This window comes from Amblyomma maculatum, chromosome 1 (assembly GCF_055883805.1).
Source record: "Amblyomma maculatum isolate TAMU_Amacu chromosome 1, ASM5588380v1, whole genome shotgun sequence".
NCBI classification, from domain to species: Eukaryota; Metazoa; Arthropoda; class Arachnida; order Ixodida; family Ixodidae; genus Amblyomma; species Amblyomma maculatum.
Genome location: NC_139344.1, coordinates 251,398,737 through 251,542,915, shown reverse-complemented (window position 1 = coordinate 251,542,915; position 144,179 = coordinate 251,398,737). Strand labels below are relative to the sequence as shown.

The 144,179-nt window shown below is 46.4% G+C and overlaps 2 protein-coding genes, 3 long non-coding RNA genes and 1 pseudogene across 9 annotated transcripts in view; all 6 read left to right on the top strand.

Annotated features, from left to right (window-relative positions):
* LOC146206224 (aurora kinase-like) overlaps positions 1-29,630 on the top strand; it is an 880,154-nt gene extending 850,524 nt beyond the window's left edge. The window contains exon 3 of the transcript XR_014704401.1: positions 26,177-29,630. The gene's annotated coding sequence lies outside the window, so the exon portion shown is untranslated. The remainder of the gene's footprint in view (positions 1-26,176) is intronic.
* Positions 16,079-21,439, top strand: LOC146206225 (uncharacterized). Its single transcript, XR_014703249.1, has 4 exons — positions 16,079-16,355; positions 17,017-17,101; positions 18,217-18,325; positions 21,119-21,439. It is a non-coding gene; the product is annotated as an uncharacterized LOC146206225 (long non-coding RNA).
* A 6,064-nt stretch (positions 29,631-35,694) lies between the features above and the next one.
* LOC146206220 (uncharacterized) lies at positions 35,695-136,619 on the top strand. Of its 5 annotated transcripts, XR_014704408.1 has the most exons (5): positions 35,695-35,975; positions 40,318-41,069; positions 68,522-68,575; positions 135,853-135,981; positions 136,183-136,619. It is a non-coding gene; the product is annotated as an uncharacterized LOC146206220 (long non-coding RNA). The 5 variants fall into 5 exon arrangements; XR_014704409.1 differs by lacking the exon at positions 68,522-68,575 and having other exon boundaries at positions 135,856-135,981; XR_014704407.1 differs by lacking the exon at positions 68,522-68,575.
* On the top strand, positions 55,882-59,313 carry LOC146206223 (uncharacterized). Its single transcript, XM_084590835.1, has one exon. The coding sequence runs from the start codon at positions 56,863-56,865 to the stop codon at positions 57,406-57,408; it is 546 nt and encodes a 181-aa protein (XP_084446961.1). The 5' UTR covers positions 55,882-56,862; the 3' UTR covers positions 57,409-59,313.
* On the top strand, positions 114,776-115,691 carry LOC146206222 (uncharacterized). Its single transcript, XR_014703248.1, has 2 exons — positions 114,776-115,101; positions 115,549-115,691. It is a non-coding gene; the product is annotated as an uncharacterized LOC146206222 (long non-coding RNA).
* LOC146206221 (uncharacterized) lies at positions 123,175-129,168 on the top strand (annotated as a pseudogene).
* Positions 136,620-144,179: the final 7,560 nt, after the last annotated feature.

The following is a 144,179-nucleotide window of genomic DNA, read 5'->3' as shown; positions in this document are numbered from 1 at the left end:
GGAGCCAGGCTTTCTTAGCACCCCCTGCTGCGTCACAGGTCTGACCGCCGCCGTGGTCAGTTGTTCCGCAGCCGCTGGTGACTGAGGGCCGGGGTTTTGTGGAGCTTATCATGAGAGGTTGCGGCCAATTACTGCACCAGGGTGGCGAACTCCTGTTCTGGTGAGGGAGTGCGTTTTTGGAGGTGTTCACCGGCATCAGGTTGCACCCCAAACCTGTTTATGCAATTCCATCGACACGCGGATTTTTTTTTTTTTTTTTTAATCCGGTGGAGAATTGCGCGGCACCGAAATTTGAACCCCGGTCCTCTTGCATGCGAGGCGGATGTTCTACCGCTACGCCACTGCTGCCACCCATAGTCTCTACATTTGCCGAAATCCGCTGTGATGCTGCGTCCTGTTGAACCAGAACGGAATAGGTTAATTATTGTGACAATATGAAAGTCCCTCCTGCGGTTCTGTGTTAACGGAATTGCTTGGGTGATTTCTTTAGTCCAGGATACCATTGTCTTGGGCTGCCTCCCGGGACCTGGTGAGCTGTTTGCGGTGCTCAGAGAGACCCGCGTGGGCCAGCTCTGCCTCCCACTCCGCTTGGTTGAGTGCTCCAGCTTTATATCTCTCTAATTACTCTTTGCAGTTCCATAGCATGTGCAGGATTCCGAGACTTCACCACATGCACTGCATGCGTTATTTTTGAATTTTTCGGACTAGAATTTGTAGTACTTTGCTAGGTTTGGGAATGTACTAGCCTGTACTGTCTCCTGTCTGCTGAGGTCTTTGTGTGGTTCTGCGTATCGTTTTCTTCCTAATTTGAAGCATTGTATTAGTTCCCCGTATGTGAGAGGGGTTGAATCAAGGCTCTGGGGCTGCCGGCGCAGGTGCCCGTGAAGTATGCCCTCGGGCTGTCATGTCCGCTGACTCGTTGCCGTCGATTCCATCATGTGCCGGTATCCACAGGATTGTGCGCTTCAAATTGCCCGCATTTTTCCTTCTCTATTATTCAGTGTTCCTGTTTGCATACGCGTCCCAGTAGGAAGGCAGTTCAGTTCAGTCGTTCAGTCGTGTCCGACTCTTCGTGACCCTATGGACCATATCACGCCACGCTTTCCGGTCTCTCACTATCTTCCTAACATCACATAACTTCATCTGCAGCGCCTCGAGGATGCCATCTAACCATCGCGTTCGCTGCCTACCCCTTCTCCGGTGACCCTCAGCCTTTCCCAACATCAAATCTTTCTCCAGCGACTCCTCTCTTCTCATCAGATGACCAAAGTAGCTTAGCTTTAACTTTAGAATTTGACCCTCCAATGAGCAGTCAGGGTTTATGGTCGACAATATCGACTGATTTGATCTTCTGGCCGTCCAAGGAACTCTCAAGATTCTCCGCCAGCACCACAATTCAAACGCGTCAGCTCTTCGGCGGTCAGCCTTCTTCACAGTCCAACTCTCGCATCCATACATCACAACTGGAATGGCCATAGCACGAGTTATACGGATCTTGGTTGGCAGACTAATGTCTCTGCTCTTTAATAGGGGGTCAAGGCTAGCCATGGCTCTCTTTCCCGGAAGTAGGCGTCTCCTAATTTCATTGCTGCAGTCTCCTTCCGGGGTAATCTTGGAGCCCGAAAAGAGAAAATCTGTCACAGCTTCCACTTCTTGTCCCTTGATGCTCCAGGACTTGATGGGGCAAGACGCCACGATTTTTGTCTTTTTAATGTTCAGTTTAAGCCCAAACTTCTCACTCTCTTCTTGTACGCGCATCAGAAGTTTCTTGAGTTCCACTTCACTTCCTGCCATTAAAGTGGTATCATCCGCATATCTAAGGTTGTTGATACGTTTCCCAGCAATCTTCACTCCAGCTGAAGACTCGTTCAGACCGGCCTTCCTCATGATGCACTCAGCATATAGATTAAATAGGCAGGGCGACAGTATGCAGCCTTGTCTCACTCCTTTCCCAATCGGAAACCAATCATTAAGACCATGCCCAGTTCTGACTGTGGCCTCTTGCCCTTTATACAGGTTCCTGAGGAGACAGATGAGATGATTTGGGACTCCCATCTCTTGGGGAGCTTGCCACAATCTGCTGTGATCTACGCAGTCAAACGCTTTCGCATAATCAATAAAGCAGAAGTAGATGGGTTTCTGGAACTCTCTTGCTTTTTCCATAATCCAGCGAAAGTTGGCAATCTGGTCTCTAGTTTCTCTGCCCTTGCGAAACCCAGCTTGCACGTACGGAAGCTCTCGATCCACATACTACTGTCGCCTACCATGGAGGATTTTCAACATCACCTTGCTAGCATGCGAAATAAGCGCGATCGTGCGGTAGTTGGAACAATCTTTGGCGCTGCCTTTCTTTGGAATGGGGATGTAAACTGACCTCCTCCAATCCTGTGGCCACTGCAGGGTTGTCCAAATTTGCTGACATAATGTATACAGAACGTTAACAGCGTCGTCATGGTTGAGGTTTTGAAGCAACTCAGCTGGAATGCCATCAATTCCGCTAGCTTTGTTCTTAGCAAGGCTGGCTAAGGCCCATTCAACTTCACTCTTCAGGATGCCCGGCTCGAGATCAGTAATCACAGCCGTCTTATGTTGGGTTTACACATCCGGGTCCTTCTTCTACAGTTCTTCTATGTATTCCTGCCACCTCTTCTTTATCTCTGAGGCTTCCGTGAGGTCCCTGTCTCGTTTGTCCTTTATCACGCCCATCTTAGCACAGAAGCTTCCTTTGATATCTTTGATTATCTTATATACAGAGCTCTTGTGTTCCTCAATTGACTGTTGTCCTCATCTGCTTGGCACTGTGTGTTCAGGAAGGCATTCTTATCTCTTGCTATTTTCTGAAAATCTGCATTGAGAATCTTTCTCTTTCCCCCATAACTTTTGCCATTCTCCTTTTCTCAGCTATTTGCAAAGCCTCTTCAGATATCCAGTTTGCTTTCTTGCATTTCTTTTGCTTTGGAACTACCTTAGTAGCAACTTCTTGTATTATATCACGAACATCAGTCCACATCTCTTCAGGCCATCTGTCTTCTAGATCTAATTCTTGAAATCGATTCCTCACTTCGACAGCATATTCTGATGGAATTTGATCCAGATCATACCTGAAAGGCCTTCTAGTTTTCTGCGTTTTCCTCAATCGAAGCTTAAATTTGGCAACAAGAAGATGATGATCGGTGCCAAAATCCGCCCCAGGCTTTGTTTTTACTGCTCGTATAGCGCTTCTCCATCTCTGCCGTCAAAGAATACAATCAATCTGATTCCTATACAGACCGTCCGGTGAAGTCCATGCTTACAGGCGCCTCTTGTGCTGTTGAAAGTTAGTATTCATTATGGTCAGGTTATTTTCTTGACAAAACTCTACTAGCCTCTGCCCAGATTCATTTGCCTCACCAAGGCCGAACTTGCCTGTAATTCCGGATATTTCTTCACTCCCCACCTTAGCATTCCAGTCTCTAATAAGAAAAGGACGTCTCATGATGGAGTGCGGTGTAAAAGGCATTGCAGGTCAGCATAAAATCTCTCAACGTCAGCTTCTTCAGCAGTAGTGGTAGGGTCCCTAGGGAATATTGCTAGTCTGTCGTCCGCCGGCCGCGGCGGGGGCTGCCGCTGAATGATCGCCGCGGTGGCGCTGCGGTGAACCGGAGTGCGCCACTGCTAACGGAGCAGACGACGCGCGCGCCCGTGCGCTTCGAAATGCATTCGCTGCATGCTCATTGTCAGGTGCCTTGTACATGCGATGCCGCTCTTTAGTCTTTGATTTCAGTTTAGTCGTAATATTGAATTCGCAGCCGAGTTGTTGGCATAACCACGGATGCGACTTTTTTTTTTTTTTTTTCGTGAGCGAAGTTTTGCGCGCATGCCCCTGAGCCGATGTAAAAACGAAGCTGCTTTTTATACCCTATTATCCTGCTGAAGCTACCGCCGTGTCATATTGTAATGAAGACTTCTGAGGATTTTGTGCAAACAAATTGCGCTTGCATGGAGAACTATACCAGACGCACATTCTAGGCTCTAAGGACCATGTGTGCGAGCAACAGAGCGCTGTCGCCGGCGTTTTCATTCACGCTATAGTTTCATATTAACTTCTTCGGACGTTTAGCTAAGTTATAACACGTATGTAGAACTAGAAACTTTCGGATGGATGCACAATTAAAGCACGCAAGATGGGAACCCGAGCCCTTCAACTCGCACCGCGCTTCAGGCAAACTGCTGATAGGCATTCTTTGGTGCTTAGGAAGCCTAGTAGCCACTCATTAATATGCCATCACTTTTGTTGACTTCCGTTTTGCAGCCTCTAAAACATATTTTAACAGCCAGCTGTTAGTTGAGAGGAAGGGCACTAACACTTCTTTCAAACTCTGTCCTTGAAGGTGGTCATTTTCATTTTTCATTTCACCGAGAGTTTTTACCAGCTTTGCCACCTTGTCCTTCGTACGAAAAACTGCTCGAGACATAGAAGTCTGTTTCTTAATATTTTCTTCTTCTTGACAGGGTGTTCTGAGTTAACTTTCGCAAGTATTTGCAGGCTATATGCATGCTGCATCAGAAATAATGGTACAGTTCGTCGCAAATTAAGTAACGCCCATTGTAGGTAGGAAAGGTCTTGGTAATAGGCTTCAATCTGCTGCCAGGACACAAGCTGGGTTTCGCAATGTCCTGAATAAGATTAATTACCTCTTCTGCCGACTTTACAGCTATCTCATTGACTTTGTTTCCTCGAATGCACACAGCAGCATTCATGGCAGCTTCACCACTGCGATGGAACAGAACTCGCCGATGGCAATTGCCTCCGGAGATTCGTCCTCGCTTGAGTGGCACTATGCGAATGTTAATTGCTCAACATCAGAAAGATCGACACTTGTCCCCAGTTGCGGTGGCATGCAGCTTTCTGCATTCCCGGAGCAGGCTCGCGTCACACGATCCACCACCGCTGTATTCTTCAACTGGCTCCACTGATGCTTCAGGATCAGTGCGCTGTTTTTCTTTCTCTGCAGGTCTCCCTGCTGACTGTTTTTGCTCGTACAAGTGATCCTTTCTCTTGAGAGGCAGGGGTTTCAACAAGTATTTTGGAGTGTCAGGAAACAGCATTGAGATGGTATCCTTCGTAAGTTGCGTAACATCCCGGGGAATCTCAATTACCTTTACCTGCCTTAAAACTTCGCTCAATAAAGCAGGGTTTGAGGTGTCGCTCACAAACGTCGACACTATAGCTTGTTCGTGTTACAGTAATGTGAGGGCAACCCCGATCCGGATCCTCCGATACTTATATATACCAATATTTATATCAACGTCCAGGATTTCCTGTCTGCAACTCACAAATAATGAGGAAGATATTCACCCCTTGTGGGTTTCACTGAAGCCGACAGTGAAGATATTCACTGAAGCCGACAATATCGGCAGGGCGTTATCATCGTTCTCTCTTGAACTTTATTAGAACACAGCCAACCTATTTTCTTCCATTTATTACGCCTTTTAATTTTCGTTTTACATATTCCTTTATGCCCTAGCTGAGGCAATAAACAATGTTATTGGCTTTGCCGCCGCGCTTGATGTTGCGCTCCCACTCTTGCCTCTTCCTTGCGTCTTTCGGTGTCCTGAAGAGAGAGCATTTCACCTTGCACGAGCGCTACCCGGTCTTGCACCCGGGCAAGAAACACGTGCTATCACGCTTACGTCCCCGTTTTCTGGACATGACGCGATCACACATCCATAAAAAAGGCACACTTGCACACATGCTAGCTAATTTGCGAGCATTCCGGCTCGCGAGCAAAAGAAGTGCACGTGGTGCACGAGCCTTGTCACGGCACCAACGGATCAGCGCGGCGCAGATTCGCAGTACGGCACAACCGCCACAGCACCACGTACACAACGCGACCACGCCATGCTTGACCACGCTCCGAATGCGTACAGCGCCCCCGGCGCTTTCATCCAGGAAGCGGCCAACCGGTTCCATAGGGAACCCCGCTCGGACGGCAGACTAGGACTCTAGTAGTGGTTGGTGCATAGACTTGGATAACTGTTATATTGAAAGGGTGACCTTGGATCAGAAGTGAAATCATTCGGTCATTTTTGGGGTTGTACCCTAGCACTATTTTGCCCATTCTTCTGTTTACTATGAGAGCGACCCCATTCCTTCTTTTGGATTCGTGCCCACAATAAAAGACATAATGGTCGACGGAATTAAATTCTCCTATTCCGGTCCACTTGAGCTCGCTGATAGCCAAGATATCAATGTTCAATCTGTCCATTTCTCGCTTGACGACATCCAGATTACTTTGCGTCATAGATCTTACATTCCATGTTGCTATGTGATATATCTCCTTGCAACATCAGACTTTCCGGTCGCTTCCAGACACATCCACAACTGAAGAGCACAGATTGTTGGGCGAGTTGGTGCATTGCAGACACGTTTCAGCGCATATGAACAAGGACGAGATAGATGTAGACAACACGAGCGCTAACTTTCAACTGAAGATTTATTGACACAATTGCGCATTAAATACACCCTGCATCGTGACGTCACCCGAGATAAACGCCGACATCAGGTGGCCCCGGACAAAAAAATTAACTCTTTGGCCGTCAAAGAAACAGATGGTGTGCTGACACAGGCACACCATCAAATATGTCAGGGAAGTAATCGAGGCCGATCTGATTAAAAAAGCGGGTGCATCCTGTGTCAGCACACAACTGAGCGTCCTTTTGGCTTTAGCCCAGTCGCGTCATTCGTCCTGGAGCTGCTAGGAACTGCCCTTTGTTCATCCCCAGTAACACGTGGGACGTACGCCTTCCAACCTGGGGGGCTCATCTTCCGGCGCCATATCATTAATGCTATTGTGACTGGTCATAGGGTTTTCTTGGCAGGAAATACTGGAGTGGGTTGCCATTACCTTCTCCAATGAATCACATTTTGTCAGAACTCTCTGCCGTGACCTGTCTATCTTGGGTGGCCCTACACAGCAGAGCTCACTTCATAGAGTTTCGCAAGCCCCTCCGCCACGACAAGGCAGTGATCCATGAAGGGGAGTAGGTACCGTTTCCTAAATAAAACCAGTTGGAAGTTTGCGCTCTGTCTTGTTGTCACGTCTCTTTTTCTCCATCTACTTTTTGCGCAAGTCTTTTACCTTTTGCTAATATGAACCAACTCGCCCAGAAGAAAGAAAGAAAGTACTTATTGAAGTTGAGTAGGAAGGCACGACAGGCCTTTTTGGAATCGCTGATCGAGTATTATAAGTTTTCTGCCTTGGCTGCTGGCGTGTTTAACTGCAAGGGCGATTGCAACTTCCTCTGCATCATCTAGGTAGTTATTGGTGTTGACCGATCAGCTGGTCACCTCTCTTCCGGTGAGGTCAACTGTGGTGGCTATACCGTCGCTTTTCTTCCCAGATATGGGCTGGCGTCTGCATAGAGTAGGTCACTATATTGTTTCTAACGACGTTGTTTTGTATGCGGCGAATTCTCGTGTCTCGTCTTTCGTTGTATTGTATGCAGAGGTGGGCATTTAACCTCAAAAACCTCGACCTCACCTCAAACTCAAAAAATATTTGGCGACCTCACTCAACCACAGCAATTGAGGTTGAGGTCCCCCATGCGACCTCACCTCACTTTTCCGGTGACCAATGGCGACCTCACTCAACCTCACCTCAAACTCGAAACGTGAGGTTGAGGTCGGGCGCTCGAACTAAAAAAAAAGAATGATTAAATAAACCATACTTAAAGCAAATATACATTTCTCGGTAATACTGGGATATATAGGCGAACCAGAGTTTTGTCGTATGAAGGCTGTATTTTACTTTTAATTTTATGCAACAATTAATATCCCGGATAAAAGCAGAAAAACTGCGGAAAGTGGCAATCCTCTCCCCCTCTTCGCATACGTACCCTTTTTTGGTCGGTTGCTGCGCTTGAATAAGATATTTCAAGAGAGACCTGATATTATGTTTTTAAGAATGCCTTACCATCCTCTTTCTTTCTGCATTGCTTGGTTTCCCTCGAATTTGAGAGATGAACAAAGGACCTTAGCGGAGCAAAAAAAAAAAAAAATTTTGGTTATTGGGCTTGACTGCATGCAAGCCCCATATAATTTTTTATCTCTTCCATCTAGATAAATGGTTAACATGGACAGGCTTCTTTCCTGTATACCAGCTGCGTCTTATAAGCTGTACCGTCCGTCTCATCCTGCTGCATGTTTTACCGCTATATTGATTATGTGAGGAACGCTAGTACCTTCATCCCATGCTGCAATGTTTCAGCGTTGCAGTTGTTCGGGGCCACCTGTGAATCTATGAGAAGGAACAAGGAGTACAAGACCAAAGAGAGGTTATTCTGCAGAATATAAGAATATAAATTTACAGGACCGGAATATAGAAGGATAGCATACGATTCGAAAGGGGGGACTTCGATAAAATGCTTAGACGGTCTTGTACCGGTTTGCCTGGTTTGTTCGTGTTTTCTTTTTTTTTTTTTTTTTTTTTTTTTCTATCGGTCAGTATCACGTTCTCAAACAATATTGCTGCACCATTTTCTGTAAAGTTTCCGTGTAATGTAAAAGCGATATCCTTCGTCGAATATAGGACAACAGCCGTGCCGACAGCGCCTAAAAACGGGCATGCAAATGACAAACAGTACTGCTCCGCTCCGTCTGAGCAAAGACAATTTTCTTCGCTTTTTAGTTTGGTTGTTTGTTTGCGGTATCCGACAAAAGCACCATGGGCAACCGTGAGTTATGTGCTTTGCGCGCTCCTGGTTGTTTGAGCCGGCGGCAATCATCGACACAAACAAGTCAGAGGGAGCGGAGGGGGGGGGGGGGGGGGGGGGGGGGGGGGGGGCACTAAGTCGTCCGAACGGGGGCTAACCGAACACGAAGTCTCCGCGGGCACACCGCGGCAGTACGCTCGAACTTCGCGTCAGAAGGGGCGCTCTTCGAAGTAAGCCGCGGCAACAGCAAAAAGCCTGGACCTCACATTATCGACTTCACTCAACCTCAAACTCACGCGTGAGTTTGGAGGTCCAATTTTGTGACCTCACTCAAAACATTTTAAGCTCTCTCCGACCTCACCTCAACCTCCATCTCACTCCGTGAGGTTGAGGTCATTTTGAGGTGGAGGTCGACCTCATGAGGTCAAAACCTCATGAGGTTGCCCACCTCTGATTGTAGGGGGTCGATGTTTTTAGGGATTGGAAAGACCTGGTATTCAGCTCTGCTTTCGGGATTGAGTGTTTCTTATAGGGGGTTAGTTTTTTCGTCGATGGGTCGTCTCATGATGTTCAGCAGGTGTCTGCCAGTTCGACTTTGTTCTAGTCTGCGTTCTTGGCGGACCAGAATTGCTTCTTTGCGTTCTTCGTAGGTCGCCGAGATGTCCATTGCCATAAAAGCCTCATTGGATGCATGACTTGGTATTTCGAGTGCTAGTTTATAAGCTTTCCGAAACTGCGCATCAATTTTCTGTGATTCCGTTCTGCTGACATTGGGGTACGAGGGGCTATAGGTCCATTTTCCGTTGTCAGTGTCACTCTCTTTTCAATGCTGGGTATGGTTATGAATAGGCAGGATGATTGCTTTCACTAGCGGTTTACACAAAAATGTGATTCAAGTTCAATTATGTCACGAATATGATCATGGGAAGCATATTTGGCACAGGTGAGTTGGGCCTAGCAGCTTAGTTATATCTTTGGTCATACTTCCGACATTTATGTGGCAGCACCATGTGTTGGAAATGTATTGCCCAAATTTGTATTTTTTGTTACCCACCTCCATAGAGTCGGGAGTATTCATGAATATCTGCCATAAAATCGTTTGATTCCGGTGTTTTTATTTATTTTCTCTCGCCTGATTTTGATTCTATAGAGGCTTGTTACATTTTATTCCTTCAGTATATCTAGCAATTCTTCCTCAGCCAGGTACTTGGTCGTAACCTAAAATAACCCCGCGAACTTTATTCATTAACTTGCGTGGCCCTATTATAATGGGGATTTCTTCAAGAGTGGCTTTCTGCCAGTTTTTAATTGTTTGGTTTGATGGGGTTTAACGTCCCAAAGCAACTCAGGCTATGAGAGACGCCGTAGCGGAGACTTCGGAAATTTCGACCACTTGGGGTTCTTTAACGTGCACTGACATCGCACAGCACACGGGCGCCTTGCTTTTCGCCTCGAGGGAAAAGCGGCCGCCGAGGCCGGGATTCGATCCCGCGCCCTTAGGAACAGTAGTCGAGCGGCGTAACGACTGTGCTACCCCGGCGGGTGCCAATTTTTAATGCTGATGGTTAATACATACAACACTTCTATAATGTCACCATTTGCAAGTTTTTTTGTTCTTGCAAGCCGGACTTACGGCATCTGCTAGCATCTTCGGACATCAGTACAAGCCGCCGCGCGCGTCGGAACACGACAGCGAGAGTCACTGAGCCACAGTGTGCGCATGCCTGCATCCCAAATCAGCCAGCCACGATTCCTAGTGAACCTAGACAAGCGCTGAACGCTACCAATCGGCAAACATAGCATAGCTCCGAGAGTTTAAGCTTCAACTCTATCATCAACGCTGCTCCAGAATAGCGGAGACTACGTGATTTACAGTCACCGTTAGGCGCATAGATCAGCATTCGTGGCGCGCAACGATGCTCCATTTTTCTGTGTGCGACCTCCGCTGTCTGTCTAATTATCGCTCTGGCAGCCCCTTTTCATTTATTAATGCGAAAGCATTACTTCACTATGTTCACATATTTTTCAGTAGACCGCGTCAGCAAAATCGTGTCCGCAGCCGTTGTATTTGAGAAGAGGCAGAGGTTAATGAGTGGTGACAATCGATAGAAAGGGACGTAATGTGCCCGAAAAATAATTAGGTAAATAATTAGAGGCAAAAATGTAAGAGTAAAGGCGAAACTGGTCTCATTAGCCAATAGGTTGGCGCCACATATGAATGTATAAAATACTGAAATAGTTGAGTAAATCAGTCAATTAAGGTAACGTCAAGAATTTAACGTCATGCAACCGGAAATCGAGCCAAAAAAAAAAGGGCATAATAAGGGACGCGCGCATTTTGAAAGTACCAAAAATAAAGTACTTAATTAAGGCAGTCAATTAGGGTGACGTCAAGGAAGTGACGTAACGCAACTGGAGGTAGAGCCGAAAAAGGGCATAGGAAGGGATGGTTCCGCAGGTTGAAAGTACCAAATACTAAAATGGTTATTTAACAAGAGGTGAATAATGTGACGTAGAGGATGTGACGTCGCGCAACCGGAAGTAGAGCCGAAAAAGGGCATAGGAAAGGATTGGCGAGCAATTTTACCAAGGACTAAAATGGGTAAACAAAAAGTGAATTAAGCAACTAGAAGCAACCAGAAACAACTAACAACAGCATGCGTGCTTTCGCATTACTCCAATGCAGATTCTGCAGTGCTCTGTTTTCCTTCCGCAGTTTATTCGCGAGTTCTTTTTTTTTTTTCGTCAATGCAAAAAATAAAATGATGGGTCCTATCGTCAGCAGGAGTTAACAGAAGTGCGATGGAACAGTTCGTAGAAATAAATGAAACCACGCGTATATCTCACTGCCATGTTCTTGCACATGAAACTGTGCATTCGGCCCCAAATAAAGGTTATGCTGGATCTAGGCCAAGTTCTCCCAAGATTAGTTCCGTTAGTTCTGCTGGTCAATCGATTTGTATTCTCACTCGTGCGTCCAGATTTATTGGCGCAGATCAATCGTTTCTTTAGGGCACACTACGTTCGAGCAAAAATTTAAAAAGAAAATGATGCGAGTTGCAAGGAAGTAAACAATGAGAGGACCGCAGCGCAGTTATGTAGCAGAAAACAATGTCGAGGTTGCTATCCCTGCCACGAAGAAAGCGATACTATAGAATTCTTAACAGTGAGTTTTCTCAAACCTGGCGACATATGCTTCGTCAGTAAACCGTAAATGCGCCCTCCACACGGACGGCAACTTCGTTCCGGTGGTTTATAGAGTCATACAAAGCTTCTAGAAATCCCTCTGTACTTTGCCGATAACACTGCCTACCATATAGCTCGTCTGCGCTGACTGCCCACCATACTCTTGTTGGACAAACTTTGTTTCATGGCGCCCCGCACATTTTCAATGATTTTGAAGTCCGCTACTCGTATCTTCTTGAATTCTTTTTTATTTGCTATTCCACGCGCGGCGACCTAAAAAGGAAATATTATTGATCGGCGGTAATATATGCGCACGCACGATTGAAGGCAAATCTATAAAAATATTCGGTATCGAGAGTCGATAGAAGCGACTAGTAAAACTAACTGACCAATATACAGATAATTGTCAACTTTGGCATATCTATGGCCATCAGAATATCACGTTAATATGGGACCGAGCGCACGGATTGTGGTGCGCAAGAATTTGACGGCGAAAAACAGGTTGCATTATTTATTTTTGCATGCGAACTGTTTCAACGCCGCTTCGTTAGTCCCGCTATAGCGGTACACGTCACAATCTGCTGAATGTTTTTGCATTCGCAGGCAAGGAAAAGAAAAACTCAGAGCAACTGAGAAAGAAGTACACGAAAATACGCCGTTAGTGGAGTGAAGGCAGAGATCACAACCCACGCACATTGAAGTGACGCCTGGCTTTTTTTACCAGGCACGGCTCCAGAGAACGGCACTAAATTCGCCGCAAGCCGCACGCGTTAAACGATATGACGTGTCTGACGGCGCAGTGTCGGTTTCACTTGTTCTACAATCCATCACCTGTGTAAAATCAAGTTTCTAAGCGGAATAATATTATTCACAAAAAAAAAAAAATAACTGGACACGTAAAACGAGGCAGCCGCTAAACTAAACTAACCGGCCCGTGGACGCCGATGTTCCAGCCGTGGTATCCATTGTCGTCGCTGTCAAAACCGAATTTTGACGTTAAAAGACAGCATATTCAAACTCGCTGCTGATCGAAGTGTCGATAAATTAAACTATACTAGGCAAAATAACGAGATTTGCAACGTTTTCGGCCTGGCCATTCTGGTTTTCGACTTAGACTAGACGCTCCAGCGCCTTCGGAACGCGGTAAGAAAAAAAAAAGAAAAAAAAATAAGTGTTTGATATAGAAAAGAAGTTAGGACTGGCTTGGTTGGTTGATGGAACATCCCAAAGCGACTCAGGCTATGCGAGACGCCGTAGTTAAGAGCTCTGGACATATTCCGCACCACCTGAACTACCTAGGGTTCTTTAACGTGCAGAAGTGACGTCGAACGGCACACGGGCGTCTTGTGTTTCGCCTCCATCGAAAAGCGCCCTCTGCATCCGGGATTCGATCGCGATTGCTGTAGGGCTGGGAAAGATACTTCGAAAAAGTATTTCGATACCGCTACTCGATAATCGAGTTTCGATACAGATCAGTTCAGTTCAGGCGTTCAGTCGTGTCCGACTCTTCGTGACCCTATGGACCATGTCACGCCACGCTTTCCGGTCTCTCACTATCTTCTTAACATCACATAGCTTCAAGCTTCATCTGCAATGCCTCGAGAATGCCATCTAACCATCGCGTTCGCTGCCTACCCCTTCTCCGGCGACCCTCAACCTTTCCCAACATCAAATCTTTCTCCAGCGACTCCTCTCTTCTCATCAGATGACCAAAGTAGCTGAGCTGAAATGTGATTCACTGGAGAAGGTAATGGCAACCCACTCCAGTATTTCCTGCCAAGAAAACCCTATGGCCAGTCGATACAGATACTCGGTACTATATGGTCGTTACTTCGATACATCACTGAAATCCTAATATAACAAAGGTGGTAATACGATTAGCGGCATTAGGAAATTTTACCGTGCTTTCTGGAGTCTATAGAGCATTCCTTAACGAATACGCCAATTCGGAGTTACTGTTTGGGCAGCTGTCCTTGTCAGAACTTCATATTGGATGGAAGTCATGGTTACAGTTAAGCTATTGTTTCCGCAATCAGCCTAGCAAAATTTTGCTTTCAACTACTGCTCTGGATGCGAACCGACCTGTGAGCACTTGGCTATACACACAAATACAAAGGTGCAACGTGCGTGCGTTTGAAGAACTGAGCAGTTACATTGCCTTTAGTGCGATAACAAACTTTTGAAGCTGTGTATATTGTTAAAAGCTAGAAGGAGAACAAGAAAAATAAAATGGCTGAACGTTATTTAGTCCGGAAAGAGCGCGATGTGGGCGTGCTAAATGTGACGCAAATGAGAAAAGCCTCTCTACATACGCACACGAGCACACCGCAGTGTTGTATTAGATGAAGATGCCTTTTATCAGCGTGTAAGAGTGAACCATAGCCGCGTTGATTCAAGCATCCTGCAGGTAGTTAGGAAACTTCAGATTCACTAGCGTCGCTGGAGAACTACGGCTGGTTGTAGATAAAAGACAGAAGTATATTTATTTTTGACAGAAAGTGGCTAATATGTTGTCAATCAATTCGCATATTTCAATTTTTTTTTTTTTAAGATAGATATCTTTTCAAGTTTTATTCAAGGTTTGCTCAAATGTATCTCATAAAAAAAGCTGTTCGAAAACGCATAATTTGTTATTCGAACTTTGCTGGAAAATTGCATTCACAGCTTTCCTGTTGTGCATTTCATAAAAGTTGGGACGTAATATTTTTTTCCAGAAAAACGTCTAGTGGAAGCCTGTACCCTGTGCAGTTACAAAGGATGGATTTGATTTCCGTTAAACACCGTAACTACACGAACGTGGTTAGCCCACTGAATTTTGGTGGACTGAGGCCTTAGAAGTTTGAGGTCTTCCCGCCAAGCAGAGCCGGCACGCGGAGCCCAGGGGTTTTGGGTTGTGCACATAAGTTACTGTATCTGACAGCACACTGAGTGCACTGCTTGACGAGAATCAAACACCACAGAGACGGGGAGCGGATGGCAAATGGTGGGAAAAGCGGGTACAGCAGTGTGCGTGATCCCTACTGCCTGTTCGCCTTGCGTTTCCGCATTGTTCATATCTCTCTGTGTGTTTATTAAAGGCTTAGCAGGTTCGTGGTACGCACTCGGTGCTCAAAAGTAAAGCACCCCGTGAGCACCTACTTACCTTTGCCTTCTTCAGTTTTAAAGAAAGGGAATCTGGAAATGTGGTTGACGCTCAGGGGCCAGGGTATCTGTAGGGAACTCAGGCGGTACCACAAGCCGAGCTGTCTCAGGGCGGTCTGTACTATACCGTGTGAGCGAGGGCCGTCTACCCAAGGTGTCACAGCGGTTTCATTATTTGAAGTTTTCCTTAGTACCGAGTATCTTCAAAATACACGATACTTTAAAAATGTATTTTCGATACCGATACTCCAATACTTTCATTTTCAGCCCTTGAAACCTGATACCAATACATAAAATGTACCTAAATATAGTATCGAAGATGCATATATCTTCAATACTGCCCATGACAGGTTGTTGAACGCTCTGACCACAGCGTCATCCCGGCTTTCTTTTTTTTTTATTGCGCACAATATATACAATATTTACACAGGAAGCGTCAGCCGTATTTCAGTAACGTACCACACTCTAAAAAAAAAGAGTGTAAAAGGAGGGTAACTTCGGGATTTATGCTATCTGAAACCGCATGGCTTAAATATACCCTGCGCAATCACCCGCACGGAAGACGTTAGTCTCTCTCGCATGACTTTACACCATTTCGTCCCTGCAGCTCAAGCAAAAAAAAGTTTGCCGCTTGTTTCTTCTTTTTTTTTTTATGATGGTAACCGGTTTCAAGCTGGGTGCGGCTGTGTTCCTACTTCCCGTCCGATGTCCTTTCAAGAGCTACCACAAAAGGACCCCTCGTTTTTCCCCGGAGGAGGTGGGGAATCGTCGAAAGTTGGGAGCATCTTATCTTCTTACAAAAAGCGGTGCCTCCCCCCTTCACCCCCCCCCCCCCCCCCCCCCCGACACCCGTCCCGTCTTTTGACTCCTACGCGAGCTTGACCGTGGAGAGAGCAAGGCCGAACTCAGAACAAGGGCGGACAGACAAGTGTGTACGCTGCAAAACAGGGAGAAAGGGGAGGTGAGGGGGGAGTGGTGGTGAGACGAGAAGCGAAGCAGTTGCTTTTTAGTTTTGTTGCTTTTATTCTCAACGCAGCGTCACGTGTTCGTAGTTGCTTGAGTCTGCCTGCGTTCCCTGCGACTCTGCTAGTCCGAGAAGACGACGACGGCGATTGCCGCACGAGTCAGCGTTCGTGCTCTTTGTCGTTGGTACTCATCTGTGTTTTTAGAAAAGTTCGGTTGCTCTCAGCGATTATTTCATCGAGTGCGCTCATCGATGCCTCACTATGAAACGACTTCGTGAAAGTGTGAACTTCGGAATGAAACGGCGGATGGCTGGTCGTCGCGGTGGTGGCGTTCCAACGGATCCTTGGCGCCAAATTTCAGCCGCGCATGTAAGTGACGTCTTACATTTCGTTTTACGTGTTTTTCTCTGCTATTTAACTTGGCCTGAACATGTTTTGTTATTGCTTACGTCCGCGACGCTGCTTGTTTGTCTGTGAAACGGCCTCTGAGCACGACGTCTTGGATCCCAACCTGAGCATACCACTCCCTCAGTTCAGACTGGAGGAGCGGCGCATCCCAAAATTTTTAGATGGTCACGACCTTTTTGCGGGATGTTAATGGTGCATTTTTAGTCGTCTACGACGCTCACAAGCATATCCCGCGGTCGAAAGTATGCGTCGACGAGCGCTAATGCAGTCCCGGTGATACGCATTGACGTGTTTGCATGCCGCATTATTTTTGCTCGCTGCCTACAATCGATTTCGATCGTCTGTTGTTGCTGCTTTACGGGAACGTTGCCATAAATGCGGGAGAGACTGCAGGGTGATGGGTTAAGTTTACGGTTCTTTTGCCAGCAACTTGTACGTTCGAAGGCAGCGCGCTTGATATCCTAAAGTCACGCTTTCAGAACGCCGATTTAACCCCGCAGTTTTGAACTGATTGCGTCGAGACCAGAGGTGGGACCGAGCCGATTCGTGTACATGTATACTGTCGCAGTGACGCAATGTGCAGGAAAGACCTTTCTCACGCTTTTTTTTTTTTTCGCTGCAGGCTCAAGTCCTTCGTCTCGTCTGCGCAAGAACGTAGACTGTCGTTTCTTCAAAGAATTTGAAACTGGTCTCTGCTATCCGTGCTGGTAAGTCCAAAGCATTGTTTCCGTCCAGAAAGGGGCGTTTAAATTGACACGCGCACTTTTGTGGCACATATTGCTGATCACTGACATCTGCCTCAATGTATACTGCTTGGGATTCTCGTCGGAGAATATTTATGTCGCGTGCCATGTGTGTGTCTCCTTGCGTGTTGCCATTTTCGCTCATGCCGTGCAATATGGTGCACGCCCAGACAGTGACTTATCAATTGAGTTTCATTGTGTTTGAGGGCGTGTGCGAGTAAATGGTGTTATTTAACTTGCTGATCACTTATGTTAAAAACTGATAATAAATATTGGACTCGATCAAATCACTTAACAAGTGAAAAATCTGGGTTAGCTGGTGATCAGATGTCTTCAGCATTGAAGCAAACCATGTGTCACCCCTTCTCTGCTTTAAGACTGACTTTCTTTTTGTAATCGGTACATAAAAAGACCAGCGCAAAAAATAATAATAATTACGGGGACAAAGGAACAAAAAATGACAGGACGGGCACTGAAATACGTTTTGTGTTCCTTTGTACCTGTTTTCTTTTTTTTCGCTGGTCTTTTAGGGTGTAAGTATGAACCAACTGGCCCAAACAGCTATTTTGATTAAATGTGCTAATTTTCGTTAGCGAGCTAAGGAAAATTTTTATATCACTAATATTTTTCATTTGGGGATTTGCTATAGTTTCTACTCAGCTATTTCCATTCTGAACTTTTCAGCCTCCTGACCCATAGAAAGGAGGCTATGCCTGACCAATAACAACACATTCTTTTCCTTCTGTAGTTTCTGTTGTCAGACATTGTGTTATACTCATTACTACAATTCACTGGTACTGAGACATTCCCTCATTGAAGTTAATGCGTATTGTCATTGTGCTAGCAGTTTGTCATAAATCTGCTATTCTAGTTTATTTAAGCAGTTATTTCGACTGTAAAGAGGTGGCAGATATTGTTACAGATATATCTAGGAACAGGAGTTGTAGCTTTTAAGCTCATTGTCAAAATATTTGAGTCATTGTTGTGGCATGTGTGGTGCCATTATTTTTTGTACTATAGTTATGTATGTACTAGTTACAAGTATCATGCTAATGTTATGAATGATACCTTTGCTGCAGCGTACCTGCCAGTAGGAGGAATACGGTGTAGAAGTGCTGTTACTCCTGCTTCTAAAGATCAACCTGCTTTCTTCAGCGCTGGACGACTACTTACGGCAAGATTTGTGTGGTATGTATTTTTCGACATAGCTGTGGCATTGTGGTCTGTTCATTGTTGCTTTATGTCTATCAAAGAGCATATTTTTCGATGCTGAGAAGCAATAGCCCTGGCATTACATTGATTTTGGAACCATTCAGTGCTATTGAGCAAGTTAGCAAGGGAGGAATTTTTTCAGTATGTAATCGATCTGAACATGTTGACTTCTTTTTATTGAGTGAGCTGTTAATGTATGCCTCTTTTCTTTTTTTCTTCAAAACCTAATATTTAAATTGTTTGCACTTGGTTCTCAGCAGTAAGGTTATGTTCTCTGATGGGTGTAATTTTCAACAACTCACATGCTCTTATGTTGCTAGGTATGTCCACAATAGAATGAAACTAAAAATGAAGTACTGCAGGTGATATGTAATGGACGGTATTTTAGCACTTTCAGCTTTATTGTTTCTTTTGTGTTCTTTATATTGTTTTGTGCCATTTGTACTCAGCGTATTTTCCTTGTGTTCCACCACTACCATTTAACAAATATATATATATATATATATATATATATATGCCCCCACCCCTTATGTCATGTCTATGGGCCTATAAAGGGAGAATGAATGAAATGAAATTTGCACTACAATTAGAACTGGATTGTGCAGCACAGTGGACATGTCTGTGGTAGAGGATAATGGTTGAATGGCTAATCAACCAAAATTGACTTAACTTTTGCATTTTAATTTTAGGGGACATTATTATATACCAGAAATGAGGGTCCCCAATATTATAGGTGAGCCCAGTTCTTAAATTTTCTGAAAGAGCAATGTAGTTCAAAATACTGAACAAGGAAAGGCGTATTTGAAAACTATTGTCTTGCTTTCCCACATTGCATGTAAAAAATGTTGCTGCACTTGGTATTGTTGCCAGAATCATGTTAGCTTCTTCTGCATCATCAAAAACACAAAATATGTCTATATTATCTGAATAAGAAATGTCAGCAACACCCTTTTTTAGTTATGTAATGTGGAAAAACCAACTTACAAAGCTTTTAAAGGAATATTTTTGATACTCATTATGTTAGACCACATAGATGATTAGGAGGGTTTTAGGCCTAGGCTCACTCATTAATAGCCTTCAATTTTGCAGTTTTCATATTGCCTCTTATAAACAAAAAGAATAGATAATTAAGTCTAATCCTGAAGCTGTACCAGGTACCCAAAGTCCACATTGCTGCACAACCCACCGGCAGAGACTGCACGGGTGTCTCTTCATAGTTTATGATTTGCAATCTGTAAAGGTAAAGAACATAATCTTCGAGAAATTTGTTGTAAACACTTTTTAATAATCATTCTTGTATAATATTGGTCAGCATTTACAATTTCATTAGTTAGGCATCTAAAGAGATAAGCAGTTGACAGTTCTGGCAAATTGCAGTTTATGAGAAGTTTTATTCCTGCTGCATGTGCTGCGAGCATTACATGAAACAGCAATACATAGAATCTCAAGCTTTGTGGTTTGTTCAAGGAATTATAGGGGTATTGAAGTGTATTGTTTTTTGCCTCCTGAGCAAGATAATGTAGTTTTGAAGTGAAACGGCAGTCTCGAGAAGTTTTTGGCATCGGCATAAGCTGATGTGTGGTGTGAAACTAGCAATGAACTTATGTAAAAGTTGCATTTTATTGTCATGCTTTACATAATTCTGCATCTGTGACATCACTGCAGTAATGCACATGTGCAGAAGGTGCTTTGGATGTGCCTTGCTATCATTGCTCTTTTAGCATGAAATGTTCCATCTTTCAGAAGTGGTATCCCGCATTTTATAAGGCATAGCCTCTGTGGTATATTCATGCCTTTTACCAGGAATGTAAACTGCACTAAAGGCAGAAACAATAGAATGGCCTTAGACATACCCCTGCAGGAGCAAGCTCTGCAGGAACAAGCTTCATTAGTTATATTCATGAGAAATGACAACGAATGCAAGAACAAAAGAACCTCCCCCCATCCCTCCTCCCCTCCCCCCCCCCAAAAAAAAAGAAGAAGAAGAAGAGATTTGCAGTTGTCACTTGTGATGGATGATCAGATGACTAAAGACAGTGTAGTCTCAGGAAAACATTAACACTATAGGCAACATAAGATAATGTCATGAAGGACCAGAGACAGTGTTTTCTAGGAGGGTGAGACCATAGTGACTAGAAACAAGACCACTGGTATGGTCAGGTGTGAAAGCAAACTATAATGTTTGGGTGTTGGAGTGGAAACCAGCAAACAACAAAGGTGAAAGTGAAGGTGATAAAACAAAGTTTAACATAAAAAGCTAATGATAAAAAAAAGGAGAACTGCACATATGAACGAGTAGAGGGAGGGGTTTTTTAAATCGCATCTTTTGCCTTTATTAGGCTAGCTTCTATTTTATCAATATGTTTTCATTCATATTTCTTTAAATAACCCTCTGGGTAGTCCAACATCAGTGATGCCTATGGCTTGACCCTGCTCCTAACAAGAATATGTCTCATTGTATATTGTGTCTTATTGAGCATATTGTCAATTTTTTCTGAGATTGCAATGTGCTAGTTGTCTATGTGTGTGTTAGTGGCACAGGTAAAGCTCAGATTTGGAGAATTTTCATTGATCTATATATTGTGTGATTTCACAATTCTCATTATATAAACACTTGGAAGCCTGTACTGGTGCACTATTTCCATCTGTCTTCCTTTTTACTTGCCCTTTGTGCAGTGTTATTTTTATATGTGAATTAATTACTCCATAAGCATGTTTTGTGAGACTTTCTTCGTGAGTAACTGATTACAAGTTCTCTTTTCTATGCAGGTCAAATACGTGGTACATCCCTGCCCTGACTGTGCGGAGAAGATTATCCAGTCCCTTGCTGCAACTTCGGTGTATAATGAGGTAAAATAAACACCATGGTATGTTATCTTAACCGATTGTTCTGTAAATTCTTTTTGTTCACTCTGCAACATAACTTACGGCTTGAATACAACATGACACAGCCTACCTCACCTGAAACATTGCTCACTGTCACACTCCAGACGACACAAAGATATTGCAATGTTTCAACATAATCTTTCCTTCCAGAAAATCTTGAAATGTATTGGTTAGCTTTATTCCTGCTTCCAGTGACCAAGTTTACGATGCAGATTGGTAATAGTACTCTTGTGTGGATAGCATATATATACCACAAGATGATGCTTAGATACCCTATGTAATATGGCATTACTTTAAACTGCTTGGAGGGCAACGTTATCCTTCTCCTGGTGGTATAAGCTTGCACCATAAAGGTGCAAAACTTTGCGCTCTTTGTCGTAATATAAATTTATACTCTAAAATGGTAACTTTGCACCTGTACGTACAGGATAAGCTTACGTTGTCAAGGTGCGAACTTGCACCTTTGATGCAAGGGTATGCTTATGCCATCGACAGACTAAAACATAGGCCTTTATGAAAGGTGCAACGTTATGCCTAGGTAGAATACAGTTACACTGCTTGTGAAGGTGCAAGTTTATGCTACCAGAAGCGTAATGTTACACTACATGCAATGGTATAAATACCGTAAAAACCCGCGTATAATACGAACCCGAATATAATACGAGGTGAAATTCTGGAGACCCGAAATGGAAAAAAAAAGTTTTTACCGCATATAATACGAGAGAGAAAAAACAAGACATTTATTGAAATCGGACCTCACACTTCAATCACTTTCATCTTCAGCAGCGCTTTCCTCGGAAATTTCTTTGTCGGACAAATCATCCCACAGGTACTCATCTTCTGTGCCATCGAGGGCGTTTGAGATGCCGCACTTCTTAAACGAACGGCGCACAAGCTCCTCTGGGATGCTTGCCCACGCGTCCACAATCCATTTGCGCAGCGTGGCTGGCGATGCTCGCTTCAGCCGCCCGGCCGGCGTCACTGCAGGCTCACCTGACCGCATCCATTCCGCGTAGCATCGCTTGACTGCGTCCTTGAAGGGTTTGTTGACACAAACGTCGAGAGGCTGAAGTTGTGAGGTCATTCCACCCGGAATCACAACAAGTTCTGTGCGGCAGTCGCTTAGCAGCCTCTTCACCGAGTCGGCCAAATGGCAACGAAACGCGTCCAGCACGAGGATGGATGGAAAGGACAACAGTGCACCGGGCCGTTTGCACCACACTGACTCCACCCAGTCGAGGACAAGATCCTCGTTCATCCAACCTTTTTCATGGCATCTCACGATGACATTCTTCGGCAGCTCCTCACCTTTCGGCATTGTCTTGCGCTTGAAGATGACATAGGGCGGGAGCTTGCGGCCGTCTGCCGTGCACGATAGCATGACTGTAACCCGCGTCTTCTCGTTTCCAGTAGACCGGATACAAACTTGTTTAGAGCCCTTCTCATGGACGGTGAGGGGCGATGGCATGTCCAGGTAAACCGGCGTCTGGTCAGCATTGCCTATTTGCCCCAGCTGAAAGTTTTTGGTCTTTCGCAAAGAAATCACGTGGCGCTGAAAAGCCACCAGCAGCTCTTCGAAGGATTCGGGCAGCTTTTGTGAAATCGAGGTTCGCCGGCGTAGCGAGAATCCAGCACGGCACATATAGCGATGTATCCAGTGCTTGCTTGCTTTGAAGGCGGAGCTCGGAATTCCCTTTTCCCTTGCAAGCTCCCTAGCTTTTGCCTGCATAAGCTCTACGCTCACAGCTAGATGCGATGCTCGCTGTTCTCGTACGAACTCCGTCAGAGCGAGTTCAATTTCCGGGAATGCGCCATTCTTTGGCCCGCGAAAGCTTCTTCGCATTCTCTTGCACGCGAAAAGGGCTTCTTTCTGTCGTTGCCATCCGCGAATGCTTCCCTCGGTGACGCCAAACTGCCTCCCGGCCGCACTGTTGCCGATGTTTTCAGCAACTAAAATCACCTTTCTCTTAAAAGCAGCCGAGTACTGTTTCCGAGACCCTGGCATCTTGCTCGTTCACTTAAAGAAAAAAGCGTGCACTTTTTCGCGAACCGTGGTTTGCACGAGAGCACATGCGCTGATGCTGTGCGCACTCGACGACTCAACAACGAAGAGACGACACCTCGACGTCGTGGCCACTGCAGGGTGCGGCCACGTTAGGGCAACGAAGCCAAGCCGTAGCCGCACATCGATAGCAAAGCCAAGCCGTAGCCACGCGGCTACAACAAAACCAAAACTTCTCGCAAAACTTCGACATTTTGGTTGGGATCCGCAAATAATACGAGGCGGAAATTTGGAACGCTGAAAGTTGGAAAAAAAACTCGTATTATACGCGGGTTTTTACGGTACTTAGTCTTCCAAGACACAGCGTAACCTTACCCCAAAAAGGTGTTAGCTCAGCGACAAGCAGTTTACCCCCCAAAAAGACTAAGATCACACCTTTTTTTTTTAGAGTGCAGGGTTACAATTGTTTTAAAGATTTAAAAATTTCAAGGCGCGGGAGCCACCCCGGCGGCGTAGTACAGCATTGTGCTTAAGTGTGCTTAAGAGCGGAAATGGCGAAAGCCACTTTACATGACTGTTTTCACTAACTGTATTGTCGTTGTCATCCCTACTATTATCCTTATCAACTGAATGCACCGTCGTTCATTGTCATCGCGACTATAATCATCATCACCGCGACTGACTGCATAGTCGTTATTATTACCCTTACGCTAGACAAGGAGTATTACGATCGGTTCCACACGGGCATTGACCGTTGTTTTATTCAATGCCGTGATGCTGAGGAAATATTGCAGCGGACGCTAAAAAAGGACATTGAAATCACGTCATATGCTATTCGCTGTTTGCCTGTTGTGACCGTGATGTGCCTTATGAATCATTTATGTTGATGAGTCTATGTAGTGTGTGGAAAAACCGAATGATGAACCGTCATGCTGAATCACCACAATCTTCGAAGTCTTTATTGCGAGAGCAGATCACTTTGGTTCGGTGAGTTATGCGGCCCCGGAAGAGCCGCCTAATTGGCTTCCGCGTCTCGATGCTTGTGTGTTCCCTGAATCTTTACACTTGTTATGGTGGGAATTACTTAATCATAACGGGTTTGCATTCTACAGCCCGGTGATTTTAGGCATCAGCTTCGTTCTTTTTTTTTTTTTACTTTCGTGGGAACATTTCCTGTGAATATTTCCGCAGCCCATGAGCCTAGACGAGCTTTGGCCTTAAAAAGAAAACTGCGTAACTTCATTTGCCTGATTACATTCCAAATGGAGCATTGTGTCCATAAGCAATGCGGAAGGCTCCAAAATCATCGCGCGAAGTTACCGTTAGTGGGCTAACAATGCTCAGTGGACACGGTAGAGAAAGGGTTAAGTAGGAACGAGGCTCCAGCGCGTGCGCAGACCGAGGCCGTATTCTTTCGCTGGCGAGCGGCCGCCTGTTCAGCGCCGCGAATTAATCTTTAAGCAACTGTTTTTCATCCGTTAGGGTCGTGCATCCCAACTCAGTGACAGTACCGAGGGGAGGCGAGGAGTGCCGGTCGCCACCCTAATAGTTTTCTGGTGTACAAAAAACTTCGAACCGGGTGAGGAGAATGGTTGATACGATAGTGCAGCCCTCGTTTTCTAGCGGTGGTTATGCGCAGCTCACAGTGTTGCGTTTTTTTATTTGTGTTTACGAAGAAGCTACAGAGGTGCACTTTAGTCTGTTTGCGTGCATAAATGCAAAAGTATTGCGACTTCCACGCATACTTTCGTTATGAGCTCTGCGTTTGGCCGCTTCGTACCGTAACTTAGTTGCCGTTTCTATTGGTCATATTAGGGCGAAGTCAAATTTTGGGTGTAAAGGCCCGAAATTTTGGGCGTGACCCACCCGAATTTGGACGTCACCATTGAGTTGACTGTGGTTAAATTACATTCCAACTTTGGTCAATTCCGGACGAAGTCGAATTCCGAGGGGCCACTGGGGTCCGAATAAGGGGGCGCACCTAGAACTAGAGTGGCAAAATGTAGCCGATGTTGTGAAATCAAATCTACATTTCCCAGTAAATAAAAAAATAACATGGCCATCATAACTTTGCACCTCCGTTGCACATGTTCGCGGCCTCGAACTGAATGTTAAAAAACTTAGTATGTACTTGCAGTGTGCAAAAGGAAAGAAAAAAAAGAAAAGCCGACGCTCAAGCTTCGCTTCAAGATTATCCGCGATTTTTTTTTTATTCATTTAGAATGGCTTTTAGGGAAAGGAAGGCGCACAGTATCTTTCTGACTTCTTTGGACACCTACACTTAAGATTAACTGCACATATAATTGGATGTACGCATGTCGCCAGTTCGAATCCCTATCGCGAAATAGCCTCCAACTTGTATGGATGCTGTAGGCGATTCCTCTACCCACGAGGGACACTCAGACAGGCCGAGGCTGGACGCGAAAAAAAAAAGGTTTTTTTCCTCACGCATGGCGGCTCTGTGGCTGAGGTCAGGGGATGGCGCGGGCTGCAGTAGGCAGGACAGCCAGGAAGACGAAAGGCGCACGAAGGACCACAGACCTCCCCGCTCGCGCCTCAGAGGAAAGGGGTAAACGGGGGCTGAGATGGGGAGCGCACGATTTCAATACTGCGCGAGCCCCACATCTCCCCCCCTTGGTCCATCCGACCCGGGGTCCGGCAGCACAGCCGGGGAGGCAATGCACGAGGCTTGATCAGCGTCCAATGGTGACTCCTTCTTAGGAGTGCAGGAGAGTAGTGTTTCGGGAGCAGCCACCAGCTCTGCTCAGCAGGTCCGTCAGTCAGCAGGCGGGGTGGGACCGGCCCCTCAGGTCTGTCTCCGGCAGCGGTATTTTTCAGAGGTTACAGCGCAGCTGTCGGCTCGGCTACCGATATCCTAAATCGGTTCCGCAAGGCAGGCAGCAGGCAGTAATCTGGTTCGTGCTCTTTCTTCGCTGCAGGCGACCCGCTCGACAGCATCACTCTGCTGTCGATCGCTCTCCATTTGGCGCCATGCCGGATTCTCCGGGACCTCATTTCTGCAGGAGTTTCCGACCCTGACGCTCCTGGCTCCAAGACCCGGTTTCACTGCACGAGGACCAGCATGGCCAAAGCGCAACAAATTACGGGGTCCCCGTCCTCCCCGGCCTGTCTGAGTGACTCCTTTTTGAAACAGGCGCTGGGTCCGTTTTCCAGCCACACCGGCAGTCTTCCTCACATTGGCTGCTGCAAAATCTTATCAGAGGGCATTCTGAAAGAAGCAAAAATGTTAGACCCCATCGGTTGTCGAACTAAGTTATCATTCTGCATTTAAATCTTAATTTAGCTAACCTTATGTTAACATAGTACACTGCATTCTTCGGCACTGCCATTTGTTTATTGTTTTCAGTTCATCTGCTGTTTTCGATTAACTCCCCCCCCCACACACACACCAAATTGTTTTGCTGATTAGGTGTATGATGGTATATTTCAGCAACTGTTTTTCCTGCCTGCTCGTAAAATTGTTTTTATGTTTTGTTTACGTCGCATACTGACTGTTGTCTTTTTTCTTTTTTTTTGCTTTTATTGTAACCCACTCCCCTCTGTAATGCCCTCGGGCCCTGAGAGTACTGAAATAAATAAATAAATAATTAGTGCACTACCTTGGTCTTAGGTTATAGCGTCGGTTGGGAACCCGAGTTATTACCTGTGCGCCTTTCTTGGGGGAGATCCCTGCAACGCCTTGAGCTTCCACCGCTTCGCAGTTACCATCCTAGCGAAGGTGGAAAGCTTTCAAGAAATATTCTTACACCGTGCTTGCAAGTCAGCGACGCGCCTGGGACCGGCAGTTTCACCGTGCGTGGTCGTGTGTGCGGGCGGATGCTGCGACCAGCCGCAGTATTCAACTCGTTGTGATCCGTGGGGTGCGCCTTTGATGTCCTGTCGAAATTTCTGCGTGCGACAGCGAAAAGCGCGTGATTGAGTAGGTACACCCGCAGACCTCATGGAACAAGAAAAAGGACGGTCCTGATAAAACTTCCGACTTTGTGAAAACATCGGCTCGTACGACTGCGGTGACTTCGTCGTGGTGTGCGACGTACTACAAGACCTGTGCATCGCGTGTTTTACCGGCATCAGGGCTTGCCTTATGAAGTGCAGATGAATAAATTAAAACGTACAAATCCATGAAAGCGTTTTAATTTTTGTTAGGAAGCGAGCGAGGCCAAGAGCCGCACGTTCGTGGGGGCGTCGATGGCCGGCATACAGAGGTGAGTAAATTGCGACGTTTCTGGTCGCTTAGCTAGCGCATACTGTCACCTTTGGCAACTTGCAAGTGACGTGTTACGTCTGTATCAAGCATTATCGCTACACATCGCGTTCCAGCGAACCTAGGTTCCAGGTTATGTGCGTTTCAAGCAGAGCTACGTTGCCGACACTAAGTTTGCAAAACCTTATCGCTTGGTGCTCCGTTTATGCTGCGAGTGCGTGACAAAATTTGCTCGACCTTCTGTCCCCCAAATTAAGCAACTGAGATGCTTCGCTTTACTACTGGCACAGCGCCTGTGAAAGCTTCGATCGGTAGTTTGCTGACTACCGCCACTGGATTTTGGAATTAAGGCAATTAATAATGCGCTGCTTCTTCAAGATTTGTCCCGCGTCAGTGGCAGCTGTTAACGGATTTAATGAGCTGCAAGTCGTGTTGCGTGCAATACGCAGCCGGTCACTTTTGCTGTCGAACTGTTGCACCGGTGAATGAGTCGCAACACCAAACACACAGTGCTGTTAATTCTCGGAGCAGGAAAATACCCTTCCAGACTCCTTGCGCGCAAAGGGCCCCACAATGAAATGTGGATGTGGAAGTATTGAACAACTTGATAAAACTTTACGGCTCACTTTCTGACAGCGAACTTGCTATTACGCGAGCTGACCCGCGCCGATGCCACCACGACCATCGACATGGCGGACAAGGCGTGACGATGCTCGCGCCGTCTGGTAGAACAGCCTCGGTGAATACCTCCTTGCAGTAACTTCGTACGGTACAACCTACTTGTGCGCTAGTGACGCGGCGAAACCACGCGCTGCATTACTTAGCGTGTGCGTTCTCTTCAGTACCAGGTCACCCGTGTTGAAAACAACCTGCCGACGACCATTGTCGTACTGATCCGCTTGCTCCATGCGCGCGACATCGAAGTTTTCACGAGCTGCGCGCTGCGCTGGCTGGAGACGCTCGCCGAGCCTTGCCGCGGATAGTGCGCAAGCGGAGCCCGCGGGCCCCGCCTTGCAGAGTAGGGCATTTCTCTGTTCCAAAATTCAAGTTAGCGGGTGTCGTACCCACTAACCTGTTCACGGTTATTCTAGTGGCGAACGCCAGTTCGGGCAGTCGCGCGTCCCAATCACTGTGCTGCTCGGTCGTCGCGACCAGCATACTCTTAACATTCCGATTTACTCTCTCGGTGATGTTACTGTAAGCATGTTAGGGGACTCGTTCTCCCGTGGCGAATTTGAAGCGCCCGACAGGAATCCATGAGATTGCTTGTGAAATATGAAGCATTGTTTGTGATCAGGTCGGAAAAAAACAAAAACAGAAGCGAGTGATCGTCTCCAACTGTTTGTGCCAATCCCTTCCGATACAAGCTTCCTAAAGGGGAATACCTCAACTGAATAGCGGTCCGTTATTGCCAGGAGAAATTGTCTCCGTGCGCAGACCAAGGGAGAGGCATCGTGATATCGCACGCTAACACCTAATTATCAACTACCGGCTGCATCATGCCTGCAGGCATGCCCGCTCGCGGCTTCGCTACCTGGAAAAAGAGGACATGTACCGGCGTAACCCAGCACATCCTTTCTCATACCTGGCCCGGATTGCGACACGACGTAACTTGTCGTAACTCTTATCGCTGCCATGTCCTGCCAGCCGTGAGTCATGAAAGTACCGGGGGAATCGTTTCTACAACCTTCTCGGGATCCCGACTCGGAAAAGGGGTGTAATCGCCATTTCCTCGCCAAGTTAGGGTATGTAGCAGAGCAGTAAGCCATCATCGCCCAGCAGATACGAGTAGTTCTTGCCTTTCCGCGTTCCGAGTACAAGCTGCACTGCTCGCAAGCTTCTCTGCTCGGGAAAAAGATATGCGCGCGACTTTCTTTATCGGAAATAAATGGAATGTGGGTTTCTGAAGGTGTTCTCCAACCAACTTTGCAAGTAACATTTATTGTGTAAAGTCATTATTAAGTAAATTAGACAAACTAGTCAATTTGACCTAATTAATTATATATTTGGGGGGGGGGGGGGGGGATTGTCTGTGGTGCGCAAGACGGCTGGCAACTGCATGCAACTGATATCCCTGGCCTATCTCATATATATAATGTTTACCCCTTTGCACAAGTTAGCTGCTGGACACATGGTATTATGGATTTGCAGATAACGCTAATCAAGGTTCCATGAGCATTTTTGTTTTCAATGATATTTTTATATGCGTTGGAGTCTCGAAACAGAGAAATAAACTAAGTTTTGCCAGATACTCTGTAGATGTATAGGAAAAAAATCGTATATTCACTAAGGTAGGGGTGGTGGTTTATTATTAAATAATCAAACAGAAGGAAAAGAGTATTGTCGGCCGCGGCAACAGCTCATCTGGTTGGGGTTTTTTTGTTTCGAGGAGCGGGATTTTCCCAGCCAAGGGGCTCATGCAATCCGGCCTGTTCCGGGGTGGGGTCGCAGTGTATATGCACCACGTCCGCACCACCACGGTGGGTTGAAACCTGACGCGAGCAAGCTTTCTAATATCTCACTTCTGGTTTTCCGTTCGTTGCACCGTAGAGTTTACTGCAACTCCAAACAATGAGGGTACATGCTGATATACACACGGTCCAACACTATATCAAACAATGATATGCAACAAGCTGCAGGTCCGTCCTACACAACCATCATTGCACTAACACCAAGCACACAACATGCGCGTGTAAGACCAGCATGCAGAACAACCGATCAGACTGCCAGCAAGCTATCTAAAAACCTGAAACACCTGAGCGGCGACCGACGCTGTATTTCCAATTTCAAGAAGTTGCGAATTTGGAGGCCCTATAATGCTTACGCATTAAAACCTTGACGTGCCTAATTTCTTCCTGAATAAATTTATGCAACTTATACATTTAGAAGAGCTATAAAAACCTCGATCGAATTGCAAACATTGCGCTAGGAGTGACCAGCTGCAAAAAAAGAAAAAAAAAAAAGGAAAAAGATCCTAAATTCTGACACGAAGTATTACTTGATGGCAAATTGAGGGCTAGTTGGTTGATCATCACAAGGTAAAACAGCGCCACAAAACCACACACAGGACACAGAAATGTGATGCGAACATAGGCGCTTTATATCAATCATCATGTGTGCTGGACATTTGAACCTCGAGCCAACAAACAGCTTCTTCCATTTGATTTAGCGCACTCGAAGTTGGTTAAGCGCAGCATCATTAATTCATGCTTCATCCATGCACTCAATAAATCGTGTGACCACAGGGTGCATGATAGTTTTCAAAACCAGACGCGCCGACTCATGCAGGCTGGATACCCGCAGACGCTTTTATCCTCGGTGGCAGAGAAATTGCTAAAAAGAGAAAAAGAGACACAAATAAGAGACGAGAATAGGAACATCGCTGTCATCCCTTACGCACATGAAATTTCACACTATCTAAGAAAAATAGGAAAAAGAGCTGGTATGGATGTTCTTTTTCCGCTCCAGATCGCTTCACCAGCCTGTACAAGCGTGTGAATGAATTGGGACAAACAAGGATTGGTTGCAACATAAAACATCGCGATCGGTTCTTAACTTGTACTGAGGGCGTAGTTTACTCGATTCCGTTGCTTTGTGGCCGTGCCTATGTAGGCCAGACTGGTAGGTGCCTCAATAGAAGATTACTAGAGCATAATTACAATGTGACAAAGCGGATATCAGGCCATCTTAGCATTCACTGCATACCGGCTTGAGTGACACACGTGTCCTGCGCAGGTGTGGCGACAAAACCACGCGAGAAATGATCGATGCCCAGAATATTGCGAGCCTGCAAAACAGCTGTGTAAGCACTCCTTCCATAGCTCTTCTAGGTAAGGAGCTGCTTTTCCTATCGGGACCTGGGCGATCATAGCGCTCCTGCTTGATCTCTGTTTGCAATGTGGCTGTATTCTTTCTCTTGTTTTTGATGCTGGCTGTATATCTACTGAGGTATCGGAACAATAAACCGTTAGTTGTCAGTCACCGCCTGTGTTCGTCTCACCTTTCTGCGTCCTGCGTGTGGTTTTTGCGCTGTTCTACCTTGTGCGAAGCATTACGTCGTGGTTTCCCTTTTTCACTTTATGATGCAGGTTATGTACTTAATTTCGAGCATAATTTTTAGCTCTGGACCGTTATGTGTTTTCTACACAAGGTATCAAAATCAGCCAAAATACGAAAACCGCAAAAAAAAAAAAAATAAAATAAAAAAAGAGGGAGAACTGATTGTGATAAAAAAATTATTTATTTTTCAATTAAAATCTTCTTCAACAATGCTCAGCACCTCAGAAACGCGACTAAAAACGTGTTGCATTACATTTTCCGAAATCATAGAAATACATATAAAACCGAGATGTTTGGCCTGCATGGGGGAAGCGAACGCTCTTAGCTCGCTGACGAAGGGCTCTTTAATTTTGCTTCCGTCATCGTGCTCGCTTCGCCCACGCGAGCCAGAGCCGCTGCCGGCATCGAAACCTCGCTGCGCAAGTCACAGCGAGAAAACGAACGGTAAGGAAAACAAAAGCAAAACAATCGTAAATCGGAATGGCACACTTTGCCTGGACAGGAGATTTTTCTACGCACTCTGCTGTTGGCATTTCATTTGTTGCCGATAGTACCTGATGCCTTTGGTGAGTTTGAACAGTTGTGAATTCATGCTGCATAGCTGTTCAACAGGAACAAAATGCGAACTGTAGCAGTAAGAAATGGTTGCTGCTGCCGCATATGGTACCCTACAAGCCCATTTGTGAGTCTGGCGTGTCCCTAAATTGACAAATATGATAATTAACAGCTTCTAGTCCTACGGGGACGTGATTTAGAGGACGGAGCCATCTTGGGTGCTGTTGAGGCTTCCTACTGACTCATGTCGCTGCTCATGGCAACGGCTGTGGGCGTTGGTCAGAGTGCCTGAACTTGAAGGCTATCCGAACTAGTAAAGCGCATTTTGCTGTCGGCGTTAATGTTAATTAGGGCCTGCAAGGTGACGAATTTGGTGTCATAGGCATCCATACGCGCTTTTTTTTTGTGCTATTTGGATTAGATATGGGAGGTGAATGCATCAAAGATGGAGCTAAAGGTAACACACGAATCAGCATGACCATTGTGTATACCGGGATAACATGACGCATTTTTTTTTAAGCTTAAGAAATTGGACCCCGCATATTTTTTTATGATAGAACCGGTAAAAAAAAAATGTTTTTAGAAAACGCGAAATAATTTTGAATAATTGATTGATTAATTTACGTATTTATTTATTTTCGTAGATGTTGCCGTCACGTCCCAGAGGTGAATACGCTCCGGGTTCTGGGACTTCACATCCAGAACAATGGCAAAAACACCTTAACTCTCAAGAAACTGAAGCAGGTGACAGGCGTGATATCGCACCTCATCCGACGAGTTTCGGGCCATCGCAGAGGCATGAAGGAGAACGACCTATGTCGTCTAATTCACGCTTTCGTCCTCAGCTATCAGGCCCGCTTTAATGCGTGTTTTAATTTCCGTGTTTGTATTGGCCAGTAGGGCGGGCGGCTGGGGGTTGGCGTGGTGTGGCGGTGAGTGCCACTGGCTGTGGTGGAATTTGGGTGGGGCTGCTGCTTTTGGCGCTGCCATGCAGGGGTAGTTGGTTTTGATTGGCTCGGAGAGCGGTGAGGGAGGCAAATGTTTTAGCCGTCCCTGTTTTCTGGGTCTATAATTTTGCCAAGTTGTTTGCCATTTGCGCATTTGAGTGGCGTGAGTGGGCTCCGGGGAACACTGGGAGGGGTTTTAAAGTTCACCTGATTGTTCGTGGTGTTGTCTCCGCTTGGAGATCATGGGATTTCTGCTGCTGCTGCTGCTGCTGCTGATGTTGTTTTTGTGTGGTGGTGGGTGGTCGGGAGGCGGAGTCCGATCGGGAACTGCTCCGGTTTCTGCTGCGCAGCCAGTTGGTCAGGCATTAGCTCAACGAAAACCCGTTTTGACAGGACCAGGAAGATCAGGACAGGACAGAGCTACAACTTACAACTAAATGGAATCGCCCAACGAAAAAAGCAACGTCACGCACATGCATACCTTGGAAAAATAGTTAACACCCATCACTGATGTTATCCCATCAACTGTGAACACCCATCCTGTCCTCGTCTCCCTGTTCCTGTCAAAACGCTACGGTTTTCGTTGAGCTAAGGGGGTAGGTAAGCATACGTGGGGTTTAACGTCAGCTGCACGTAGGCTAGGGTGTCCTTACAGAGGGTTCAGTAATAGTTTCCGAGGGCTCCTTAACATAAGAGAGCACAAAGTTGGGCCGACGAGGACAAGCCGAGAAAAAAAGAGTACGAGCGCTAGTGCACTAGAAATTGCACATGCACTGACATAGCACACTGGCGTTTCTGCACTTCACTCCAATCGAAATGCAGCCACCGCGACCAGTATTTGGGTCCTTCCGTCTGTGCGGATGACAGCACGGTTTGGATATAGCGAATGGCTTGCTAGGCCCCACCGAAGAGCAATATCAAGGCAGTAAATGTCGTTCCCTTCCTCAGCTGCGTTGTCGACCGGCTTGACAACTAACAGCTAAGATCGAGTGTCCATAAGATAGCACTCCGGCAGCCCAAGCACGCGCCCACGGAAGGGCCGCTATGGCCGCCGGAACCCTAAATCCGCTGGAGAAGCGGATTTAGCAACACTAAATGCCGAGTTGAAACGCCTGCAATCCATCTGATACGGCTCCCGATATTGTGCTCTCCATGCTCGCCTCTGCACCCCTGCCAGAGTGCGACCTCTCAAAGACAGTTACGCGCGCCACACACCACGACACCTTCTTTCAAGCCACAGTAGATACCCTAAGAGAGTTGCAAGTCACCTGTTGGCAACATCTGCACGATCATATGCGTGTTTCTATCGATACTGGCGCCTATTCCTCGCGCCTTCTACATCGTTTCCGATTCTACAGTGATAAATCTCAGTGCCATAGCTGTGACGTCTACCAACGTTTTACTCCCAAGCTACCCCTAAACTCCTTCCATCTGTCCGCTCGAACTATATGGGAACAGCCGTTGACCGACGCTCACTATTAACGAGCGCTAAGTGACGATAATTCAGCGTTTGCGCTACAGTGTCTCATTGCAATCGTTCATTTTCATTCCTTGTTTCGTCGTCATCGCCCCACCTTTCACACTGACAGACACGGTTCATACCTCGGCAAAAATCATGAGTGCGAACTCAGGCTCACTCACAGTTTAGTCAACCTGTAGGCTCACTCAAACCACGCCTGGGGCCACATGACTCTTGAAAGTAAACTCATTAAGGTTCACGACTCGCGACTCTTTCGGAGTCAACCACCAGTCGCAAGTTGCAACTCACATCGACTCGCGACTCATTGGGCTCAAAAACTAGTTTCGACTCAAGGCGTGAATGGGACCAGTGAGCTGAGCTGTTTCTTTAGTTCAATACTGCGTTTTCTGCGCTTCAAGCGGTTTCGTTTAGTTTTTCGTAACGTGAGCGAAACACCACGTGCGTGATTTTAGCCTGTTAAGATCGGCCCGCGGCCGGAGCACTCGATCTCCCTGCCGCGGTTGCTTCGGCATGTAACGTCTGGCCTCAGCTCGCCTGTTTTAGATAGGGTTTTTTCACTGCGCGTCGGCGGCTTCAGGAATTTGCATGCTTAGCGATGCACCCAAGAAGCGACTTAGTTCGCCTGCCTCGAGGCATTCGGTTGGCTTCAATTTTAACGCGAAGCTTACCTCTCCCGAATGCAAACACGTGGCGGACGCATATTTCAAAGTTCCTTCATTCTAAACACCACTGTGCACAGCCGATTAATTGATATTCATCGTGCTTCGATCCACGTGAGATAACACGTGCTTACAAGGCGCTTCGCTTATGGCGGCACATGCAACTTACTATTGCTGATATTCGGCGCGTACAGCCCTTCCTGCAGGCGCATGCTTCTACTGGTATACTGCTCCGTAACCGTCAATGAGAGGAGACATTCTTATTGAACACTACTCCTATCCTACGTGCCACAAATGGAAATGTCAGGATATTCCATACGTGCGACAAATTTGAAGCCCAACTACCCTGGCTGTATGACTGCTTGTTGTTCGTATGATCAAAAACCATAACACTTAGCTCGACGAGGAATACATAGCAAAAGTAACACGTTCACAGGTACTCCTGCTCCTCAACCGAGGAAAACTGTTCGCTATACTAGTTGATTAGGGATACGTAGGACCCATGTGGGGATTTTTGCGTTTTCTAAGGACATTTGACGACGGCTCTCTGTACGGCCTTGGTGTGGCGGATTCTCGTAGTGCACGGATGCGTTCACAAGTGTCACAATATATGTAGTGCATTTATCAGTTTGCGGGCTTTTTGCGTTTCTGGGTTGCCAAATAGTATTACGTAGGAGCTCCCGCAAGTTAAGCTGTGAGTACGCTGCCTGCCCCGCTTGGAAAATGGCGCCTTATTGTTGATGTTAATAAAACGTGGCGGTTCAAAAAAGGAAGCCCTGCCGGTTAAGACACTTTACTGGGGCAAAGAGAAAGGTAAGCTGTTTTTTGACAGGAGGTGCTGCATCATTGCTGCTCGGAACGGCATGATCTCAATCGTTGGTAAACCCAGACTGTTTTGGCGCGGGCTCCCCAGTCAGCGCTGTACGCTTGTTCTTTTACAGTGCTCGACAGTAACTGTGTTTGCTGCATATTAATTTATGCTCAAGAGCCATGAGGCAGCGGGTTCCACCCTGGTTGTTTGTGTTGAGAAATAAGTTACGAAGTGCTGGGAGTGACAATCGGAAAAATTTGCTACTTCACGTGCCAAACACGACGGTAACCTGCGACATGGAGCACATCGGATTGCAGTGGCATGGTGGCATGGTTCTGACTACGGAACGGACAGCAGAAGCTGTTCAGTACAACTTTATCATTTAAAAATTCCGTTTTCATGCGGAAGCCCCGTTTCAGAAGCCCTGATTGCAAAATCCGTGGGTGTAACTGTGTGGTGTCAGAGGTTTTTTTTTTTTTTTTTTCTTCTTTTTTTTTGATGTGGCAGGTGTAACAAATATCAATTTTCGGATCTTAATCATTTTATATCTTGTTTGAAGAATGAAGCCTTTTCGTAAAGAAAAACAAAACAAAAAATTTCCGCTTTAATTGCTCATTGAAAAACGAGGAAGGCGGGAACACCTTAATGACTTGCAATAACACAAGCCATCCCAGCAATGAAGTTCCCAATATATTATAATGTTAATTAAAATAAGCATTTTCTTTACCCATGTTACACAACACAGAATGTTTGGATGCAGTGCTGCTGGCACACTGATACAGCGGTGTTAATTTTAACCATTTGTGTGGCACCATATTGCATTTCTTCCTTTTTTTTTTTTCTAACTCATGATGATAAGAATGTTTATTGTAACTCATGAAACATGCTAGTTTTTTTTACTTGGCGCATAAGGAAGTTAGCCCATGATGCCATTTTTGCAGTCCAGCAAATGACATCCAAATGCCATGAACAACATCACACAGTGAGTGAAACAAAGAGCTCGGTGGCTATGTGGCCCTTCTGGCTGGAACTCTGAATTTGGGGAAACTGTATGCTATGTCAGCCAGGATTGTAAAACAACAAAAATGGGCAGGTCTATTAATAAAAAGTACAGCAGAGTTACATGCTGACAAAGGTGATCAGGTTTTCATAAAACTTGCTCATTTAGTGATGTGTATGAATAATGTACTTGCAAATGGCCAAAAGCGAAATTACGGCCTGTCAGAGCTAGTAAAAATGTATATTGCGGGCTGTGAGGTGCTTCATTCTGCAGGCTGACCTGCCTTGCTTAGCATAAAGAAAAGTGTCACATTTAGTTGCTTATGCTCCTTGTGTATAATGCTTTACTGTGGGCCAGCAAAATGCCATTGACAGAACAATAAGTGGGAATTGGTCAATGGAGTAGTGTGGTTAATAGTACTGTGGTTAATTTTGTTACAGAGAGCAGTGACAATTATTTGTTAAGTTTGAAACAAGAAATTTCATAAACAAATATTGTTAACCTTTATTCAAATTTATACCATTGTATTTTTGTTTCATTAATGTCATGGCACTGCTTTTTAAAGTCTGAAAGGAGGAAATAAAAGAATACAGTCGGCAATCCACAGAGTGACCTTTCATGAAAATACATTCATAGCAAACAGTAGGTCTTCTTCATGTGCTCCATTTTACTGATAACCTATTACTTCAGGTGATCTAACAGAGGTAACCTCCATTACCTGTTTGAAAGGACCATGCTACTCACAGGCATCTGCTTTTTCACAGAAAGAATCCTTTTTTTATGGTAACTAACCATGCATTTCTTGAAGTCAGTATACCTTGTGAACAGTCAGTATAACTTGTGTGAAGCTTTCAGCCACCTCATGCTAACAAAGCAAATCTCTGCACGAAATGAAAGCATTTGCAGGGATCGCAGCAGTTTTAAAGGGGGAAAAAAGAAATCAAAGGTTTCCAAGGACATTCAAGGCCCTGGCATAGTAATTTCAAGAACTTCGAAGTGACGTTCTGTTCAGTACCTTGGACAGAAAATAATGCCTTCGATAACATGATCCATAATTTTCGAAAAAAAAAAAAAAATAAGGCATATATTGCAATGAAACACATAAGTAATTAAAACACAGCACATTTAAGTTCCTTTGCACTTTGTCAGCCCTTGTTCACTATCACAATGCAACTGATCATGACTGCTGGTAATAACCTGCATTCAGTTACAGGCTGCTAAAGAAGTACAGGCCATTTCATACTTAAAGGAAAATTGGTAGTGTGTGACTGCAGTGCTTTTGTGAAGTGCTGCCACCGAAAGCCTGGGAGGATCGGTGGCAAAGGCGTGTGAGTAATAAGCATAGATGGCTGCCCTTTCTGCACGTGGGCCTGGTGCTACCTATTTTCGCCAGCTCACGGCGGCAGCAGTTCTGAGAGCATGGCCAGCATGCACTCCCAGTTTCCCTCGAAGTGTGAATCAGCCTGTTTAAGAAAGCTGTTGAAGTTTCTCTGCTATGTCACAGTAAATGGTCTGAAAACCAAGCACCTTGTCTTTTAAATCAAGCACCTTGTCTTTTACAGTCTTCCTAACGCTGTTTGATTTTGCACTGTATGTGACAACATTTGTACCTCAGGTTTTTCAGCATGGCTGTCAGCAGATGTCGTTAGGTGATAAAGTCAACAATTGCCTTGACTGCTGAGCTACATGTTTCGTTTGTTCCTTCAAGTACACTCTAATATCGTGCCATGCAGCTGAAACATATTTCTGCAGCTCCTTCGTAACTGCAACATTAATTACTCTACCAGCCTTCTTCACAGCATCACAAAGAATTTTCTGAAATTTGTTGGTATTTTTTTCTTTTTTTTTTTTAAATTGAGATTTGGCAATTAACACTAAATACCCATTTAACAGCTCTCTGCCCATGCCTTAAAATAAAGAGAACTTTGGTTACTCCCTGGAGGATTGAGCAAGAGGCACAGAAGTTCAAAAGACTACAAAAACGTCTGAATTGTTTAAGTGCCCCTCAAATAACTCACAAAATAATAATAGAGAGGCTTAGTGGACTGAGTGAGCGTAGCAAGTGATAGGCCAAAAATACTGATACCAGTCCCATTTAATTGACTTCCGGCTTTGCACTGCCGCTGGACGCTCAATCGATGCTGATAAGCGTAGCCAAGTATAAATTTTAAAAACTGTCATGTAGCTTCATATTTTTCAAAGATTTTTTAGGGCCTTGAATATAGTAAAGAGCAGAGACATTAGACTGCCAACCAAGATCCGTATAACTCGTGCTATGGTCTTTCCAGTTGTGATGTATGGATGCGAGAGTTGGACTGTGAAGAAGGCTGACCGCCGAGGATTGACGCGTTTGAATTGTGGTGCTGGTGGAGACTTTTTAGAGTTCCTTGGACTGCCAGAAGATCAAATTAGTCGATATTGTCGACCATAAACCCTGACTGCTCATTGGAGGGTCAAATTCTAAAGTTAAATCTCAGCTACTGTGGTCATCTTATGAGAAGAGAGGAGCCGCTGGAGAAGGATTTGATGTTGGGAAAGGTTGAGGGTCACCGGAGAAGGGGTAGGCAGCGAACGGGATGGTTAGATGGCATCCTCGAGGCACTGCAGATGAAGTTATGTGATGTTAGGAAGATAGTGAGAGACCGGAAAGCGTGGCGTGATATGGACCATAGGGTCACAAAGAGTCAGTCACGAAGTGTCGGACACGACTGAACTGAATTGAATATGGTGTTTTAAAAATCGAGATCTTTTAAGGACCACTCTGAACCCTGATTTGTCTCTGCTAGAATGTTTTGGGAGCACTTTCACAATATACTTGGCATATGAATTTTTGTGTTTGTGTGCATAAATCCAGCAGCACTTTGACGCACGATGGCACTTCCATCCTCGGAAGCAGTGACTACAGAGTACGCTTATGTGTTGTGCTCAGTTTTACTGCTTAAATTCATTTAAATGTATACTTTCTGAAACACTCCTGCTTAATATTCATAATGCGTTTGTTACTTCAATGCCGCATACATTTATGTGCTGTTATGTGATGCAGCTTAGACAGAATGTCTTTTAGAGTGTGGGAAGTATTCTGTTAAAAAAAAACCACTGCTTCTGGGAACTTGCTTAGGTTTATTTTTAGTATAGCTGTGCCCCTGCTAGGCACTCCTTGTTTCTGATCAAGCCCTGAAAAAACTCAAAGTGTGAGTGAGGCTTTATCAGGGTTGGGCTAAAGCTGCTGAGGTAAAGATTCGAACAGATGCAAGTTAGAACATGCAACTTTGACCTGCTACTGCCTACAGGCACAAACATAAAAAAAAGCAAGACAATTAACGTTATATGAACATTTCTTCCAGATGACCAACAGCAAAGCAATGTTCCAGGAGAGGCAATGCAAGTAGGGGACCTCCACTATGCTACCCAAAGGCCAGCCTTTCATGATGCATTCCTGTGTGAAATGTTGTACTACCAAACATATTGGCTGGCAAACTTTCAATATTACACGAGTGGTGTGAGGTAATGATGGTGTACAATTAACCATTAGCGGAGCTGGAAAGAACTGCACTGTCAAACAGAAAATTAAGTGGTGTACATATTTTAGTGCCCGTGCTTTGGTTTCTAGTGCCAGCACAGTGCTTGGAAAAGAGCTTGCATGGCCTCATGATGTGTGTCCAGTGGAGTGTCAAAAGTGCTTTGAATGCATGTGCTTCGAGGCAGTGCTTTCAAGAGATGGGAGGAGTTTCAGTGCTCTGTCAGTGGAAGCAAAGGAGGTGACGTGCAGCAAGCTCTGGTGATGACCTACAGCAAGTGTGTGATAGTGTGTGATAGCTTTGTGGATCAGGTGACTGGAAGAAGAAAACTTGAGAAGAGCATATTACGGGAAACATGGAAACGATTTCTCCAGTGTGAAGCAAGCTGGTCTGAGTGCTAAGTGGTGTCTCCAGTGAAGTGATTTTTGTTGTATGCATTGATGCAAATACCAATACTGGCTGCATCTGTTTGTGAGCCCTTCGTGAACCAGTAGCCTGAATTAGTCGCCTGACGCACTAGAGGCTCCTAGCTCCCAGGCACGTCACCTCTTCTAGCAGGGCCTTCTGACCATGACAAGGTATGTCAGAAAAGCCTTTTAATTTTTGACACATGGCACTGTTGCTGTTGTTTTGCTACTACATGCCATCATAGTCGCAGTGTTTTCTCCACAGATGCTGCAAGATAAGCAGGTATTGAGACATATCTTGCTAGCTTCAGTGGTGTGCACTATGTCGAAGATAAATGTGACCATATTTTATGGTCACATTTGGACTATGGAACGAAAAATGGTAAGGGTAACATTAAGAGATAGGAAGTGTGCAGACTGGGTCAGAGAAATAACTCAAGTTACCGACATTCTAGTGGAAATTAAGAAGAAGAAATAGGCATGGGCAGGACATGTAGTGCGAAGAGAGGATAACCGATGGTCGCTTAGTGTAACTGTAACAAACTGGATTCCAGGGGAAGGAAAGCGTAGCAGGGGGCGACAGAAAGTTAGATGGGCGAATGAAGTTAAGAAGTTCGCAGGGGTCAAGTGGATGCAGCTAGCACAGAACCGGGTCAAGTGGAGAAATATGGGATAGGCCTTCGCCCTGCAGTGGGTATAGTCAGGCTGATGATGATGATGATGATATTTTATGGACCTCAAAAGTGGGACGAGGACTGGGGAGTGGTGGAGAGTAAGAACAAGATCCTAGAAGTCACACATTTACTTCACATACAAAAAAAAAATAATAATAATAAACTGTTTTAGCCCAACCCGTGCAATCCTGGCTCAACCTTTAATACTTTGGACAGGAATGTATTTTTTAGCATTTCTATCGCCAGAAGACCGATGACCCTTCAAACCCAAAACAAATTTGCCATGTAAATGCCATTATCTAAATAGGACTGTGGGTTTTGTACACAATGAAAGTAAAGCGCATGTAGAATACAAGTGTTCCGATGTGCAAGCAGTCATGAATTTTGGGAAGCCACGAACAGGTGATGGTGCCACACTGCAGTGGACAGGTTATGGAGACAAGTTTTTACTTTTTGAACAGCGCCCAGAAAGATAAAAGGAAATTAAGCTTTGTGATGCTCATGGCCACCTCGTTTCTAAGGGAATCTTAGAAGCTAGTTGTTTATCAAAGCTTCGTTAAGAATGCCAAAGCGGGACAAAACTCTGTCCCACAGGCAAGTTGGTGGGACACTGTGACTGTGACTGTAAAAGGCGGTCTGCCCTGCCTAAATAAGAACGTCTGGTCACTTCAGTTAAAGGTACCCCGAAAAACCATCTCTTGCTGCTGCTTCCTTCTTTCTGAGGGTTTCCCATCTTCTCTCAATTCTGCCAGTGCACTGAAATGTAGAGGAGCAGCACATGCAATGTGCTGCGTGCATCATGCTGTCTCTTTCATTTACTTTTTTTTTCTCGTACTATTTAAAATCAGCATTTTCTCTGAAAAAGAGAAATTAGGAAAAACATCTGCCATAACAAAAGTTACAGAGAGAGATTGGCAACATATATGAAGATGGGTTCCACGTGGTCAGCAAGAATGTGTTAGTGCTGTTTTGTGGAATGCTACTTTCATAACTGGACCTACTATGGAGAGGAAAGCTGTATGGTCAGGTGCTTACTAAAGCAGCAGCACACAAGCTGCCATGCAGCTGAAACTCATGTACATTAGGCAGCATATTAAGTGTCTAAGCATGCTTACTTCTTGTCTGCATACAGCATACGATACTAATGAGAAAGGTAATTGTGGAAACATCGAGGTGGAGTACGTATACTTTGTGTGTAGGAGGAGTATGGTTTGAATTGCCGTGCCACTGCAGTTCTTCACCGGTAAAAGAAGAAATAATGCAATTTATACCTCCATGACAGCTGATTGTTAGATTCAGTGTGTTTATTAATCATAAATAACTTGTTAGGCAGCTCTGTAGTCGATCGTGTACATTGCGAACTTGTAGCTCTTTCTCCGAGTGTGCTGTACCTAGCCCAGATTGCTTTTTTTTTGGGTGAATTTAAAAACTTTTCTGTTGCCAGCATTATAGAAATAGCATTGAGAGAGGAAGTCTGCGTTCTGTGCAGTAGAGTGTCTACAGATCCATAACAACGCAAGTCTTATCAGACACCAAGCCTCCCTTCGTAATGAGATGGTTTGTGTGGATCTATAGACATATTAGGCGCTACTTGGGCACAACCATCGACATGTGTGAGGAGTTTTTTTGCGGGAATGTCCCTGTAATGGCATGCCTTACTATAGCATATTTGTATGATTTCTTATCCATTGATGTGGGGAGGGGAAATAAGATCATGTACTCAAGCTCCATTTATAATACTTTCTGCACTTTGTTATTGCCCCACACCTTTGCTGTGACTTCAAGCATGCACTCACAGGAAAGATGACATGAACTGAATAAAACTTGCTTTGATTATGTAGCCTTCTATCCACTGCTGACAAGCAGAGTGGTGCTGTAGTTCCATGAGAACAGTGTGGAAGGGAGGCAGTCTAATCTTGTTCTACGTTTCCATCTGTACAAACAATTTAGGATCTATGTTTCTATTTAAAGAAGCCTGTGGCCACAATATTTACGAGTAAAAAAAAAAAAGTAAAACGGGCAACTTTGGCAGTCAAAACTCGTGTGACACTCGAGAAACTTTCTGGCTTATTCTCAACGCAAGATGCATGGCTATCACTGACTGCTGCTTACCTGCATCGCTAAGCACAAAACAATGCGCTTTAGTCCAGTCATTTACTTGTACAAGCCTCACATGTCAATGCTATGCATATTAATTTCTCCTCCAAGGCATGTATTTACCATCTACATTTCTGTATCCGTGCCAGCTGCCTTCACACACCAAACTGGGAGTTCTTCCTTGTCTAATGTTTATTCCCTTTACACCAATAAGTAACAAAATATTGAATTACACAAAGTAACCACCATCGGCAAACAACTCGAATTTACTGTGAAGTTTTAAAGCAATCTTGGTTCCACCTCAGTTGCAGCCAGAATAAGTCCTCTGTAATGTTCCCATATATAGACTCTGACAAGTTTGTCATGAAGCAGCTATAGTAGAAAAGATGAACAGTGTCAGTGCCAAGATTAAACTGCCTGGGTGCATAATAGGAATTGGGACTACTAGAGGGAAAGTTGAAAGTAGTTCTGAGTAGATAATTGGGCCACCTGAATGACAATATTGCCACATTTACTGCACTCAGTACCATAATTTGCCACTTCACATAGTTTGCAGTATATTGAAGTTTAAAGTGCCTAAAAACTTGTTCTTATGCATAAGGAATTTGATCACATTCAATAATCGAGAATGCATGCAAATGTTGGGGATATGCCAGATGCGCCATGTGTATATCATGCACACTTTATTATCTGCAAGGAAGTGTTGTAGTGTTGAGAAAGTAATTTTTTTGGTGCACTAATAGAATGTTTTCTACATCACATGTGGCGAGAATCCAGAGACCGATGGTAGCCGTTTTAGAGGTTCCTTATAACACCTTCAACTTCACTGCCATATATCACATGCACAGTACTCTGCATCCTTGTCTTTATGAATTCCAACCCGTTTCTTTGCCCTGTATGATAGGATAAATGTATTTGTTTCATATTCACGTTGAAGTGGTCCCTCTTTGCACTTGCTTATTAAATGTTATATAATGCAAACCAGGGGCCATTTTTCGAGTTTGTGTCATTACTGAAAGTGTCGTTATTTCCCTGACCTTATGTCATACGGCTGGTGGAAATGCTGGAACTGGAAGCAGTAGCGACGTCCGGTTCCGGCGTTTCCACCAGCCGGATGACTCAAGGTGAGGGAAATAACAACACTTTGAATAACGACACAAACTCAGGAGTCTGGCCCCAGGTGATTGGCACTGTCTCCTACAATAATGCATGCTATGTAAACACCTTTTGTTTCTGAATGATATTAATATGCAATGAGTGTACTATGCGATCAATGTATCGCAGTTCACGTGGACATGTAGTATGATTTTCAAGACTGTGTAGTGCATGCTTGGTCACCATCTCTTTTGATCTTGACCTTGACGTGCAAGCATCACACAGACAAGCGATGGTGTTTCTATTGTATGTTTCAATAGCAGGCAAAACTAGATATAAAGAAATGTGGATGGGGCCCCATGGGCTTACACAAGAGGGGGGATCGGCCCCTCTAAGAGGCCCGAGGGCACAAATTTCGCCGCTGCCCTCCAGGAAGACATTGTTCAGAATTCACTATATGCCTCTCAAAAGAGCCCCTTGCTGCCAATGACACTGACTGACTCTCATGAGGTTGTGGGTAACTTAGACCAGCTAGCATGACAGTGCAGGGTGTGGCAGAGGAAAGGCAAGGGGCTCACCACACCTCAGTTGGATTAACCATAGCGTCATGAAAGTAATTCGATGCCATTAAAAGAAAGGCCTCTTTAAAGCAAGGGGGGGGGGGGGGGTACTTTATCAATAATTTTGTATCATCATTGCCTTTATCACTTTGAGAGTCGTCTGCATTCGAATGCTGGGGCCCCTTGTCAAAAGGCACTTTCACTTGTGCTAGCTACAGCCCGCAAGCTCTAGTATTGCATATCTTCAAAGCTCACCTGATTGCCATATTGTCCCAAATGCTGATGTTGCCTTTACCAGCACAATTGCGATAATGTTCTTGGTTGCCTTTCACACAACTACACTTGATCAGGATAGAGGAGGAACCTGTGCGGAATGACGAACAGGAGTAGCTGGTGAAGGCATTTTCTAGTCAAATTTGAATGGTGCGATAGAAAAATCTTTGAAGCTCATATCAACAAGAAATTGAACAGTACGTTAAGAGGAAGATCCGAAATGGTTCAGCCTCTGACAAATAGAAGAGAAAAAAAAGGTGCTGGCATAACAGAACTTAGAGGGAGAGAGCATGGCAGTAATACATGGTGCCTGCAGTTAAAGTAGTCTCTTATTCCGCAATTAGAAGCAAATGAAATGGATAATTTACTTTGCTATAGCCATTCTTCAGACAGGATGTGGTGGATTCCTTTTTTTTCTTGGCTGTGGCTAAAGGTACGTCCGACGGACCCGATCAGTGGTCTTAAAGGTACGTCCGACGGACCCGGTGCGTTTTTCTTCGGAATCCGTCGGACGGATCCGGGAAATATTTTTCAGAGGTACGGCGGACGGACCCGATCGGTAGGGTTCTTCCGACGGACCCAACGCATTTTTCTCCGATATGGGCCTTGGGATCCGTCGGGAAAGCCGGACGGATCCGAGTCCGAGATCCCCAGATGTGGTTGTAGCAACAACATGGTAGCCATATGTAGCCAAATCGAAGTTGGTATGAGGTGTACGCATGGTGTACATACGTACGAGGTGCAAGAAGTATGTATACATACTGCATGCGTGAAATGTGAAATCACAAAGAATAGTACAGTGGCAAGAATAGTGCCTAGAATGGGTGATATACTACGTGATGGCATGATGATAGGTTTACGTGAGTTGGACCGCGGCAGGGTGGCAAGCACGACCAGAGCGCAAGCGCATGTAATCGCGGTGTTGACGGCCAGCCCGCGGCCCGCACGCCCGCTCATTTGGTCCTCGTTATCATGTGGATTAACGTCTACGACGGTCGTTATGTAATTATGTAGTTTTGATTCTTCAAAGTTTCCTCACTTCCATATGTGGTGAGATGCGTCACGTAACGCATCGCTTTCTGCTCGCACTGAGGTTTGGTGCTGCAAGTTCTACGTAGTACAAGCGGCGCTGAAAAAGCTGGGCACCGCCGGCGTGTCTCTAGCCCAAGCATCGCGTCATTCGTGTTTGTTGTACAACTGGAGGTGTGGTTTGTGCTTACCGTGAGATGCTGTGATTACGGATTACGTCCTACTAGAGTGCTGTGTGAAACTACGAAGAGTGCTGTGATGAGTGCGCCGATGCCCGGACGGACATCAGTGTGTCCGTTTATGATCGGCGATGTTGCACGTGCATGTCAGTGTTTATTAGGTGCAGTAGTAATTTATTTACACGCGCTGTGCAACAATCAGACGAAAATAAGTCATCGACAATTTGTTAGCCTGTACTACAGAGCTCAAAACTCGGAAAATGGGAATGCACATGATGCAGTTTTCGCATGTTGGAGTGGACCGAAAAATAAGTGCCCAGCCCACACCGCCGGGATGCGCATTCCTACAGGTGAAATGGTTCAGGTTTCTGTAAAATAGCTGCCTGGCACAGCACCTTTCGAAATTTTCAGGCTTTATACCATTGTTGAAGGCCACTTTATCATTAATAAAGGAACGAATATGCTTTATGTGTTAATGACTAGTGTTTTTTCAACATATTATGTTCATTTTTTTTTCGCTTTTCCTTAATTTCCTTTGTTTTTCATGCTAGAAAAACACAAATAGTACACTTTTAAACTTGTCAGTCCAAAGCTGAACATGAATATCTGCCATGCATGTGACAGCTTTAATGCTAGAAAGGTTGACGTGTATAGCATGTATGTACACGCTGCGACATCTTAGTGGCACGTTCGGCTACTTGCCCCAAGGTCGTGATGTTTAATGCCAGTGATGGCAGTCGCACTTTGGTGCAGGTGAAATGCAAATGCTTCTGTTTTCTGCAAGATGTCAATGCAAAGTACAAAGCCCGGGCAGTCAAATTACTCTGGAGCTCTCCACTACGGTATTCTTCATAGCTACATATGTCACTTTAGGATGTGAAACCCTACATGCCACAGGTAGGGTGCATTGTTTTTTAGATTTTGTAACCTCTCATCTATGTTTTGCAACATTTGGCTAATTTTAGTTCCCAAACAGTTGCTAAAGATGAAACCGAAGCAGTTCATGGCATGGTTTGCTGCTTAGATTAATTTTCTAATTGCAGTTCTTTGAAACTTGCATCAATGCTGGACAGTTCAAATAGCAAGCAGTTGAATTACAGAAATGATGTGGATCATGCATTTCAGTTCTGACAAGTGGAAAGTAATGGTCCCCTCCTTGCATGCATAGGTGCCTTTAGACAAATACATACTCGGGTGTGTGATTGTGACGCATATCAAGGGTCAACAGAAAGCCATGTGGAGCCAGTGTGATATTCTTCATGAAGGCTAAAGTAAAATTGTACAACAGCTGCTGTACCATGCAGAAAAAAATTGATCATTTAGTGTATGATTAACTGACCATGAATAGCATCTTACTCAGAGTATGATGTGTTATATATCTGGTTTAGCATCCCAAAATAACTACGGCTATGAGGAACACAATAGTTGAGGGCTCCGGTATAATTTCGACCACCTGGGGTTCTTTTACATGCACTGACACCGCACAGTGCATGACAGCCTATTGTTTCGCCTCTATTGAAATGCCTCTGCTGTGGCTGGAACCAAATCTGCATCTTTGGGTTCAGCAGCCAAGCACTCTAACTACTGAGCCAGCACAACGGGGCCAAGTATCAAAATGCATGCCATTACATTTCCTTCTAGCCTGTGGTTTTCTTCACAGAACTAATGTATACAAGAAAAAGTAAATAGCAATAAAACATTAGTTTTATTGCACATTATATTCACATTTCAGCAAACATTCTCTAGGAAAAAATTTCTCATAATGTTTGCATGGAAACCATGAACATCTTACAAAGACAAAACAATGCACTTACTCAACTCCAATTATTAATGGGCAAGGTTGCATCTATGCTACTACACTGCACTTATTACAAAACCACAAGCCCCATCTGCTTTGGCCAATCACTTGATGAAACTAACGGAGACAGATGTCGTACACCACAGACTGGTCGTCTCGCAACATATCTCTGCATATGTTACATTTCAATTTCATGCCTTTCCACTTAGCTTCAACTGTTGCCAGCATTACTGGTTACCCATCTTTTCTGAAATTCCTTTTTTACGCTATTGGGATCAGCATCCTTGTTAACGATGGTCTCTGGAATTTTCGATGCTATCATTTTCACATCTTCCTCATCTGGAAGAACGAAGGAAATGACAAGCGTTGAGCAGAAAAAAAATTAGGGAGACTCCTTATCTCCACCTTTAAGGGTATGGTGTGCCAGCATTAATGGTTCTTGTCTGCAGATCCCACTGTGGATTCCCGTTAATTTACATGCCCTTTGCTACAAACATAATTACTAATTCCTTAATTCATGTCTCTGTTATCTCAGATATACTCATTAGCATACGGTCGTAGGCTGCCCTGTTAGGTGATAGACAACCTGGCATAGACCTCTGTAAGCCTCAACCTTTCTTAATTGGAGCTGAAACGTCGCAGAACATATTTCAAATATAACTTTGTAAGCTTGACTTAACAGCTCCTGCCATGTCGTGTGGCCTCGTGACATTTGGCTCATGGCACTTTTGGCTTGTGCACAGGGGTCATCTGTTAAATACTGGTTAACATGCATGACAAATACATTTTCACACAAACTGGTGGCAAATGGTCAAGTGGTGCACTGCAGATTCTGAAATGTATACTTAATATGCATGCAAGGATCGCACCATCACATAACATGATCAAGAGTTCTATCAGTACCTGTAGTTACATAGCATTTCAATGCCCATTAAAGGACCACCTCAGACAATGGTTGTTGTTACCACAAGACCTGTTCTAACAGCGTACTGACACCATTCCACTGAGCGATGGACATGTATATGCACACCTATCTACCTAGATAGCTCATGATTGTGGATCTCATTTATTTCTACGACTTCCAAGGAGTTCCTGTCGTCAGAAACCCTACACTTTATGAAATCGGGACAGTTGTCTTGAAAGGTGATGAAAAGAAATAACTAGGTTACCTTGACGAAATGCTAAATTACAGAGGGTGAATATGCTGCATGAAGATACCAAGAAGCTTGTACAAAGAAAAGTGAGAGTGAAATGGCAGGATTTTTGAAACAATGAAATAAACTACAAACTATACTTGTCAAACCTGTCATTAAGGAATGGAAATCATGCAGTAATCAAAAACACAACATGGAGGCCATTTTAGGTCATCTTCACAAAACACATATCTGCACCTCACACACAGCTTTATACTTATGAAAGAGGACAAACCAATATGCAAGGAGTGTGGAGATGAACTAACAATAAACCATATCTTACACGTGCACCAGAGTCGAGAAAATAAGAGGAAACATTTTGTACAATTTTGCAACAGATCCTTTTCCATACCAGCATGATTCTAGGAGAGACGTGCAAATTTCCTGCATTTTTGGTTTCCTAAAATGTTCCTAAACAAGCTACATCCTAAAGAACATTTTAGTCATTACACACAAAATAAATACATTACACCTTGTTCTTGGTGCATGGCAGAATTAGTTGCTTATGCACCATAAAAATCAATACAATGCTGTAAGGTATACCTTGGTTAGCTATGTTATATGAGACAAGCTTTCGGTCTGGTGTGGTCCTTATTCACGTGACAGCGCTGTCATGCGGGTCTATGTCCCAGCGATCGGAAAGTGACCTATTCCAATAATTCTACAAACTGAAGGCGATTCTACAGATTTCTAAAGACGAGTGCTCAACTGTTTTATCAACGTCCGCCTGCTTTGACAGCCTGGAGTGAAACTGTTGAAGAGAATACATTTTTTAACATTTAACGCGTTTCTGAAGGCGTTGCTTTAAATTACGGGGCCCACAAAAAGCAGCTGAATGTCAAACGCCGCCTAGGTAGGCTTTCTAGCTAGACAGCGGTGTAACGTGGAAAATCGCTCCGCCGGTCCATCGCTGGCGCCGCTGACTTGACAGGCGAACTGTTCCTTATAGCTACAGACCACACCTGAAACACTGAATTGCGCATGATCAAGGCAGAATTTCTCTAACACTGAGCACTGGTAGCTATCGATTTCGCGCCCAATATTGTGAAAATCTGTCCTCTCCTCGATCATTGATACGTCCACGGTTGAACATTTATGCGCCTCGGGGTAGGCCAGCCGTTGGAACATGGATGCGTGGTTGTAGCAACGATCACTTGCATGGCACACTCTGCAAAATTCCAAGAGTCAGCTTCTGCAACGAAATGTGCAGCGCACATTTTCTACCGTGTACCTAAGTCCGGCGATGCATGCATATCGATCCCGATCGTTTCAAAGCTGCGCGGCCGTTCAGTCGGGTCACGCTAACCTCGAGCATGCGGAGGTTTAAACTACATGTACGCAAAATTCAACGACAAGAAAAAGATGCAGGCTAAGCACAAAGAACATTGCTGTTCACATGGAAATCGGATCATTCGCGCTTCCGTCTTTCCGGTTGTGCACTCTTGCGGTGCGGTGCAGTAGGTCTTCGCCTCGACGAGTCGATGTGCAGCTCGCCGCAGTAGCAGCGCAGGCCTCTAGTAGATTCGGCATGTCTTCTGCCACGACTCTGAGGTAGAATTTAAACGAAGAATTTAGCTAGAAACATCCTGTTTCCTCGGTCTGCATGTGAGGAACAAGCATAATGCCATTTCACATACATACTTTGGACTGCTGAATGTTCTGCACGGCGAGGTGCGTGTGTGTTGTGCCAGCGCTAGATCTTCGGAGGTCGATGCACGACCTAAGACAGCGTAAATGCTAGGAATAGCTCGCTCGCATTACGGGCAGATCGAGGTGATAGTTTAGTGCGAAGCGAAAGCTGCTCGTGAATGTGCGTATCTCGATGCCAGCTGGTGGAGCTGGTGCAGTACGTAGCATCGCCTGCAGCTATGTGCGTGACAGCGATGCTTGCCGTACACAACCCTAAGTGAAGACCGTATTCTATGTTAGAACGGATGCACTCTTCGTAGCACCTCATCGAGAGTCCGGCTAGCTGATATCATAGAGGATAAAATCATTCACGCGTAGCAAGCGGAATGTAGCCGCGTTCGACGTGCATATAGCCATGAGCCTGTATATCGACGTCCGCCGTATCTTTACGAGAATCGAATGGATACGTCGGACGTACCTTTAGACACTTCGTTTTTTCTTTTGGTATGACGTGTACCACACAAAAGATGGGCTTTTGCATGGCCATAAGTATTAGGAGCCATGTTTTTAAACTTCCCTTACACCATGGTTAATTATGAGGGCATGGGTGGTACTGCCACTTCAGCATGCTTGTGTGTTGTAAAATCCTCACTCAAGTATATGGCTGCTGCTCGACATACGTAGGAAGGTTTCTGCAGATTGTTGCCGTGTGCTGAGAAGAAACACTGCACTATTTGGATGTGCCCTTCATGCTTTGTATCCCCTTTGCTGACTGCATGCTGTCTGTTGTGTGCTGTTGCAGAGCATTTCTGTGGCACTTACATTTTCTGCGAGAAGTTCCGGATGTCACTCTCCGGACTTTAAAAATACTTATTTCGGCCGTTGCAGTAGGCCCCAAGGGCCTTAGTTTTACCACGATCATACAGTCGGCTGGGCATCGACAAAGTGATAGACGAATCGCAGTTTCTCATTTCGCCGAGACATTCAGTTGGGTAGCGGAGTCTCGCGCAGCAGTTCACTTTTCCCCATCACTTGTCGCACGCCGCTGTGGCTGGTTGCCACGAGACATGACAGCCATCCCACTCGGAACTCGCCTGGCTTGACATTACCTTCCTCGCGCAGAACGCCACCAGCAGCCAGTACTGCGCGCATCGCCGTCGCTCTAATGTTTTCTGCGTCTTTAATTCCCGAATCTCGTCTCAATAGGAGATATACCGCAAACGTCGACGATGGTCTTATTCGATTCTGTTTTCTTCATTCTTCACAGCTTGAAAACCGTAGCTGCGTAAGGCAAATACGGTAATGGGCTGTCACTGTTGCCGCGGCGCGGTTGCCCGACCACATTTCCCGTACTGTGTAGCGTAGTTAGCGTATTTACCGTTCCCAGAGCTAAAACTCTTTTGTTATACGCTCCTCATATTAACAGGAACTTCAGTCCCTAAGCAGCTTTCAGAGCTGGCTTAGACCAGTCCCGCGGACTCATTCGTAATATGTCGCGTAACCTAGCTGGGGAGAAGTGGCATCGTTCAGCTACTGAATAGTTCCCAACTGGGAATGCGCTTATGTAATATGAAGGCACCCAGAAGCACTGAAACGTTTCATAACGTTAAACTATTGTCCCTAGAATACAGTGTTCTAGTGTTCTTGAAGGCTTTGTAGTGGCACCATGGCGGCACGGCCGGTCTCGAAGGAGAGCACGCGCACGCTCTCTCCCTCGAGACGCTGAGGCAAAAAAAGCGGTTGGCCGCGCGCGGCACTGCCGTCGAATGCTGAGAAAAGTTGGCCGTCTGCTTTGCTGCGCGGCGTCGGAGGAAGGCGCATCGCAGTGAGTTCGAGCGCTGCCGCTGGGAAAAAAAAAAAAAAAAACAAAAAAAGAAAAAAAAAAAGAGAGAGAGAGAGAGAGAGAGAGAGAGAGAGAGAGAGAGAGAGAGAGAGAGAGAGAGAGAGAGAGAGAGAGAGAGAGAGAGCGGCGAATTCGGCTGGTAGCCTTGTTGAGGTAAAAAAAAAAAAAAAGGAAGGAATATGCATGGGGGCGAGAACACAGGGCGATTCCCTCACACATGTGGCACCACTGAACAGAAAAGAAGCCGCGAAGAAGCAGCCTGAACTGGACACCGCGCGGGTTGCTACGCCAAAGGATAGGGTACGTCGCTGAAACGTATGAAGAGTGAAAAACACCTGCAGCAGGGAAACTGCACATCAAAGCGTTTGTTTTTAGTTTTTTACACCCGCTTTCATTTCCTACTTTGCCTTAATTGGCTCGTTCCTATGGTCGCATACAGCTCAAGAATGAGCTATAGACGTCCAAAGGAGTCCTCTCAGGCTAGTTATTCCCATTTCACGAACTTCGCCATCTGGGAAATAAACGAGTTGAAAATCAGAGCTCGTACGTTTGACCGACGGCCTTGTGTCTACTTGTCCTGCGCTATATTCCCGTCGCTGAAACTTATTATAGATTGCTTTACATCGTGTATTTCTGTGCAATACTGAGCTCATAGGCGCGTTTCCTTTTTTATTCGTTCATGTTTGCGCTTCCTGTGATAGAGCGCTCGAACCTATATATAAGGACTGCATAAATATAAATTAGGCATTAATTTTTTATCTTGTTGTCAGTATTGGTCTGAATATTAACATTCCCTCCCATAGGACCCTGTTTTTTGTGCAGGTCTGTATTTCAGTCGGTCTTGGACGAGGGCCTTACACCATTCAACTTGACAGCGTTTGTTCTTTGAACGCTATGCCGCCCTTCCAAAAGAAGCGCTCGTTCAAAACCTGCGCTGCCTCCGCGCGATGGGTGCAGTCGGCGTATTACGGGGTAGCGGTGTAAACAGTTCGTAACGCTCTTAAAAAAATAAATAAAAAAAGAACCCCCCGCGCGAAGCGGCGGCGAGAACAAACTGCCTGTCCCCGCCACGGCCGGTCTCGAGGGAGAGCGCGTTTCTCTCTTCTCTTACGGCCTCTCCAATGGGGTCTGTTTCCACCGCCCGCCGCGCCTCGGTGGGGTCGCCACCGCCCCACTGCTGCTCCTCCGCTACAGCCGTTCACGCGCGAGGGAAACGCGCGCTCGCTCTTCGCTCCGCCCGCATAGGTTGCAGCCGGCAGGTCCTGATATTTCACCCCTTATGGCTTATAGGAAGAAGCCGTAATCAGCGTCTGATTTATCGTATATGAGCAATAAAATAGTCAATAATGCGCGTGCGCGCGAGAGCGCGCGCGCCTTCGTCAGTGCTGTCGCGCACGGTCGAATGAAGTTTCGGGTGCACTTACATCAACACTTTTTGCCCCTAAATTTTTCACAAAACTATATGTACCCTTTTATGCAGTGTGCCTTTGAAAGCTATAAGCAGGTATAGCGCGACCTGACGCTAGTGCATGGCAAACTGTTGAGTGGATATTCTGTCAACCGCTGCCGTTTTCGTTTAGAGCAAAAGAGGCACTGACGAAAATTCAGCACGTCTCAGATTCAGAGTAAGGAACAAAAATTTACGCATACAGTTAAAATTTCAGTTGTATAGTGAAGTGGACTGTTCTAGCTTCGTTTAAAACAAATCAGTAGGTTGAAAGACAGCAGATGTATACGTAATCTCGCGACTGACGCACACGTAGACAGTCGTAGTCAGATTAATGCAGTGAGAAAAAAAAAACATTTAATCAAGGAAATGGGCATAAACAAATATGCATCAATAAAAAAATGTCCTTCAAAGTTAACACATTGCACTCATTCATCAAAGCGGTACATGCGGCTAGAAAATTAGTCTCAAAATCTTTCTGGACGGTTTGTGCACATAAGGAGCTGGCCTTTCGTTCCTGTCTGTCACCTTCTTAGCATAACTGACAAGAAGGATTCTGAGAAATTTCTCACATATTAAAGAAGCGGACAGCATATGGCTATTGTCAATGCCTTCCAGGCAACTCGAGCAAAGGTGAGTTCTCAAGTGCTGGCTGGATTAAGATTTGAAGGACTTCAAGGACATTTGTGTGTGGTAGGTGCACGACAGCTTTTTCAAAAAAAAAAAAGACACAACCTTGTCCAAGAGGGCTACTCTGGTTTTGGATAATGCAGTCCGCTAGAATCTTGTCCTCGCAGAATAGTGTACATGGGGCTGCTTCTTTCGCTGGTTTCAAGAAGGATATAGCACAAGCGTCACACCCGAAGTCACTGATTAACTTTACAATTAATGTATCCAGCGACGTAAGCTAAACCAGAATACGTGAAAGTGGGTAATGGGATGACAGGAGATACCATCACTTCTTTCAGTTCCTCGGCTATTGATTGCAGCAAAGCTGAAATGATTTCGTCGGTGTCGGTGTCGAGATTAAAATGAACAAAAATTAAAATTCAGATTAAAATGAACAAAAGTAGATACCATGCCGCAATACATGTCATATGGTTGTCGAGCGTTTGCTGAGCGACAGTGTTTTTTAATATAAAGACTCCATTCACGTGTGTAGCACGCTGACAGGATGCCGCTGCAGCATCTACCTTCTCTAATCGTTCATTTAGGGGCTGCACTCACCACGAAACCCGTGGGCGACAGCGCGAAATCAGGCAAATGCCACCCGCCGCCACTGAAGCAGATGCGGAGCGAACGGTGAGCAGGTCGCGCCCCTTGCGGCGGCGGAGAGCGTGACTCAAGGAGAAAAGTTCCCATTGTTCACGCGGCGATTGAGAAGGCCGTAAGAAAGAGCGCGCGCTCTCTCCCTCGAGACCGGCCGTGGTCCCCGCGTCTTCGAGCGCGACCGCGAAGTCCTCGGAAGAAGGGACTGCTTTTCCCCTCTGCCTCCGTTTTCGTAGTGGGCTCCTTCCCGACTCCTGCCCGAGGGTCCACAGCTGGGCGTTGAACAAGTGACCCAAAAAGAGCGAACGGTCCTAATGGCGCCGCGCATATCACCGACCCCTTACACACGGCATTTTGACGACTCGAGTCACTTTTTGGAAGTGCCATTTTCGTGCGAGACTTATTGAAGCGTTTGTGCTCCCTGCACCAATTCAGGATGTCGTCGGTTCGCTGGGACCCAAAGTTCAACGAGATGGGCCGCATCATGGAGGGCGAAGCGTTGCAAGAAGAATTTGTGCGACGTTTGCGACTCGCACCTACTGTGCGACCGCATCCCTCCTCCACATCGGCAGGCCGTCCGGCTACGTCGGAGTACTGGGGAGTTTGCGGCCAACTGGGCTTTAACGACACCAAGCAGAACTGCAGTGGCGAAGTGGTGACGTACTATCGCGCTTCGACGAAAGGAAGACGTGCACAGTTCCGATGCAACAGGTGCCGCAAGCAACTGTCGCAACTTCACGGCATCGTTGCTTTGCAAGGATCGGCTGGCCTACAAGCCGCCGGAGGTGATTCGGCCAGTTTTTTTTGCCCGTAAGGACCGCCTAGGCCGTCCTAATGTAAAGCTGCCGCGGTCAACTATACTGTATTTGACGTTCTGCATGTCTAAAGAGATATCCATGTCCCTCGCCAGAGGGATGCAGAACGAGGAGATTTCGAAGCAGACGTGCGCGGATTGGACCAATTACGTCCGCGAAATTTGCTGCGCGGAGCTCGCGGAGCAGCCCCCAATGGGTGGACCGGGGGAAGAAGTGCAAGTAGATGAATGCCTCATGAGGGGCAAACGCAAATACAACCGTGGCCGGCTTTTGGCAGGCGACAATGTGCCACCACACCGCCAGAACAACTATGGCGGTGTAGTCGACCGCGGACCGTGGATCTTCGGGATGATCTGGGTGGCCACCAAAGAACTTCGCCTGTTTAAAGTCGACCGACGAGACGCGGCGACCCTGGGAAAGATTATTGCCGACAACGTTCGACCGGGGACCACAATAGTCAGTGATGAGTGGGCGGCGTACCAGTGTGTACCGGGGCTGCAGGACAGCAACGGTGTTAACATGAATTTCACCCACAACACCGTTAATCACTCACAGTTTTTTGTGAACCCCGTCACTGGTGCCCACACTCAGGACATTGAGAGCTGTTAGCAGAAGGCCAAGGCCCGTCTGTTAAGAAGCGGCCGCAAGCTGACCCCAGCGCTTACAGAGTCCTACCTCGGGTGGCTTTGGTGGCTGTCTCTAAATGGTAGACGGCGCTGCCATGACCCCTTCCTTCGACTGATGGAGGTTATCGCAAAGCACTACCCCATGCGAAGTGTTCAGTCGTCATCTGCCATCAACACTTCGAGGCCCTATGGGCCGCAAAGCTGCTTTGCCAGCTTTTTTTTTTCTTTTTTTTTTAACGGTCCCTCTCGGGGCCACCAAACGAGCCTTGGCAGAGCAGGCACGATGCGTACCACTGTCTCTCGCCCCACTTCCTCTCTCTACACCAAGTGGCGTTTATGCCCATATCCGGCGTTTTTGCTGCTACTGCTGTTTTGGTAAGTGGTGTCTTTTTCACTGCCTATTGTAATTTTCAGCACAGTGGGTAGCGAATATGCCTACTTTGGGAATAGGTGGTACCCGCAGATCCGGGTCATTAATGGTAAATAACGAGGGGAATAGAATGGGGATGCATCCCATTTGGTAATTACTTGCAGATCACCGCTAGCAGTGGTATCGCTCACGAGGAAAGCTTAAAACGGTTGCATCCTACCGGTATTCATCAATAGGGCTGTAACTTGAGGGTAACGAAAAAGGTCCTAACTACTTTAGTTGATGACAACGCGGAAAGGTAAAGTACGAAAAGTGGTAGGCGTAACATTTCGAAATAGGCATAGTCAATGGCATTCTAGTCTAAAGCAAAAAGAAAACATGGGCATGGGTCGGACATTTTCGCTAAGGGTAACGAATTAGATTCCGAGGGAAAGAAAGCGTAGCAGCGCGCGATAGAAAATTAGGCGGGAGGATAAGGTTAGGACGTCTGCAGGGGTCAAGTGGATGCAGCTAGCACAGGATTGGTTTAGTTGGAGGAGTATGTGAGAGGCATTCGCCCTGCAGTGGGTATAGTTCGGCTGATGTCGATGCCTTTCTCATGGTTTGAACACTTCCTCCGCCGTTGTCCTCTTGGTTGTTCCTTTTGTATGCTGTGTAAGTCACTGCACATTTTCAAAGTTCATTATAGACGCTTTTTTTTTACTTTTTTTTGTTCTCCAGTTGCATATCTGTAGCGGACGGATTCCCCGAAACTGGGTCCGAGAATGCACACAGAAATGGCTCATCTTTGTGCGTGGTGTGCCGAGTTTTGTGACCATGGGCGAACGCGCCACGGTTAGCGCAGAGGCCGGCGACTCGAGGACGGCAAAGAGCGAGCTTGACTAGAGACGCCGACCATGTAGCGGAGCCACAGTGTGTTTCCCAAACTCTAATTAATTAATAAACGTCACCTCCATCACCACCTGGGATGATGGCGTCGCTGGCCGCGGTCCACGCCTCGGAGCGGCGCACGGGCTGAATAGTTTCGAACATTTGTCCAAAGTACCCAAAATATATCCGGAATCCGCCCGGCTTTGCTGACCTATCCCGGAGGAAAAAGCACCGGCCTAGTTGGCGCCGGATAATGTTTTTTTTTTTTCTTTTTCAAGTGCGTCCACGAACGGACTCGATATTGCTTGGAAATGTAAATATGACCCCTGCGACGCGGTTCTGTATCCCGGAGGCTCTTCTGATGCGTCTGTTTCCAGCAGTAAATAGAGGAATTTCGAGTCCAGCGCCGCACGCCATGCTCGCAGGTCGGCCGGCCTAGTTGGCGTTGCATAATGTTTTTCTTTAAGGTGCGTCCACGAACGATCTTGATATTGCTTGGGAATGTAAATCAGACCCCTGCGACGAGGTTCTGTATGCCGGAGACTCTTCTGATGCGTCTGTTTCCAGCAGTAAATAGAAGAATTTAGAGTCCTGCGCCGCACGCCATGCTCGCAGTTAGGCCGGCCTAGTTGGTGTTGCATAATGTTTTTTTTTTTTTTTTTTTTTTTTTTTTTTTTTTTTTTTTTTTTTTTTTCAGCAGTAAATAGAGGAATTCGAGTCCAGCGACGCGCACATGCGCGCAAGTCGGCCGGCGTAGTTGCCGTTGCATAATGTTTTTATTTAAGGTGCGTCCACGAAGGAACTTGATGTTGCTTGGGAATGTAAATGGAACCCCTGCGACGTGGTTCTGTATGCCGGAGGCACTTCTGATGCGTCTCTGTTTCCAGCAGCAAATAGAGGAATTTTCGATCGGCGCAGCCACACCAAGCGCACGCCCCTGAGGAGGGAGAGCCTTGAGAAGAGGAGACCGCGCATCCATACCGCTGGACGTCCATCGGCGCAGCAACACCAAGCGCACGCCGCTGAGCTTGCAAACGAGCCCGGACAGCTGGAGAGAGAGCCATGAGAGGAGGAGACGTCGCATCCATCGGCGCGCACCACCACCATTTTACGTGACCCCCAACTCTGCGCACGCCGCATTGCTGGAGGGAAAGCCATCCGGCTGGACATCCATCGGCGCAGGCACCACTAGAGCCATGAGAGGAGACCACGCATCCATCGGTGGCGCGGAACCACCACCATTTTATGTGACCCCCAGCTCAGCGCAGGTCGGTGCTGGAGGGAAAGCCTTTGCCCCCCCCCCCCCCCCCCCCACACACACACACACACTGGAGGAAGAGCCATGAAAGGAGGACAGGAGAGTGAAAAAATAGAGAGGGAGAAGGAAAGAGAGAGGAAGACAGTCGGGAGTGGCGAGGAGAAATAAGGTACGCCAGTTAGGAAAATGTCATTATCATTATCGTGTCCCTCAGCTTCTCGCCGTCAAAGCCCAGAGCGCTTCCTCAGCAGTGCGCCAAGGTGCTGCGCAGCGATAACATCACGGTGTGTTTACCTTTTGACCTTAGCTGCGGGGTCTTTATCATGCCACGACGATTGAGGCGGGCGCTGTCCGCTGCCGCACAAACATTGGATTGCTTTTTGATTTGGAGACCCATATAACGCCCATCCGACGTCATACCCTTTCGTGGACGTTGGCTGGGACCGCACCGATAGAAATTCTTATCCGTATTACCGAATTAACAGGGGTCTAATTTCGTTTCGGAGACAGCGCGGAAGAGATCGAGGAGACAACCGCGCCATTCAGACTTTACGCACTCTTCCATGGTTTTACCTGGTTTCATCTCCTTGCCCATTTTGGACGTGCGCCGCAGCCTCTAACGATGCTACCCTATCGCAGACCCTTTCTTTGGCCATGTGCTGGGCGCCAGGCCGCCCAGGTGCGCTGGCGCGCAGTTGGAATTATCCGCAGCGAAGTCAGCTGGCGTTCGAATTAACGGGCCTTTATGTGCACAGAGGCCTCTACCGAGCTTAACCGGACGAAGTAGTGTAGTTCATATTAACCCAAAAATCGAATTATCGAGGTTCTAATTAACGAGTTTTCACTGTAAAATCTAAATCCTGAGACTTCCATTCCAGCTGAGCAGGCACGATTTTTATTCCTACAGCATTTAACCAGCATCGCTTTCTCGCTATATTGACAGCCTTTATATGTTCTTTTATTTCTGGCTCTCCGGAGCCACATGCCTGAGATATGTTTAACAGACATTCCTGCACGACCAGTTGAGGAGTATAGTAGTTTAATGCGTACCAATAGGGCAAAAGTTGCACCTCTCAGCACCTATCTCGTGCATTGCTAAAACGTTCGCTATATCCGAACAAGACCCCGAAGAAAATTTCGAGTGTTTACTAGGTGCCGACCCTCAAATGTGCAGGACCACCCTTCAACATGTCTCTCAATCGCAGATTCACTCGATGCCAGAAAAGCAGGGGCTTGAAGTTAAATTGAACACAACCGCCAAGTCATCACATCTCTTTTGACCGCTGCCACATTGTAATGAGACATCACTTTTATTTTGAACGTGTGATTGTGCTGAAGAAGCCTCCTTGTTCCCATGGTTGCATGTGCTGCGCTCGATCGTGTCTTTCAGTGCTGACACGAGTAGTCCAAACATGAATATCAGGGGCAGACGCTCGCATGCTGTGTCCCCCAACCCTAAGCGAAGGGTAGGTCGGAGTGTGACTTCTGCTGCTGATGTACATTTATTTTGTGTGATGATGCTTTGGGTACTGCATAAATGTGCAATAAATAAATAAAACGTTGAACTTTTATTTTTCTATTCCTTGAACATAGACAGAAATCATTCAAAAACTAATTCGTCTCCAGCTGACGCAAATCATTAACTGAAACAGTCATTTCCTTGCCTGTATTCCCATCATCACGAATACTTTCCCAACTGCACAGGGAATCAGCTGCCTCATTTCTCGCTTCCAAGTGCAAGTTCTTTTGCCCGAATTCACTTCCAAACTCAGTTAATGTTAAGCTGGAAGAATTTCTCAGATATATTTTCTTGATAAGATGATAACCGACTCAGTTGGTTCCCAACTAGACTTTCGAGTCGATGTCCAAATGGAATCGATATATCTAGCTTGAACCCTGAACCAGCTAGTGATTTTGCTTAAAGCACATCCCCGCCGTGCCACATAAATACAAAACGAGGGCAGAATGCGCACTACATTTTTTTTTTTTTCAACTTTAATGAAGCTCCAAAACCTTTGCAAAGTTACCATTTACCTTAAAATGTGCAGAGGCAAAGCAAAAAAACTTTGGTCAACTAAATATTTCCCCCAGGAATTTGGCAGCATGGTTATGGGCAGCGCAGTATCTGATGTGGGAATTCGGCGCGTTTTCGAAAGGTTGCTGGCTTTTTTCAAGGCAACTGGCATCATGCGGTAGAACCCCGCTATAGTAAACTCGGATATAGTAAAGTGAAACTGAAGTCACAGTTCGTCTTCAATAGACGACTGAGCATATTCCTTCTGCTGTAGTGAAGACACTTCTTTGTAATAATTGGATATAGTAAAGTACGTCTGGCCGCTTCCCACAAAATGACATCGCCGCACGCGCTATCGCAAAGCAAATTTTGCTTTGGGAAAGAAAAAAAAAAAAAAAAAAAACGCCGTTGAAATAAAACGCCGTTTTTTTTTTTAATTTTTTCTTTAAAAGACGGCTTCACCACTCGGTTCACGACCGTGAGGAGAAACCAACTTTACGTGAGCCTTGGAGCCGTAAACAAAGTAAAGCTGGCTATGAACATATAAAAAAGGTGATGTGGTCTGTTCAGAGAGTAAAAGAGAGTGCTTCAATAAGTGAATGGAACAGCCTCCCAAACGCAATAGTTTCATTAGATGACAACAGCTTTCCAGCCGTTCTTAAAAACATTCAAACATTCACGGGGACAAACTGATGCATCACTGTGCCATGCACCATAAGATATATTGACTGCTCTCCTTATCAACTGAGAGCTTTTGCATGCTACCTTTTCGCTATATATGTATTTTAACCCCTTCATGACTTGCACAGCATTTCTCAAGTGTTTGTTACTGTTCTTAGCTGAATTGTTTCTGGGTCGTTTGTATGAATGTACTGTACCTGTTCACAGTGCTTTTGCCTTTCCCTTTGCGTACCCACCTTACTCTAATGCCCAGTGGGGAGATTGGTACATAGCCAAATAAATAAATAAAAAAAAATTTTGTCACAGTCATACTTGGCAAAGTTGCAAGACGTAGTCGAGTTGGCAGTAGCTGGCAACTCAAGCAGCTTTTAACAGTTAGGAATAAAACCCTGCAGGACTTGGATCCCGAGTCATACCTGCCAACCCTAAGCTGCACAAGTGTATATCCAAAGCTTGTCTAAAGCCGAGCTTGATAATCACTGTTTGGTGGTCGTTTATATAGTTACTTGCGTACACTAACGAGTATATGTGTGATAATAGAGGCATAGATTAGAAGATTAATGAAATACATAGATAATAGTAAAGTGCATATGCATGAAATAAAATTCATAAAGGGAGCAGCAGATGACAGCCACTAATACTATTGCATCATTTCCTTAAGGAAGAGCTTGAGGCCCTTAATTCTTGCTTTTGCAATAGAGTGCAGCACATAACCAAGCTGGTTTCCTCAATATAAACATCCATAAATTGCACTTGCTATAATCTGCAAGTTGTCAGATTTTGACAAGTGTTTTGCATACAAATCTCTTGCACAAATCCATAAGTGCTCTGATAGGGCTAGCATATAACCAATGGGGAAAGGGCTTTTTTTAGCTGTGCCTGGAAGCATTTTCTGTTGTGACCCTAGCCTCACTTTTGTAAATGCTGAGCAAGAGAAATAAAGATTGAACTTCGAAGCTGTGCATACAATAAGGTAAAATGCAGACCGTGTACTTTCTACTTCTAAGTGCAAAAGTTTACAGAAGAATGCAAAATACTGCTGCTCGGCAAAATTCAATTTCCAAACACTACATGAAAATATTTCTGCATGAGCAACGGTGTGAGTTGAATATGTTTGGACCTCTGGCTCTTATGCACACCATCTCCAGAACTCCAAGGATTTCCTTCTCATTTTACTGCTAGCCCTGCTTCCTTATGCTCTAAATTGATGGTGCTGGTGAGATCTTGAAGAGGGTGCAGTACTGACGTGATCCCTTCAGTGAGGTTTAATTTCAGCTTACGAAGTCGACTCCTTAAAGGCTTCAGATGTAGTGGGAAGCAGAACTATGTAAACAAAAAGAGAACAGAATAGTTTTCCAAATTTTGGAAAGAAATTGTTCTCAGTAAAGGTATTTCAGACCTCTTGAGCATGGAGCATGTGTTAAGACTCCTATATTCCACAACACCTTGAACTTCATTGGTCTGCTCCGCAAGTTCAGCAAGTACAAAAATCCTGGATATTTTAAATACTGCTTTTTATTGCCCAGATCTATTTTAAAAAGCCTTCACCAGCATACTCTTTTTCTTCTTAACGTTCTTCTTGTTGTTCTTAACGTTGTTTTTCGTGTCTCGTGTCTGATGTTATTTTAACTCGGTTTTGTATAAATTTTGTGTTCCTTTCTTGTATTTGACTTGTACCGCGTCCTTGTACGATATTCTTGTACCGATTTGCCCCCCTCACCCAATGCTCTTCGGGGCCTGTGAGGTACTAATAAATAAAAAATAAATACTCAGCATTCTGCACAGATTTCATATCCTGTGCTCTGAACAGTTGGACTTCCTTCTACAATCTGATGTGTATGGTTTCTTTTGTAAACAAGAGGAACGTATCATATCGGGCATGGCACGAGCCGTGTATCAATAAAATGCATGACCGCAACAGTATGCGTTCAGCGTAAGGAAGGCACACCCTCTCCCAGTTGTGATACACAAGCGACTGATGAATAAACCTACTGGTTGTTTTTCCATTTGCTCATGGCCTGCTATGTGCTGTTTGCATTCCTCGAAAGCTGTCATTCATAAAGTGCCATAAGTTAAAACTTGTGAAATTTCACAGACCATTTGAAAGCTGTGGGGGGGTTCACCCAAAAGCATGCGAAATGAGTTCAAATCAGAATAACTATGGTGAGATGCATTAAATTCCATCCACACAGTTCTTTTAACATCCAAATATTTTGCTACATGTTATCAAAGAATAGGCAATGTTCACTCATTACTAACTCATGGAATTATTTATCCGCCAAACTGGATACATGATTGCAGTATGTTTACACCTTAATTGGTGGCATTTCTCTAAGAGGAAAGACTTTGCAACATGTATGTGTGTAGGTCTAGGAAATAATTGCCAGGATTATACTAGCAGCTGTGTTTTCAAAGCTACCTAGTGATTTTAAAACCTTGCGATCTCAAAGCAACATAGGCTGCTTCACAACAACAGATATCTTTAATCTAATGTGCTTGTCAACAAACTTCCCATCAGATTTGAAGTACATGTAGATCTTACAAGACAGATACTCCCTGGAGGCAGCATAAAGCAATGCATTTTGGACATCATGACTCAGTTGGTGTGTGCAAGGAAAACATCTTGAATCAAAAGGGTCTTCTTGAAAAATGTAAGACACAACTGGTGCTAGCTACATGTTCCAACATAAAATGACAAGCATTATACAGTAGCAATATAATCACATAGACACTTGTATGGTTAATGTAGGCTGCTTAGTAATAGTTTGTAAAAATAAGGTACCAAAATGTGTTGCTTGCTTTGCATGGAAGAGTACTAAAGCTAATAAGGGTATGATTTGCATTATTATTCACAGCCCTCCTGGAAAAGAGGCAATATTTTTTTTTATTTAAAAGCCTATAGCAGCGACAGACCTTGGGGAATCAACATTTGTTGAAATAACAATGTTTCAGCACTGACTGATGAGGAAGTGATCCTGAGCTTGAACTGCCACCAACATACTTTCCTGACACAACAAAGGCTTGAGGCTCTATAGTTCCTCCGAAGAACCCCTGTTCTCATCTTAACAGCATTTTTCATATACTGATGTGGAAGGCCAACATGGATATATGCCAAATAGTGCAACCAGTCTTTTTATGTTTAGCCATTATACATAGGTCAGCACAGTCACTCATGAGTCGACTCACTTGTGCTCTCTCAAGCTTGCATTCATATATCATCACCTGATTCGTGAGTATACTCACATCCAGATCGTGATCTGAGTTGCAAGTCTGGACTCACACCCAGATCATAATCTGATCCGTGTCACAGATAAGAGAGGCTCAGATCAAGATCTGATTTTTTTCATGACTACAGCGCATATCTTTTTCGTCATTTGCGGGCAGTGGAGACGAGGAAGATAAATGGCCAATGTGAAAAGATGCTTAAAAGTTCAGCAGCTTGGCAATGATGTCTCTGGGTGACCAAAAAAGAGAATGCTGTGCAACTTCTTTCTGATGTACTGATGCAACTTCTTTCACTTCTTGCAACTTCTGATGCAACTTCTTTCTGATTTGTGCATTCTGCAGACAATGAATGTTGACACTGTTGTACAACATAAGACGAGGGAAGGCCTAGGGAAACTTTTTCTGGCTTTTTGTTTGCGGTTGTGACAACTTGAAATATTAAGCTCTTATTATGCTTCATACGAAAGTTGTAATCATGCTTTGAACCCAAAAGGGGTCAAACAAATCATTTGAAGTGCAAAAAATGCTGATTTTTGCTAAAAATGAATTGTCATGATTGATAGCACTGAAGCTAAAGGTCTGCTCAGCTCAGAGAAACCACGTATATCCCTTGTCAAAATGAGTGAGTGAACCCAAATGACACATGAGCCGAGATGAAGGAGTTTAGATGAGTCGTGAGGTGAAATGAGTGAAAGTCGTGAATCAGTGAGTCCAAGTGAGTGGTCAGTCAAAATGAGAGTTTGTTGAGCTCGATTCATAGTGAGACCACAGGTTGACCAAACTTTTGTGAGTGGGCACTCACTATTTGGGTAAGTAAAATTCAGTGCAGCTTCAGCTTCATAAGAAAGCTTCAGCAACGTTTTCACTAACAGAATATCAGTTGGCTGGCACAGAAGCAATGACGAAAATAAACATGATGGCCTGGATATTGCATGCTGTGTGCCAACCTCAACAGCATACTGGAAATGTATAACAGAAATGTGTGACTCACATATTTACCATGCACAAGAAATTCGAACAAATTGAAACGCACAAAGCTGATGCGGACCACGTACAAAGATTGTCAAGAATTCTGAGTGCGGCAACCATCATTGTTGTTTGCATACTGTGTTGCGACAACTTTTCCGCCCTGCTCTGGCATCTCAGAATGCAAAACAACTTGCTCAAAAGCTTCTCATTGTTATATCGCACTGACCTCTGCCCAGTGTGATAAACTAGCAGAAACGTCAAAGAAAAAGCTACTACTAAACACATTTAATATTTTACACTGTCACTAGAAAAAAAACACAAAAGAACACTATGAAACTGTGATTACAACTTATCCTAATAATGACAAATTGAATTGCTTCGCAGTAAGGGCTATCTGTTGATGCTACCATGGAAGCCCATTTATGCAACTGGAACAAAATATTTCACTTAACTCTAAGCGCAATAATAAAGGAGTAATTACTCATCGACATCAACCCAAGCATCCATACGGCTGCCAAGGAAACTTGGTAGCGAGAATGCTGTGTAGCTTCCCTTTGTAGCCTTATGAGCGTGCTTGGGTGGATGTCAATGAGTAATTTCGCCCTTATTGAAAATCTAATTCACCTTGGGGTATTCCCCTAAAATATTCGAACATCTCTAAGCACTTTATGACTCGCAGTTTATAACTGAGATATGTTTGAACTTGAGAAAATGAGAGAAAAATTGCTTTCAATTCCACTGATCAATGCATTAGGTTTCAAAGGCAATATCCTTCTCATTAGACTTCCGCCTTGAAGTGTTGCACACACATTGACGAGGCGGAATTCTGCGTGAGCTCGTCAGCTTGCGATGCGATACACAGTCTGAAGTGCAGTTCCATATAATGATGATGGAGCTGTAGGAGCCCACAATAGTCTAAAGCTCTTATAATGATCCAAACGTTTATGCTCAGTTATGCGGGCATGCCAGTTTGCTAGACTTCACTGGTGTTAAAACGCAACAGTCACGTACAGTGCCGGCATAGTCATGGCTGTGCAAGAAAGCCGTCATATCTCTGTGAAAAATAGCAAGTACCGCCAGTTGGAAATTTCCATCTGGAACCTGTTGATTTTCCAACTGGAATTGATGGTGCTTTTGGATACTTAACCCATTGCAGCTAATGGTTTGGTTTGTGAGGTTTAACGTCCCAGAGCAGCTCAGGCTATGAGAGATGCTGCAGCTAGTGGGTGAAAATAATTGTGTGCAATGAGTGAGTATAGTAGGGCATACTAATAAGGTTCAGTTGAATGTAATCCCACTGCATGCATTGGGATCCAATGGGTCACATCCACTACATACAATGGGTCCAATGGGGCAAAACAAAAACAGCAAATTTACGTGTTTACTAGGCATGTGGAAACTGATAATTACATTACAATTTTGAAGGAAATCAAGAATGATAGATAAGCATACATCTCACACAAGAAATACAACATACAGTCAGACATCAAGAACATATAACATAACATTGTATACAGCCAACAAGCTTCTGCTCCAGCTTCTATATACCGGCCATTCATGATACTTGTGATGGAGCCAGTAACTCTTGCCAGTAGAGTGATTTCGTTGAATTTTGCCCACGTTGATAGTGTAGCTGGTGAATATGATTTTGTATGTTAAGCTGCCAATAACTGTTATTATGAATAGAATACTATTTCTGCTTTTTTTAGAATGGCTACATAGATACACTGAGTGCTGCTGGGGAGACCCACTGGATGCAATGGGTAAGACCAACTGGATTCCTCTTGTTGGTAAAGATCAGTCCAACTGAGTATCTACTGGAAATATGAGCAATGCAGCCTAGACACTATAGATGCAAATGGCATATCCAAATGGAGCCAGATACATTGAGTCGGAAAAGTATGCTAACATTACAAATTTGCTTGACCCAGAACATGTAAGATATTTTTTTTAAAGCAGTGAACACAAACAAGAAATCACACATTCTCTATCTTTACAGGCAACAGAAGCACTGTTCATTCAAACAATTATAAAAACAAAACACACTGCATTGGCATGTTGCATTATCTATTTTTTTTTTTTTTTTTTCATTATCAAACCACTTTTCACACAAAACTATTTTGGCACAAAGTGCTTGAGCCAAAAGGGCTTACAAATAGTCCTTTTGGGCCTCTGTGGGCGGTTTGGACGTGGACTTGGCTTGGGCTGCAGGCCGTTCCCTGAAGAAGGAGCTGGGTGGTCACCTCGTTGCATGAAGGAGGTGTGGCGAGTGTTTATGTTCTGGCTGTCACCACACTGGACACTGGCACTGGGTGAAGACTCTATAACCACAGACTGAAGGAGATGATGCACATTCTGCGGATACACGCAAAGGAGATCCAGGACACATGTGCTGTCGAAGAACTATGGTTGTTGTTCAAGATGGAGACTGGAGTTGTAGATGGCACTGGAAGGCTCGAGTGCACAGGAGCTTGTGTATGGTCCCTGGTATCATACAAAAGCGGCATCAAAAACAAGTCAAACTCTTCCGGTTCTTGAAAGCTGGATTGTTGGCTCTTGGCGAGCTTTGTCGCATTTCACACCATTACATCTTGTGAGCAGAAAGACGAAGGTCCTTGTTGTGCAATGATTTGTTGTGCTTGTCAGAAGGCTCTGTCAGTTTTGAAATAGATCATTGGTTTGTGAACTCGCACATGATCTGCCACTTGCAATGTTGGAGGCTTTAAAGCACGCCTCTTGTCTGTACATTCCTTGATGTAGGTTTGCTTCTGTGTCACTGTCTCTCTGAGCTTCTGAATAACTTCTAATGGATTGCAATGAAACAAAGGCGCTACGGAAGACAATCCAATGATGTTTAGTCAAGTTCTATGCGACCAACCATGGAGTAGTACTGACGGAGCTACGACTGTAGTAGCATGTGGAGTTGAACTGGATACCCAAGTACTCATGCACAGCAGTTTTAAGTGGACGCTTGTCCATAGATGTCATTTGGATAAAGGATTTGAAGGTTTGTTGAAACATTCGACTTGACGGGGTAGTACCTGGATGAATGACTCAGTTTGATACCTCTGGTGCTTAATGTACTGAATTTTTTGAACATGGATTGTGGACCCTGGTCTGAAATAACCTCAGAATAACCCTTGTGGGCCAAAACTTGAAGAAGGAAACAGTAATGACTGTGGTTGTGATTTGTGAGGTGAACTTTACCTTAGGCAACATGGAATAGTAGTCCACTGCATGGTGTGATGGCATACCGACAGTTGACAGGGGCTTTCTTGAAAGGAACAATTATGTCTATGGCCACTTTTTGCCATGCTCACTCATTGATACGGAACTGGTTGCAAAGAAGCTACGCAAGACTTCATGGTCTTTTATGCCTCTATGCAGGCCGGACAGTTCTTTATAGCATTTTCATTTTGCCTGTCCATCGCAGGCTACCAAAACTTCTTCCCCGAAACGTGCCTTAGTGCGGACAATTCCTTGATATGATTCATGAGCTGTAGCAATCAGCAGATCAGTCAATGAAATGGGGACTACAATCCGGTCAGCTCGATACAATAGACCGTCAATGATAGAGAGTTCATCTCTTAAACGGAAAAAAAGACTGAAGTTCCCTAGGCAACTTATTGGCTGTCAGCCGATTGGAAAAGACATACTGTTGCATTTTCTGAAGACAAGCATCTTTTGTGAAGGCCGTCTTAAACTCCTGACCTGTGATACAAGCTGGCTTAATGTTAGTGATTATCTCTTTTCTGTCATCTGACACTAGCAACTAGCACTGGCAGTCGAGTAAGTGCATCTGCCACCATGGTTGTTAGATACCTTGTGGTACCAAGCATCCACGTTATAGCACAATAATATAGTACAGTAGAAATATTTTCAACTGGACAAAACTCTCATTCCATTTTTACAGGACAAGATGGTACAATAGATATCTATTTTACATCTTGTCCTGTAAAAATGGAATGAGAATTCTGGCCAAATGGAACTTATCATTTTGGAATGGAAATATTTCCACTGTACTACCCAGTTGGAATGCGACTTACCCTCTCAAATGTGTTCTAATTGGAATGTGAGTTCCAACTAGAACCCACTAAGTAACATTGGTACCATTTGAGATTACAATGGGTTCCAATGCTTTCTTTCTTTTTACTCGGTCGCGGTCGCAAGTGACGACATCATGAAGGGAGGCAAAGGATGGCGGCCGCTAACTGACGTGGCACAGCAGTGGCAGAGAAGCACCATGCTTGCCCAAACTTTCCCAGCATTTTCTCTCCCTTTTTCACGCCACCCTACAGCCAGTTTCCCTGCGGCGTACTTGAAGGTGCGCCGCAATGGAAGAAATATGTTTTCTTAAAGCACACGGCACACCCAAGCAGGTTAAAATGCAGGAATCAGCTTCGCCACAAGCGCACTAGTCCATCCCCGCGGTACCTTTCCAACACTGTTCAGTGTAGTTCAGTGCAGAACACAATGCCAGTGTGCGTATTACGTTGCGCGCGCAGTGCACCGTGGAAAAGGCCCGCTCAATGTACTTACACTTAGGGGGAAGGTCGGAGCGCATATGACCGCAGCCCTTTAGCTGCGAAGCCGTGTCGCCGAAACCTGACGAGAATGGGCTGCACCAGGCCCGTGTGCGCGCGGAAAGAGCGGCCTGCCCTTCTGTTTCCGCGTGCACGCTGCTCGCCTTCTCGATTCTCGCTGGTCATCGCTGGCAGGGATTGTTTAAGTGCGGCGGTCACGCGCTCCAAGTCGCCCTTCAAGTGTGAAACAGACTGTTCGCTGCGGACAGTACATGAGGATAGGCGAAACACAACTTAAGCAGCCTGCGTATCAACACGTCGTCTGCTATAGTGGGTAATAAATGGTACTACCTGAAAACGTTCTGAAATTTGAAAAAACCCAGGAACTGCACCACCTTTCAGCAGAATTTTTCGGTGAAGCCAGAAAAGCTGCACGGGAGCGATATTGACGCGAAACAAAAGCGACACTGAACATTTAGAAGCGATCACGAGATAGTACACCGGTCAGTGGTACCTGCGAAATTGGCGAAATCAGAAAACGCACCTTTTGAACCGCTTGATTAGAATACTCTTCTGGACCACTGAGATGATCGCCAGTTGAATAGACCGTACTTCGTTGATAAAATGCGTTAAAAAGTCAGCTTGTAGCAACTTCTTTATAAATTTGATTACACTGATACCTGCAGGGACAAAAGTGAACTATGCTCCATCACTGGCTGCTTCTGTGGGTTTCTTTTTTAGGGTAATATGTCCAATGAGGTTTTAGCTGTGCGTAAAAATTTTAATCATGCAAGAAATTAACGCAACAAGCGTTAATTATTGTTATTAGGTATGCAGTGGTTATCAGACTTTCCTGTTTTAACATGTTGCCAGACAAACATGCAATTAAATAATTATTTACTTTCTTGTATCTGTATGGATTGCATATAAAAAACATCGATAACTATAAACTGCGTGCAATTATTTTACAGACAGTCATTAACTTCTAAAAAAAAGTGTGAAATTTCAGTGTTGCCTGTAAAGCAAGCCAACCAACTGAACATTGTAGCCAGATTTTTATGTCTGTTATTTTGTAAATAGTGTAAATAGTACTTATATCAATATATAAATTTATTGGGTTCATTTTTAACCTACCACTTTTTTTATGTTGCCGCAGGTTGTGTGAGCTACTTCGTCGATGCTGTCCTTCATTATTGCCTGCTGTGTAAATTTCAGCGCGAAACTTGAACATGTTTGTCCACGGTATGCGGTTATTTATTACATATCAAAAGTGAAGGAAAATCTGTTTGTCAGCCCCGGTATCTGCTGATATCTGAAGCACTTGAACTGGGGTGGCAGATATAAAGGGACAGTGAGGAAGCGGTGGAGGAAATCAAGGGGTGAGCGACAGGGAGGAAGGAGAGCGTATCCAGCAATTTGTGCAGCCGCGCTTTATGGATATGTAGCACTGGTACTTGAGAAATATTTCTCATTTGTACGCCTTAGTCACCCAGGTGCAAAGTAAAACTAGAACCTGCAGTTTCGTTTCCTACTTTCAGCGTCGTTGTCGCATGAACTTTGTTTTACATTGTCCGCATCCTAGAAGGTATTTTGCCTCCCATTGGTACCAGCTGAGATTCCAATTGGTTCCAATTTTTTCTTTGTTTACTGTGGTCGCAAGAGACGACATCGCGAAGTATGGCGGCCGCATATTGCCGTGGCACAGCATCTTATTGAAGGCCTCCTTTGATTGGCATTCAGCGCTGCGTCCTCGAATTCCATCCGCGTGTTCTGAGGTTCATTGTGGAATCTACTTCGAATTTAGGCCTGGCCAAGAAAGCCGATGCCATTTCGGTTTCTGAAGCGAATAAAATTATTTTTTTTAAAGTACACCACGAAATGCGACACTTTTTTTTTTATTTTTAGTACAAAACCGAAAACTAAATGCTTTGGATCCCCTCAGGAAATTCGGTGGATTAGAACTGCCACTACTGCGACAAAATTTAACTGCATGTTCTACTGCCATGCACTTTTCTTTTTCTCGGTCGTTCTGAAAAATAACCACAGCGTAGCCCTTATTGACTTTTCCTTGCGTGATACTGCGAATCAAAGAATGTGCAGATCGTATAACGGACCCTGGAAACGTCGACCATTTGAGATTCTGTGCACTGACATCGCACAGAAAAGGATGCCACTTCGTTCGGCCTCCATCGACACGCAGCCGCCGGCTGTCGGATTCAAACCCGGGTACTACGGCACAGCAGTCGGGCGTCGAACCACTGCGCCAACTCGTAGGGCCGGGTTTCTTGATTTCCAGCTGAGAAGGCGTGGTTGCGCTTAGAACAAGATTCGTGTTGCATTGACTTATGTCCGCCCCTCTGCATGGCGTGGTACTTAAAAAAGCGCATCCAGTTCACACTGGACTCCAGATAACCACCATAGCGTTCGCCAGACAATCCGGCGTCGCCGTTGTGAGCGAAAAATCCCAACATTGCGCTGCCAGGCAGTAGCTGGCAGCTGTCATGGCCACTGTTAGGTTCTGGTTCGCGTGGCTCTGGTTCGCGTACCACTGCCAGCAGTTATTACGTGCGGCGCGCGGCCCCTCGGTAGCGTTGGCCTGGCGGCTCCGTGGATGGCGGGCGGCATGAACGGTCCCAGCAAAGACGAGGCGTCTACTAACGAAACAACCTTTACTACAACATCGTGAAAGAACGGGCAGAGAAGCTGACCCGGAGAGATTACAGACACTCTCACACAGCTGGTGCCTAGCGCCGTCCCAACGGCGCGTCAAAGTAGTCTCTAACTCAGCGGAGTCGGCCGCTGCTTTTTATAGTTTTTCCAGTTCACAGGGAAAGGGTAAACCCTCACAGGAAATGGAGCGCCCAACGTGTCTGGGCAAGATGGGATGACTCAATCGCAAGTGGTCCGAACGCATCTCCTCCACCTCCTGCAGACGGGCGAGGGCGGCGCACTCTCCCACGAGCTCCAGGCTTGGCCGGCGTTTGCACACACACGCACGCACACACATTTGGCGCGTGGCAGGATCACGTCGAGTCTTGCCCGCGGGAGGAAGCGTTGCGCGGCCGATGAACGGCGTCGAAATGGCCGATCCGCTCGCGGTTCTGCCTGTTGCTATGCGGTGGCCGCGTCAGCTGTCCCACTTGTCGGTGGGGAAACGTAACAGACTGCCCCGCCGGGGAAGGGAGATCCCGAAGGGCAGGGGACTGCATCCGCTGTCCGGAGGGATCGGGATGTTGCTGCTAGCCGGGGTCGTCCGACTCAGCTTCTCTTGAGCTCAAACAGCCTGAAGAAGTCCTTGGCAAGTCCGGGTTTCCAAGGAACTCTGCAACTTGTCTTCAGGAGAGATTTCCGACAACCCACAACGTCACAACCACGCTAAAAGCTCAACCGTTCAGCCAGCAAGCACGGCACAAACTTCACTAAGTTATGCCAGACTGTTTCCCTCTTATGCCCCCATATATACTAAAGGGCAGCTCAGCAGCACTTGGAACGCGTCCACAAATTTGAAAATTGCGCTTTCAAAAACACCATTCTCAAACAAAAATAATACAATGCAATCTGTTCAAAATCCTATGTCAGGAAGAAGATCACCAACAAGTGAATATACAGGCTTCTTCTTACGTTATGGACTCCGACTTAAGCCATCGGCGTTACCATTGAGATCACCCCTTTCACTAAAGCTTCGGCTGTCCGTTTCACGGAACAACCTTACCTTCCTGTTTCTGCGCAAAGAAACATACGAGCACGAGTCACTCGCTCTTCTAAACAACCTATCCTTCTCCTTACGCTTGGCGCACTAGTCACGCATTTTCCGGGCACGGGCGCATTTGTGCCTTTGTGATAGTCGCTTTCTTCTTCGCGATAGCTTACACTTTCTCCATTCTTTCTCGCGCCTGCTTTTCCGCCTTTTTCTACGGCAGCACTGGAACACAGGCTTTCTGCTTTCTTTTTGCAATCGTTGGAGTTTCCTCTCCTTACGATGGCAGCATTCTTTCTCGCGCCTGCCCTTTCGCGTTTTTCGGTGGCAGCACTTGAATACTCTAGTCCTACTTTCTTTCGGCGCGAGCTCTAGCAAGCTAGCGGTAACCGGAGCTAGTAGGACACAGGTGTCGTCGAAGCGCTCAAAGTGCGGCGCCGCGTCTGATTCGCGGCCAGCGCATGACTCACTGCCAGTCAAGTTCGAACAACAACCGCTCATGCCAGCCCTCAAGCTAGGCATTTCCTCTGGCGGCTCGCCACTCACGTTACACGGGTCCTCCGATGAGCCGCATTGCTCAGCACTAACCGGCGCACGATCAAGCTCCTTCGACATCTGGGGCGCTTCAGATTGTGTGAAGGCCATGTATGCCACGTCCGCGTTCGCACTGGGGTTGTTTTCGCGAATACAACCTAGCGTGGTATTGGAGCACGAACGATTCTGACTCTGCTCTGGTCGTTCGCTGTCGCCTTCGCAAGACTCGCTCTCCACAGCGGACGCGCACTCCTCGTCGGTCTGCCCTGGCTGATCACAACTCGCGGGCCGCGCAGTTTCTCTGATCGGCACTTCGTTTTTCTGTGTGCCCTGCTACGACACAGCTGATTTCGGAAACCGCAATTTTCTCATTTCCAAGCTGGCTTCCTTCTCCGCCACGCTCTACACAAGCTTCTGCTTTTAACTCGAGAGGCGGTTCAGTTACTACCAGTTCCCCACACTCATTTGATGGAACTGTATCTCCTACAGCTACTTGGGTCGGCGTGCAGTTCACCTCGCTTAACGGCGTCACTTCGGACTTATCGCCGATTAAGCCTGTGCTAATCGTCTCAGCTAGTGGCTCGACCAAGGTAACACGATGCTCTTCTGTTCGAGGATCGGTCGGCTCACTACTGCGGTCACATTGCTCGGCCGCTTCCCCAAGCTGTATCTCACACTCCGGTGCAAGTTCGATTTGCTCCGGAACTTCCGCACTGTCTAGCCATTCCTTTACAGCGGCTTTCAGCTGATAGGCCAAATCAAAGTATGCCGTGTTACAATGTTTCTCGCTCTCATATCTTTTCCGAAGATCCTGAGGCGTTATCCGATATCGTATCAGCAATGACTCTTTTAGTGCATCATAATTTTTCAAGCGGTCGCCAACCAATCGCTTGATTTCTTCCGACGCTTCAGCGGAGAAAAGAGCTACCAACATCCGCGCCCAACTATCTCGCTCGAAACGTTTACTTCTGCAGACATTCTCGAAGTCTGCCAAATACTCGGCCACATCCTCGGCAATGAGGAACGGTGGCAGACCATCTCGCGGTATTGAACCGTTACACTGAATGACATTGCAAGCTTTAATCCTTTCCACGCTCCTTCTATGTGCTGAAATCTCCAGCTGCATCAGTTTCCTTACGCGGGCGTCCTCTTTCTCGTAACGCTCCCTACGTTCACGTTCACGCTCCTCTTTCTCTAGCCTTTCCTTACGTTCTTCAATGACCTCAAGGCATTCCAAAAGCTCGTCATCTTCAGCTTCCAACGCAAGAATAGCCTTTAACACTTCTGGTTTTCTGAGTTTGTCTGACAAATCCAGACCCAACTCCTTCGCAAGCTCCAGCAATTTCGGTTTGCGCAACGACTTCAAATCCAAATCCATGGCTGTTCCCAGTGCTGCCTTCTCTACTGCCCACTATTGCCTTGCTGCAATTAACCCAGCAACAACGACAACACAATTACCAGCTCTGTTCTCTACTTAACAAAAGCCTGGCAAAACTCAGTAGAAGAAAGTCCCGCACTCACCAAACCTCGCAGCCAAGAATCCAACGCAGTCGTTCCGCTGCAGGCAACCAGTCATCACACAGGGCTCGTTGCACTGCTCCCGCCTTTCCGCTGAACTGCTTTGATTCACGGGTCACGCCTGTGACATCTCCGCTCTTCCCACCAGATGTTGCACCTCGGTCAGGCCTGGCTCGTTTCACCGACCACGGTCACTGCTTGGTCGTCCTCCTTCCTCCGCTGTTCACCAGTTGTTGGACGACGGTATCGCCTGGCTCGTCCCTCCGACCACGGTTACGGCTTGGTCGTCGTCGTCCCACCGCTGTTCACCAATTGTTAGGTTTTGGGGTCGCGAGTGCCTGAGTAGCGTACCGCTGCCAGCAGTTATTACGTGCGGCGCGCGGCCCCTCGGTAGCGTTGGCCTGGCGGCTCCGTGGATGGCGGACGGCATGAACGGTCCCAGCAAAGACGAGGCGTCTACTAACGAAACAACCTTTACTACAACATCGTGAAAGAACGGGCAGAGATGCTGACCCGGAGAGATTACAGACACTCTCACACAGCTGGTGCCTAGCGCCGTCCCAACGGTGCGTCAAAGTAGTCTCTAACTCAGCGGAGTCGGCCGCTGCTTTTTATAGTTTTTCCAGTTCACAGGGAAAGGGTAAACCCTCACAGGAAATGGAGCGCCCTACGTGTCTGGGCAAGATGGGATGACTCAATCGCAAGTGGTCCGAACTAAAGCCCCTCAATAAAGTTTATTGAGGGGCTTTAGTCCGAACGCATCTCCTCCACCTCCTGCAGACGGGCGAGGACGGCGCACTCTCCCACGAGCTCCAGGCTTGGCCGGCGTTTGCACACACACGCACGCACACACATTTGGCGCGTGGCAGGATCACGTCGAGTCTTGCCCGCGGAAGGAAGCGTTGCGCGGCCGATGAACGGCGTCGAAATGGCCGATCCGCTCGCGGTTCTGCCTGTTGCTATGCGGTGGCCGCGTCAGCTGTCCCACTTGTCGGTGGGGAAACGTAACACCACGCACTCTCTGGACGCGTAGGTTTACCTGGAGTATACCTGGAGTTACGAGCGGCAGGAGCTGCCAACTCGGGCCTCTCGTTTCACATGGGAGAGTGACATCAGAATCACTCTGCCAGGACTGTTACATCCACATTACCCATAGGCCGCGCAAGCTCGTTCATAGCGCTTGTTTTAAGTGAGGCTTTATACGGGGGCTGGTAGCCTACGGTCATAACCTCATCTAAGTGTCCCCCATAACTTTTCTCACTGCAAGACGTTGCGTCGGACGCTGCGTTTCCACTGATCTGCCTGCGCTTTTCAATGTGCTCTTTGTTTCGGATTTGGGCGTATAAATGTTACTCCTTTTTTCCTCGTTCTGTTTAACCGAAGGAAAAAACAGCGCTAAATATTAGACAGAACACACAGAAAGACGAACGGGACAGGCGCTGACTCCAACTGAGTTTATTGAAAGACACATGTGTACAAATATATAGCCCGAAGACGGTGAACGCCTGCGCATGTCCTGAAAGGTGAAAAAAAAAAAAAGAAAAAAAAAACGTTTTGAGGTAAAATTTGTCATAACCTCGCATCTTTCAACAATCTATGCTCATTTTCATGCAGAGATATAGAAGTGGTGCTGACACACCTGCCCCCCCCCCCCCCCCCCCCCCCCCTCTCCTTGATAAAAAAGGCTTCTGCGAGCTCGCGAGCTAATCTGTTTTTGCTTCTGGTAGGAATTTTAATCTCTCCAAATCGTGTTTCACATCTCTTTTTGTCTTCATCAAAGCAGGAGTGCCAATGAGTGGGTAGGTTCCAATGTCATCTAGATGCTTCCCTCCCTCCCCTTTCTATCATCTGGGGGTGATCGGTTCCAAAAACGAAACCAGAAAATGAATATTTGTCAGTTATGGTGGTTGGCGACCACACATGGTTGCCAATGGTGGCTACTTTGCGCCAAATTTAAGGTTTGCTGCCTGGCTACTTTGAACTTCTACTTTTTAGCATTTACTACAGTTATTCATTTTATAATATAAGGTGCAGTAGGAAGCAAACGTAACAACGATACAATATTTCCAAACGTAGCTCACTTGCTTTGCTGTCGTGCTTGCCAATCCGCGCGCGTATCCTCCAAGGCAATCAATATTTTGCACGTCAACTGGGGAGGGTAACGTGACAACAAGGGTGACAAAACTACGTCACGTCTGTTGGCTTTGCCATCTCAGCAGGCTTTTCTTTTTAATTTAAAGATTGGCAATGCGTAGCCGTTACGTTGGTTCTACGTCACCGTTGTTGTCACGTGATCCTCCTCAGTTTACGTGCAAAACTTGAGTCTCACCCTTCGCGCAGGCGGAGATGTACAGCCTGTTTGACACTTATTAGAGGGAAACTGCGAGCGCATGGCTTCCGGGCTTTCAGAACCGATGCCGTCGTTAGCAGGCGAAAATGGATGACACCAAACCCACGTGCGGAAAGAGCTGCCAACCATGACATTTATGCGTGCCTCTGTGCAGTGCATTTGCGGTAACGCGCTCTCAATCCCTCCAAGTGTGAAACAGTTTCAGCCTGTGCGCATCACGACGTGCACGTGCGGGCCAGTCGGGCGCGGCTGCTGCTGGGCCCCGTTGGAAAGAATCGAACATCTAAAGTACAGGTGCCCACATAATTAATTCGGACAGCTGTACAAGCAGCCGCGCGCGTCGGAACACGACAGCGAGAGTATAGCCACAGTATGCGCATGCCTGCATCCCAAATGAGCGAGCCACGCTTCCTAGTGCACCTAGGCAAGCGCTGAACGCTATCAATCGGCAAACATTCGGACCGTCCAAGAATTGCGCAGAGAGTTGAGGATTCAACTCTCACATCAACGCTGCTCCGGAATAGCGGAGGCTACGTGATTTGCATAGTCACCGTTAGGCGCATAGATCAGCATTCGTAGCGCGCAGCGATGCTCAATTTTTCTGTGTGCGACCTCCGCTTTCTGTCTAATTATCGCTCCGGGAGCCCCTTTTCATTTATCAATGCGAAAGCATTACTTCGCCATGTTCACTGATTTCTGTCTGCAGACCGAGTCAGCAAAATCGCGTCCGCAGCCATTGTGTGTATTTGAAAGGAGGTAGAGGTTAATGAGTGGTGACAATCGATAGAGGGTAACGTAATGTTGTTGGCGAAAAAATAATTTGGTCGATGAGTTAATTAGGTCATTATTTACAGGCAAAATAGTACAAGTTGTCTCCAGCAGTTGTGAGTAATTGAGAACTGGTAGAGGGGAATGAGTGGTGTCAATCGATAGAAAGGGATGTAGTGTGTCCGAAAAAATAATTAGGTAATTAATTGGAGGCAAAATGTAAAAGTAAAGGCGAAAATAGTCTCATTAGTCAATGGCCTGGCGCCACATTTGAATGTATAAAATACTGTAATAGTTAATTAAAGCAGTCAATTAAGGTGACATCGAGGATGTCACCTCACGCAACCTGAAATCAAGCCAAAAAAAAAAAAAAAAGGCATAATAAGGGATTGGCGCGCATTTTGTAGGTACCAAAGAATAAAGTATTTAATTAGGGCAGTTAATTTGGCTGACATCAAGGATGTGTCGTCACGCAACCGGAGGTAGAGCCGAAAAAGGGCATAGGAAGGGATGAACGCGCAATTTGAAAGTACCAAAGACTAAAATGGATTTTTAACAAGAGGTGAATTAATGTGACGTAGAGGATGCGATGTCGCGCAATCGGAAGTAGACCGAAAAAGGGCATTGGAAGGGATTGGCGAGCAATTTTACCAAGGACTAAAATGGGTAAACAAGAAGTGAATTAAGCAACTAGAAGCAACCAGAAGCAACTAACAGCAGCATGCGTGCTTTCGCATTACTCCAATGCAGATTCTGCAGTGCTCTTTTTTTCTTTCGCTGTTCATTCGCGACTTTCTTTTTTTTTTTTTTTTTTCCGTGAATGCAAAAAAATAAAATGACGGGACCTTTCGTCAGCAGGAGTTAACAGAAGTGCGATGAAACAGTTCGTAGAAATAAATGAAGCCGCGCGTATATCTCACTGCCATATTCTTGCACATGAAACTCTGTGCATTCGGCCCCAAATAAAGGTTATGCTGGATCTAGGCCAAGTTCTCACAATATTAGTTCCGTTAGTTTTGCTGGTCACTCGATTTGTATTCTCACTCGAGCGTCCAGATTTATTGGCGCAGATCAATCGTTTATTTAGGGCACACTACTTTCGAACATAAATAAAAAAGGATGCGAGTAGCAAGGAAGTAAACAATGAGAGGAACGCAGCGCAGTTATGTGACAGAAAACGATGTTGAAGTTGCTATCCTTGCCACGAAGAAAATTATACTATAGAAATCTTAACAGCGAGTTTCCTCAAACTTGGCGACATGTGTTTCGTCAGTAAACCGTAAATGCGCCCTCCACACGGACGGCAACTTCGTTGCGGTGGTGTAGAGAGTCATACAAAGCTTCTAGAAATCCCTCCGTACTTTGCCAATAACGTTGCCTCCCATAACTCGTCTGTGCTGACTGCCCACCAGACTCATGTTGGACAAACTTTGTTTTATGGCGCCCCGCACAATTTCAATGATTTTGAAGTCCGCTACTCGTATCTTCTTGGATTCTTTTTTATTTGGGATCCCACGCGCCGCGACCTAAAAAAGAAATATTATTGATCGGCGGTAATATATGTGGACGCACGATTGAAGGCAAGTCTATAAAAATATTCGGTATCGAGAGTCGAGAGAAGCGACTAGTAAAACTAACTGACCAATATACAGATAATTGTCAACTTTGGCATATCTATGGCCTTCAGAATATCACGTTAATATGGGACCGAGCGCACGGATTGTGGTGAGCAAGAATTTGTCGGCGAAAAACAGGTTGCATTATTTATTTTTGCATGCGAACCGTTTCAACGCCGGTTCGTTAGTCCCGCTATAGCGGTACACGTCACAATCTGCTGAATGTTTTTGCATTCGCAGGCAAGGAACAGAAAAACTCAGAGCAACTGAGAAAGAAATACACGAAAAGACGCCGTTTGTGGAGTGAAGGCAGACTGCGCAACCCGCGTACATTGAAGTGACGCCTGGCTTTTTTACCAGGCGCGGATAACGGCACCAAATTCGCCGCAAGCCGCACGCGTTAAACGATATGACGTGTCTGAGGGCGTAGTATGGGTTTAACTATTTCTACTATCCATCACCGGTCATTACTTGTGTAAAATCAAATTTCTAAATTGAATAATATTCTTCACAAAAAAATAACACGTAAAACGAGGCAGCCGCTAAAACTATAAACTAACCAGCGCGTGAACGTCGATGTTCCAGTCATGGTATCCATTGTCATCGCTGTCAATTACCGAATTTTGACGTTAAAAAACAGCATATTCAAACTCGCTGCTGATCGAAGTGTCGATAAATTAAACTATACTAGGCAAAGTAATGAGATTTGCAACGTTTTGGGGCTGGCCATTCCGGTTTTCGACTTAGACTAGACGCTCCCGCGCCTTCGGAACGCGTTAAGAAAAAAATAAATAAATAAGCGCTTGATAGAAAACAAGTTAGGACTGGCTTGGCTGGTTTATGGGGTTTAACATCCCAAAGCGACTCAGGCTATGCGAGATGTCATAGTTAAGGGCTCCGGATATATTCCGCACCACCTGAACCACAGGTTCTTTAACGTGCAGAACTGACGTCGAACAGCACACGGGCGTCTTGCTTTTCGCCTCCATCGAAAAGCGCCCGCTGCATCCGGGAGCACAGTTGCTGATAGGGCTGGACAAGATACTTCGAAAAAGTATTTCGATACCGACACTCGATACCCAAAAAAATTGTATTTGCGATGCCGATATAACATGCACGTCGGACGAATTCTGTATTTTTTTTTCTCGGGTTCGTCGGTTTTGAAATTCCCGACATATGTTATCAGACGGGTCCGGCGATGTACTTCGATCCACTATATGCTGGTTATAAGAGTGAAAAACCAAGTTTATACACGATAGCAACAGTGCAGGTCAAGCGGTGGCTATCTTTATCCACTGTTTTTCTCATTCCTATCTTATTGTCCTGATGGGGCGGGTACCAATTAAGGCGCCAGCCTTATTTGGTAGCCGCGCTCCAGACGACAAATTAGTTGAAGCCACGATCTGGCTATCGGTTCAGGTATCTGTCTGATACGGCACACGTACCTAGAAGCTGGTATAAGGTCAGCTATGCGAAGGAGGAAGCTTCATGAGGAAGATACTGTGAGAATATCCTGTGGTATCCTCTGCCACCACACAGCAGTCGATTTGGTCGCAAAAAGTCGGCTGTGATATACAGCCAGTTAGGCTGAACTTTGGAGAGTTCATATGGATGCCGCTACGATGTTTGCCGCGGGAGTAGGTGGCGAGAACGTGCGGTCACGACCGCTCGTGTTGCCTGCAGGATCCAGAACACATTCGCGTCTCTTGCAGGACGTCTCGGTGTCGCCTCCGTCATCTTGAGTTTCCCCCATCGAGGATGTATTTATCTCCTGGCCACCCGCGCCCTTCTGACGCGTGATGGGTTGGTGGTCGGTCAGGCAAATAACATTTCGACATCCTTGATATCGCTTGTGAAAGTCCCTGACAATAATAGTCTATATACATGCGTGTCATCTTTGATGTACGTAAAGTGTAGAATTAAGTGGTTTTTTTTTTTTTTTTTTTTTTTTTTTCCGTGTAATTCGAGCCTTCTCTTTTTCGTCGTTAGCCCTGCCGTCTCTATGGCGTCGACGGCACTGGATTTCCTTGGTTTTAGAGTTCATCGCGTACCTATAGAGCGATGGAACAGTTCGTAGAAATAAATGAAGCCGCGCGTATATAAATTTCACTGCCGCGTATTGCCGTTCCCCGAAAACTGCAGCAACGGAATTGCCGGCGGCGTCACTCAAAAGTAAAACACAACCTTACGTTTTGTTCGAGCCTGAAGCGCAGTACGAAAACTGAATTGCAATATCTTTTTGGATTAAAATTACTTTCGGTAAAGAGCGTAATACATCGGTGGCGTCCGTATAGCGCCATCTTTGCGACATTGAATAAGTTAACTTGAAAAATCGGCGCAGCGTAAATCCGCCAAAAACAGTTTATATAATGTTAAAAGGCGATTGTTGATGAGAGCTGTCTCTGAACGTAACGTAAAGGTAACATACACTCACTAAAGACAGGAATAGATTACGGTGAAGGTAATGGTATAGTGCACGGTGGTATAGTGTAAGCGTTGTCACACCGTCACATCCTGGCTGCGTTCGCGGCTGGTGTTGCTGCTGTTAAAAAAAAAAACTAAAAAAACATGGTATTATGCAACCTAAAGGGGAACATAACCCAGGAAATATGATCGTAATTTATTTGAATGTTGTGAAATAAAAAATAAAAAATTGGTCCTACAGAAATCGAACACATGTCTTACTTCTGGGTCTACTTCTGAGGGGTGTAGCAGAGCTGATTTAGCATTAGTGGAGGTCCTTCCCATGTGAGAGGGTAGGGCAAAAAATCTTCTTACTCTCAAGAGATTTGGAACATTGTAAACACATTACAAGCCGCACGAAGTGGCTCAGAAGCAGACCCCATGGGCTCTACACTTTTGACAGAGACTATACGTTGTGTGAATCCATTGCGCCGCAGAAGCGACGGGTAGTGCCATAGAGCAAATACACAAACTCTAGAGGGAAAGCTAGAGCAGGGAAACGCGCTTCTATAGTGCCTAGAATATACTTGCTAGTGTGCCATGTGGAGGGGTCTCCCAATGGGAGGAGATGGCCGCGCCGGCGATGCCTTCCAACTTTGGCCGCCAGGGGCGCTGCTCATCATAAAGATCATCATCATCATCGTGTAGGGTGCCTCGATGTACCGCGCCTGGTATCGAGGCACCCTATAAAGGTGCCGTCATGGGTACCGTCGACCATATCTATAAACGTTGCCGTCGACGACGGTCGGCCGCCGGCGCGCCCTTGATTTTCCGCAGTTGCGCTGGCCGTGCCTTCAGGGGTTTGAAGCGCTTTGGACGCGCCTGTTCTTTTGTTTTAGTCGTTCTGTTCCTTGCAATAATGTGACGGAATTAAATTTGCAACAACTAATGATGCTAAAAATAAAGCATCAGGGTAGGGTAAATACATATTTCGTGCCGCTCTGTCGGAGTAGCTCAGCTCGAATCAAGACAAGGTTTCTATGTTCGGTGTGCCACCGGACCCTGCGCAGCTTGCGTAGTGGAAGCGGCTGATTAAAAGAAAGGACCGCAAGTTGACTCCAACGTGTCTGCGAAAAAGATTTTGAGGAGAGTTACATCGAGAGAACGTTCAAGTGACGATGAACGGCATCGTCAACGAGCTCGTTAGAGGTAGACTAAGCCTTAAGCCTGAAGCCATGCCAACGGTATTCGACCATTATCCGAACCATCTTCTGCCTAAGAAGACATCGGAAAGGAAGACGAGGAGCCTCTGTGGCTAACCGGCCGCTAAACGACAAAAGTGCAGTGCCGGTAATGCCGGCTGGTGCAGAAGACAGCCATGGACCGTCAAGGATGTTTGACAATGCTTTCGAGGAGCCGGCAGCAGCAGAAGAGTCTAGCGAGAACTCATGCCCGCAGCAGCAGACGTGCAGATTTGAACCTCAGCATCCGTTTGACTCAATTTCCATCCCTGCAACTTAATTGGACCAAATTAACCGAATTCGCACCTGCTGGCTCTGTATCCTACGCGCGTTATCGAGCATGAAAAAAAAAAAAGAACTTTGCTGGTAACTTTTAGAAGCTTGATGCCTGAATGCAGTTCTGAGGGTGCTATAGTGTACATTCTCGAAAAAAAAAAAAAAAAAAAAAAACGCGCGTAGATTACAACAGCCAAAGCTAAAGAGCTAATAGGCAGACTGCACTGGAGGGTCTTTGTTCCGGATGTGGCCTGAAACCTGATTCAGGAAAACACACATCATTCATGGGAATGTATTTTGCAGAAAAGTGTCGCTTGACCCTCCACTCTGAAGGGGATAGCTTAATGCAAATACCAGCGGAGGCTTACACAGAACAAGATGCGCAGGAAAAGGAAGCAATCATGCAACCAGACTGCAGCAACATTTCTCGCGCTCTGAGAAGAGCAAAGAGAAAACTGGCTGGAGGTCAGAAGCAAGTGGCTCTATTGAAGGCGCAAAATGAGGCGCTGAGTGAGTCTGCGGTTGAAGCTTTTTTTTTTTTTTTTTTTTTTTTAAATCCCGCGCGTGACCTCTGCTGAAACCGAAGCCGAAAGTGGTGAAGAAAGTAAAATCAGTTATAAATTATTTAGCGGTGCTAGGTGAAAAACCACGCGGATAGGAATATCTTGCGCATCATATGAGCAAGAAAAAAAATACCACCAAAAATTGGTCTCTATACTGTTTTAAAATCGCGGTGTCATGTGTGGCCTTTGTTCAAACCCTTCAGCAGTGCATTTCTACGTTTTTACTTGTATATTGCTGCTGCGCCTTTTTTCTCAAATTTTACTGTACTGTGGACTTTGTAAAAAAAAAAAAGAATCAATGATGCAGTCACCACGTTTGTTTCTTGCTTTTCCTTCTGTTACAAGAGGAAGCACACCGCATAATCATTTATATATGAAGCAACAAGTGACTTACTAAAAAAACACATGAATGCAGAGTACAGCCGCCTTGATTTTTAACAATATAGCGCGAGCATCGACCAAACTGTTGGTGAGCGCCTTATAACGGCGATAACCGTGCAACAGGGAGAGAGTTCGCGAATGCGCACGAATGTGCAGCGTCGTCTGCTACGCTATTCCGATCACCAAGACACACACCCTTCCATAATATCTGCTCGCAAAAAAAAAAAAAAAAAAAAAAAAAAAATGCGGCGGGCAGTAGCGAACAAGTGCTTTGCTTAGTGCCTCGTTTATCGTGTTTGCACCTCACTAAGGGCAGCATAGTATCAGAAAGTTCTCATTACAAGCAATGCTTTCCACGTGCTGGTATATTTGCTTTCTTTTACATTTTTCTTACCTTAACTCTGCTTCGTCAGCGCGGCCTTTCGTAATAGGAAATAATAAAAAAAAAAACAAAAAAAGAGGGAAATCGACATTTCATGCGCACTTGCTCTACGGCCCTTCGGCTTTTCGCGAACAGATATTGTGGCAGGGCGTGTGTCCTCTTATCTGAACAGCGTAGCAGAAACTGCTCTCTTCGCGCGCGTGCGCGAACTCTAGCTGTGTTCCACGCTATCGCCGTTATAAGGCGCTGACCAGCAGTTTGGTCAACGCTCGCGCTGTATTGTTAAAAATCAGTGCGGCTGTACGAACAAAAATTGAAGAGCCCGATTCAGACTGCTTGTGTTTATTTTCGCATGCGATCTAATTGAAAACATTCGCGTGCCATGTTACGAAAAAGCAATATTGCTCTGCTTTTCTGTAGCATATATGTGAAGCTATGAAACGTCAGCAACCTGATATACATCACCTTACTGAATTGCAGAAACGCGACGTAACCTATCCGAAAGCACGAGCCCCTTATTGACTTGACTGCGGCATCGATATACCGTATATGGGCCATAAGAAAAGACCGAACAGTAAATAAAATTCAAAGTTGGATTAATGAACAGTGTAAATATATTAAGGGTATTTTTTGATACCAGCTGTGTCTTACGGGCAATAATTCGTCGTCGGTCCGTTTCGGGTTAGATCGCGATTGATAATAGTAATTGCCATAACGATTGGGCCAACCACCTGGGATATGCTCGAGCTGACTGAGCACTCACTCAGAAGGAAGATGCACACGATACCCTACATCCGCGATCGCGATGCGTGGATCGCAATCGACTGGCTCCAGATCAAATGAAATCGCCATTGAAATATTTCATAGCAGCAATATATTGAACCCGGCTCGGACTCGATCGTTTAATCAAAGCAAAGTATTGCAACCAACGTGGCAGCTGATTGTTTCAAATTTCTTGTCTCGCTGGATATCAGGCAGTCAATATGCGTTCTGCTTAAGACCTTCTTCGGTTCAGCAGAATAAATAAAACAGTAAAATATAGCGGACTAAACCCGACAGTATTTGTTAAACGCTTCCTCGAGCGCTATTTCAGCGTATGATTTTAAGTACTAGGACACTACGATTGTTTTTAGACAAAAAAGTGCGCTCAAACCGTCAAGAGATGTTTGGCAGTGAAAAGCGCAGCACCTAACCTAAACCTAAACCTAGCCTAGCCTAGCCTAGCCTAACCTAAACTAACCTAACCTAACCTAACCTAACCTAACCTAACCATAGATAGCGGTCTAGAAGATTGGGCAGTGTGACGACCGGCGCCGGAGAGGGGGCCGCTTTTGCGATAGAGAGAAAGACAGAGAGAGAGAGAGAGAGAGAGAGAGAGATAACATTTATTGCACCCGTCAAAAGGTTGGTGAGGATCCGAGGCGAACCTCTGTCCCAAACATGTCCTCCCCCTCAGCCGTCGACTTGGATCCCTTGGATCTGAGCAGCGGTCAGAGCAAGACGGATGACTTCTCGTTGCCCTTTTTCGTCCTGCTTGAGAAGTAGTGCCTCCCAGGACTCATCTGTTCTGTCAGGTTCTCCAAATCTAGGACACGTCCATATCATATGGATCATGTCCGCTATGCCATCGCAACTTTTGCACCTGGGGCTAAATATTTCCGGGTGCCACTTGCTGTAAAGCTGGGGGTTCGGGAATACTCCAGCCTGTAGCTTACGCCACATAACCTCCTCGCTTTTGGTGAGTTGCTTACACGCTTTTGGTAGTACTGATCTGCCTAATTTGTAATGATTTAGGATATCCTGGTAGGTCTTAAGGTCATCGTCGAACTGTAGGGGCTCCTCATCGCGCAAGGGGTACGGGGTTGCGCATAAGTCGTCACTGGGATCCCGGAATGTAGCTAATCCTCGGACAAGTACGTGCGCTTTCTCGTTCCCCCTCAACCCCTGGTGCGCCGGTGTCCAAATGAGCGCGACCTGCTCTGCCGGTAGTGGACCACTGGCCAACACACTTGCTGCTATGGCCGAAATGCGGCCCGCGTCAAAGTTTCTAATCGCTGATTTCGAGTCTGTAACTATAATTTTGACCTGTTGTCGTGTTAGAGCTAGCGATAACAGGCACCGACTTCCGCGAGAGCGCGCGCGACCTGCAACAGGGGTGCCACGTTCGGCGCTCGGCGCGTAGCCGCTGCGGGGATAGCGAGGGTGCAGTTGAGCGGCGGGGTTCTTTTTGGAGCTATTCTCCCACGCTACACCATTGGTGCGGTATTTAATAAAGAGGCTACTTATTCCAGGGGCTTAAACTGATCCCTGCAATTCCTTTACGTCTCTCTGGAGACGCCATGCACGCTTTGGCATTCCTTCGGAGCAGCGCGCGATGTTTGGATCGCTATTTGTTCGTAAAAGCTTCGTAAAGAGCCCTCACAAAGCACAATTAAGCTTTGATTCTCACGTATACTGTTTTCCTGGGGGTGTTAATACCGCTCCTTAAGGGAAGAACGAATACAAAAACACCTCGCTTCGCTGGAAACGATGCGTACAAATATCCCATCTGATCGTCAGAATTACAACAACATACAAGAACTTATAGAGGCACATCGGTACACACAGTACCTTCGGTTGGCTGGCACGCAAACAGGACGACATATACTGGATACTCTCGGCATTCGCATACCCGCACATGCTGAAGAGTTAAACCCTCTCCCTCAGGCCGTGCATTCAGCGCTTATCCTCAAACCTCTTCCTAAGAACGTCCACCCAGAACACCATCAATCTCGCCGCGTCGCACGAGCCAAAGCTCTCCATAAACACTATGGGACTGCAGAGGATGTCCGCTGGGTGGACGCCGCATGTGGTTCAGACCGTTCGGTAGCTGTGGCCTACAATCCAGCAGCCCCCCCACTCACTCACTTCATAGACCCTCCCTGTAACTCGGAAGAAGCAGAGGAAGTGGCTATAGCCATAGCAATCGCCCAAACAGATGCGGCTTACATACTTAGCGACTCCAAAACAGCCATACTTAACTTTGCCCGCGGACGCGTCCATCCTCCCGCGTGGCAAATATTGAGAATGTGCACCCTGAATTCTGACAGGCGTATTGAGCTTATATGGGTGCCGGCTCACCCTGGCAGTCCCGGAAATGAGGCCGCTGATAACATAGCCCGAGGACTTATTAGCTGGGCAAATGGCGACCCATGCCGGGATTTCTCGAGGGAGCGGGCACATACATTTTCTGAGCTCACACAGCAAGCACGCCTTGCCCGTCGACTCTACCCCCCTCCCCACCCCCAGCTGTCTCACTCCCAACAAATCCTCTGGAGGCGTCTTCAAACCCGAACGCTTCTCACCCCTCAACGCCTATCCTACTACCGACCCGTTTCCCCTGAGTGCACTCTCTGTGGAGAGTTGCACGCCACCTTGGACCACATTCTTTTCGGCTGCCCTGCCGATCCTCCCCCGCAGGGACAGCCCGCCATCGGATCACGGGAGGAATGGGAGGCCCTCCTTACGTCGCAGGACCTGGACATACAACTTCGCTGTGTGGACCGGGGTGCCAGTGCCATGGCCCTACGTGACCTGGACACATGCGCGTAATGTGAGGGCCGTGCGGTGGCCCTAGGCCCTTGAAGGGTCCAAACTCGCTCGTTTAATAAAGTTTTTTCCTCCTCCTCCTCCTCCTGGCGGCGAAAAACGGGTTGCTTCATTTATGTCTGCACGCGAACTGTTTCAACACCGCTTCGTTAGTCCTGCTTTAGCGGTACGCGTCACAATCTTCTGAATGTTTTTGCATTCTCAGGCAAGGAAAAGAAAAACTCAGAGCAACTGAGAAAGAAATACACGGAAAGAAGCCGTTCGGAGGGTGAAGGCAGACTGCGCAACCCGCGTACATTGAAGTGACGCCTGGCTTTTTTTTACCGGGCACGGCTCCAGATAACGGCACCAAATTCGCCGCAAGCCGCACGCGTTAAACAATATGACGTGTTTGACGCGTCGCAGTGTCGGTTTAACTGTTTCTACTATCCATCACTGATCATTAGCTATGGTATCCATTGTCGTCGCTGTCGAAACCGAATTCTGACTTTAAAAGACAGCATGTTCAAACTCGCTGCTGATCGAAGTGTCGATAAAGTACACTATACTAGGCAAAGTAACGAGAGTTGCAACATTTTGGGGCTGGCCATTCTGGTTTTCGACTTAGACTAGACGATCCCGCGCCTCCGGAACGCGGTAAGAAAAAATAAATAAAATAAGCTCTTGATAGAAAAGAAGTTAGGACTGGTTTGGCTGGTTTATGGGGTTTAGCATCCCAAAGCGACTCGGGCTATGCGAGATGTCATAGTTAAGGGCTCCGGATATATTCCGCACCACCTGAACCACAGGTTCTTTAACGTGCAGAACTAACGTCGAACGGCACACGGGCGTCTTGCTTTTCGCCTCCATCGAAAAGCGCCCGCTGCATCCGGGATTCGATCGCGCATAATTGGGCACAGTTGTTGACAGGGCTGGGAAAGATACTTCGAAAAAGTATCTTCGATACTGATACTCGATACCGAGAAAAATTGTATTTCCGATGCCGATACAACATACAGGATCGAAATCGAGTTTCGATACAGATACTCGGTACTAGTATCGTCAATACTTTGATGCATCATTGAAATCCTAACATAACAAAGGTGGTAATACGATTAGCGGCATTTGAAAATTTTACCGTGCTTTCTCGAATCTTTAGAGCATTGCTTAACGAATACGCCAGCACGGAGTTACTGTTTGAACAGCTGTCCTCGTCATAATTTCACATTGAATTGAAGTCATGGTTACAGTTAAGCTCTTGCTTCCACAATCAGCCTAGCAAAATTTTGCTTTCAACTACTGCTCTGGATGCGAACCGACCTCTGAGCACTTTGCTATACACACAAATACAAAGATGAAGCCTGCGTGCGTTTGGAGAACTCAGCAGTTATACTGGCATTAGTGCGCTAGCAAACTTTTGAAGCTCTACATATTGCTAAAAACTAGAAGGAAAACAAAAAAAAAAAAATAAAATGGCTCAACGTTATTTAGTCCGGAAAGAGCGCGATGTGGGCGTGCTAAAAGCGACGCAAATGAGAAAAGCCTCTCTACATACCCACAAAACAAGGTGTCAATGAATTCGCATATTTCAAAAATTGAAGTTTGTGTTTTTTTTTTTTTTGAAGACAGAGATATCTTTACAAATTTTATTCAAGGTTTGCTCAAATGTATTTCGTGAAAAAAGTTGTTCGAAAACGCATAATTTGTTATTAGATTTTTGCTGGAGAATTGCGTTCATAGCTTTCCTGTTGTGCAGTTCATAAAAGTTTGGACGTAATATTTTTTTCCAGAAAAACGTCTGGTGGAAGTCTGTTCCTTGTGCAGTTACGAATGATGGATTTGTTTTTCGTTAAACACCGTAATTACACGAACGTGGTTAGCCGACTGCATCTTGGTGATGACTTAGGCCTTAGAAGCTTGAGGTCTTGCCGCCAAGCGGAGCCGGCATGCGGAGCCCAGGGGTTTTGGGTTGTGCATAAGTTACTGCGTCCGGCAGCACACTGAGTGCACTGCTTGACAAGAATCAAACGCCACAGAGACGGGGAGCGGACGGCAAAGTGTGGAAAGAGCGGGTACAGCAGTGTGCGTGATCCTTACTGCGTGTTCGCCTTGCGTTTCCGCTTTCTTGATATCTCTCTGTGTGTCTGTCAAAGTCTTAGCAGCTTCGTGGTACGCACTCGGTGCTCAAAAGTAAAGCACCTCGTGAGCCCCTATACTTACCATTGCCTTCTTCAGTTTTAAAGAAAGAAATCTGGAAATGTGGTTGACGCTGAGGGGTCGGGGCATTTGTAGGGAACTCAGGCGGTACCACAAGCAGAGCTGTTTCAGGGTGGTCTGTACTATACCGTCTGAGCGAGCGCTGTCAACCCAAAGTCTCACAGCGGTTTCATTATTTGAAGTTTACTTTAGTATCATCTTCAAAATACACGATACTTTAAAAATGTATTTTCATACCGATACTCTAAACTTCCATTTTCAGCACATGATACCGGTACATAAAATGTATCTAAAGATAGTGTCGAAGATACATGTATCTTCGATACTGCTCATGACTGAATGTTGAGCGCCCTAACCACAGCGCCATCCCGGCTTTCCTTTTTTTTTTTATTGGACACAAAATATACAATAATCACACAGGAAGCGTCAGCCGTATTCGACTGAGATACCAGGGTTAAAGTTCTTTTAAAGATTTCCAAATTTCGATGTGCGGGAGCCACCCCGGCGGCGTACTAGAGCATTGCGCTTAAGTCTGCTTGAGAGAGGAAATGGCGAAAGCCACTTTATAGGACTGTTTTCACTAACTGAATCGTCATTGTTATCCCTACTATCATCCTTATCAACTGAATGCACCGTCGTTCATTGTCATCGCGACTATAATCATCATCACCGCCACTGACTGCACAGTCGTTATTATTACCCTCACGCTAGACAAGGAGAATTACGATCGGTTCCACACGGGCACGCCAGGGACAATTGACCGTTGTTTTATTCAGTGCCGTGATGCTGGGGAAATATTGCAGCGAACGCTAAAGAAGGACATTGAAATCACGCCATATGCTATTCGCTGTTTGCCTGTTCGGACTGGGATGTGCCTTATGATTTATTATTGGTGTTGATGAGTCTATATAGTGTGTGGAAAAACCGAATGATGAACCGTCATATTGTGAATCACCATGATCGTCGAAGTCTTTATTGCGAGAGCTGTGCGCGTTGGTTCGGGGAGTGTATGCTGCCATGGAAGAGCCGCCTATAGTCGGCTTCCGCGTCTCGATGCTTGTGTGTGCCTCCCTGAATTTTTACACTTGTTATGGAGGGAATTACTCTGTCATAAAGAAAATGCATTCTACAGCCCGGTGATTTTAGCCATGAGCTGCTTTTTTATTTTTGATTTCGTGGGAACATTTCCTGGGAATATTTCCGCAGCCTATGAGTCTATCGATGATCTTTCGCCTTAAAAAGAAAACGGCGTAGCTTCATTCGCCTGATTGCATTCAAAATGGAGCAGTGTGTCCATAAGCACTGCGGAAGGCTCCAAAATCATCGCTCGAAGTTACCGTTAGTGGGCTAACAATGCTCAGTGGACACGGTAGAGAAAGGGTTAAGTAGGAACGAGGCTCCAGAGCGTGCGCAGACCGAGGTTGAATTCTGTCGCTGACGAGCGGCCGCCAGTTCAGCGCTGCGAATTAATCTGTAAACATCTGTGCCTCCTCTGTTAGGATCGCGTATCCCAACTCAGTGACAGCACCAAAGGGAGGCGGGGTGTGCCGGTCGCCACCCCAGTAAGTTTCCGGTGCACTGAAAAATTCGAACCGTGATGAGAACCGTGAGAAATTATGACTTTCGTTTCAGCATCCGCGGTATTAAGACATCTTTCGGTATCAGCCCTCTAGCCCTAAGACGCAACATTTCTCGCCTATGCCTGTTCCATAACCTGTACCACAACTTCCACCATCTCCGTGATTCTCTACTAGTTCCACCATTGCGCACATCATCTCGTCTGTTCAACTTCACGAGCATCCAACGCTTACATGCATCTACTAACGCCTTTAATAAGTGTTTTCTAGCAGCCGCAATTCAAGAATGGAACCAGCTTCCCGAACACATTATTGTAATCATGACCGATTCTTCCCTCTTCCTTTTTACTTCCAGTGCCTCCTTCATTTGAATTGTTGTATTTAAGCATTCTGACTTTTTGTGCGTATGTTTAGATTATGAACTATTGTTATCTTCATGTGTTACCTACTCCTACCCCCCCACCCCCCCCTTATAATACCCCACCCGGGGCCTTTAAGGGTATAATAAATGATGAATAATGGTGATGATGAGAATGGTTGATACGATAGTGCAGCCCTCGTTTTCTAACGGTGGTTATGTACAGCTCACAGCGTTGCGTTTTTTTTTTATTTGTGTTTATGAGGAAACTGCAGGGGTGCACTTAAGTCTGCTTACATGCAGACAAGGGAAAGCATTGCGACTTCCGTGCAGAGATTTCTAATGAGCTCTGCGTTTCGCTGCTTTATATCGTTACTTAGTTACCGTTTCTATTGGTCAAATTAGGACCAAGTCAAATTTTGGGGGTAAAGGGCTCAAATTTTTGGCGTGGCTCACCCGAATTTGGAAGTCACCAGTGAGTTCGCCATAGTCAAATAAATTCCATTTTTGGTCAATTCCGGACGAAGTAGAAATTCCGAGGATCCAGTGGGGCCAGATATATGGGGCGGCCCACCTAGGACGAGAGTGACAAAAGTTAGGCGATGTTATAAAATCAAATGTACCTTTCCCAGTAAATAAATCCTATCTTGGTCCTGACCGGACTGATAGTATCTCTAATAAATAAATAAATAAATAAATAAATAAATAAATAAATAAATAAATAAATAAATAAATAAATAAATAAATAAATAAATAAATAAATAAATAAATAAGTAAAATTAGTATGCCCATTAAACTTTGCACCCGAATTTCACATGTTCGCGGCCTTGAACTGAGCGTTAAAGAACTTAGTATGTGCTTCCGCTGCGCCAAAAAAAAAAAAAAAAAAAGAAATTAAGGGGATGCTGAAGCTTAGCGTTAAGATTAGACGCGATAACTCGTTAACATCTTTGATTCATTCCGCGATTTTTATTTTATTCATTTAGAATGGCTTTGGGGGGATAGGAAGGCGCGCAGTGCCAGTCTCACTTCTCGCTGGACACCTTCACTTACAATTAACAACATACAATTGGAGACACGCATGTCCCCAGTTCGAATCTCTGTCGCAAACAAGCCTAGCGGATGGATGCTGTAGGCGATTCCTCTACCCACGAGGGACACACCGACAGGCCGAGGCTGGACGCGAAAACAAAGGGGTTTTATTCCTCACATATGACGGCTCTGTGGTTGACTACTGAGCAACTTCGACTTTTTCGTTTTTATTATTTTCTGTTTACTGTGAAAAATATTGTGGGGTAAAAGCCCCATTTAAAGTGAGTGAGACTGAAAATGCCAGCGTGAAGTAAGGCTGCGCTGGGACGTTTTGCATTGTAATTACTTGTGTAACTTAACTGCGCATATTTAGATATTTTTCTGAAGCACTGCAATTGCCAGTGACAAATAAACGATTGGCCCCTCATATATTATCAGTCTTTCGATTGGTTGGTGGTGTCATCGATATCCCCTGTCTATCATAAGTATCGGAGTTTGTCGACATATCTCAGAATATTTTAATATCTCACTGACCGCTCTTGTGTCGTCTGAGTAGGCACTCACAGAGCTGATAGCAGTATCAGTATGTGGAATAAGGCGTTGAACGAAGGGCAGCTATGCTGGTTCATTTTTAAGAAATACAAAAACAGCGAAGGAAACTGAAGAAATTTCGCAAAAGAGACTGTGCGCTCTCTTTTTTTTTTTTTTTTTTAATTTTCTTCCACAGTTTCTCCCTTGCTACTCAAAACGAACGTACGTAGCAGTCTTTACTCGTCAGCCGTAGTGGTGACTCGGCCATGTCAGCGGCTGCACCCATAGCTTCGCTTCCTTCCGACGCTGCCGCCTCGTTGGCGTTTACTTTCTTGGTATCGTGCTAGTTAGGCCGCTTCAGGTACGAAACAGTTTCGCACTCTCTGTGTGGGGCGATATCGCTTAAGTTCAGGTCGGTATTCGCCTCGAGAACTTCGTTGTCTACCTCAAGAACTGGATCTATGGCTGGTGCAAAGAAAGCGACGGCTGCAGCCAGGGGTAGCGCGCCGGTAATCACAGAGTCTTGTAGGGCCCTACGCCCAACTTCACAGGGCACCACCGTGCCACGGCTACCCAATGGAATCGCACAAGTGCGAGTTCACTGTGCGGCCGTGACAGTGCAAACTGCAGATGGGGGCTCTACTGCTCAATAATCAAAGTTGTTCGCACGCACGGATGTCGATATGGCGCACTTTCGCGGTGTAGGTTTTCGTAATAGCCGAGCTTAGCGCAGAATCCAGCCATTCGTAGACCGCTACGACGTACGAATACTTTGCTCCGGTTCGTGCCCCGTGTAATTCCAATCTCTCAACGGTAGGGTCCCGCAGCTTATTTCTCCTCACTGTTTGTATGCCAGCGAGTCAAACAGAAACACACGCCCAATGAAGGCGGGAAATAATTACGGAATTAAATATTGCGAATGTTGCCATACCCCAGCATTTGACATTGCCTCTCACCTTGTTCACTGCTGGTTTTACGGCTACTTATAATAAGCTCACATAATGCAACCTATAACGGAACACACCCCTATGGAATATGTTAGTAATTTATTTTATTGTTGTGAATTGTAATAAAAACGTTTAGAAAATATGTTATGGTGGATTATAGAAAAGCTGTTTCGGCGTTCGAAAAGGCAACTTTAATCCATTGCGCCGCAGAAGCGATCGGAACAGCGGACTTTAAATTCTGCCTCTTCATTTTAACAACATTACTGATATTTGTCTCACGGTGACGCTGTTCACAGGACCCTACCGTCGAGAGAACGGAAACATACTCGCGCCTCTAGTTTGATGGTGCCAGCTGCTGACCCCATTTCACTGACCGCGTAATGTTGGGATATCTGTCCTATGGCTTCTAGATTTCCAAATTTTACCTTTGTGACATAGACGGGATATCGCGAAGAAAGTCACACAGGCATTTACACAGTAGTAAGCAGCCCGTTGCTCGCAAACAAGGATATGTGCGTCTTCAGGTGAAGTAAGGTTTTCGGACACCAAACGAAAGGTATAAAAGAGAAGCACAAAAACATTGCTTTACTAATACGAGCGAAAAATAGGAAGTCAAATATTTTTACAGTGACAAATATTTCCTCAGAATGGGCTACTTCGACATCTCACTGCCAGACCCTCTCGTGGCTAAAATCAGTAATACTGTGAAGAAAATTATAAACTATACGATATAAACGTTCCGAGTGTATCGGATGTGGTACCGATTACCACTGTATTCTTCCTGCGTTCCATCCGACGCCCACAGCTGGAGGCCGTGCAGCAGCTTTGCCGTTCGCTGTCGGAGAGGTGCCGTCCGGTTGGTGCACGATGCCGGCTAGCGGCGGCTGTTAGGGCATCGCGCCGCGCTCCCCTCTGGAGGAGCTACGGTGCAGACGCATTTGAACAGCAGCAAGGACAGCGCCATCGATGAAGCCCCTGGTGTTTACTGCGTTGAGGCTGCTTTCGTCACGTCCGCACCAGATTACGATGAAGACAAGTACAAACGACGATCCGGTTTTGAACTTCTGTCCAGTTGGATCAAGTCACGATCATGGCCGGGAGCCGCAGACGAGACCCCCACACCTTCTTGAAGCGTTGGGTTGTCTTATCCATCCTCATCGTGCTGGGACTGTTCACCGTCGTCTATTTCCTCTTGCACTGGTGCAGGGCAGCTGCAGAGTCCGATCCACTACTAGATCCCAGGCTCAACCCAGACATACGGGTCAATAACATAAGGGTGAGGATAAACTTCTGCAGATGGCTGACGGTGAAGGCCGCCGGGCAGCTGAGGAAGTGGCTCTGCACCGCCGGGGCCCCTTGGTGTTCCGTTTGACTTCCGGAGTCGGTGGCCTCTTCGATATCTTCTCACCGGAATCCTGCTCTTGTCTGCCCGTGCTGTGCTCCAAGAAAACGCTGATCGTGTCGTCGGGGCGAAAGATGAGCCTCGACGTGTCGTCCACTATGCACCGATCTTCGTGGCACTTCACGCCAGGATCTGGCCTTGCGTGTTTCTGATAGAAGTCGCGCCTTTTCTTCATCTCTCTTTGGTAGAGACCAGGAACCAGCTTGTAGACGATGTCCTGGAGAGTGTTGTGCGGCCGGATGTAGTGCACCGGCACGTCGCAGATGGGGCACATGTTACTGGTGTCGAGGCAGCACACGATGTACACTCGGTAGAATGAATGCAGGCACTCGACGATCGTGGTGGCATTCACTAGGCAGCCGCCGCAAAGCACGCATGAAATAACGAAGTTGAGGTCAGCCAGCGTCGCACCCGGCATCGTTCGATTGGGGCGCCTGCATCGTGCTATGCACGAACACGCAGTGATGCCCACACCAGCAGCAAGCACTTGCACAGGTGCAGCACGGCCATAGCACGGCGCCAAGTTGCGCAATTCCCACAATAAGCTCAGCCGGGGCTGCTTCCTTTCCCATCTTCGGTGGCAAACGTCACACGTCGCGAAGATGGCTACGCGTTCATCGTTACACGATGCGGCTGTACTTCGCTCGGCGGTCCACTTGGTGTTCAGGACACTGCTCTTGCTTGTAATGTTTTCTGGTGACGTGACGCAGATCGACACAGCCAGCCGGTTCGACTGCATCGCAACGCGCGATGAGCTTCGGTTGTGACTCGGGAACTGAGGAGTCTCCGAGATGACCATGATGCCGTGTTGCTTCGTTGTACTGGTGATGGAGCTGTAAGTGAGGCCCGACATATCGGGCCAGAATCCTTCCTAGACGTCGGGCGAGCGTGGCGATGGATGGTCCTGGACCTCTGGTCGGAAGCTAGACGGTGTGCCGCTGCCCGTCGCCATTACACGTTACGGTGGTGTGCTCGTAGATCGCCGGTGACGCTCGCTGGAGACATCCAATAGCCAGGACTGCCACCGGCAAACAGGCCAGTGCCGTGAGGAATAGCCTTCAGCTGAGCAGGGTGTTTCAGTCTTGATCGTTGGATCCCCGAAGGCTGCCCGACGCCCCTATCAGAACCAGTTCTCGTGCGCCTGTTCGCGTGGCTGCTTGTTCTCACGTGGCCGCTTCGTCTCGACAGCCCGAGGCACGCGCTGCTCGGCCTGCTACCTTTTCTTTGGCCGTGTGTAATGTGGTTTCTTTATTTCAGTAAAACGTCTTTTACCTGAATAGTGTAAACTCATCTGGTAGTAAATTATTTGGTGGACACATGCGCTCCGTGCCCTCAACTGTGCTGATTAGGCGCTTTGATTTGATTGCGGGGCCAACCATTACGACCATAGGCTCTGTAACTAAAAGAAGTTGTTCAGTTAAAGAGCCTACAGTGTCAGCCGACGCGCCTGCAACTGCGCATGCCGGTTACATTTCTGCTTCATTCTCGTCCTCTCAGTTCACTAGTTAACTTCTTCTTTGTCTCTTCATTCCTTTATTGCTTTCCATTTTTTTGGCTTTAAGTTAAGTAACCATCTTCGACAGGATACGTGTATCATAAACATGAGGGTCCGGGATTTTAAATATATTTTGTGTGTGTATTGTTTGGTCATTCTTTGTTTTGGTTGCCAACGCACCCTCTATAGAGAACATGGGAGAGTAAAAGCGAGTAGTCTATGTCTAGGCGTTGAACTTATTGGTGTTTAAGGACTTGAAAATACAGCATACTTTATTGGGTGAATAAATGTTTTCCCAGCGATGCTTGAGTGAATGCAGCTACTTCTATACATCATGCGTGAGGAGCAGACCCTCAAGTTGCGTAGCTTTGCTGACAGTACTTCGACAGTTGGCGTTTGTCAGTGCGCAATATTTCTTAGTAATTATACTAGGTCATTCATTCTTTTTAGATACGTGATAACGCTCCTTCTTTTGTTGGTCCTATCCGAACATGCAACCATCAACAAGAAATAGCATATCAAATATCAGGTTAGTTTTAGCCCTGTTGTTAACTGAGCATTGTTAAGTAAAGTAAGTTTTGATTCGAAAGTACGTGTGCAGTTTCATCCCGCAAATAGGACGACAAAAAGATCACCTCAATGTTGGAAGGCAAAGAAAGAACACGCGACCAGTTTCGTTTCGGTATGCTTCGCGTTTCAGCAGAGGCAGTCCAAGTTCTCGGTTTGTAGGGTTTAACGTCCCAAAGCAACTCAGGCTATGAGAGACGCCGTAGTGGAGGACTCCGGAAATTTCGACCACCTGGGGTTCTTTAACGTGCACTGACATCGCACAGCACACGGGTGCTTTGCTTTTCGCCTCCATCGAAAAGCTGCCGCCGAGGCCGGGATTCGATCCCGCGTCCTTGGGAACAGTAGTCGAGCGCCGTAACCACTGCGCCACCCCGGCGGGGTAGTCCAAGTTCTCTTCACACGAAGTTGATGCCTCGGCAAGCGATTCCTTACTGAAAAATTTGTTGGAAGCACTTAGATACCTCTCGAGTGCGGTACGAAGAAAGCCCTTATGCGACTCGCTCTACTCATTTGCCGGATTTGATCTCATTTGCTTCCTTTCTGTTTGCGTTGTTTTCATTTGTAAACATTTTTTTTTTTACCTAATTCGACACAAATCCGGCGTTTAACGCGATAGGAACAGTGGCCCCGTGTCGCAGAAAAGCCGGTGTCGGCGTTGTGGTTGTGAGACGAAAATCAGAAAGTAAAGAAACAGTCGAATGCGGTTCCTTCGTTGTGCGAGGCGACCACGCAACTACTCCGCTGCAGAACTTTTTTTTTTTCATTTAATGCCGGACTTTGACAGATATCAAAATACATTGCAAAAAAAAAAAAAAAAAAAAAAGAAAGTAAAAACCGCCAACTCCTACGACTATGGCTTTGTCACGCTAAAATTATCTAAGCGCAACCGAGGGCTCTAACCTTGGCAACCAGTCCCGGAAAAATATCTGAGTTTTCAATAACTCAGTAAACTTGTGAATAATTTCATGAAAGTGCACATGCGTGCAGGCCGCGCATCCACAGAACCACATTGCTTCTCTCCAAATAAAGGTGCACCTATATAATGTACGCGTTGTCTTATTATGACTGTCAGCTAATGTTTAGGTGCTTTATTAGAAAGAAACTAATCACGGAAGTAATAGTTAATCGAGTAGCAAAGAACATTTCCGCATTGCTTACCTGCGATGCGGCGCTCAAGGCAGGAGTGAAATTTCACTCTGCACTAAAAAATCAAATAAAAAATAAAAACGAGTGGAGAGTAATGAGAAGTATGTCGTTGTGAGGCGGAACGGCATGAGAAGGGGATGCGAACTGGGCCCAACAACTCTATCGTGTTGAACTGAGGCGAAGCTTAAGCGTCCTTCAATCTTTTTTTTTTTTTTTCTCATTTTGGGAAATCTCACACAGCCTCAACGTATTCCGCCGGATGTGGAGTCTCATCCAAATTTCTTTTTTTGACCCAAACTATAGGCCCTTCAATGATGTTACGTATAAAATACTCTTGATTACACATTTTTCATCTAATTCAACACAAATCCTGCGTTTCTTAACTAATTTTGCGCTTTTGTGCTATTTCGACGTCCGAACTGTTGACGCCCGGCGATATTTCGACACAGGATGGACATTCGTGGCTGTAAATTAATTACCTAATTAGTCTAGTCATAGAACTTGGCTTCTAGGTTCATTTTTGTCCTCATCTATGTTATACAGTTATTCTTTTTCTTCTATATTTATTTTATGAAGTGCTAGCAGCGCGGGCGCCTGGAAAGGCTTTCGCCTTAATACTAATCAGAATCAACGTTCAAAGCGAAAGTATCCCCAGTTTACAAGTTCACTGTCAGTCTATGAGAATGTTCTCTCACATTCAAATATGGCTGTAGTTGGAGAGCCGAGCAGTAGCGACGGGTGTACGATATGACGAGATGAGCTGATCGCGCGTTCGAAAAGCTTGAATTTCGAAGAAAGGGTTGGTGCAGCAGTGATTCCCGAGAGATAATCTCCGCAGAGCACACTGTCATCATGAGCGATGGGGTCTGCCTCTGAATTCCTCGGTCAGTTTTAGGTCGGTTGCGCCGCGCGCGCTCCTCAGTGACGCGGCCGGCCGGTCATTACCCAGGAGAATCATGTCGGAGAATATACGGAGGAGATGCTGTATCCTCTCCTCTATAAGAGGTAGCTTGTGACAACTGGAACTTCCGTGCTATTGCAATGGCGGCTTCCTCTGCAGGCCCAGGCGAGTACTTGTTTGGAGGGAGAGGGAGTGTCGCTTCGTCAGCCGTGCATGCAGCATCCGCCCTTGCCCAGTCCGGCTCATATCGTTGGTGGCTTCACACGAGTTTTGCGGAGCTTGTCATGGTAGGATAGGTGCATATTTTTCTGGAGTGGCTTGATAAGCAGCTCTCGGTGGAGGTGCAAGGGCTGGTTGACGGTTTTGTTCGTAGCTTGTCGTAAGTCCCCACACCGTCCAGTGAAGGTTTGTGTAAGTGTTCTATTGGGCCTGTTGTGGTACTCCATGAGCTCCCCGATCGGGTTGTGGACGCCCATGCCCGGTAATCTGTCTGTGAGTGTATTGAGGGGAAGGTGAAGTGCGGCCTTGTATTCATTGCGGATCAAGGCATCAAAAGCTCTGGAGAGAATAAAAGCTAAGCTGCTTTGGTGCGACGAAGAGGAAACGGGTCGAAATTTTAGGCGAATTGTAGCGCATGGCGTCCTGTGAGGGCAGATGGGGGGTTGTGTGATTATGATTGCCTCCCATGTGATGCCCTCACTTAGCACTTGTTGAAGCAGTCCGTAATTTGTGTGAACGATTCGTCACCCAGATTATGGAGCATGGAGTTTGAGATCTGGTCTCGACATGGTGTGGAGTTGGTTCGGAGAATCAGGAGGGCCTGATGCGAGTGTGGGTCGAGCAAGAACGGTTTTCCGCACAGGTACAGCTTGTACCACTGCCTCAGCTTTTTTGGACACTCGGTCTAATTTACGGCCATCTGGCCCCTTCGAGGAGGACACTGCTCGACCCCCTGGGCCGCGCCAGCCGCTCCAGGCTACTGGAAAACCTCGTTTCAACGCCGGAGCCTCGAGTGGCGAGAAGGGAGCGGTATGCGGGCGTGCACTCAGTGAGCGAGGGAAAAAGGAAGAAGGCGCCAGTGGGACGCAGTCGCTAGACGAACCTTGTGTGAAGAGAACGTGTTTGAAAGTGCTCCTTTTTTAACTCATAAAGTCAGTTGTTTGTTTATCGGGTTACTTTTATTCCTCAACGACAACGTATTCACGACAAGAGAACAAAAGCTGGTGCCGAAATCCGGAAAGAAAGCGAAGAAATTTAGAACAAATAACTGTGGATATCCGCCTTAGTGTGGTCTTTCATTGCAACGAACAAGATGTCTACCCAACGTTTCCACATGAAGTCGTCTCATCCCCTGGTTATCTGAAGTAATTCCGGCGATTTACAACGACGCTGGCTCAACGACGGAGCACCTCTGCAAAAAACGGAAGGTCCTGTGCACTCAGGTTACCAAACTTAAGTTACCTGCACGTTCGACTAACGTCTGTTCGTGCTGAGCTAAACGCTGCGAACAGTCAGTTAGAGGAGACACTGAACAATGAGCAGGCCGAGACAGAGTACGAACAAGTTTTCGAATGCAACGATCGAGTGGTAACCATCTTGGCAAAGCTGCAATCGTGTATCCCCAACACGACTAGAAACTCACCAACTCATCGGAAGAATAACGCCGCCCAGACAACGACCAATTTGAATATTAGCCTACAGCTGCCGAGCTGGAGCTCCCGAAATTCACCAGACATCGACATGACCGGCAGCCCTTCTGGGAGGTGTTTTAACAAGTCGATAAAAAAAAAAAAAAAACTGTCATCTGTTTACAAGTTCTAGGTACCTGAAGGCATCTAGCTGTCACCGCCGGTGACGCCGCCGCTACACTCGCCAGAGTTCCATCGACGGCACGATTCTACAGCGACGCCATAGAGCTCCTCAAGAAACGCTTTGGAAACGAAGTCTTGAGCTTCTAATCCAAAAAGCACAAGAAGAATCTGACTGATGCCCAGCCAGTTAGTTCTTCGGACAATGTATGCGGACTTCGCCGCCTCTACGATGCACTGGCTGCACACACCAAAGGCTTAGAAACAATGTGCCGAAAGCAGGGCTCCGACTGTACAACGAGGTCTGCCAACGGACATCCTACTCGAATGCAGCTGCAAATGAATCATCGAGGCTAATTTCACGGGCGGGAACGAGGAATCGACCGACGGCGTTTCGGGAAAGCTCGAACGCAAGTAACAAAGGTACTGACTTCCTTTTCACGACTCATTTCTTTGCTTAAATTCAAGGTCCAAAGCCGAGAAAATTTGGCTGTCTTGAAAAGCATGGACTTGACAAATGACTCTAAAGAAAGCAGAAAAGATCAACCGAAGCCACCATGGAAATCGAACAAGCCCTTGCCAACCGCTACAACCCTGCATCAAAGCACAGCGAAAGAAAGTTGTTTCTTTTGTGACGCCGAGGAGCATCCGACGCAGGAATGCGATGCCTAAAAAAAGCATGGACGAAAATAAACGGTTTCTACAAGCTGCAGGAAGGTGTTTTGAACGCACGCGAGGAGGGCATCGGTCAAGACATTGTAATGTGCACATAAAATTCATGAAGTGCGGGAAGAGACATGCTACTGCAACTTGTGGTTCGTCTTACTCGGTCCCGTGCAAAAGGGAAGCAACTAACGGAGTGACTAACGCGCAAGTTAGCCTTGAAGCTGCCTCAGGAACAGAATCCGCTCCCGCGAAGACTATCTTACGCCAAATGGCGACAGTTAATTGCGGTATGTCTTGAAAGCCTGGGCGCAACTGCGAGCCCTTCTCGATGGTGGAAGCCAACGCTCATAACTATCTGAACGTCAAAGAGACTAGGATGCAAATTTCTTGGCGAAGAAACGCTAACTGTCGCACTCTTTGGCAGCCACCAAAAAGAAAGAGTGTTCCTGAGAGTAACGGTGGGAGTAGAAAATAAGAGGGGGAAAACACACAAACTAGAGGTTCTGGAGACACGTCGTTTGCGATCATTATATCCAAAAACTACCCGCGATATTGATGTACAGGCTGAGAATGCTCGCCTATAAGCCCGTCGATTTCAGTAACGAAGAAAGGCCTGGAGACATTCCGCTTCTAATAGGATCCCATCATATTTTGGAGCTAACGACCGGCCGATCCACAAAGATGGACGAAAAACTGAGAGCAGTTGAAACGGCTCTGGGTTGGACCATTCAAGGACCAGTTCAGGGCATGCGCGAAGGACCGTACTGCATGCAAACGGTCGCCCTGAGAACATCGGTAATGAAAAGAAACGCAACTGACATACGAAATTATGGACCTTAGAATCGATTGGGATAAATGGCAGTGAACAAAACACCGTAACAAAAATGCTGTTGGGGAGGGTTTTTTTTTTTTTTTTTTAGCTCACAGTGCACATGAAGGAAGATCGTTATGAGGCCCTTCCATGGAAACCTGTGACAGCTTTGGACGATAATAAAAAGGCATTGCGCCTACATCTGCTCACACAAAGTCTACAGAAATCCCCAGAGCTATTCAATGAGTACGATGCGGCTGTAATACAGCACATCGCACTGGATATGGTGGAGCTGGTCTAGACGAATGACTGTGGCGCAAACCCTGTACATCACATGCCGCATCAGGCTGTAATCCGCGACGCTCACAAGCTGCACGTTGTTTTCAACGCCGCATTTCACGATAGGTGAGCAAAATCTAAATAACCTGGAAAGTGGACCAAATTTAACGGCTGACCTTGTGGGCATACTGTTAAACTTCCGAAGGGACAATGCATGTAACTCTAGTAGCGGACATCGAGCAGGCTTTTTTGCAAATAGCAGTCAGATCGGACAAAGACGCCCTGCGCTTCTTGTGGTATGAAAAGAAGTCTGAGGCAGGTGGACCCCTTCCATCAATCTTGACATGACGCATGAAGAGAGTCCCGTTCGGAACGACTGCCAGTCCGTTCTTGCTCTCGGCCGGTCTCCAACATCACCTAAAGAGCGCAGATGAGCAGTTCCCGATCACTGCATACCGACTGCAACGTAGCCGTTCAGTCGACGACATACTGATCGGAGCCACAGTGAACGTGTAGAACGAGTTTAATGCAATTTTCGAGGCGGCCTGAGTGCATTTGCACAAATAGGCATCTAACAGTGAACAGCTGTGTCAGGTTTTCGAGCAAGACGCGAAGGGAGCCAAGCCTTTTGGCTACCTCACGTGGGAATTAAGTACGGAGATGTTAATCTTCTGCCCTTGCACCGACAGAATCGCCAAGACAGAACCACCCACTACACGATACGTCCATGCGAACCACCGCGAGGATTTGCTATCACCTAGGGTGGCTATCCTCTTTCATCGTACGAGCCAAGATGCTATATTCCAACAACTTTGGCGCCTGAACATCGGATGGGATGAAGCTCTGCCCGAGGGAATTGCGGCGGAGTGGTCAAATTGGACTGGCGAACCCCCGTGCCTCCCCGATGTCAAGGTAAACCACGATTCTACAGAGCAAAAGCAAGCAGAGACGCAGCAGCCAGTTTGCATATTTTTGCGGATGCGAGTCCACTGGATTACTGAGCGCGGTTGCATACCTGACGACAGATGAAAAGAAATCCGAGGTGATATTTAAATATTTTTTCAAGGACCAGGACGCATGCGCCCCCCAAACTAGCAGCAGTCTTATGCGAATCCAGATATACAATTTCACTATCATGCAGAAGCACCGATGGCGTGCTCACGCAACTATCTCTTTTTCTGTGAATGTGATATGCTTCAGATAAATCCCTGGTTAGTTGGTCCTTTTGCCTGTAGATTATATTAGTGTTTTGTAAAAAGAGGTGTGCATAGTTTCTTACCAGGGAATTTTGGATCATTATTTAAAGGTCAGTCCCTGTAGTGCAGTTAAATACCGTAGCAGTCTGGGCAAGTCAGCGCTCGTGTGTCCTTTGTGTCTTCATTTTGTCCTCGTCCTTCTCTGCGCTGTATTTTTCCATCTGTAGTGCAGGGCAAGGTTCGAAGACGGGGCATTTTTCAATGATGTATTAGGTTGGCGTAGACTGGTGTTAATACATTTACTTGTTTGGCCTAGTACCTCTTTCCGCAAGAAAATTCAATGTCATACATCACGCCTTCAGCACATGATGCGAACTTAACCTAATATTTTATTTTACACGACCTCCTGTCGCTTATTTTTTGTTGATTCTTAAACTTCATTCTGTTCACTATGGCACATATCTTTGCAAGTTTTTTGAGGGCTGAAAATACCACAATCAACACCATATCTTGATCCTATGTTCTTCAACCTGTGAAACAACCGGTGTACATACGGTATGACCACGTACCTCTTTCTACTTCCCGGCTCCTGTGATTGAGAACTATCGACCGACTTTAGTTTTCTTAAAATTTTATTACAGGCAAGCAAGGTTACTTGATCCGGATATGCTGCAAATCTTAATCTGTCAATCTGCTGGCCAAAACTACTCATCATTTCATGCACACCTGATTTAAAAAGGGCAGACCCCAAGCACGCGACAGCTATACCGCATTTAACCAATTTTGACTGGGCTGATTTGTAGCTAAGTAACGGCTTCTCCGAAAGCTGCCGGAAAGTCCAGCATACATGATCTATCTTTAATACTAACCTGAAGTCCAAAAATTGCAACGCGTTGCCGCTCTGTACCACGAAAGTAAACTTCAAACCTTGCCCGCAACTATCAATGACACCCAAAATTTCACCAACCTGTCCCATTAAGTCCCCCTCCTCAAAAATTAAATAATCATCAACATACATAAAAACCTGTTTTGCACATACCCTCAAGTTCCCGGGTTCCAACCCGACCACGGCGGCTGCGTTTCGATGGAGGCGAAACGAAGTGGCGTACGTGTGCTGTGCGATGTCAGCGCACATTAAAGATCCTCAGGTGGTCGAAATTACTCCGTAGCCCTCCACTACGGCTCCCCTTTCTCTCCACTTTCACTCCCACCTTCATCCCTTCCCTTACGGCGCGGTTCAGGTGTCCACGTAGCAAGTGTGACAGATACTGTGCCTTTCCCTTCCTGTGAAACAATTATTATTATTATTATTACATACCCCCAAGCTACTTTTTATTGCCCTATCTACATAGCAAAGGAAAATATTATTTAGTACGGGTGCTACTTTTGAACCTATGCACACCCCCGCGTTTTGAGCATACAGTTCACCCTCCCATTCCACAAAAGTCGACCGCAAATAAAACATTAACAGTTCCAAAAAAGACTCATCAGACACCCCCCCAATCCGAAATAAACCCCTCTTCGATCATCATTATCAATCATTATACAATTTCTAACATACTGCAGGAGCCTATCCTGTGGAAGAGAATAAAACAGATCTTGGACGTCAATGCTGAACATTCCACTTGAACCAGGGTTATAACGCTGCAAACACTCTACAATGGCCACTGAATTAGAAACTAAAAAAGGATCAACTACAAGCGTGTCCAAATATTTCTGCGAAAAACCCGATACGGAGTGTTGCCAAGAGGCGCGTTCCGTAACTATGCATCTGAAAGGAACTCCCGATTTGTGTGTTTTTGAAGAAAAGAAAATTTCTAAACAGTTTCTCTCTGACTTGTTAACTGATTCCCGAAGGCGTTCCAAATTCATTTCCTGCAACAACCTCAGAGCTTCGCTCTTTTGCCTATTAACGTTAAGCCGGACTTTTCTGAAGTTTTTTTTGCGACGGCAGTCCCTGCTTTTTCTGTGAAACTATTCCCTGGCACAACAACAAAATGACCTTCCTTATCTGAAACCAATAACCTCAAATCCTCAGATGACAGAAAATTCACCAACGGGGTTAAGCTGTACCCCTTCACGGGCCCCCCCAAACATGCAGCAGTCTAATCATGCGAATCCAGATATACAATTTCACGACGCCATCCGGAAATGACGGGAAGGCAATAATCCTGGGAGACAGGCTCGTGCCGGATAAGTTGCAAAAGGTGCTGAAGCAAGGCCCGAAGATTTGTGTACTGCCCACCCTTGGCAAGGAAGAGAAGTTGTCTCTTAGAAGGACAGTGTCTCGCCAGGCCAGAGAAGATTAACAGCCGATGTGCGTGGTTGATTGTGTGGAGGCTATAAGGGGACTGAGAGGGGGGGGGGGGGGGGGGGCTGTGAAGGGGTACAGCTTTGCCCCGTTGGTGAATATCCTGTCATTTGAGGAGTTGAGGTTATTGGTTTCAGATAAGGAAGGTCATTTTGTTGTTGTGCCAGGGAATATTTTACGATTCGCCACCACCATGTGCGACAACCGACGCTCCCGCAGCGCAGCATCAGGCAAAGCAGCGAGCGTTTCGGCCATTTCGCCGCCGTCCGATCGGCCGCCCAACGCTTCCTCCCGCGGGCGTGTCTCGGCACGCCGAGGTTGCACGCGCCGAATGTGCGTGCGTGCGTCTGTATGCAAACGCTGGCCAAGCCCGGCGCTCGAGGGAGAGTGCGTCGCCTTCGTCCGTCTGCTGGAGGTGGAGATTTCTGTCGCCCACCGATGATTGAGTCATCTCGTCTTGTTCGGACACGAAGTCTCTCCCTTTCCCTCTGAATTGACAAGCATATAAAAAGCAGCGGCAGACTCCGCTGAGACAGGGCTGTTCCTGGCGCCACGGGGCTGGGACGGTAGGTCAACGCCGCTTGCGGCGGGGGCTAGCCAGCCACCGAATGTTTTCCTGTTGTGGGCCATCATTGAACCCGCCACCGCTTAGGTGGTTGACGACGTCTGTTGCGGCGCGCGTCTTTCTCTCTCTCTTCTTTTTCTTTCTTCTCTGTATGGATCCATGTATGGATCCGACTGCCGCGCGTGATCCAAAGTGTGAGGTCGTCAGCATAAATGCTGTGATGTAGGTGGGGGATGTCGGCCAGTAGCTTCGGCAGGCCTATCAGTGCGACGTTAAAAAGCATCGGCGAGAGTACGGCGCCTTGCTGCGTGCCACGGTTTCCCGGAGAGATGATGGAAGGATCTCCAGTGCCGGCTTTAAGTTGCACTGTGCGGTCGGTGAGAAAGTTTCGGATGTACGCATACATATCCAACACCGAGAGCTTGAAGTTGTTGAAGAATCGCTTCACGGAGGACGTTGTCGAATGCCTTGGCAACATCGAGGCCGACGATGACTTTCGTGTCTAGTGTACGTCTCATGACTACCTGATGATGGAGAAGAAGCATAATGTCCGGGGCCGCTAAATGAGGGCGGAAGCCGAACATTGTGTCTTGTAGAAGATGGTTGTCTTCAAGGTATCGTGAGAGTCTGGTCTGGATAACGTGTTCCATCAGCCTCCCAACGCAGGACGTGAGAGAGATGGGACGGAGGTTGGCCAAGGTTGGTGGTTTGCCCGGCTTGGGGATGAGGACTAGATTGGCGCATTTCCACTCTTGAGGGATGGTACCGCTGGCCCAACATTCTTGAAAATAGTCGGTAAGAGCATGAATGGATTCGTCTGCTAGATTCCTAAGCATTTTATTTGAAATGCGGTCAGGGCCGGCCGCCGAAGTCGTCTTGAGGCGATAGAGTTCTGCTCGGACCTCCGCAAAAGTGATTGGAGCGTATAGACAGAGATTGTCCGCGCCCTGATAAAAGGGGAGGTTGGTTGTTGGTTCAGGGCGGATGTAAGTATTTATAACCTCTTGTTTGAGCTTCTCTGCCCGTTCCTTCATGATGTTGTATTACACTTTGTTTTTTTAGAAGACGCCTCGTCTTTGCTGGGACCGCTGTTGCCGTCCGCCGAGCCACGAAGCTGCCAAGCCAACGCTACCGCGATGGGGTCGCGACCCGCATCTAACAACTGGTGGCAGCGGAGCGATACCCAGGCGCAAGCCGAAATCTAGCAACGCAATCGGTGCTTCTGCATGATACTGATATTGTATATCTGGATTCGCATGATTAGACTGCTGCTTGTCGGGGGGGGGGGGGGGGGCGCATGCGTCCCGGTCCTTGAAAAAATGTATAAATATCACCTCCGATTTCTTTTTCATTAAACCTTCAGTTGTAAGTCAGCGCTTGTCCGTTATTCTCTTTCTCTGTCTCAAGTTGCGGGGCCGTTTTTTGATTTTGCAGTGCACCAACTAGCTCAGATTTCCGTTCTTCTGACGTTGCTGACTTCCTTCTGCTCGACGTCATACTCCGCCGTGGCGCTCCCCGTCAACTACTTACCGACTGTGGCCGCTGCTTCCTTTCCCGAGTTGTTGACGAAATGCTCACTGACATGCTCACCATGTATGTATCCGACGGTCACCGCCACTGGGACATTAGCCTGCCATTTGTCACCTTCTCATACAACTCTTCGCGCCATGATGCTTCTGAGTGCTCTTCATCTTTTCTTTGTAAGAGACCTCTTACTGCCCTTCGACTCCTTGCTTCCTGCAACTGGCCCCGTTACTACTTATGCCCGCAATACCATCGCCCGAGCCGATGCCGCCCGCCAGATTGCTCGTCACAAGCTCTCTGCCTTCCGAGGAGCTCAAAAACGCCGCTACGACGCTCACCACCGTGATGTTCACTGTCCTCCCGAATCTCCAGATCCAGGAACCAGATCACGGCATGAATGTGCCATGCTCTGGCTCCAGTCCGGCTCCGGGGTTTGTGAAAAATTTCTGCCGCACTACACAGGTCCTTATCGTGTATTACGCCCAGTGACCGACTTAACCTATGAGATTACACCGCTCCGCCAGTATATAGTCACCGTCCGCTACACCCACTTCCGGAAGAGCGCATGTGGCCCGCCTTAAGCCGTATTATTCCCACTCCACACCGCTCCTTTTGCTGAGGGGGATATTGTTACTGTAGGACGCGTAACCGGCGAAGGGGTTTGCTCGCAAAAGGTGACGACCGAGGAGCGCGTGAACGATAAGTATTATTTTAGAAGACGACGTAAACAGGATGAATGCTGGACGACACTTGAAGTCTATGCGCCGAGTTCCGCCCATCGTAGTGCAAGTCTCAAGAAACACTTCCCCTTAAAGGAACACTGTAGCGGCTTTCAAATGTACCAATACTATAGGCTTTTGAAGTAAATTATTTGTTGATCATGCCTGTGAAGTTATTTTTTCGATTAGGTATGCATAAAACACCTGCGCAATCGTCGAATGAAAGCACGCAATTCAAATTTTCCGCGCCCTACGCCACAGCTACAGAGGAGGAAAGCGAAGGGAGAAACCTCGCTTCTCCGTCCTGTCGTGACGTCACCGCGAGGAGCCGGAGGCATTCAGAGCCAACGGAGGGGGTTTTCGGCGTGCGCTGTTCCTCGTTTGGCGTGCGTTGCGGACGTACAAAGGACGTCAACTAGTGTTGTGCACCTGATACAACACCGCTCTGCATGTGTTTGGATGCACGGACAGCTGTGGACGCGACGATGTAATCTTCCATTGTAATAAAAGCACGCGGCGCAATGCGGCGTTGCTGAGAAGAGAGATAAATTCAAGCCAACCAAAGGAAACATTTTACTCGAAGCATTTTTGTAACTGTGACTACATGCAGTTTGTTTCTAATGCGAATTCTATAGGGCTATGACAAAAAGGCATGGCTGAACCAGGACGCGGTTCCTTCTGTTTCCTTGTACAAAACAATCGGGACCGTCATCTGCGATCCGTTCACTGACTGCAATCTCATGATGGGACGGTCAGACAGCATTGGCGCATAGTTCACGTGTCTCGTTTTTTTTTTTTTCGTTTTTTTTTTCTTTTTTTTTTTTTTTGCAAGAGCTTTGCGCAGCGGCTTCTGTGCTAAACATGGGCAACTCATCAGTAGCACGCGCTGATGATTTTTGCGAACTAGCACTGCTGTGTCGAAGCTAAGTTGTGAAGACTGCGAGATCTTTTTCAGCGCGGCACGTGCCTGATATGTTCGTGGAACCATTATGGGAGCATTATTAGAAGATAAGGAGTGTGTTCACATGCATGGCCTTGCGAATTTGCAACCGTTGCTGCCTCATCATTTTACATAGCCCTGTCTTGTTTGGGGATGCACATTAAGTTGGAAATGAAAAAGACGAAGCTCTTGTAAGAAAACACATTTCGGAACACGGTTTTCTCATGAAGGTATTGGTGCGGAGGAGCTGCAGCTTGGCTTTCAACATACGTCAGCCGTCAATTCACTAAGCGTGTATTGCGACAGTACGATAAAAAGGAAAGGCTTTCAACGTCTGCTAAATGTCGTATGACTCAAGCAGCATTCTGCGCGCATTTGACTTGGTCTCCAGCACAATGGCCCTGTCAGTGCCTCGTATGCATTGCAGAGGTCCGCAATCGCGCTTCGCTTATTGTTCATTTGTCTGCCCTAGCAAAAAAGACCAATAGGGTGCGTTATTGGTTTTATAAGAATCGGTATTGGTTCTGTAGGTATTCTATGTGTTTTATCGGCATTTCTATGAGACTTATTCAGAAACTCATAAATCTTATAGACTGGTACATATTTGTCCTATAGGCAATAGTATTGGTTTCATAGGTTTATCGGTGGGTTGTATAAGAAAAGTATCAGACCAGTGCAGAAGCCCATACATCTTATAGGCTGATACATGCTTGTCTTGTAGACTACTACATATTGGTTCATGTGTCTGATACATCAGTATGCCTTTGTTTATGGGTCTTGCATGCAGGATCAGTACGTTGGAGATTTTAGATCTTTGTCATTGTTTCCTTTTCCATCTCGGACACATCCCCAAAACTCACGCATTCATCCCGTTTATTGAGTGTTGCCGTAACGTACAATATTAGCCGCAATAACAATTGAGAACGCTGCGCGCGGTCTCAACAAACTACGTACGGTTGGAGCCGCAAGACGCGCGACGCTGTCGCTACTGGATCACTGAATGAAGATTGGAAAGCACGCGGATATAGCACGGTTCTGTCGGGGCCCAGCTCAGTCACAATCACCCACATGTGCAGAGCAGGACGGTGAAATGGATTGAGAGGCGCGCGTCCAAGCAACTGCAACGCAGCAACCGCCGCTGAAGCGAGAGGAGTCGACAACGAGCACGCGACGACTACGGCTTGAGCTGCCGAGCCGACGCGGTAGCGCGATGCCGGCGGCGCTTCGCAGCGGAGAGGTAGGTTTCCTTTCTCTCACTCCCACTCCCGCGCAAGCGTTCCCGTGCTGGCCTCTCTCATCCTCCTTTCCACCTCTCCTCTGGGCGCGCATGCGCAGCTCCGTAGAGGCATTGGCGCTGGCGCGATCGCTGATCGGGCGGGAGTTCGGTCGGTGCCCTGTGTTTATAAGTTTTCGCCGATTTTCGGGGTGCTTCTCGAGGATATCAACGTTCCAGCGCACGTTCAGCTTTTGATCAGGTGCGTGTGCATCACTTGCAACTTCGGGCTGACGTTTATACTTTGTCAGTGTATGATGTGGCTTTGCGTTGCAGAATGCCGTTGCCTGCACGCCAACAAAGGAATTTGAATCGCGCGGTGTGATATAACCCAGCGTCGAGTTTTAAAGTTGTCGGCACGATTTCTTGAAAGTATTGATTAAACATTTTAGCGTTAATCTGTTTTCGAATATCTTGCGCACTGTGTTTAAGTGGCAGAACCTGTGGTGAGGCGCAAGGCGGAAATTTCGTTCAGCAGCTACCTCGGCGTTCAGTAATGGCGGCGCCTCTCCTAACTGCCTCCGCATGAATACGCGCGCAATCGCGCTTGCCGGTATATGTGTGGACCGATTTTTTGAAGTCATGGTGGTGTCGCGTTCTTGAAATCGCTTATTTTTCAAGCTGTAATGCAATTTTTTATTTCTTTCAGGTGCCTTAGCATTCGAGAGACTACATCATCGGGCCGAAATCCGCAATCTTGGAATCGAGGGCTACCTGGATGCAGTCAATGTTTGGATTATGTGCCAGTATGCGTTGCCGCTGTCATTGTGAATTAAAATGTGTATACATGCACCTGCTGCGTAACTCATCCCGAGAAAATGGAACATAGCTGCCCTCTCCTTTCAGGTGTCCGGAGAGGTTAAACACCCGCAGCTACTCGATGAGACCAATATTCCGTAGGGCCTACAAAACCAATAGGAAGCCTACTGGTTTTGTAGGTCTATCAGATTATTGACAGCTATGGGTGTACTAGCATTACAGACCTATCAGTTTATCAGATGCCATAGGACCGATAAAACCATAGCCTATACGACCAGTAAACAATTGACCTATAAAACCAATACTCCAGTAGACCTGTAAAACCAATCGGCTAGGATACCCATAAGACCAATACTCTGGCAGACCTATAAAACCAATATCAATAATCTGATAGGCTATTAGTTTTCTATCGGATTTTTTTGCTAGGGTGGTGGTAGCTGTGTACTGTTTCACCCTTTCTATAGCATTCTTCGTTTCCCAATTTGTACCACGACTGGCATTCAAAGCAGGATTTGGTACACCAAGCTTTGGGTTCATTTTTCACAATGACCTTTCGGACGGGGCGAGAGGCCTGAGACGGAGGTAGAGGGCATTGTTCGCTGCTCTTCTTTCCCAGGAAAATGCGGGCCGAGGTTTCGCTGAGGGCCATGTAGTTTCTGCTAATAATGACACATACTACTTTTCAAAATGCCTCACTGTAACCAAAGCAAGTTTTCATGCCAAATCTACACAACGGAAGTGCTGCATCGTTTGTGGGCGTATCTGACGGATACATGCGGTAAAAACCCCGATGATCATTCGTGTGGAAATGGCATGCCATAATGACATTTACAAAGCCGCAGAGAGCTGCGATTAACCCAGCGCAGCGAAGGAGCCGCATCGGCAGCTTCCCCGCTCCTCAGAATGTCGTCACGCGACGTCTTGTTTCATGAATGTCGCATTCATGAAATATTTTCTGCGTCAGAATCAAACAGTCACGACGCTGTTTAACGTGTACGAATGTTCCGACTTGGTGCTGCAGCTAGCGACCACAATATTTGCGTGATAAATAAGCTGCAGCACGCCATTCCACAAATACAGGTAGTGAATGGCATTTCGCAGATAGTCGAGAAATTGCGGGAGCTGTGCCAAATCCAGAAGAAGCAGCGTGCGTACAGACCAACGCTTCCCGGCTGTTGTCTTCGCTCCTGTTCGTAAGGCCGACCAGGAAACTTATTTGAAGAAACGCGTTTTCGGGAAGATTTTATGGCTGGTAGAGCACCCCGCGGAACAACAGTCGTTTTTAGACATGACCCAAGTCCTAGTTGAACTGTTGAAGCGTATGAACCGAACGAGGGCGATTTCTTTTGACTCCATAGAAACCCAAGGAGAAAGGTCTCCCGGGAGCCTCGCCTGCATTTTGTGACGACGCTGCCAGGTGGCGCAACCTCCACAAAGCGCGGGGCGTAAACAAATGGACGACGAAAAAATTGCATCTGACTGAGCCGAAACGTCAATATTAAATTTCATTTTACTGGTCGGCATCTGTTTTTTCGAAATGTATTTCCCCTGCAAGACGGGATTCCGTCATACTCTCGACTTTATCTGATTCAGTTAAGTTGGCAAAAATACATCCCAAAATATATCTGCATAATGTCGTGTGATGTCGCACCAGGCACTTCCGCCTGATATGGGCATCGTATTTTGTTCAGCAGGCTGCGAATTTGCGGGGCCAACGCCGTCCGGTACGAATCCAAGGTGGAATTATGTGGCGGTGTGTATACGCACCGGATAGAATAAGACTCTCGATGCCGACTTGCTGCCCGGCATGACGACGTTCACCACGAATTATCTCGTTTTATCGACCATTTACAACGAAGGTTTGCAAGCATATTGAGGTCAATAAAAGCGTGACAGCTGCACGGGTATACCGTCGAAGCTTGCCGTCGTTCTGTAAGATTTAGTTCAAAGTGTGCGAGTGCAGAATGCCTGCAGAATGTAATAAATGCAGCTTCCAGAGAAGATTTAGGCTGGTGTATGTAGGGTGCCGGCGCATAATGTTTGCAAATCCAAAGAATTGCAGTTATCGCCGAGCCAGTCGGAGCTGGGCTATGAGTATAGATAGTTGCGTCCTCCTGTAAGCTTTTGAACGTGCACGATTAGCAATTCCTCAAAAAATGTCCGATGATACCGCTTTCTTCGTACGCCGCGCATTTGTTCAGCCCTATAGGATAAGGTCATATCTGGTCTCAGTGGTTTAAAAAACAATTCCTTCAGACCAATTCGTTCCAACTTAAATTCCAGTAGTCTCAAATTCGATATGTTACTTAAACCAGATGCACCTGTTACGATTTCCACCTGGGACGGGCGGACATATGCCAGCAGATGGCTGATCTCAATCCGGACTCGCATCGCCCATCAGACTTCAAGGTTTTGTGGGAAATGTAAAGGCTTGATCGTTCATGCAACGTTGCACAGCTTCACCGTCGAGTAAACGTCTAGGCTACTGCGAGGCGCGTATCAGCTGCTGGTAAACATACCGCAAACGACCGTCAACCAATGAAGTTCATATTTTCTGGCCTGCGTTCAAGTGGCGACCGCATATCTACTTGTACGTGGACGTCGTCAAGATTCTTTCGAGTCCTCACTTATGTTCCGTGGCAGCCAAACATTTCGATGCTTCTCAGAAAGCAGCTCTTAGCTTCTCTGAGCCTGGGAGGACCTGGAGACCTCACTGCAGTCAGCAGACAGGGTCAGGCAGAAGAGGAGGAGGCGTAGGAAACAACATAATTCAACGCATTACTAAGCGTCAAGAATGTCCTGGGCCAGAGTCACCAAGGCCAACTGATCATTCAGCTGGTCAGATGCTAATCAAGCCCGCCACGTTGGGGGAGGCGGGTGTGGAAAGTGGGGTGATTGAATTGCGACAGGGCATGAAAACAAGCAATGTTCTAAATTTGCATAGTGTTCGGAACAATTTGGGCACGCGGGGGAATGTCTGATTTGGTATAGAAACGATTTGGCAGGAGTAAGCAGTGTATTTAGTTGTATGCGTCTAAAAATGCGTATTTGCGTGGTAGTGAGAGGTTTAGCAGGAAGAGGAAGTGTACGAAGAGTTTCTCTAATGTTGTCATAGTGAATGTTGATTTCTTTCCCCTCCTTTCCTCCTCGTCTTCCTCCTCCTTGATTTCTTTTTTGTAGTGAAGAGTAGTGTCCCACGTGGGTGGATAAGGCCAGGGAATCCCAGGCACCCAGTGTTGAAGTTCGCGGGCGATGCGATGTACTACCTCATTGCCTAAGATTCCAGCGTGACCATGCAGGAATCCAGCTCAGTGTGAGTTTGGTGAGAGCTCTGTGCAGATCATCCTGCAGTTCTTGAGGAATGCGACCCGTATGAATGGCGCGTATAGCCTGTATTGAATCAGTGTATATGGTATGTTCTGAAGGGTTAGGGGGTGCTTGTGCGAGGTCTTGAATACTGGCGACTCTTGGCAGGGTCTCGAGAGTTGCTGTAGGAGGAGGATCTATGTAAGCACCGAGGGTATGCGTCACTTCATCGCTACAGCTCTTAACTGAGTAAGCAGCCGCCCCGACGCTAGTTCGGAATGCATCTGTGTAGACGATCGTGGAATCTGTAGGGTGAACATGATTTGAAACTCGAGCGGAACATCTACTTGGGTGAGTATCGGGGACGTTTTCTGGAATGGGGTTATTTTGAGGTTATCCGGGATCGAAGAAGGAGGGGTAATTATAGGGATGTCGATAGGTTTGAGCGCAACCTGTATTAGTATCCAATGTCCTTGTTTGGTGCTAGAAAGACGTGCCATTTGCCGGTCTCGATGTTGTTGTATGAGGTCTCCCAGGAGCAAGAACAGCCCCGTAGAGTATAGGCGCTCCGTGGACGTATGTACAAGGACGTTAAGTGCAGCCTTGTACAATATATGAAGCGCAACCTCAATCTTATGTCTTTGGCGACAGGTTAGAGTAAGGTAAGGAATTGTATATAAAATTTTGCTAAGTGCAAATGCGTGGACAAGCTGCCTGACTTGACCCTCACGTAGCCCGGCGTGCTTATTGGCTATGCGGCGAACTAGATGCGTAAGCTGATTGCAAACTTTAACGGCTGTAGATACATTGGCCCGGCTAGTTGACTCATGGATATGAAGTCCAAGGATCCGGCAGAACGATACACGAGGAATGGGGTGACCTGCCACCATGTGAGATTGGTTAGCTGGTTATGTTGGCGTTGATAGCGAGTTTTTGCAACCATGCAGCAGCAGTTTGGTTTTTTCAGGTGCTGGAAATAGCCCTACTTTATCAAGATAATTAACGACTGCATCAATACCTTGCAGTAGGGTCTCCTCTACTCCTCCAGGAGACCCAGAAGTGCACCAAAGAGTAAGGTCGTCTGCATAGAATGTATGTTTTAGGTTTGTGATAGACGCTAGAATACGAGATAGGGGAGCCATTCCAAGGTTAAAAAGAGTGAGTGACATAATAGCGCCCTGAGGAGTATCACGTGTGAGGGGGAAAGGATCAGATATGGAATCGGGGAGACGGAACTTGGCCGTGCGGTTGCGGAGAAATGCCGTGAGGTAGCCGTGCATCTTTGGACCACTGCCAGTAGAGGTAAGGATGTTTAATAGTGGATCGTGGGCAAGGTTATCAAAAGCCTTACGCACATCAAGGGCCACTATGGCTTCGATCTGGGAAGAGGACGGAGGGTCAAATTCGTGCATGAGGAGAAAAAAAGAGGTCCTGAGTAGACACACCTTTTCGGAAGCCAATTTGTTGAGGGGGAAAGAAATCTGTGGATTCAAGATGAGCCTCGAGCCGACTGAGCACCATCCGTCCATGGTCTTTCCCAGGCATGATGTTAAAGAAACTGGACGGAGGTTTTGAAGCGCAGTTTTTTTGCCTGGCTTTGGAATTAGGGTTATAAGTGATTGTTTCCAAGATGCTGGGAGTGTGCTTTCTTCCCAATGTAATTTTATAATGCTCAGAAAATGTTCTTTGTCCTTGTCAGAGAGATTTCGAATGAGTGAGTACGTAATCTGGTCTTCACCTGGGACTGACTTTCGCTTTAGCTGTTCTAGCACCCAGTCAAGATCCCAGAGAGCAAACGGCTCATCGAGTTCTGTATTGGAAGCACCAGTGTACGGAGGATAAATACTAGGTAGAGGAGGAGGATTGTAGAGACCGCTGATTTAGGCTGTTAAGGCATCCGCGCCTAGTTGCGAATAGTGCTTCTCGAGAGTGGGAACAGGAGCCGGTTGAGGCCCGAGGAGTTCTCTGAGTAAGTGCCAGGTTCTTTTTTGATTTAGTGTGCCGTTGATGGTCTCAAGTGTCCGACAAATGAATGGCGCGCAGCAGGGAGGACGCCGGTAGACCGGCGCCGACGCATCGAAAACATTTCAGGCGAGAATCGTTGGACTGAGTGCGAAGGGTGCGCAAGAGTCGTTTCCGCCTCTTTCAGATGTGTACAAGGTAAGGGTCCGGATTATCTGACTGGGCTGAAGTGGAACTCTCCTGTGTAGCTTGTTTCTGGGCATGCTTGAGTGCTCTTGTCCAGCTCTCAAGACTGCCAGTTGCATGAAAGTTGTCGCGAAAAGTGCGAAAGGTATTCCAGTTTGTGTGATAAATTTTACGTTTACGCAGACGGGTACGGCTAGGGACAGTGATTTGAATAACGTAATGGTCGCTGAGCAGTTTTTCCTCTGTAACCTGCCAGGTGACATTTCGCAGTCCGCGGCCCACTGTGAGGTCTGGCATGGTGGATTGTTGGTGCCTGTAACCTTCCCGAGTAATGGAGTTTGGAGTATTATAAACAGTTAATTGAGCTCCGTTTAATGCGTCGTTGAGTATGCGACCAGGTCGGAAGGTGTGTGGGTAACCCAAAGCAACCTACGGGGCATATAAAGTCCCCACCTATCAAGAAGTCGGAGTCTCGAAACAACGTTGAAGTAAAATGCATGAGCGGTTTGAAAAGCGCGTACTCTCTAGGTGGATTATAAAAATTGAGAATGGATAAAGGGCGAAATGAGTGATCAGAATACAGAGTAAATGCCGTGAGGTGACGTTCAAGACGAGAGGGGACGTCAATGGCCTCAAACAGGAGGTCCCGACGAATATAACTGCTCACTAATGGGGCATACTCGCTGTCATATGCTGCATGCAGGGCACGGTAGCCCGGAGTACCTTTAAGAGCACGCGATTCTTGAATGGGAATGACGTGAGGCTGTGAGAGTAAAGTCATGAGCCATTGTATAAAGAGTGTTCGATTGGTACTCAGGTTTCTGCTATTCCACTGTACAATGTGTATGTTATTGTTCACAGCCATTCTTAAGCTACGTTAGCACGCTTCTCGGGAGGGACGGAAGAGGATGCAGCAGCTGCTTCAGTGGATGTAGATGAATGGGGCCGTTTGAGAGAATGAGTTAGGAATTCCATGCGTTTGTCATCCTGAAGGAGATTGCTAAGGAGGGTATGCATGAATTCGAATGCTTGGCGAATGGCGGAAATTTCTTCTGCAAGGTACCAGATAATAGGGTCATTCCGATCTTTTATGTGGCGCATATAATGCTCAGATGTGATAACGGTGTGGAATCTGGAGATGTGTAAGAGAAAGGTTTGGGATGGGAAGTGGCGGGCTCGGCTTACCCGGTGGTGGGAGCGTAGCTGGCTTGAGAAGCGGACTTGGGGCAGCTAGCTGTTCCTGAACTTCTCAATGCGAGACATTGGTCCGAGGAGGTCGTGCAGCCTCCTGATTTGCCGGTGATATAAGGGGGAAGTCCTCGCGACTTGGAGGATGATGAGGTTGCGTATTCTTTTTGCCAGGGTAACTAGACAATGTTTGTCTCGTCAGTCGCTTTGTAGTGAGATGCCGGGAAATAGATGGCTTTTGCTGTTCTTGGTCTGAAGGTTCCAGCTGTTCCCTGAGACTCTTCCTTCGGTCATATGCAGCTTTGTGGCTCTTTTGTTCTTGTTTCTGTATAAGGCAGGTGCCACCTCACCGATGGACACAATAACTTTTTCTTCAACTGGCATCTCGTCTTTAATTGAGAAAATGAAACTTTCCTCGTCAGCCGGCCTTGACGAGATAAACACTAAACTACTAAAAAACACGGAGTGCATTAGTGCAGTGCAACCTCATGAGGTCGACCTCAACCTCACGGAGTGAGGTGAGGTTGAGGTGCATGCAAAAGAAAACAAGTTACCAGCAAAACTAGGCGACGCATTGAAAAGTGCGGTGAGGTGGGCGTACCCGGCGGCACATGCCCGGCGCAGCATCAACGATTATATGGAATGGGTAAGGAAAGGGGAAGCGTATATGCAATGAGGTGTATGTATGATAAGCAGTCCACCTTTTAGCTGAAGTGGAAGCCAACGTCGCTACGCCACCTCGCGGATGGTCAGACCCTTACTAGCTCGGCCGCGAAACGGCTCGAGTGTCCGCTCTTTACGCAAGTATGTTTCTCTATGTCAGAAGTGGGATCACGAAGCCACTGATTCGGCGCTCTTCGGCTCTTCACCATGAACGACGCCGCCGCCGCCTCACTTGGGGCAGTGTAAAGTATCAAGGGGCTTTAGGGCAGTGTTTCGCCCACCGCCGCCGTTCGGCTTTGACTTCCCCGGGACCTGGCCGACATGGCTACTGCAGTCTGAGGACTTTTGTTGTGCGACGGGTCTGTCTACCGCTGAACAGGAAGTTCAGGTGCGTTCCATGCTATACTGCTTGGGGCCGCAAGCAAGAACGGTTCTTTTTTTTTTTTCTTTATTTTCACATAACATATACAAAACGTTTGCAAAAACTGCTGGGCCAATAGCCGAAGCTAGTATAGGCCCATTGTACACATTTGTTATAACAGCAACAGAAGACACCAACATAAGACTCGGTTATAAATGATCAGTGAACAAAGTAATAGCGAGCAACACTCAACAGCAGATATAAAAAGATCAACAAACATAATTCTCAATCATCGAGAAGTAGAAGCGCTTAACTGAAAACAGGAAATTGTTAGCCATTTTAATTTCGAGTGGTACACTATTCCATATTTTCGCTCCGCAGTATTGAATTAGGCGCTGACCATAGGCATTGCGGGTTACCGGGTAATTAAAGTTAATATTGCTAGCATTTCTAGTGCTCCTGATAGGCAACACAAAAATATTAATTGAAAGCGGGTAGTTATTTTGTATAATGTTATTTACTAACATTGCGATTCTCATTTCATATAACAATGGAAACTGCAAAACCTGTAACCTATTGAACAAAGGAGCACTGGACTGATACCTATTAGAGTATGTTAATATTCTTAGTGCTCTTTTCTGCAAAGAGATAACTTGATGAATGTAAGATCTGTATGTGCTAGCCCATGACTCGCAGCAATACGTCAAATGGCAGTGAAAAAGAGAAAAATACATTATCTTCAGCACAGAAATATCTAGCAGCCCCCGTGTTCTATATAGAATGTAACAAGCTGAAGCAAGCTTGGAACACAGGCTATCAATATGTTCATGCCAATTAAGGTTCTTATCTAGGGTTACGCCGAGGTATTTAATGGTGTCAACTTGCTCGATTAAAACATTGTCGAGGTAAATATGTAATCGCGTATCTGTGATATGTTTGTGCCTTGACCTAAACAGGATGTACTTTGTTTTCACAGCATTTAATGTCATTTTATTTGCCTTAAACCATGCAGAGATGTTTCTTAAATCACGTGTCTTAGCCTCAATTTCAGTTAGAGTTTTGCCTGTAAAAACTATTGCAGTGTCATCAGCGTACATCACCATTTTTGAATTCTGCAAACAGAGAGGAAAGTCGTTGACATAAATAGAAAACAGCGCAGGGCCTAAAACTGACCCCTGGGGCACTCCAGCACAGACAGCTTGTCGAGATGATTTGAAGTGTTTTAGATGAACAAATTGTTTTCTGTTGGTAAGGTAGCTAGTAAAGAAATCAAGAGTGGAATCCCTAAAACCATAGTGCTCTAGCTTCTGAATAAAAATGTTATGATTAACAGTATCAAATGCTTTCTTTACGTCTAGGAACAAGACTATGGACATTTCATTATTATGCAAAGATCAACATAGCTCCTGAGACAATGCCATTACTGCTGTAGATGTAGACCTGTTACTCCTGAAGCCATGTTGACAGTGAGATATGATTCTAGTTTTCTCCAAGTAGTCATTTAGTTGCTTTGCGATAAGTTTTTCGAACACAGTGTTAATGATACTCAAAACCGAGATTGGACGGTAACTGCCTGGATCATTACAATCCCCTTTTTTGTAAACTGGTGTAACTCTAGCGATCTTCAAAATATTCGGATAAATACCTTCGTAAATTGCGTGATTCATTAGTGTTGCCAGGAATGGTGCAAGATGGTGAATGTTGTCTTTTAACGCTCTCACTGTAATCCCGTCATGTCCTGTTGCCTTGTTTGCGGCGAGAGTTTTCACGATTGCTGTGATTTCACAATCGTCAATGGCTTGCAGTAAGAAAGTGTCATGAACACGCGGGTCATTAACAGAGCACGATAGATTAGGGATATTAGCTGCAAGCTCTGGGCCGATGTTGGTCTTGAATGTTCACACTCTAAGTCCGAACTCCTTGTAGTTCGAGAAGGCCCCAATCGAAAGAACAGACCTCCGCCTCCTGCAATCAGGGTAGAGCTCAAAGGACTGCCAATCATACAAGTAGACACCATCAGAATCCTAGGCATGCTCATTCAGAGTAACCACAGAAATTTAGGAACATTAGATAAACTGACCACAACAGTCACCCAAACTGCCAGACTAATCAAGCGAATAGCCAACAAGAGGAGGGGCATGAAAGAACGCGACACCTGTCGACTCATTCAGGCTTTCGTCATCACCAGGCTAGTCTACACCCTGCCCTATCTGCACCTTTACCAAGACGAAAAGCAAAAGGTTGAATGTCTTATCCGGCAAGCTTACAAGACAGCACTAGGACTATCGAGAAACACCTCAACCGATAGGCTCTTAGCTCTTGGAATGCACAACACACTTGATGAACTCAAGGAAGCGCATTTAATAGCGCAGTACTCCAGACTGGCGCGCACCAAAGCCGGGATCTTGTCTTGCTGAGGCTAGGCATCAATGCCGAACCCATGGCGGACGATCCCAGGCAAATACCCACAGCAATCAGGAAAGAGCTTGTTATCAAGCCCCTCCCTAAGAATATGCACCCCATTCACCACGAAGGCAGGCGACTAGCACGCGCACGTGCATTACACACCAAATACAAAGAAAACCATTCGGTTGCTTACGTAGATGCGGCCGAATATGACGAGACGGACCGCGGTTTCGCGATTTGTGCGGTGACTGGGGCCCGTGAGTCCACGCCTACCAAAATCTTAGCTTCAGCTACTGTACGCACCAGAACCTCCGAGGCTGCAGAGGAAGCAGCCATCGCGCTGGCTATCGCTTCTACTGAAGCAGATGTTATAGTCAGTGATTCCAAAACAGCCGTACGAAATTTCGGGAGGGGCCGTCTGTCGGCTGCCGCCAGGAGTATCCTTAAAAGCTACCGTCCAGTCCCTGGTAGGACGATAGAACTGGTATGGGTTCCGGCTCACTCGGGCAATCCCGGGAACGAGAAGGCTCACGAATATGCCCGAGGTTTCGTCGGCCGGGCGGTGAGCACCTCGTTTCCCGCGGGCGCGAGGGAGGGCCTGCTCTCGTTCCATGATATAACTCGCCATTTTAGCCTGGAAAGGCGCATCTTCCCTCCACCGCACAATTCATTAAGCAAGGCCCAGGAGATAATCTGGCGCCAGCTACAAACCCGCTCCTTTCCCTGCCCCAAAGTTTATTCACATATATTCAAAGAGCAGGTTGATCCTGAATGCAAAGAGTGTGGTGTCGACGCTACTTTAGACCACATTACATGGGGGTGCGCGGCCTATCCGCCACCCGCCGATTTGCTGCCAGCTCCATCTCTGGAGGAGTGGGAGGCCGTGCTGCGCTGCTCGGACCCGGCCATCCAGGCTCGGGTCACTGAGTGGGCCGAAGAGATCGCCGACAGGACGCAACTGGCGGCCATCTGGCGCGGTCAGCAAGCAAACTAAACCACTTAAAGCCGATGAAATAAATGTTTTCCCATCCATCCATGTGAAGTAATTATTAAACCTATCAACTGTGTTTTCATCAATGTGTTCAGGAACTACGTGCTGTTTTAATTGTCTACCGATCACATTGTTGACTACGTCCCACATTTTCCGGCTGTTTCCTTGTGCTCTCTTTATTAGCATAGAGTTGTATTCTTTCTTTCTAATCCGTATTAATGCCACTACATGGTTTCTGGAGGATTTGAACTTTTTTGAATAGTAAACGTTTTCTTTCTGACGCTTCCACTTATGATACCATTTATCCTTCTCTTTTATAGCCTCAAGTATGTTCTCATTCATCCACGGGCACAAAGGTTGTTCGTACCTGCGGGTAGTGCATGATGTGCATTGCGATATGGCAGACTCAAGAGCCTCAACAAAATTTTCAAATTCAGTGTGTACATTTGTATGATACACGTTGTTGAAATCTAAATTGTATATTTTCTCCTGCAATAGTTCATAATCAATTCGCGCAATTGGTGCAGACCTGTTTCGAATGGGAGTGTTCATATTCATGGGCAGCAGGCAGAAGATTGGCGAGTGATCTGTTATAGTGGTATTGTACACCCCTGCTAAGACATTGTCCGTACCATTGCATATTAAATTACAGTTGCTGATGTAGCGGTGATCCTTGTTGGATCAGAAATTAAATTCTCAAAGTTATATGATTTCAACAAAAATGCGTAGTCGCTGCATATGCTAGAAGATACGTCGATGTTCATGTCGCCCGTGATTAAAACAGAGCCCATTGGTTTGTCCGCTATATCGCTCAGTATACTCTCCATGAAGTCTAAAAACTGGGTCATATCAGAGTTTGGGGGTCTATATATGACACCAACCGATATTCCTCCAGACAATGTAATGAATAGTGAATCAACATTTATATTCCTGGTCCCACATTCAGGTATAATGTTAAACAATATAGTAGATTTAACTAACAGTCCCACCCCTCCACCACGTCGGTTATCTTCTCTAGGGCTTGATACAAAGTTGTATCCAGGAATAGAAAGTTCATCACCCTTTCTCAGCCAGGTTTCTGATAGAGCTATAACATCAAATTTAAACTCGTGTTCAGATACAAATGCTAGAAGTAAGGAAAAGCGTGAGCCTTTTGTAAATACATTGTTTACTTGTTCAACCGTGAAAGCCATGGTTGTTAGATGAAGTTATAAAATAAAATTGGTAAACCACTTTCAGACAACTACAGCTAAGTCCTCTTCGCAAGCTATATGAAAAACATGGGAGTTTTCACTTTTCCGCATTAGAATCTTGCCTTGTGACACCCAGGCAAACTTCCAGCCCTTGTCTTTTTTCTGTTGTACCGCTTTACCAAGGAGAATCTTGTACTCCGGGCATAGGTGTTCATTCAGGAAGTGTGGATTCCCCTCCTCGAACCCTAAGACTGAAGTAGAGAGCCTTTGTCTTCTTGCCTTTTGTACCAGCTGGTCACGAACCGTTCCAGAGAAAAACTTCACGACAATGTTTGATTGATCTTTCTTTTTGGTAGGAACGCGATGAATGACATCGATATCCTCTGCTTTAAGATCAGCATTTAGGTGACTCGCTATCCGAAGCATCATGTCAGGTAGTGATTCTTCAGCGCACTGCGGCACACCTTTGATTTCAATGTTGTTTCGGCGAGAATACTGTTTCAATTCGACTACCTCCCTTCGCGTTTCACTTAGTTCTTTACGTAGTCGCAAAGTCTCCTTCCGGTGCTCTGCCTGCTCATTCTTGACAGCTGTCAGGTCCTGCACAACATTCTGTACGTCTACACGCAAGCCTTCAAAAACCGAGTTCACGTGTGTCATGGAATCCTTAACTTCTTGTAGTTCGCTGAGCGCAACCTTGTTATCAGCTGCAACAGCTCTGATGTCAGCTCTAATGAAAGTAGTTGCAGACTCAAGTTTCTGCACAAGGTCGACTAGAGTCTTCGCTAGCTCTTTTACTGTGCCAACGACGCTGGCAGAGGCCGACGCCGATGACGTCAGCTGTCAAGAAGGCGTTCACAGACCATTTCGTCCACCCGCTCAACGAGTTGTACGAGTCTGCCCGTTTTCATTGCCGGACGCAGCAACCGGGTGAGACCATTGATTCATTTTTCACCGCACTTCGTACCATGGTGAAGCGCTGCAACAACTCGTAGTCAGCTACTGAAGATTGGCTTGTGCGCGACCGGTTTGTCGTCGGTTTATTGGACCGCTTTCTTGGAAGCTTTCAGACCTACTTTGTCGAAGTCCGAAGTTAAGTTTGCAAGACGTATAATTCAAGCACGTCAGCATGAAGACACTGATAACGAACGCAAAATTCATGACTCAGAAGAATCGTCTTCGCTCGCTGTCGACGCAACGCGCATGCGAAAAGGGAAGCTATGATATGTTGATAAGCCTACCCATCCTTGCTTATTCTGCGGCCTCGCATCCTCGTTCGGACTGTCCAGCTCGCCGTGCTTGAATGGTCATTTTGAAGTTTTCTTCATGAAGAAAAAGAAAAGCGGGAAACGCGTGGAAACGTTCAGCTAGTTCGGTGGAGCTTCACGCAGTTGCGGAAGGCCGTCGCCAGAACGCGAAGTTTATTGAGGTGCTCGTCGACCGACGCGCCCTGTCATTCAGGGTGGACACCTGCGCCGAAGTTTCAGTTGTTCCGGATGTGTTCCCTGGCATCCTGCCAAGCTTCAGGACCCAGAGGGGGAGTTGAAGGGGCCCGGTAACAATGTGCTGCCGGTTGTGGGAACTTATAAGGCTACTTTGACGTGGCACGGCAAGTCTGTCAAAGAGCGTCTCTATGTTTTAGCAGCATGCACAGTTCCTCTGCTAGGGTGTCACCCGTTAATAATTAGAATGATTATCAACGATGCGCCCTTAACGGTGCGCACACTCCCAGACACCCTTAGAGTGAGTGGGGGTAGCTGTTCCGGTCGCAAAGGAGATGTCCTCGACCTGCGTGGCAAGCTCAGCCGGAATTCAACTACCTTGTAGTGACAGAAGGGGGTGGCCGTTTGGTGCCCAGCTGTCGCCGGTTCAAGCCAGAGTGAGGGTCGGAGTCAGAAGTAACAAACAAAACACACTTTATACACAGCAAGAGACGATACAGAGGAATACACAAACACTAAAATTGCACAGACGAGAGGTTCGCAGAAAAACAACGCTAAGCATGCAACTACAGAGGTATTCAATAACACAGAGGCTTTACAACACATATCAAACACGAGAGAGTCGCATAAACAAACACCAAATTGTTCACCGGGCACTGTTGCAGTCCGACGCCTCGAGAGTCGCGATGTGGCCGCCATGCAAGACGAGCGCCGCTCCCTCGCAGGTCCGTGGGCTTGCCAGCAGCGGGTGATCCCCGGGAGTCCAGCCGAACCTCTAGCGAACACGCTGCAATCACTGACTGACTGACTGACTGAATACACAAGCGGCGCGGCCTCAATAAATAGGGCGCACCGCGTCTGTCTGTTGACACGCGCCAAGGCTAGCGCGCGCGCACACTTAGCTTCACTGGTTAGAGTGCTCCCTTTTTCCTCCCATCGAGCCGCGCGTCGTCATTGGTCAGGCACCGCCGAAGGTTCTGGAGACAGCTGGCTTTTTCCAGACTGATGAGTCACCCTCATCGCCGGGTGATGAGAAAGAGGTTGACGGCGACGCGCACCAAGCTACGCGCTCTCTCGCGCGTGGAAGGAGGCTTTTCTGGAACCTTGTAGAAATTTCGATGCGGCGCTGCACGGGCCTCGCGCCGCGCCGGCTTGATAAAAATGTGCGCCGATTTCGTGACATAGGGCTACCGGCGATACAGCACTTGGGCGTCTGCAATAGTTTCTAGACCAAGTTTCAGAAGCGTCCGGGCAGTTTCTTCTGGAAGCTAGTCTTTTTGAAGGACTTGGAACGCTTCCAGAGGCCTACACTGTCCGACTGAAACCAGACGCTACGCCATTCTCATTAAGCGTTCCCAGGCGCCTGCCGCTACCTCTTCGGGACGCGGTCAAGCAGGAGCTGGACAAGATGGGAGGGGATGGCGTTATTCGTCGCGTCGACACACCTACGGACTGGTGCGCTGGACTGGTTGTGGGTTCCGAAGGCTACCGGCGGCCTCAGGCTTTGCGTGGATCTAACCCGCCTCAACAACGTCATTTTGCGGGAACGCCATATGTTGCCCACGGTCGACCAATACCTTGGTCAGCTGGGGGATGTCACTGTTTTCTCAGAGTTGGATGCCACGTCGAGCTTCTACCAGGTCAAGCTGTCTCCCGAGTCGCAAGAGTACAAAACGTTCGTAACTCCATTCGGGCGTTACTGTTTCCTCCGGCTCCCGTTTGGGATCGCGACTGCACCGGAGTACTTCCAGCGACAGATGTCCCGTATCCTGGAAGGCCTGTCGGGTGTTGTGAACATGATCGATGATATTCTCATCTTTGGCAAGACGCGTGCAGAGCCCGACCGTCGATTACAGGAAGTTCTCAATCGGGTAACAAAAGCGGGGGTCACTTTAAACCACAAGTGCACTTTCGCAGCCAGCAGTTGTCAAGTTTCTGGGTGTTATTGTTAGCGCTGAGGGAATCTCTCCCTGACCCAGACAAGGTCGCTGCAGTAAAAACGATGCCGGCGTCGCAAGACGTCACAGTTGTCCGCAGACTTCTGGGCCTTGTTAACCACATCGGACGCTTTTTGCCTCACGTATCGGAAACGACAGCGCCGATCCGAAGTTTGCTGCTGAAGGAGTCTGAGTGGACTTGGGGCCACGCTCAACAGTCTGCCTTTACCAAGCTCAAGGAACTGCTCTGCTCGGACCTTTGTGTTGCTCGGTACAACACTGCGTACAAGATGACAGTATCAGCTGATGCCAGCTCCTTCGGTCTTGGTGCCGTATTACTACAAGAGCAGCCTTCCGGTGAGCGTCGTCCAGTTGCCTTCGCGTCGCGTTCACTGACTTCAACGGAACGCCATTACAGCCAGACTGAGAAGGAGGCTTTGGCGGCAAGCTGGGGAGTGCTTCGTTTTGAGGAATATGTCCGTGGACTAAACTTTTTCCTGGAGACTGATCTCCAGCCGCTTCTGGCGCTCATGGGATCTATGGATATTGACTTACTGCCTCCACGGATACAGCGTTTTCGAATGAAGCTGATGCGCTTCCAGTACCAAGAACTCTATGCACCCGGCAAGTTGTTAGCTACTGCTGACACGCTCTCACGGGCACTAGTGGATGGTTCACTGCCAAGGCAAGCAGATCAAGTTGAGCTCTTTGGGGAAGGGATTCTTCGCTCATTCCCAGACTTCGTCTCTACACGTCAAGAAGAGCTTCGTCAAGAAACCTTCTGCTTAAATACTGCACTAAAGGCTGCCCCAGGCAGTCAAGGCTGCCCCAGGCAGTCAAGGCTGCCCCAGGCAGTCAAGGCTGCCTCTTCACGTTAAAAAGTATTGGCAGCATCAGGCGGACCTCAGTGTTTGCGAAGGGCTTCTTCTGAAGGGAGTTCGCATTTTTGTGCATTTGGCTCTTCAGCGTTCCATGCTTGACCTCATTCACGACGGGCATCAGGGTATTAACCGTTGCAAAGCTATTGCTCGAGCGTCAGTATGGTGGGCTGGAATAAACAGTCACATAGAAACGCTCGTCTCTAACTGCGCCAAGTGCGCTGAAACACGCGTTCAACGCGCAGAACCGATGTTACCCTCACAGACCAAGTCTTCCCTGGCAGGAAGTAGGAGTAGACCTTTTTACATCTGAATGGTCACGATTATGTGCTGCTGGTCGACTACAGGTCATGCTTCCCAGAAGTCATCAGTCTGCGTTCTACAACAGCACTGGCAGTCATCGCAGCCATTAAGAGCGTCTTTGCACGCCACGGCATTCCAAACGTCGTCCGCAGCGACAACGGTGCACAGTTTGCATGCAATGACTTCTTTGCTTTTGCGCAGGCTTATGGCTTCAGGCATGTCACCAGCAGCCCATGTTATCCGCAGTCCAAAGGGGAGGTGGAGAAGATGGTGCAAACCGTCAAAAACCTACTGCATAAAGCCAACGATCCTTTCCTGGCTCTGCTGGCCTACAGGGACATTCCTGGCATCAACGGTGTGAGTCCTGCACAACTTCTCATGGGCAGACGCCTACAGATGAGAGTTCCCAAGATAGCACGGCAACTCGAGCCAGGCTGGCCCTCGTCGCATTCTTTTAAACCAGCGAGATCGACTTAATCGGAGGACGCAGGCACGGGACTTTAACCGGAGGCATGCAGCCCAAGTACAGCGCCCACTTCGGACTGGTGAGCAAGTCTAGGTGCGGGACGTAAATAGCCCTGCGATGGTTCTGGGACCAGCCCAGTGCCCCCGGTTGTACGTCGTGGAGACCCTGAAGGGTGTCCTCCAGCGTAATCGCCTGCACCTTGTCCCAATGACCAACTCCTCAGGGTCGAACGGCCCTGCCGAACCTGTCGCCAGAGAGGAGCTCCCCGAAACGGAGCCATCCGGTAGCGAGTCCAATACTGCAGGGCCCACCACCTCGACTTCGTCTGCTTCAATCAAGTCACAACCTACTTCACCCATTCGTGTGTCCCGGTTTGGGAGAATAATCCGGGGGCCAAAAAGACTGGACTTGTGAGGCTGGTTGGGTGGTTCTACTGTTCCTTCTAAAACAAGGGGAGATGTGGTGTGTGTGAATGCCGAAAAGACTGGACTTTTTTTTTTAATAACGTTGTCTTTTCAGGTACGCAAAGGATGAACACCACGTACCTAAAAAGACTGGACTTGTGCGGTGCTGTATTGTGAATACTTCCTTCTTAAACAAAGGGGAATGTAGTGTGTGCGAGTTACGCCAGGTAGCACCACTGCTTCCCCAGTTATATATTTGGGCTGCAATAAAGCCTGAAGGTCTTTGGCCTGTTGAGCGGCGGTGTGTCTGGTTGGCGTTCGTGCTTCGAGAAGCATATCTCGCTGCACTTTTTACCTTTTTTAATGTATTTGTGGTGCTTTGTTGTTTCTTACTTTTTATCCGAGGCCCTTTTTTCGCCGGATGACCAGCGCAATAGGCAAGGATGCAATAGAGGAACAATGACATTTGGAATAAGATCGACGCTCTCCTTGGTATGAGCGGCAAGTATGCCTCGTTTGTTTACGATGTCTGCAAATAGCACGTTGGAGCTCTTGTTGCCACAGTATGTGGGTCAGATGTGCCATGATTGAATAATTGGATGATAATGCGGTTGTCATTCGGCACTTAGTCGTGGCGTACGTAGCTGCAGTCGAGTGGTCAGGTTAGGGTTAACGGGAGCTCGCAGTCGAAGCGGCGGCGGCGATATGTTGGTTCAGAAGTGTGAACGAAGGAGCGTGTCGGCGGCAGCGGATTTCGCTCGCTCCCGCCTCCGAATGCTCAATGTGAACGAGCCAGGCTCATCTGCTGCTCCAAGCTCGTATTTCAGGCGCCGCAGGTCCGAAACGAAACTATCCAAGCACGCACGAAATGCCCGAGCCGGAACATAACCGAAACTGAAGTAGGCGACTGTGGCGCCTCCAAGTATATTTTTGCATTTGCCTTGCAACATTTGTGTTGTCTTTTCGCCGTCGTTTACATACGATAAAAGCATGTTATCATATTTGAGACAAAACCTACTACCGCATTCAAACGGGCAACGTAATTCGCATTTGTCAGCCTCCGGGATCCCTAGCGCGTCACGTGATTTGTAGTTGCGAGTCTCGGCCGTTTTGGCTGTGGCAGCGATACCTGTATTTCTGTTCTTCCTCTTTACTACCTTATAACAACTCTGTTTTCAGCTGGAGTAAGCACAGTGTTGACCGTAAAAATTTCCTGTTTGGTAGCGCGAGCCGTGAGTTCCGTAAACAAAGAGGGAGACGGAAAGCGGCTGGCGGCCTGCTCTGTGACTTCGTTTTATGGGAAGAGCAATAAATCTTTTTGAAATGTGGTTTATGCACAATTTACGACATACCGGGAAAAAAGTGATCCCCATGCTCTACCAGTGCGCTCGATGGTATTTGACGTAGAAAAGCTCGCAGTGCAGCGAAGCCTAGGTACTTTTATATATGTATGCGACATTATTCACGAAGCCGCTACTTCACAGTATTCTTGACACGAGGACAAAGATGGCGTTTCTGAACAGTCCAGACGAGCTCGCGCGAAGGACTTTGTAACAGTAAAAAAAAAAGTAAAGTTTTACGAATAAATGATATGCATTGTAGAAGTGTAAGTTCTAATTACACTTCAAACGTGAAACCTTATATGCGATGAAAAGTAACCAATAGAACGAAGCAAAATTAACCGAAACATAAGAGCAATAAGGTTGATCGGCTTGACAGGCGACTAATCCAACCAATTATATCGCGCGAGTATGGACCGAGAAAGAAAAGAAGTGTCACAACAATGAGCAGCACACGTTTTTCAAAAGAACAATCACGACGAGAATACAAGGATCATTCAAAATTATTTTAATTTAATAAACCAAAAAATCATGTTTCCATCAATAATCTTCATATTCAGATGCATTACGCGTATTTTAAACTGGACAATTTGACGTATCCTGCGTAGTGGTGGCGCTACTAGGCAAGTTGACGCTGACGTTAGCACTAAACTGACGTTGCTCGAATGAGGCCATGTTCGAACGGCGGCCATGGCTTTTTTTGGGCAGCAACTATTTCCCAATGTGCGGCTCTGGCCCGCGTTCGTGGACGTCCAGTACACGTCCGTGAAGTCCACAACCATTCAGGCTTCCGTTACCAGGACCGGGATGGCCAGCAGGGACCTCATCCGTCGTGCGAAGGCTGAGCACGCCACACGCATTCACACGAGCAGCATCCCGAAGGCTGCTCTTCCTTGCGATGGCAAGTAAAAACAGGACCTACAGGCGCCCCGCTATCACGCCTTCTCGTACGTATCGTGTGATCTCACACGTTATATGCACTCCTGATGCTTGCGTGTATGAAATCCCTCTCATCCAAAAGTGTTCGCATCGAATGATGAGCACAGAAAAAGCGATGCGTTGTGCGAACAATCCAACGATGAAGATCAGAAAGGCAGCGTTTTTGTTTTGCTTTCTGCGTTTTGCGAGTGTTTTGCTGAATCATTCATTTTGTTTTTTTTTTTTATAGCAGCACTGACGAAGATGCCAAATCTGGAGGATGGATAATTTTGAGATTGGCAAGCCGCTGGGCAAGGTCAAGTACAGAAACGTCTACCTCGCCAAGGAGAAGGAGACGAACTGCCTCGTTGCGCCCAAGGTGTGTACACTTAAGTATCGAAATCAGTACGGGTTCATTCACATAAGGACCGTTCGTCTCTTACACCACTTCACGAGGTTACATTACTGTACTATACTGTTTGTTTTTCATATTTCGAGGCCGGCATGTGCTGCGGACACATGTGGCCCGACGCAATCAGTTGCGCCTCGGTGTTCAAGTGTGTTTGCCCTGATGTTCCAGGATGACGACTGCAAAGAGTCGCAAGGAACGCGCAGGCTCGAGCGTCCACGACTTATGCTGTCCTGCTCGAGTTCAGACGTTCCGCCACTACCCCCTGCAAGTGTCGTTGACATCCTGAAATCAGCAGCGCTGTCGACGAAGGTTGTGCCAGTGCCAGCGATTCAACCCAGATCGAAGGCATTTGTAACGCAATGAAGGAAGAGGGAGCCATGTTGAAAGAACCTGCAAAATCTGGCGCCTGCGCGACGCATGCCAGGACTTAGTAATCTTTAGCGAACCAAGATCCTCGAAGTGATCGAAGCCATGGGATGGAAGCATGACGACGGCGTGGTAGATAAGCTACACGTTTGAAGCCATCGAGGCAAGGAACTGCCTGTCTGATTTCATATAAATTCCGGTTATTTTTCTATTTAATAAACGTTCACATATATGTCGAATTTTTTTTCGATGGCTTCTAACTTTCTCGATTTCATTTTCAGTTTTCATCTGTTATAGCTTTTTCGTGCTTGCGTACATAGCGACCCCAACGCCACTAGATCCTAGAAACCTATACTCTACAACTCGAATGTGAATAGTGTGTGTGTGTGGGGGGGGGGGGGGGGGGAGGGGGGGTTGGTTTGTGGGGTTTAGCGTCCCAAAGCAACTAAGGCTATGAGAGGCGCCGTAGTGGAGGACTCCAGAAATTTCGACCACCTGGTGTGTGTGTGTGTGTGTGTGTGTGTGTGTGTGTGTGTGTGTGTGTGTGTGTTCTAGGCACTCTTGTACACGTTTCGCGAGTACATTCCGTAAGGCCGCCACTGGTAGCTTGAACAAGAGCCCCTAGGTTTATATTTTTTTAATGCGAAATCATTACTTTGCTATGTTCACAGATTTCTGCCCGCAAACCACTTCAGCAAATTCGTGTCTGGAGCAGCTGTAATTGAAAAGTGGTAGAGGTTAATGAGTGGTGTCAATCGATAGAGAGTGACGTAATGTGTCCAAAAAATAATTAGGCCAATAAGTTATGTATTTAATTAGGGGCGAAAATGTAGAAGGCGAAAATGGTCTCGTAGCCATTGGCTTGGCGCCACATTTGAATGTATCAAGTACAAAAATAGTTAAATCAGTCAATTATGGTGACGTCACGCAACCTGCAGTCGAGCAAAAAAAAAAAAGGCATAGGAAGGAATTGGCGCGCAATTTGAAAGTACCGAAAACTACAGTAGTTAATTAGGGCAGTCAATTAGGGTAATGTCAAGGATGTGACGTCACGCAACCGGGAGTAGAGCCGAAAAATGGCATAGGAAGAGATTGGCGCGCAATTTGAAAGTACCAAAGAATGTGGGATGGAAAATCATCTCAAGACCCGCGAAACCAGCAATCGTCATAATTTACCACCCCAAATCTGAATTGCATGTGACAGTGGCAGGCGCGACGGCGATCGGGAATTCCTTATTTTGCCAACTTTTCGCCCAGTAGTATAGTTTCAGTTTCGTTTCTCTTAAAGGCTCACTGTCCACCCTCCGGTCGAAAATATTTTCTTCCCCCGGTGACTGTGAGACTTCGCCCCTAGAACGCAAGGCCGCAAAATGTTTTTGAAAAGAGTAACTATTAACGCAGTTACCGCCACCGCAATCACCCGATTCTGTCATGCTTCTCTCCTTCCATTACCTCGCAAAGGTTTTTCACTCTCCTGCCCGAGGTCGTCTAGCCTCCGCAAGACAAATTTCCCTTCCTCCTCCGCGTTTAGTGGGAGGTGGGGCGTGGCACTCCGCGAGCGAGAAAAAAAAAAGAAAAACAGCCGAGGAAGCGCGCGCCGCTGGATTCAGTCTGGCCGTGGCGAGGGAAAAGCGCGCAGCGAGCGGTAGACACCCATCCTTCTCCCGTCAGTCACAGACTATCACAGTACATTAGAAATTTATGAAAAAAAGGTTCACTGTAGCACCCGACACAGTGCTCTTATTAGCGCACTGCATGTGGAAAGTGAAACAATAGGTTAGGTAAGAGTGCTGAAACTTCAGAAAAGTCAGAATATTTTCAGTTCAATGCATACGAATTACATCCGAGTGTCCACCGGACAGCACTGATAATGTGTAGTACAGTGCACTGGAAGAGAAAATAATTGCACTTGTATGAAGAGAATCAGCATTTAAGTAGAAAGAATCCCTTTCATTTGCACCCTGGGCTGGAATACATATGAATAAAGCCAGCATTCATCAAAACAGGAAAATTTTGATTTTTCATAATAATTTGGTGTTAATTAAAAATTATTCTTGTAATCATTTTGCACATTAAGGACATTTGATTACAAAGCAGCTAATAAAATGTCGCTTGTTAAAGATCCCCACAATTTTGATGCGCTTTTGCACTTTGTGCACCAGGTAAGGTGATCTAGCACTTTTTAGCCTAATTATAGCGCTGCTAGTGCCCTTGCATTTGATTTGACACCAACCATACTGTATGATTTTTCTTACCATTGTGCACTAGCCTCCTTGTGAGTTCTTTTTGAGCAAGTAGTGCAAGCTGCTTGCAATACTCCATAGCAGATGGCTTTGCGGCCGTGCTTGTTTAAGCATTATTCATGTTCGCTGCATTTCCAGTGCACTACAATAGTTACAGTGCAAAAGAGGACAAGAGAGGAGGAAAAAACACTGCTGATTCACAACTTGAAGCTTTTATTGCCAGACCAGTCGGTATAAAATCCCTACTGGTGGCCAGGCTGAAAACAAGAAGATACAGTTCGTGCGTACGAAACAGCAACAAAACGGAACTGGCACCTGTCAATGTTTACATTCAAGATAGGCTCTTTCTTTCTCTTACAAAGCTATTGAAGGCACGCTAATACATTCCTCATGAACCCATGTTATCATCAGTGTTTCGATGATTCCTCTCGCCGATGCATCATGGTTCCCTCCTATCGCAGTCCAGTCTAGAAACAGTGGCTAGCAATGTTTATCTTGATCATCACTTTCATCTTTCTTGCATTCTCTTCAGTACTTTGCCACGTGCCCTGTGGTGGCGACACGTGCGATGTTGTATTCGTGCTCTTTTAATCTTTCATTAAGACAGCTGCCAGTTTGGTCGATGTACTTGTCTCTGCAGGACGCTGGTAAGGAATAAATTACTCCTTCCTGGCAAGAGACAGAACGGTTAGTGTGCATTTTCGAGCAGGCTTGAGGTTCACTGTTCGAGGAATTCACTTTCAGGACAAGACTAGAATCACTTAGATGCCAAAAGAACACCGTCTACTCCCACAAGCTTTTAAATTCTCCTTGTGTTGTGTGAAACCTGGTGCAATTATGGCCTGACAGCAACCTTTCTAATCTTTTTGTCAATATTAATTTTTGCGCTCACTGCTGTCCTCAACATTTTCTGCAGTTTTTCTTCTGAAGGGTAACAGGCTGCGTTAGGTGACCTACTTGGTTTTGGAAGCTTTGCACTGCATTATTAAAAACAGAATGTACATTTGCTCTTTTCACGAGCTTTGAATGTGCTTATGAATATGGCAGAATGGGTTTCTGATTATGGAGCTCAAAAGTTCAGCACATGTTGGATGAAGTGAAGTGATGCGATATCTAAAAACCTCATTAAATCATCAACTGGTACTTCGCGTGAGAAACATCGGATAGAGGCACTTTGAAAACTTAGAAACGACATCTAGTCTAGTCTTGTCTGGAAAAGGAATTGATGATGATGATGAATTTTAATGGCGACGGACAATGAATTCTTAGAACAGTGAACCTCAATGTTGCTTGAAAAGGTATGCTAATCGTTTTGTCTCTTGCCAGGAAGCAGTTAGTTATTCCGTACCAGTGTCCCGCAGAAAGAAGCACATCAGCCAAACCGGCCACTATCTTAATGAAAGATTAAAAGAACATGAATATAGCCCTGTGTTGCCACTACAGGGCACGTGGTAAAGCACTGCAGAGACGGCAAGAAAGATGAAAATGATGACGAAGATAAACATTGCGAGCCACTGTATCAGGGCTGCACTGTGATAGGAAGAAACCGTTATGCATTGGCGATAGAAATCATCAAAGCACTGAAAACACAGCTTCATGAGGAATGTATCAGCGTGCTTTCAATAGCTTTGTCAGAGAAAGAAAGCACCTATCCTGAATGTGAACGCTGACACGTTCCAGTTGTGTTTTGAAGGTCGCTGTTTCATATGTACGAACTGCATCTTCTCGTTTTTAAGCCTCACCAAAAGTGGGATATTTATACCTATCGGTTTGGCAATAAAAGCTTCAGTTGTGAGTCAGTGCTGTGTTTTTTCCTGCTCTCTTGTCCTGCCTTTTGCGCTTTAACTATAGAAGGTTATCACCAACTCGCCCGACAACATTGCTTTGTCACTAGATGACCATGATGGCCACACATATGATGTAGTGTAACTGTGCAATAGATGGAAGGTGACTGCGGTTTTTTTTAAACCTGGGCTATTGGTCTGCCCATGCCTGCCAATCAATCTTTTACAATCACTCCACCACCCCCAACAGTGTGTGGAGTTTGAATAAGTCAAAGCTCAAAGTTAAGGCAACTCTTTTCTGTTGTAATTAGCACACGACAGCGAGACATTTTGTGTAGAAAAGCAACAGCCAGAACAATGTGCACAAACTAAGATTTTGAACTATACTACAGTCTCAGTAACCTTGAGTTCAAGTACAGTCATAAAATTCTGAGCATGAACATGGCAAAGCGTGCAGCAATGTACAATTAGAGCAGCCTACCAAGCACTAGCAGGGAGTTCACGTGCAAGATACGTGCAGTTAAGGCTTTTAAATGAGCGGATGCACTCCCTGCCATAAATGCTGTCTGTTGACTGACCTTGGTGTGCAGTCTGCTTTAGTTAACCTATAAAACGTGGCAATAACAGCTCAAGAAATCCACACGAATATGTATGCTATACGCCGAGTGCGCAGTGACAAGAATTCTGATGTATGTTCAACTCTCAAATTTCAGTGTTTTATCGCGTCAGATTATCGCTTAAGCATGCACGGGAGAGCGACCACGCCATTTAGTGCCCATGCCTTTATCAGTCAGCGCTGAGCGATGTAAACAGCTAGCGGGAGTTGTCTAGGTGTGCATCCGCTCATCTAACAGCCTTTGCCGCGCTTATATCACACGCACAGTCACTGCAAGTGCATACTAGGCTGAGCCAGCTGTACAGGGCGGCACGCTCTGTCGTGTTCAAGCTCATGAATTTTATGACTCTACCCAATGCAAAGGGCAGTCCAAATCACCATCACTTTCGTATATAGAGAATAACTTCACATTATCATGCAATAAGCAGCACATGGCTGCAGATAGCTCTGCACTATTAGGCTAGGTTAGGCCGCCGCACTGAGAGTTCTAACGACAGCCTACACTCACATTGCAAGAACTGACAGTGTACCAGCATCAAACTACTAACTAGTGCAGTCTAATCGAACAGGCCTTAAAAGGTTATTAGCAGCTTTCGTGAACGTAGAAGAACAAGTGATAAAAGCGATGCAATATACATGAGACATATTGCACATTTAAAGGATACAGCAATAGGTACAGGCTATCACAGACTTAACATGACTGATGGAAAGCATGGCTTGGACTGCCACCAGCGCCGCGAATGCTAGTCATATATGTGCGAGACAATGCTCTTGGTACGTTTATGGCTGCTTCCCAGGTAGCACCGAAACATTAGAGCAATGTTAATTTTTGTTTTAGTCGAACTTATTTTGATGTTGTTAATGTCCTTTTTTTCCAACGTTTTAGCAATGTTACATATAAATATTGGTATAATGTTTCCATAAGCATTTAAACAACATAAATCTAATATTTGTGCAACATAAATGTAACATTCGTGAAAAAGTAAAGCAACCTTGCACGAGCATGTAAGCCCACTGCTCGTGATGGTACACAGCTTCCATGCTTTACAAAGACCACAATACAGCACAACTCCATAATACAGCACCATTCCTACACTCACCTTTGAACATACAGCATAGAGTCAACCTTTTATATCCATCGCCGACGGGTGTTCCAAGAGTGATAGCGGCAAATGGATAATAAGCAACACTTTCTTGCAAAATAATAGGGTTGTGCTTGCAATCTACGGTGGGACTCATCTAAAAACTCTAGTTGCAAAGAAGTGTTATTGAAAAAAACATGGTTACTGGAAGAAAAAGGGCAAAGTTCTGGGACACAGTGTTTGAAATATATATGCTATATATATACATGTTTTATAGTTGTGGTCCAAATATTACTTTAACAATTAAGAGATAATATTAGAACAACATTTATTTGTAACATTATAATATTGTTTACAATGCAACATACACATTGAATAACATTATCATAAAATTCTAAAGTCAGTATTAGTAAAATGTTTCTTACTAATCTCTACCACAAGATTGGTAGTGGTTTGGGCGCCCGTCTCGGCTGCGGGAGGTGGTCAGTTCGAAACCCGCCGCCGGACACCCACCGGTAAAATTGGGTACAAGCGTCCCCCGGCCCGGCGCCCGGCTCCTTTAGGGGTGTGCGTTTGGAAGAGGCTCTGCTAACCCTGCTGTGCCCCTTCGGGGGCTTAGTTTCGAACAACCATGGCCTGCAAAGGCCGTGCCGAATACGAAAGACCCCGGGCTGCGTGTCAAACTAACCACTAGGCCACGACAAAAGTCGTGGCCTAGTGGTTAGGGCGTCCGTCTCGGCTGCGGGAGGTGGTTCGTTCGAAACCCGCCGCCGGACACCCACCGGTAAAAATGGGTACAAGCGTCCCCCGGCCTGGCGCCCGGCTCTCACAGGGGTGTGCGCTTGGAAGAGGCTCCGCAAACCCCGCTGCGCTCCTTCTGGGGCAAAATAGTTTCGAACATTCAGCCTGCAAAGGTGGTTCGAGTTACCGTGTTTCACGGGGTTCAAAACTGAAAACGAGTCGTGTCCTGCACACGCGAAAACTCAGAAAATGCCTTGTTTCAAGTGCGAAACGCTTTAAGCCAGCGTGTCGAAAGACGTAAAGGTTCACTGTCACTGATGAAGTTCACTTCTCAGAGATCACTGCAGTCCCACGGCAAGTCCGGATTTCCGGCCTGTCTGACTTTGCGAGAAAAAAGGGCCACATAATGGGCTGTTGCCGCGCAAGGCGGACTTATTGTTGTCCGATGGCGGAACGAATCACTGCCACATCGGCGCAACTATTTGGGCCGTGACCCCTTTTCCCAAGCATTTCACCCCAGAAGAGCCGAGCACCAGGCCGGGGGACAGCTTGTACCCATTTTATAACCGGTGGGTACCCGGCGGCACCAGGGATCGAACCCGGTACCTCCCGAATGCGAGGCGGATGCTCTACCACAAGGCCACCGAAGCGGTGGCCGAATGCTCTACCACAAGGCCACCGAAGCGGTGGCCTTGTGGTAGAGCATCCGCCTCGCATTCGGGAGGTACCGGGTTCGATCCCTGGTGCCGCCGGGTACCCACCGGTTATAAAATGGGTACAAGCTATCCCCCGGCCTGGTGCTCGGCTCTTCTGGGGTGAAATGCTTGGGAAAAGGGGTCACGGCCCAAATAGTTGCGCCGATGTGGCAGTGATGCGTTCCGCCATCGGACAACAATAAGTCCGCCTTGCGCGGCAACAGCCCATTATGTGGCCCGTTTTTTTTTTTTTTTTTGACGCCTCTGAATACGTTTAATTCCCGGCTGTCCCCTCCATTCTCAATGTGCCAACATGGCTCTCTGTCTCTATCTACCGCGCCCAGTCCAAAAAACCTCTTCTTCCTCGTCGTTCCGCTTGCAGATTCTTGCCCAATATGCAACATGCTTCCCACCTTGTGATAAAACGTTGCTCGAAGCTGGAACAGTCACCACCATTCACTTCACTTCAATGACCAACATATAAAATCGTTACTGACAACTCGATCGTGACTCTCGTCAGTCAATGATGGCATGCTATGATGCAGGCAATGATGGCTAAGACCGGTTTCCAACTTCCACAACGGGACACCAACACAGTTAACAATATGCAAACGTAGCGGCATGGTGGCACAGGTTCG

What these genes read in the sequence shown, in the direction of transcription:
- LOC146206223 (XM_084590835.1), top strand. Translation starts at nt 56,863, where the DNA reads ATGTCTAAAGAGATATCCATGTCCCTCGCCAGAGGGATGCAGAACGAG.